General features: G+C 38.3%; 1 long non-coding RNA gene across 1 annotated transcript; it reads right to left on the reverse strand.

Moving 5' to 3' along the window:
- Positions 1 to 37,021: 37,021 nt before the first annotated feature.
- LOC142865935 (uncharacterized) lies at positions 37,022 to 96,014 on the reverse strand. Its single transcript, XR_012916029.1, has 5 exons — positions 95,858 to 96,014; positions 91,217 to 91,367; positions 60,380 to 60,540; positions 39,904 to 40,193; positions 37,022 to 37,868 (listed from the first exon to the last, which is right to left on the reverse strand). It is a non-coding gene; the product is annotated as an uncharacterized LOC142865935 (long non-coding RNA).
- Positions 96,015 to 144,179: the final 48,165 nt, after the last annotated feature.

Consider the following 144,179-nt stretch of genomic DNA (forward strand, 5'->3'; position numbering starts at 1 on the left):
TATTTTGTTGGATGTTTTTTATTACTGCTTTAATCTTGTTCTCATTATTGGTCTGTTTAGGAGTTCTGTTTCTTCCTCATTGAGTCTTGAGAGGTTGTGTGTTTCCAAGAATATGTCCATTTCCTCTACATTTTCGAGGTTATGTGCATACTATGTGCATATTTTCATAGTGTTTGCAGGTGATATTTTCTAATTCTGTGATATCAGTTATAATATCTCCTTTTTCATTTCTGATTGACCTTGTTTGGGTCCTTTCTCTTCTATTCCTGGTTAATCTATCAAGAGGTCTTTCAATTTTGTTTATATTTTGGAAGAATTGACTTTTTGTTTCATTGATCCTTTCCATTGTCTTTCTGTTTTCTATTTTGTTTAGTTCTGCTCTGACCATAGTTATTTCTTTTCTTCTGCTGCTTTTGGATTTGATTTGCACTTCCTTTTCTAGTTCCTTGAGATGTGCCATTAGATTGTTGATTTGTGAACTTTCTGTCTTTTTTATGTAGGCATATAAGGCTATAGATTTTCCCATTCGGACTGCTTTTGCAGAATCCCATAGATTTTTTAGCTTGAGTCCCCTTCATCATTCAGTTTCAGTAATGTTTTGATTTCCATTCTAATTTCAATAACCAATAATCATTGAGCAGTAGATTCTTTAATTTCCATGACTTTGTGTAGAATTGAGTGGGGTTTTTTTTAAGTTGATTTTCAGTTTTATTCCACCATGATCTGAGAAGATGCATGGTATTATTTTATTTTTTTTAATTTGTTGAGACATGGTTTGTGGCCTAAAATATGATCAATCTTAGATAATGTTCTATGTGCTGATGAAAAGAATGTATATTCAGTAGTTTTTGGGTAAAATGTTCTGTAAATGTCTGTTAGTTCCTTTGTTCTGGAAGTCCTTTTAAATCCAGTGTTTATTTATTTATTTTCTGCTTGGATGATCTGTCCAGTTTTGTCAGTGGGGTGTTAAAGTCCCTGGCTATTATGATGCTGCTTTCTATGTCTTTCCTTAGACTTAGTAGGGTTTGCTTTATTAATCTGGGCATGCTTGTGTTATGTGCAAAAATATTTAGGATTGTTATGTCTTCTTGTTGATCATCCCCTTTACCATTATATAATGACCATCTTTTTCTTTCTTTACTATTATTGATTTAAAGTCAATGTATCTGATATGAGAATGGCTACACCTGCTTTCTTTTGGTTTCCATTTACAAGGCATATATTTTCCATCCCTTCACCTAAGTATGAATGAGCCCTTGTGGTTTAGGTGAGTTTCCTGAAGACAGCAGATAGCTGGGTTATACTTTTTCATCCATTGAGCCAGCCTATGTCTCTTGAATGGGGCATTCAAATAGTTCACATTGGTTGCTGGAATTGATATATGGGATGCTGTTCATTTCATTCTATTGGGTAGTACTTTATTGCTTTGTTTTACCTCTTGTGCTATTGTTTTATATGAGTTCTGACTTTACCTTTTTGGTGGTTTTACACTGGTGGGTGTCTATTGTATTGATCCACATATAGTCCAGTTCTGAGTATTTCATGCAGGGAAGTTCTGTTCTTGACAAATTCCCTCAGTGTTTGCTTGGCTGGAAAAGTCTTTATTTCCCCTTCATATATGAAACATAGTTTTGCAGGACACAAAATTATAGGGTGGAATTTGTTCTATTTAAGAAGACTGATGATGTGGCCCCAATCCCTTCTGGCTTGTTAGGTCTCCATTGAGAAGTTGTAGTTAGCCTGATGGATTTTCCTTTGTAAGTTACTTGATGTTTTCGCCTTATGACTTGCACAAATTCCTCCTTTGTGTTGACTTTGGCCAGTCTGAACACTATGTGTCTTGGTGATTGCCTCTTTGCAATGAGTCTCTCAGTTGTTCATTGAGCTTCTTATACCTGAATATGTAAATCAATTCCAGGGAAGTTTTCCTCAATTATTCCCTCAAATAGGTTTTCTAGTTTCATATGTTTTCTTCACTTTCAGGGATTCCTATAATTATTATCCTTGGCTGCTTTACCTAATCCCATATTTCTTGTAGGCTTTGTTCATTCCTCTTAATTCTCTGTTCATTTTTGACTGACTGATTTAATTGGAAAGAGTTGTCTTCAAGCTCTGAGATTCTTTCTTGTGCCTCATCTAGTCTATTCTTAAAACTTTGCACTGTGCTTTGTATTTCATTAACACATTAACTAACATGACAGTTGTATTTAACTCACTCTAGTTTTGACCCCAGGGCCATGTGAAGCATATGTAAAATCTTACTTGTTGATGTTCTTATTGTTACAATTAATATTGACAATTTAATTCTAAAAACAAGGATTAACAGAAGTCAACAAATTTTATTTTTCTGTTTATGTTTACCTTTAAATTACACTTGATGTTTTTATTCTATTTTCATCATAAAACACTGTGGCCCGAAGGAAAAGTTTCTGTTTTTTATTTTTTTGTCTGTGTGTGTATTTGGCAGTCAATGTGTTAAATGGATTTTTAATTTCCAGAAGCCCTATTTTTTTTAATATGTTGGTCTTTTTTGTGAATTTTTTATTCATTTCCTAAATTTTTTTTCTGGTTTCTTTGAGTTGGTTTTTTATTTTCTCTCGGATTTCATTGAGCTTCTTTAGAATCTATATTTGGAATTCTTTATATGTAATTTCAATATTTTCATTTTGGTTGGTATCTATTGCTAGAGAGTTGTTGATCCTCTTTGAGAGTGTCTATTCACTCTGATTTTTCATACTTCTAGAGTTCTTTTGCTGATTCCTTCTTATCTTGGGCAGCTGTCACTTCTTATTTTTGGAATTTCTTTTGTTGAGATGGGGCTTGCCCACCTCAGCCCCCTGACTTGTAAAGTAGTGTTTGTAACGTATGTTGGGTAGTAACCTTTGGCTTTGCTTGTGGGTACTTTGCTGGTGATCTAGGTTCTGGATGGATGCCTTGGTTGTGGATATCCTTAGTGTGGTTGTTTTCTCAGTTGCTAGTTGTTTGCAGGCTGTAGTGGTGTTGAGCTATGTGTGTGGGCAGGTACCCTGTCTCTCTTTGATAAGGGAGGATGAAGGTCTTTGAAATCTTTTCTCTTTCCCCAGCACTGTGGTCTTAACAGTGTAAATTTTATTGGTATGCCCAATTTAATCTCTGAGATAATAGGTGGTGCTTGTTGGTAAGAATCAACCACAACCTACATGGTTGAGTCAATATATGCTGTAAAGGGCTGTGCAAATTGACTTCTCTGTCAATATGTAGCACTTTCCAGAAGGAAAAAAAACCTTGAAGTGTTGTTTTGGGGACCTATGATCAGCTCTAGCCCCTCAGGAGAAGCATTTGAATGCCCGAGGTGGTGGATGGGGCCCTGGAACTTCCAGGTGAGTCCATATTCTACACCACAGCAGGGGCAGGTGGGGAAGTGAGGGTGGGTGGGGTTGGGTTGGGTGAGATCAGCCTCAGGCTCCACAAAAGCTGGTAAGTTAGCTTTTTTGGCAGTGGTCTAATGTCTGCTCCCAGCTTCTGTGGAAAGCTTCCAGGGAGGAGCTGAAGTGGCCCTACCCAGGCACAATGTATGCTTGTGGAAGTAGGGCTGTCTGAGATTCACAATCTGGCTGTCAAGAGAATGTTGCACTCCTCTTTCCCTTTCCCTGCTCTGCAGTCTCTTTCCAGCATCTGCAAGCAAGCAGGATCTCAAACTAGATGACCACCACCATGATGGCACTGTGGGCTGGGAGCTTCGCTGTCTAGCATCCTGCCCTGGGCTGAGAGCATAGCCTTATTGTAGGGGCAGGGATGCTCCATGAGTGCATTGCAGCTGGGATCTACACTGCACTCTCTTTTCAGTTCTGCCCACACTGGCTGCCTCACCTCCCAAGATTAGTTCACAAATATCTCCTCTGTCCCCAAGCAACATGATTGAGTCCTTAGGGGTACAGGATCTAGTCTGCAAGCCTATCCCTGGGTCCCTGAAGATCAGCCCCTTACTGTGCTAGGGAGAAATGTGCTTGTCCTGAGTTGCCTATGGGGTACTCAAGAAGGTTTGATGTAACTCCACTTTGAGGTGTGCCCTGCTCTAGGAGGAGCCAGGTAAGCAGCACTGGGGAGAGCTGTTGAGTGAGGGGCTTACAGTCTGAGCACTCATTAGTCCTTTGCAGGTCTTTAAGAGGAAAGGTCTGAACCTCTCTCTCTGTGGAAGCATCAGTGTGATGTATGCCCAAACAGGGGGGAAGCAGCAGCTCCTGGGAGCCCTGGCTCAAGAATGTCTCTTGGGAGCCATGGGTGGGGGAGAGGAGGGGGAGGAAAAGAGTCTGTATGGAGGAAAGCTAGCATGCTGGTCATCTCTGTCCCTGACTCTGGAAAGCAGCCCACCCAGAATGTCTAGGCTCTGGGGTCACGCAGATCCTCTGGGACCCAACAGCTCCCTGTGGCTTCTGTAGTCTGGGCTAGAGGTGGGAAATGTTTGTGTGAGAATGAGCAAGACAAAAACTGAAGAGCTGAAGCTCCCTGGGGTGAACAAAGGTGCACAATGGATGAGGAAGCAATATGGCACCTACCATCTCAGCTCGGGTCTATGTTGATGGGGGCTGGCAGCCTGGTGGTTTGTCCTCAAGAATCTTCTAGTTCAATGGCAGCAGCAGCTTTTGGGCTCGTGAAAATAGAAATGCTCTCCAGCAGCTTGGGACCCTACTGACTGCCAGAAATGTGAGAGAGGGAGAAACAACCCCCCCCACACACACTTTTTGCTGGTCCCCAGGCTTCTTGGGGGTTGTTCTCTGTTGATATATTGCTCTTTCTTGTTCTGCTCTGCACCTTCTCCCCATGGAATCTCTCGTAGGTTCTGGCACCTTTCCCTGAGAATTACACCTGATCTATGATTGTTTGTGTGTGTGTGTGTGTGTGTGTGTGTGTGTTTTATATAAAACATTTCCTTCTTTCTGAGTCTATACAACAGCTGATGTTCCTACTCAGGTATCTTGTCTCTCCCCTCTTCCAGGAGTTTTTGGACACTCTTTTTACCATACTTTCTTTCCTTACTATATATTCCCTTTGGTGTACAAGCCCTTTGCATCCCAACTACCACCAAGTTCTTTCTAAGGTTTCTTTTTTTCCTTTTTTTTTTTTTTTCGGCATATTATGGGGGTAAAACTCTTAAGGTTTCAATAAATGCCCTCCCCCCCCCCCACAAGTCTGAGTTTCCAGCATGACCATGCCCCAGATGGTGCACATCTCACTCATTATGTATGTATATACCCGTCCACCTCCCCCTTCCCACCTGCCCAATATCCTATTACTCTAGTACCTATGTGTCCACTTAGGTGCTGCTTGGTTAATACCAGCTTGCTGGTGAGTATATGTGGTCCTTGTTTTTCCATTCTTGGGATACTTCACTTAGTAGTATGGGTTCCATCTCTAACCAGGAAAATATAAGATGTGCTATATCACCGTTGTTTCTTAGAGCTAAATAGTACTCCATGGTATACATATACCGCATTTTATTAATCCACTCTTGGATTGATGGGCACTTGGGCTGTTTCCACAGCCTTGCAATGATGAATTGTGCTGCTATAAACATTCGAGTGCAGGTGTCTTTCTTGTAGAGTGTCATTGGATCTTTTGGGTAGATGCCCAGTAATGGGATTGCTGGATCAAATGGTAGATTCACTTGTATCACTTTAAGGTATCTGGTATTGGCACAAAAATAGGAATATTGAGCAGTGGAACAGATCTGAGAACCTTGATATAAAACCATCCTCATATAGCCATCTAATCTTTGACAAAGAAGACAAAAACATACACTGGGGAAAAGAATCCCTTTTCAATAAATGGTGCTGGGAAAACTGGATAGCCACTTGTAGAAGGCTAAAGCAGGACCCACACCTTTCACCTCTCACAAAAATCAACTCCCACTGGATAACAGTCTTAAACCTAAGGTATGAAACTATTAGAATTCTAGAGGAAAATGTTGGAAACACTCTCCTAGACATCGGCCTAGGCAAAGAGTTTATGAAGAAGTCCCCAAAGGCAATCACAGCAACAATAAAAATAAATAAATGGGACATGATCAAACTAAAAAGCTTCTGCACAGCCAAAGAAACAGTCATGAAAGTAAACAGACAACCTACAGAATGGGAGAAAATTTTTGCATCCTATGCATCCGATAAGGGGCTGATAACTAGAATATACTTAGAACTCACGAAAATCAGTAAGAAAAAATCAAATAACCCTATTAAAAAGTGGGCAAAGGACTTGAACAGAAAATTTTCTAAAGAAGACAGAAGAATGGCCAACAAACATATGAAAAAATGCTCATCATCTCTAATCATCAGGGAAATGCAAATCAAAAGAACAGTGAGATGTCACTTAACTCCAGTGAGAATGGCCTTTATCAAAAAGTCTCCAAACAATAAATGCTGGCGTGGATGTGGAGAGAGAGGAACACTCCTACACTGCTGGTGGGACTGCAAACTAGTTCAACCTCTGTGGAAAGCAATATAAAGATACCTAAGTTTTCTTTCTTAGGTAAGTATTTTGAAGTGTTTCCTTTTTCTTTTCCATCACCAATCTTTAGTATTTCATTCTCTTATTGTTGTCATGGGCAGACTAAATAAGAAGCTGTATTACATGATAAAATCGAATAATAATAGTCTTCTAAATAACAGAAAAAAAACAAGCTAGTTGATTGTCTTGCCAATCTTAAGTTTTAAAATCAAAGAATAGCATATTAATATTAATGGAAATTCTTAGTATATTTATTTCATTGGCATGATTTTTCCATGTATATGTGTGCTTGATCTTTTACTGTATGTAGCTTGTGTTCACATTTTCTGTTGGTAAAGTTGTTCCTAGTTTATATGATGGAATTAACTATATTCTGTGTAAAAAAGAAAAAAAAGAAGAAGCTGTTACCAGACTCTCACATTCCACAGCCTCTTTCTCTATGCTTCCAGAAAAATCTTCTTTAAAAATTATGCCATTTCTATGCTCATAGTATGATATATAATGCCTATCCTGTATTAACATCCTTTGCCAGATGTGGCAGAAACTCCTAGTTCCTTGCTCATTGTCCCTTGTCTCCCTTTTATTTCTTAAAAAAGAGAAAAAAAACACTTAGTTTTAGTCAGAGCAGAAAGGTGGCTTGTAAAAAGATTACATTTGTAAGCCTTCTTTTTTTTTATTTCAGCATAATATGGGGGTACAGATTTTAAGGTTTCAATAAATACCCTTTCCCCCCTCCCCCCACAAGTCTGATTTTCCAGCATGACCATCCTTTAGATGGTGCACATGTCACTCATTATGTATGTATATACCCGTCCGCCTCTCCCCTCCCCCCTCCCCAATACCCTATTACTGTAGTACCTATGTGTCCACTTAGGTGCTACTCAGTTAATACCAATTTGCTGGTGAGTATATGTGGTGCTTGTTTTTCTATTCTTGGGATACTTCACTTAGTAGTATGGGTTCCAGCTCTAACCAGGAAAATATAAGATGTGCTATGTCACCATTGTTTCTTAGAGCTGAATAGAATTCCATGGTATACATATACCACATTTTATTAATCCATTCTTGGATTGATGTGCACTTGGGCTGTTTCCACAGCCTTGCAATGATGAATTGTGCTGCTATAAACATTCGAGTGCAGGTGTCTTTCTTGTAGAGTGTCATTGGATCTTTTGGGTAGATGCCCAGCAATGGGATTGCCAGATCAAATGGTAGATTCACTTGTATTGCCTTAAGGTATCTCCATATTGCTTTCCACAGAGGTTGAACTAGTTTGCAGTCCCACCAGCAGTGTAGGAGTGTTCCTCTCTCTCCGCATCCACTCCAGCATTTGTTATTTGGAGACTTTTTGATAAAGGCCATTCTCACTGGGGTTAAGTGATATCTCATTGTAGTTTTGATTTGCATTTCCCTGATGATTAGAGATGTTGAGCATTTTTTCATATGTTTGTTGGCCATTCTTCTGTCTTCTTTAGAAAAGTTTCTGTTCAAGTCCTTTGCCCACTTTTTAATAGGGTTATTTGATTTTTTCTTCCTGATTTTCATGAATTCTAAGTATATTCTAGTTATCAGCCCCTTATTGGATGCATAGGATGCAAAAATTTTCTCCCATTCTGTAGGTTGTCTGTTTACTTTCATGACTGTTTCTTTGGCTGTGCTGTAAGCCTTTTTTGAAGATATAGATGACCTAGCCATTACAATAAGAGGAAAGGGCTGGATGGGGCCCTAGAAAATCTATTAAAAGAGGGCTTAGTTAGCTAGAAGACCTGGAGTGTGGACTTGATGACTTGTGCTCCAACAGCCTTATTGTTATTGTGTGGGAATGGAGTTCATGCATTAAGGAGCAGAAAAACAGAAAGCATTTGTCTCTGGGGACTTCATGGACCTGCCATGACATCTCTGCACAGGGTAATTCTAGAATTATTTTTATGTTACGGAAATAATTCTAAGCTAAGTATAGACATTTTTCAATTATCATCAATAATCCATTCCAGAAAATAAGACATGCTACATGAAAATGCCAAATGAAAGTCTATTTCCCATTATTTTAAATAAGAAAAATTATGAGTTAAATGTCGATCAAAACCATTTGACCAATTTCTTAAAACAAGACTAAAACATGGCAAAATGCCAGCATGAAAATAACAATTGTATTTACATAATGAGTGAGATGTGCACCATCAGGAAGATGGTCATGCTGGAAGCTCAGACTTGTGGGGGGAAAGGGGAGGGGCACTTTTTGAAACCTTAAAATTTATACCCCCATAATATGCTGAAATAAAAAAAAAGAAAAGAAAAGAACAATTGTATTTAGATGGAAAATACTGAAAATATCACTTCCTGATATACAAACAATCAGTGTGATTGTTAACAAACAATTGGACTTCTGCTTTTAGCCAAAATAGAGTAACAGGTACCAGATTTACTCACCCAACTAAAACAACCAAAAATTGAACAAAATATTTGAAACAACAATCTTTAAGACTTTGGACATCACAAGAAAAAGAACAGTGATTCTTGAGATATGAGAAACAAATAAGATAAAACCTACAATTTTGCCAGCTTAATGATTTGAGAGAATTTCCAGGCTAAAGTACAGAGATGGCGAAGTGAGGCAGAGCCAGAAGGATTCCCTGAGTTGAGGAGATGTGACCGAAAGTCTGGCAAGAATAAATGACCTCAGCTTCAACCTTAAGAAACTAGAAAAAGAAAAGCATTACTAAAAATAAGCATAAAAAAGTAAATAATAAAGTTCAGAGAAAAAACTCAATGTACTAGAAGAAGAAAATGAGAAAAAAATAATAATAAAACCATAAGTTGACTCTTGGAGAAAATCAATAAAATTGTTGAAACTCTTAACATGCTGATGCAGAAAAGGGAGATAGTGAGAGACAAAACTAGAGCTAGAGCTAGAGGGACAGAAGGAAGGAGGGAAAGAAAGAAAGAAAAGGAGAGAGAGATAGTGGAAACACAAGTTACCAACATCAGATCAGAAATAAGAGTGATGATACCATTATGGATTCTATAGATAAGGTGCTTTTATGAACCACTTTATGCAAATTAATTTGATAAAATAGATGAAATAGAAAATTTTTTGAAAGTTACAAACTACCAAAGTTCACTCAAAAAGAAATAGATAATCTGAATAGCCACACATCTAGCTTAAAAATTAAATATGTAGTTAAAAGGCCTAGATGGCTTCATTAGAGAATTCTACTAAACTTGCAAGGAAGAAATAACACCAATTCTTAACAAACTCTTTCATAAAATAAATGACCATAAACAAGTACATGAGAAAATGCTCAACCTGATTAGTCATTAGGGAAATAAAAATTAAAACCACTATGAGATACTGCTACTCACTTATTAGAATAGTTCAAATCAAAAAGACAGACCATACTAAGTCTCAACAAAGATTTGAAGCCCCTGAAATACCCATACACTTCTAGAAGGAATGTAAAATGGCATCAACACATTGAAAAACATTTCAATGTTTTTTTTTAAAAGTTAAACATACACCCAGCCATATGACTCAGTTGTTCTACCCTAAGAAATGTATATGTCCATACAAATACTTGTATAGGTAGTCCATAGCAGCTTTGTTTTGTTTTTTTGTTTTTTGTGGGTTTTTTTGCTAATAGCCAAAAAGTAGATATAACCCAGACGTCCGGCAGCTGGTGATTAAATAAATAAATTTTGAAGCATTTATACAATGGGATACTACTCAGCAATAAAACGGAATGAGCTATTCATACACACTGAAACACAGATGAATCTCAAAATAATTATGCTGAGTGATCAAAGCTAAACAAAAAGAGTATATATTAGTGAATATTGTATGATTCTATTTATATAAAATTCTAGAAAATGCAATTTAATCTACAGTGACAGATAATAGATCAGTGTTTTTCTGGGAGAGGGGAGTTGGAGTTGGGAGGGGAATGAGGGAGGTATTCCAAAGGGACATAAAGAAACTTTTGAGAATGATGGATATGTTTATTATTTTGATTGTGTATATGGTTTTATGTATGTATACATGTGTCTTAAAAATTATCAAATAGCATATTTTAAATATTTGTAGTTTATAGTGCATCAATTATACCTCAATAAAGCTGCCTTTAAAAAACAATTGCTTTATTTGCAGTTATCTAACTTTTCTTGGCATTACTAGCATGATTTTATATCCCCTTTATTGTTTCTTTTCAAAATGTCCTCTTCACATATTATGACATTCTACCAATTGTATTTGGAGTGTTTCTTGAACTTCTCCTACACAGTATTTGTGTTAAAATGTTGCAAATGTTTAAATGTTAAAAAATATCTCAATGTAATTTTTTACTATGGAAATATTAGCCAAAAAATGATCTATTGTAAGGTACCTACATTTGTAACTAGGATTCAGCAGAAAACAGAGCTGAGGCTCTGGAATCTTATTTGCTTGCATTTTTATCAGGTATACAATTCCAGGGAGCCATCGAGAAACAAAGAGAATAGAGCAGCTAATGGAAAACAAATACACAATTGTGCTGTTGAGCTTACTGTTGCTAAGTGCAACTAGGTTTGTGGGAGTCGGTCCCCAAGAAGCTATCTCTATAAAGCACATTCAGGGACTCTACTGGGGACAGTATGTAGATAAAAAGGAAGAATATATCTACTGCTTTCTGTCTCCCACTGGCCCAAGGTTTACTCCACAGGGTATTAATTTGCCTACACTTCTGGATTATGTAGACCAGGGTGAGGGCACATGACACAGACCCCAAAAGAGAGGTTTTAGGTATAGGCAGGAGGTAAAGACACTCTCTGCTTGGGACTGTATGAAGAAAGAGCCCTTGTGGAGCTGGCTGCCACCACAACAGCTGAAATAAAGCAAGAGAAAAAAAATGTGAAGCCAAGAGGATCCAAAATGGTACAACAGAGATGTCTGACACATGTATGTTTTATGGCTATTAAGAACTGGGGAAAGCCTAAAATAAAGTATTTTGTTCTAGATGACATTATGTAACCTATAGCTAATCCTACTTGACAAAAAGGTACCCTACTGCTTTGTTTCACATGCGTATACTCTTTTAATAAGTCTTGTGGCATTCTTCCCTGAGGTATATTATGTTTTCTTGGATTACTTTTATAAACCATTGACTTCTGTGTCCATCACACATCAATCAAAATAGAACACCTGGAAAGGGCCTGGGTATCAGTATTTTTAAAGGCTTCCAAGTGATTCTAATGTGTAGCCAAGGTAGAGAATCATTGAATCACTTCAGTCTCCTAGATGTCCCATATCATATACTTTCTATGTTTTTACCAATTCCAAATCATATCTACACCTTTACTACTTAAAGGAATGCTAGCTCTTTTCTCTAAGTGCCACCCATTATTCAAGGTACATTTTAAGTCCTATTTCACATACATATCTTTTCCTAACCATTTTATACTTCATAGTTCCCTTCTTTGACTCCATCGTCTGTATTAGCAAAGCATCTTCCATATCTCCCTAAGCAATTTGTAGTGAAATCCTATTGAAATTTCTTTCCAAACTTAATTTTTTTCATCTTTCCATCCACTTTGGGGTTCCTTGGTGTTAATTTACGCATGTTCTTAACACAAAGGAATCTTCTCTTGAAAATTCTGTTAGTTCTGTTTATTTTTAACAAGACTGATGTGGCAAACAGATTCAAGGTGGCCCCAATAATCTCCACCTTCTTTGGTTCACACCCTTGTATAATCCTCTCCTTTTGAATGTGGGCAAAACCTGTGACTTGCTTCTGACCAATAAAATATGGCAAAGGTGATGGGATGTCATCCCTATGATTATGTTACATTATATAAGACTCCATCTTATTAACAGTCTCTCTTTCTCATTTGCTGGCTTTGAAGAAGCAAGTTTCCATGAACAGCCACAAGGAAATATATTAATATTATGCCAAAAACCTGAGGGAGCTTGGAAATAAATAATTCCTCACTCAAACCTCTGTTGAGAACCCAGCTCTAGATAACACTTTGATTCCAGTCTTGTGAAACACTAAACAGGTGACTAAGTTAAGCAGTGCTCTGACTTCTGACCTGCAGAAACCAAGATAATAAATGTGTGATTTTTAAACCATTAAGTTTATGGTAATTTGTTACGAGGCAATAAAAACTAATATATATTTTGGTACCCCGAATGGAATGCTGTCAAAACAATTCCTAAAAATGTAGGAGTGGCTTTGAAACTAAGCAGTTGGTGGACACTGGGAGAATTTGGAGAAGCATGATAGAGAAATGTGTAAAATGCCTTCAGTGTACTGTTAGTAGAAATCTGGAGTTAGAGGATGCTCTTGGTGAGGGCTCAGAAGAAGTGAAGATCATGTTATTAAAAACTGGAGGAAGAGGGAACCCTTGCTAAGTAGGGGAAGAAAGCTCATAAAAATTGACTCCTGCATTTATGTGGAAAGCACAACATGTAACTGATGAACTTGGTTATCTAGCTAAGGAGATTTATAAGTGAAGTGTTGAAGGTGCTACCTGGTTTCTTCTTGCTTATAGTAAAATGTGAGAAGAGAGAAATGAATCAAAAGAAGAAAAAAAATGAACAAGAACTCGATTTTTTTTTTTTTTTTGAGACAGAGTCTCACTTTGTTGTCCAGGCTAGAGTGAGTGCCGTGGCGTCAGCCTAGCTCACAGCAACCTCAAACTCCTGGGCTCAAGCGATCCTCCTGCCTCAGCCTCCCGAGTAGCTGGGACTACAGGCATGCGCCACCATGCCTGGCTAATTTTTTATATATATATCAGTTGACCAATTAATTTCTTTGTATTTATAGTAGAGACGGGGTCTCGCTCTTGCTCAGGCTGGTTTTGAACTCCTGACCTTGAGCAATCCGCCCGCCTCGGCCTCCCAAGAGCTAGGATTACAGGCGTGAGCCACAGCGCCCGGCCAAGAACTCAATTTTTAAAATTCAGTTTCTTCAGATGGCAAAAGAAGCTGAAATTAAAGCAGCTTGGTTTAGGGGGAAAACTCAGGTTATCACCCTACAACCTTTTGCTAAAATCTCAGAAAAATCAAAAGGTCAGAATATTCAATCACACAAAGGAGCTTTTTAAAAGATTAGTTGTGAGTCTCACAGATCTTCTGTTAACTTGTAGTGCTTCTATGCTCTTATATAATCTCTGCACCTTGAATGTGAGTGAAACCTGTGACTTGCTTCTAACCAATAGAATATTGAAAAGGTGATGGATTACTGTTCCTGTGATTGTGTTATGTTATATAAGACCCCATTTTGCTAGCAGTCTTTTCTCTCCATTGCTGGCTTTGAAGAAGCAAGCTTTCATGAATCCTACAGACACAAGGAAGTGAACTCTGCCAACAACCCGAGAGAACTTGAAGGCAGACCCTTTTTCAAGCAAGCCTCTGAAGAGAACCCAGTCCTGGCTGACACCTTAATTGCAGTTTTGTGAGACACTAAGCAGAGTACCTAGCTAAACCATCCCTGTATTCTTGACCTACAGAAACTGTGAGGTAATGAGGATGTGTTATTTTAAGTTACAGAGTTTGTAGCAATTTGTTATGCAGAAGTAGAAAACTAATACAGTCAGACTTTTTATTGCTGTATTTTAGTCATCATTCCTAGTCATCTAAATCACAGGTAAATTAGGTTATCATCTGCCTTCCATTTTCAGGTGTTTATTTCAATTTATTCGTTATCCACACTCTGTACATTTGGACATTGAGAGTTGAAGGTGAATTTCCTGATCCTTACAGCAGTGGTTCTTGAAATTTAGCAAGCACTGAAATCACTTGAAAGGCTTGTCAAAATACAGATTGCTGGACCCCAGACCCAGAGTTTCTGATTCAGTAGGTCTGGGGTGAGGCCCAAGAATCTGCATGTTATCTAATAAGTTTCCAGGTGATGCTGCTGCTGGTCAAGGACCAATATTTTGAGAACCACTTCTATAGACCATTTTTACTATAGTTCTTTCTATGGCCTCCATGATATACATTTTTGCAGTTTACTTTGACCCTTTTCTGATGATGATTAATATTGTAAGCTGCTAGAATTTTCCAGGTTCTGGCTGGCAGTTGCTATGGCAACACACAGGGTTGCCCTGTGCCTGAGGCCCTGAATGAGGATGGGACCAAATGAATCACTGGCATAAGTGACTTGTAAGTGGCACAGACATTTCTCCTGAGTTGTCCATTTCCTTCTGTGACCTTATTCCTGGTCCTTTCTTTTTTTTGGTAATGTCCTTTTTAAGTCTCCCTCCAGATTCTTTCTTCTCTATGATATGATAATGACAAAAACCTTAGATTTATGCCATTCTTCACATTTATAAAACAAACAATACCTTTTATAGCACAAAATTAAATTTTATTTGCATAACGACCCTGCAAGGTGTGCTGCATAGGTCTTTTTATTCCCGTTTACAGAAAGTGAATATAAGGCTACAAGACACTCAGAGATAACAGAAGTCCAAGGTTACACAAGGTAGACAGTGGCAGAGCAAAGTCTAGAGCCAGAACTCCTGATTTCTAGTTTAATTCTTGTATTGCCCAGAGCCTTGGCAGGAAACAAATAGCACAGGCAAAAGGCTAACTGAAGACAGCTTAACAAAGAGAACCTAAGAGTGATGGTGAAGTACCCCATGCTAACAATTAGCCTGGAGGGTCAAAAGGAGAGAGTGGTTAGTGGAACCTGAAAAGAGAGATATAGCTATAGCTGTAAATATAAGAGTATGCCCATTAGGAGCTGTGGCTTTTTATTGGAGTAATGCAGTCACTGCCAACCCACAGCCTGGTAGGAAGGGGGCCAGGCCAATAAATAACCCAACTTCTTTCCCCAGATTATAAGGGAAGCTTAAGATGAGGCAAAAGCATTTTGCCTTACCAATGTCTAATTAGGAGGCCATTGAAAGGTTCTGAATAGGGAGTGATACATGAAAATAAGGTCTTAGGAAAATTGAACTGGCAACAAGAGGCAGGGTAGACTGGAGGGAAAAGCTGGAGGCAGTATCAGTCAAAGGGATGTTACAGAACTTAGAAGAGCTTCCATTTCTGTCCACCCTGCAGTGGGGCTATTCAATGTTGAGCCTGAAGTCCCTTTTAGGTGTTAAGTGTGGTATGACTGGCCTTTTGGCCTTGGTTTGGGTTCTTGAAAAGCAGACTCAAAGATAAGGATTCAAGTGTAAATAGTTTATTAGGTAGGTGCTAGGAACACTAGCAAGGGAATAATGAAGTGAGGGAGGGAAACCAAGAAATGCAGTGCAGCTAACACAGTGAGTGTCTGGCACTTAATTCCATGGGCAAATTCTGGGAACTAGTATAAAATGCGCAATCATTCTACTAGAGAGACAAAGGAATTGGAAAATTTGTACGCCAATTTTTGAGCATCATTGGTTGAGGGCTATTCCTGGGAAGTGTTAATTTTTGACACTTCCAGCCTGCCACATACACAGGCAGAGTGACTTCTGGTGGTTCTGGAAATAGCTTTCTGACCCAGAGATGCAGATGGTGGCAGTTGGAAGTCATTTTGAGCATGATGAACTAGAGATGGGTGTCCACACAGAATTCTACTTGATCAGGCACAAAATTAAGCCAGAATGGTTGTTTTGAAGGTTACAGCATTGTTGGATAAATACCAAAATGGGCAGAAGAATTTGTAGTAAAACACAGGAGGTAAAATTTGGCAATTTTTTAAGGTTCTGGGGTGGGGGAAACATCTTAGTAAATGGTCAGGGGATCAATATAGCTAACAGCTGTTGGCAGCTAACCAACAATCTATACCTAGGACTCTGAGCCGTCAACCCAAAAACAAAAGAAAAACACAGTAAAGAAAGGCAAGTAGCCATGGAAAAGAACCCTTCTTGCATTACATAGTATGTCTGTTTGTTGCTCTGACCTGCCTGCAAAAGATACCTAATCACTCTTACTTCACTGGAAAAGAAAGCTTCAAAGTGCTATAATTTTTCATTGAGTTTCAGAATAGCCAATAGTCTGATGCATTCCCTCTGTACTCAGACCTCACTAAGTTTACATCTCTCAATTCAACCAGGACATCTGTTCTGCTCTGCATCAGAGATCTCAGCATGATCTTGAATCCACACAGACACACACACACACACACACACACACTGAGGCAGAGGGAAGCATTTTCTGTGCCACACTGTGCTGAATTATTTACTCCCAGCCCTGGGATTCAGAGAACTAGCTCTTTCTCAGCCTTGAATTTTATTGCAATACAAAGAAATAAAATAAGTAAATAAGGAGAGAGAGAAAGTAAATCCCTTGGAGATCTACTGGCATATGAAACATCTTTTGAGATGGAGCCTGATGCTGAAATAATTGTGTCATTTAGAGTGCTATAGTAATATGCTCACAACTATGGCTAAATGCTGGAGCAAAGCACAATTTTGCAGCAATAAATTTGTGGCCATTTATTTAAGCAGGGAAAAAAATAAACCTAAAATTTGCATGGATTTATTTAATTAAGCATCCCCAAATTTAGAAATCGACTCCAAAATAATGCCTTCATGCATTATGTGCCAAACAATAAGTATAGGTAATAGAAATGAGAGTGTCTCTATTTCCTCTGAGATAAGAATGAGGAAAAAGGATACTATATAGTGGTTTAGAGGTATTTATATGGCCATAAAAGAGAGCAATCCACCTTCTTTCATGATATGTGTCACAGAGGGGGACCATGAACATTCCCAATGTATTCTAAAGGGACTGTAATCGTGTAGTCACACAAATATAAAATAACTTTACTTTTATCTCCCACTACTCCTCCACATTTATTCAGGATAATTCCTTCACAGCCCCTAGGCAAAATCCTGGGTATCCCTACATCTTTTCTGGGGTGCTTAAGTAATAAAAATTCCTAGAGTCATTTTACATCCAGAGTACATTCTAGTTTTAGTAATTATCAGTTACTATGATATCCAGGTCCTTGTAATGCTCAAAATTTTGAACATGACATGATACTGGTAGGAAGCCTGGAACTTCCAAGGGTGGGAGAGACATGGCCACCTTTTTCTCTGGAAGAGAAGGCATAGTGCTTCTTTGTCTTTCTCCCCAGCTGCTCACCTACTTCCTTACCCCTTCTGTACTGGTGTGTGGGGAGGGAGGAGAAATACATACACAGAGAAGAAAAGCCCTTTGAAACTGGAATGCTTATGAACACTGTCCATTGAGTGACCTGGTTGCAAGTGAAATGCTGACTCTTTTTCCTTGTGGATGCTATTGTGGGCTTTTGGGAGATCCCTTCGCCCACTGAATGTTGGGGATCTCTCACCTACAGTTCTCTTGCCTCTGTGCTATTTTCTCAGTCCTTGGCTGTCCCTTTAGATTCATTGTTAGCTTTTTTCTACGAAGATCTCTATGCTCTTCCAAGCAAGACCTCCTGCCTAGTCCCTAAATTGATTTTATGGTTGTTCACTCTGTCTCTATCTGTCTTTGACTGTCTGTCTCTGTCTCCCTTTCTCTCTCTCTGTCTCTCTCACATACACATATGCACACATTGGTCCAAATCTGTTTCACAACAAACACTGAAACACTTATGCATCCTTTTCTGCAATCAATTTCAGGAGCATTGGTTGATTCCAATACCACCTGTCAGAGCAGTCAGTCCATTCATTCCAGGAATGAGGTAAACATTAGTTCACTGTATCTCCTGCTCAAATCTTGGGCAACACATATTGACTCACATAATGGTTTCCTTTAAGCCTCTCTCTCTTGACTTGAGGTAAAGAGAGAAGCACTTCCTGGCCTCCTCAACAGAGCTTGCTCAAATAAATGGTGTCAAAAAAAATCTTCCTCTAAAATCTAATCCTAAACTTTTTTTCTCCATGCTGTGGGTAAGAGTCACGAAACTCATAAAATTGGTTTTGGCCATTTTTCTCTGCAAACCCTGTAGGAAAGTCTATCTCACAAGTCACTTTGGTATCTAGTATCTATTAGTATCTCAGCAGAAGTCACTTTGGTACTAGTATCTATTAGTATCTCAGCAGAAATTTCTATTTTAACAACCAATTACAACATAAAAAGTGTGAGGAGGCTATTTTTCCCTCAGCCAACATTAGGAAGTGCCCACAGATTCAGCAATAAGGAAACCCTTGACTGTTATTTTTGGATTTGCAGAGGGCTTCAGAATCATGCTTTACTGAAGGCTAGCACATCAACATTTATTAGGAAATCACCATATGCCCACAAGGTAACTATGATGTGTAAAATGGTATTTCTCTCTACCCCCCAGATAAAGAACTGGAGGTGTACAAAAATGAAGTGGCTTGCCTAGAGACATTAATGAGCTGTTAAAACTTGAGAAAGAACTCCATTATTGTGTGGTCAGCCAACTGATTAAGCCTGTTAACAGACATGTGACATAATTCATTCTAATAATTTCTTTCTGTTCCCAGGCCCATTGGTTGAAGTTGATCTGAAAGATAGGACTGACTACCTGTGATCCAGAATTGGAAGAGTCAAGAAAAGTCTGGGAATTTCATTCTTGAATAAGAAAGTTAAAGTGTTTTGGAGTCAGAGTATTAACAAAGCTGGAGGACTAGGGTCCATTGGATTAAATTATATAAGCAGACCAGACTTCAGAAGAATCAATGCACTAGGAGCAAGAAGAACTTGAACTTAAAGCAAAGTTACCTTATCTTGGAGAATTCTTCTGCATTCCCTGCTCAAACATAAACCCTCCTCATGAAGAGGAGATCCACTTTGGATATAACCACAACTTACCCCCCTCAGCAGATCATAGAAGCCTGCTGCCTACTGGGGAGCTGCCTGCCTGCTTAGCTTTCTGCTTCCCCACTTATATCCATCTTGCTCTATATGAACCTTCCCATTCCCAAAGCTGCAGATATATAATCATCCAATAGCAGAGAATGGCAGATACTCACCAAATCCTTTTCCTTGCCTTCCTGGGCACAGAGCTAGAACATATTTCCAAGCCTCTCTTGAAATTATATATGATCATATGTCTAATTCTTATCCAATAGAATGTAATTGGGAACTGCTATGTGTCTTTTTCAAACCTGGCCCATAAATACCTCCCCCATGATACTCCCCATGTTGTTTCCTTTGTGCTCACTTGATGCAAGTGAGTCCAGCAAGCTTGGAAGTTACATGCTAAGGATGTGTTTAATATCATTGATAAAGCATGGGTCCCTACATCACTGCTTGAAAGATTGCTGCCCACCAATTAAACCACCCATTTTGTACTTAATATGAACACAGAGTAAACTTCTTTTGTGTTTGAACCATTATATATGTTTGGGTTTGTATGTTACAGTAGCTAGAGTTACCTTAACCGATACAGACCCCCTGAGGAAAGTTGTTGCACAAATATATATAGATATAGATATAGATATAGATATATAGATATAGATATATCTCAGCTTGGGTTTCAAGCAAGAATTTCACACACAAAATATTGTAAATATGTATGACTTTAAGCTTCACTAGGATATAATCCATATCCTAGTTATCTTTATATCCTTAAAAGGTCTCTCATGTAGTAGGAATTCAAAGACTAGCTATTTAAAATGTTTAAATGTTGAAGTTTTAAGAAAAAGTATAGACTGTGAGAAGATTGAAGAGTCTTTTATGTGGTAAGGGTTAAATGAAGGCTTATTGAATAAATGAATGAATTAGTGAATAAATGGATGGAAATATTTAGTAAACTATTTAAATCGTTTAATGGAAATAAGTCTCACTTAGGATTCACAGATCAATTTAATCATCTTTAAAATGAGGATTATAATATCTTGCACTTCCTACCTCACAGGTAATTTGTTAGTATCAAATTAGAGAACATAGTTTCTAGCAGTCAATTTCTAAATTATTAAGTGCTAGACACATGTAAGTTCTCCAGTATAATTTAGATAGGTTACTTCATGCTTTGTCAGTTTGTTGACAGTATGTTGACAGTATGTTTATAATGGAGTTGAAGCTCAAGGAAGAAGAATCATCTGTGAAATACTTCTGAACCCGTTGGAAACATTTTTTTAAAGGCTATATTGGTGACCAGAAGACCTTAGACCAGGCATCCTCAAACTACGGCCCACGGGCTACATGCGGGTGTTTTTGCCCGTTTGTTTTTTATTTCAAAATAAGATATGTGCAGTGTGCATAGGAATTTGTTCATAGGTTTTTTTTTTTTTAAACTATAGTCTGGCCCTCCAATGGTCTGAGGGACAGTGAACTGGATCCCTGTTTAAAAAGTTTGAGGACCCCTGACTTAGACCTCTAAAACTTTTGACATTCTACAATTTACAGATAAAATCATGCCCCAAATTTACCACTGGACTCAAGAGAACATCTTTGCATCATCAATTCCCCTGTAATTATAAGCAGACATGTGCCCTCTGTATTTCCCTAGGATTTACCTGCCACTTCCTAGATTCCTGCTTAGTAATCAGCATCAGAAAAGCATTAATCAACACCTCTGTGCCAAATGCTATAGAATTTCATTCAGCTATATTACATAATTGAAATGTCAGAATGTTTAAACACTTTCAGCCATATGAAAAGACATTTGGATATGTCTGGAACCAAGCTAGCAGAGAATAAACACAAGTAATGTTCTTATAACATGGATAAGATCTAGCCAGGTGCAGTGGCATGGGCCTGGAGTCACAGCTACTCATGAGGCTGAGGGAAAAGGATTGCTTGAGCTCAGGAGTTTGATGCCAGCCTAGGCAACATAGTGAGACTCTGACTCTTACTTTTTTTTTAAATGGATAAGATCCAATGGTCCATTGCAAGGTTCTGAGAGGACTTTTTGTTGGAAGCCTGAGAGTGGGGATTGGGCAAAAATGGCTACATAGTGTGCCAATGGTAATGATGACCCCTCATCAGCTGAAGCTGGGAGGTATATGCCACAGGCTTCAATGACTGCTCTCATTGCTGAAAGAATATATCCTGTATTGCCTAGGCAAGTGACCTTTACCTGGGCTCAAGAATTTAGGAGGGAAAGTAAGACTTTGAATTGTTTTCACTTATTCCTGAGGTGAATAAAACATCTGAAAGCATATTTTAATAATCCAGTAAAGACTAAAGCAATGGGTATTTGAGGGACAGGCAGTAATAATAACAAGAACACTAAAAATAATTTATATTTATTGAATTTTCTTATGGGTTGGGCATTGTTGCAAGCACCTTACAAATGTTTTCTCGTTTAATCCTCACAACAACTCTCCCAATAAGGAAAATAACATATTTCCTCTACAATAAGGAAAATAATATATAATTAAAGAGGTTAAGTAATAGTTGTCAAAATAATTGTCTTACAAAATATCCAGTGTATAGTAGGTGTTTGAAAAGTGTTCATTGAATATTATGTTGCTGCTCTTCACTGACCAGAAATCCAATGCGAGACTCCTTCTACCCTCATCACCTTAGTTAGCGCCATGCCCAGTAACCTGCTACACCATCTATATCCTTCCACAAGGTCCATTAGTGTCATCTGAGTTGTGTCACCATCCTGTTCAATTATCAGCTGGCATTGTACCCATACTTACCACATGTTCTAAGTTACAGTGACACTTTATTTTATAGTATTTCTTTCTTTAGCATCCATAATTAGGGTCTGAAACAGTACTAGGGGACCCTATGATTGTCCTGGGAGATCAGCGTTGAGACCACACTGATAGAAATGATTAGACCATTCTTTTATTTTTTTTTTAAAGAGTGGATTTGGTTTTATTTTTGCAAACTTTTTGTTAAAGTATACTATACACACTAAAAAAAAGTGCACATAAATTTGCACAACTAAATTACTCATGCAGTCAACACCTAAATTCATAAAAAGGAACAGCATTCCAGAATCCTCTTTGTCTTTCCTTTCAGTTGCTACCTTTGCCCCCCAAGGGTAAGCACCATCCTGACTTCTAGCAGCATAGTTTTGTTTCTGTACTTCATATTAATGGAATTACATAGTACATACTGTTGTGTCTGGCTTCTTTGGTACATTATGTTTATTACTTTTATCCATTTTGTTGCAAGTAGTCATGAAGCATTTGCTTTCATTACTATATAGCATTCCATTATGTGAATATGCCATAATTGAGATATTCATTTTAGTGTTGATGAAGCTACCCTATCATTTGAGTAGCTTCCTACATTTATCTACTTAGTATAGACTTATAGGAATACATGTCTTTTGGTGAACAGATGTAACCATTTTTTATTGGGTTTATACCTCAGAGTGGAATTGCTAGACCCCAGGATATGGTAAGCCTCAGAACTGCCAGTTTTTCAGTGTTTATACCATTTTACATTCACATCAGTGAAAGTATTAATTTGTTCTACATCTATGCCAACACTTGGTATCTTTTTTTCATTTTAGCCATTCTGGGGAACATGTAGTGTATGGCATTGTGGGTTTAATTTACATATCTGATGATTTTTTTTGGTTACACTTTATATCTTTGCCTCTCCCTAGGAAGGGTTAGAGGTATGCCCTTCCCCTCCACAATGCTCACCACATCCCTAAGATGTGGGTCTAACCCCCACCCCCCACTGAATCCCTGTTGAACACTACCACCATTTGAGCACCATAGTGTTAATCAATCAGTACCAATTTGATGGCGAGTACATGTGGAGCCCATTCTTCTGATCTTGTGTCACTTCATTTCAGATAATGGGCTTAAGCTTAATCCAGGATAGTATAAGTGGTGCTAGCTCGCTGTCACTTCTTAGAATTGAGTAATATTCCATTGTGAACATATATCAACTTTTAATAATCCACTCATGAATTGACAGGCACTTGGGTTGTTTCCATGTCCTTGCAATAGTGAATTGTGCTACTATAAACATTCGGGTGCAGATGTCTTTATAATAGAATGTCATATGCTCTTTTAGGTAGATGCCTTGCAATGCTATTGCTGGGTTGAATGGTATTTCTATTTTTAGCTGTTTGAGGTATGATGAATCAGACCATTCTTGAATGACCTAAGAAGGGCCAGCTGAATTGTAAACTAACCAGAATAATTTGAAAAGCTGCTGGGAGACAAAATCATGACCAGAACTCTGGAGCCTTAAGATTTCTTTGGGTCCCCAAAACCTCTTGGCAACAGATTATAAAGGCTTTAACATCAGTAACCTTTACTGAGTTCTTACAATGTACCAAGCATGATTCTATGTATTTTACACAATTAACTTACTGAATTCTCTCAACAAACCCAATGAGGTCAGAACTACTATCCTCACTTTAAATGTGAGAAAACTGAGGAACAGTAATGTTAAGTGGCTTCCAAGGTCACATAGTTTGAAAGTGGCAGAGATTGGATTCAAACTCAAATAGTAACCACTGTCAGGGTACCATGGAAAGTTGTAGTCCAGACACTGTGTCAACCTGTAACCAAGGAGTCCTAATCCTAGGCCTTCTTTCTCCACTGGATGAGAGAGAAGGAATAGTAACTAAGTCTCCTGCCCTGACTTTCTGGCAATTTGCTTTCCTGCTATATGTTTCTCTGTCCTCTGCCCTTCTGTACGTTGAAATAATGGACAGGCAGACATTCCCAGCTCTGGTGGCAGACAAGCAAAGACTAGTGCACTTTTCTACCTCTTGTACCAGCTCATACTTTGATTGGTAGAAGTTTAAAATCACATCCCAAGCTTCTTGAAACTCAAAATTGAGTTATCTGACTCAGTAAAATGTAGCTTTCTCACATAAAAGGATTTGCCCAAGGGGCCTCTGGGATTTAAAATATACTTAAAAGCAACAACCATGTTGAATCATAGAATCATAAGGGATTGCATTTCCACTGAAAAACACACAGGATGTATTAAACAGAGGAGAGAATGTTTGAAGTCCAACAAGCTTTGAGTTTCATCCCACCCAACACATCTGAAAACTATCTGAGTCATTTGATGCAGGCAAAATACAGCTGGGCTCCCTCATTCTTAGTGTTATTGTGGCCTACTGTCTTGACATTGTGTTGCTCTCTTTTCAGGAATGTTTCACCTACATCTACTAACCCTGTTCTACTGGAACCAAGAAGAGCCCATTTTCCAAAGTCTATCTGCAGGATAGTGGACTGAAAGGGCAGTGGAATGAATATTCTTATCAACAGAAGGATATTGTTCTCTTTTCAGCAGCACATACATCTCCAGACAAAACCGTGAAGGCAAACAGGCTTGTCCATGCCATGAGCTGCTATCAAAGAGGTTACAAGGTATGTATCTCTGTCATAGTGCTGTAGTACAATGTAGTGTGTTTATGAAAATAGATCTGGGAGTCAAACAGATCCATGTTTAATCCTGACTCTGCCCATTTCTTTACTCACTGTGTGACCTTGGGTAGATTACTTAACTTCTCTAATTATATGTTATTTTCCTTATTGTAAAATTGGGAGAGTTGTTGGGAGGATTAAATGAGACAACATTTGTAAGGTGCTTGCAACAATGCCCAACCCATTAGAAAATTCAATAAATATAAATTATTTTTAGTGCTCTTGTTATTATTACTGCCTGTCCCTCAAATACCCATTGCTTTTTAGTCTTTACTAGATTATTAAAATGTGCTTCCAGATGTTTTATTCACCTCAGAAATAAATGAAAACAATTCAAAGTCTTACTTTTCATCCTAAATTCTTGAACCCAGATCAGCACCTAACATAAGACTCAGGGGACAAAGAATAATAAAAATACAGTCCTTCCAAGAAACAAATTTGTTTCAGCTTGGTCAGATCACTACAGTGATACAATATAATGGAAAATGCACTGGCTTTGGAGCCAGTTTGCAGGTCAAATATAAGGAAATCCATATAACTTGGGAACCTTGGACAAGTTACTTTGACTTCTTGGGTCTCTTTATAATTAATGGAAAGATTTAGAGGGTCTTAGATTAGAGTTTTCTAATTTTTGCCATGAACTATTTATTCAAATAAACTCTCACAGGGAAATACCACATATAGATCAGATGAAATAAATACAGGAAGTAAGTGTTCAGAGTCCCTCTCCCCAGGACTTTAGAAGTGTTTTGTGAACTTGTAGGGAATACATAGTCACACTGTGCATACTACTCAACTACATAATCACTAGAACCCTTTCTGGGTCTAATGCCCTAAGCATGCTGTCTTCTTTCCTTAAACACCAGGCTGTAGTCCCATCATCCTCTCAACCTGTTTTGCTTATACCTACCTTTCATCTTGGGTTTCCTCATATTCAAAAGACATTCTGGTCCCCCCACACACACACACACCCCATTGGATCTATATCAGTGGTCGTAGTCTTTTACCTTTGGGCCATTCTAAATGACATACTTCTTTCATTTGATCAGCACAATGTTAAAAAATCATGTATTGCAATCTCTCTAGGCAAACACGCATTATCCAGTTCCTATTAGGCCCTACTACTGTCTCTTAACCAAGATAAACATTTATATTACTTGCCTGCCCCCCGAAGTCATCTGAATTTATGATGCCAGAAAGGTCCTGCTGAAGTCTAACTTTTGGACTCCTCTAGTCACTCCTATCTCAATAATACTAGTGTACTTGCAATACAGTTATAAAGACAAAAATAACAAAAATAGAAAAAAGTAGAGAATAACTTGAGTTTAAGTTTGGAGAACTAATTGCAAAAAGAAGGTCAACTTCTTTTGGATCTCTTATAACAACTTGTAACAAGTACACAGTCTCTTCTTGATCAAGTGGTCAAATATGTATGTGACCATGAAATAGAATTAATTTGAAAAGATTGTGTTTAATAATCATGATCAGTGGTATATTAAGATAACACTAACTTCAATTAAGAAAAAAACCCAAATATTCAAAACCTTAATACAATGGAACTTAATTTCTTATCCACTTCCATCTGTGTATACCCTGGACTTTTATGTAAGAAATTAAGTGCCGTTGTATATGGATAACTTTAAAAAACCCTTTTATTTAAAAATAACTTTAGATTTAAAGAAGAATTTCTAAGATAATTGAGAGAACTCTCAGATACCCTTTCCTCAGTTTCTCTAAATGTTAACATTATATACAACCATGGAGCATTTATTAAAACTATGAAATTAACATTGCTACAATACTATTAACTAAACTACAGACTTTAATCAGATTTCACCAGTTTTTCCTTTAATGCCATTATTTTGTTCCAGTGACCAATCCGAGAAATGACATTGCATTTAGTTGTCATGTCTCTTTAGTCTCCTGCAACTTGTGATGGTGCCTCAGCTTTTACTTGCTTTCCATGACTTTGGCACTCTTGAAGAGTAGTGGACAGGTGCTTTGTAAAATGTCCCAAAATTTAGGTTTGTCTGATGTAGGGTTCTGGGTTTGGGGGAAGAATATCACAGAAGTAAAGTACCCTTCTTATCACATCATATTAGGGGGTACATGATATCCACATAACGTTCACTGCTTATTAGCCTTAATCCCTTTGGTTAAGGCAATATCTGCCAGGTTTTTCCACTGTGAAGTTACTATTTTTTTCAATTCCATATTCTGTTATTTTGAAGCAAGTTATCAAGTGCAGCCCACACAATAGGCTCCACTTTATGAGAAAGAAGTAGCAAGGATTTTATGGACATATGTTAAACCTGCCACAATAATAAATATTTAGGGGGAAATACTTTGAGGCTATGCAAACATCTTGTTTCCCATTAAAGTTTCTCCCACTAATTTTAGTATTCATCAGTGGGTTCTGCCTGCACCAATTATTATCGTGGAGTTCGAATACTGATTTCTTATTTCTTTTATCTCTTCAACATTTATTACTAATATTTGGAACTGTATTGTAACAAGTTTTATCCTTCTCTCCATTTATTTATTTATTCAGTTATTTATATCAATATCATGGATATTTATTTATTCTTTGGGCTATAATACAAAATTAATATTTATTTATTTTCTTGGTCAAAATTTTCCAGCTTTAGTCATTAAGAACACTTTCAGGTGGGCATCATCTATGCCTTTTTGACATGCATCTACATTTTAAAGTTTATTCTCTATTTATTTATTTATTAAAATTTTCTTATTTTCTATGATTACAGATGCTCCAAGGTCATTCACTGCCTGAAACTTTGAATCAGCCAAATTTTGATATGTTACATTTTCATCTTCATTTAGGTCAAACTGTTTTTAACTTTCACCAAACCATCCTTTTTAAGTAACTTCTTTAAGAGTGTGCTGTTTAATCTCAAAATATTTAGAGATTTTACTAATTGCTTTACATGACTGATTTCTAGTTTGATTTCGGTATGGTTCAAGAGCATACTTTGTGTGACTTTTATTCTTTTAAATTGATAAGGTTTGTTTTAAGGCCCAGCATATGGTAAATTTTGGTAGATGTTCCATGTGCACTTAAGAATAATGTGCATTTTGCTGTTGTAGTTTGGAGCATTCTATGAATGTCAACTAGGTCAAGTTGGTTGATAGTATTATTCAGGTTATCTATATCTTTACTGATATTTTGCTTACCACTTTAATCAGTATATTTCAACTAGAATTATGGATTTATCTATTTGTCCCTTCAGATCTAGGATTATTTGGAGTGCTAAAATATAAACTAAGGCACATTAAAATATTAAGGAGTTTTTTATTGTTTTTTTTCAATTTCAGAATATTACAGGTGTACAGATGTTTTGGTTACATGGATTGCTTTTGTACTGCTTGAGTCAAACTTATAAGTGTGCCCATCACCCAGATAGTGTACATTGTACCCGTTAGTTATAATTTCACCAATTCCATCCTCCCCCATCCTACCTGCATGATTTCCATTGAGTTTTACTGCCATCTGTGCACATGAGTGCTGATCCATTAATTCCAATTTAATAGTGAGTACACATAGTGTTTGTTTTTCCATTCTTGTAAGACTTCACTTAGTAGAATGGTCTCCAGTTCCATCCAGATTGTAGCAAAATATATTAATTAATTTTTTGTGGCTGAGTAGTACTCCATGGTATACATATACCACGTTTTATTAATCCACTCATGAATTGATGGACAATTGGATTGATTCCACATCTTTGCAATTGTGAATTGTGCTGCAATAGACATTTGAGTGCAAGTGTCTTTTTGAAAAAATGACTTTTTTTTCCTTTGGATAAATACCCAGTAGTGGGATTGCTGGATCAAATGGTAGGTCTACTTTTAGTTCTTTGAGGAATCTCTATACTGTTTTCCATAGAGGTTGCACTAGTTTACAGTCCCACCAACAATGTATCTATTGTTTTGAGACTTCTTGATAAAAGCCATTCTCACTGGGGTTAGGTGATATCTCATTGTGGTTTTGATTTGCATTTCTCTGATGATTAGTGGCCTCGAGCATTTTTCTTATATTTATTGGCCATTAGTCTATTTTATTTTAAAAATCTTCTGTTCATGTCTTTTGCCCGCTTTTTAATGGGGTTGTTTGATTGTCTCTTGCTGATTTGCTTGAGTTCTTTGTAGATTCTGACTACTAGCCCTTTATCAGATGTATAGCATGCAAATATTTTCTCCCATTCTGTAGGTTGTCTATTCATTCTATTGATTGTTTCCTTGGCTGTGCAGAAGCCTTTTAATTTATTCAAGTTCCATTTATTTATTTTTGCTATTTCTGTGATTGTTTTGGGGATCTTTTTCATAAATTCTTTGCCTAAGCTGATATCTAGAAGAGTTTTTCAACATTTTCTTCTAGAATTCTTATAGGTTCATGTCTTAGATTTAAGGTTGTTATACATCTTGAATTAATTTTTGGGAGTGGTGAGAGACCAGATAGCGATTCATGAATGGGGAAGTGGTTCAGTGTTCGATGAATGGGAACAAGAGGAAAACTTTTATAGGATGTTCACAGGAGTAAGACAAAGAAAATATTTGATCAGTTAAAGTGGAACTGATAGCTTTATTTGAGCCATTCTAGTGGAAAGTCCCTAGGTAGAGGTTAGTTGAGGGTTTCTAATTGGTTAAGCTTGAATTTTGCTTTACTGTTTACAATGAGTGGGGTTTTAGGTGGCTTATGTAGGAACTCAACATGCTAAAGCCATCTCAGCTTAATGGCCTCTCAAGTAATTTTTTAACAGGAGAATTGACCGTTTTATCATTATGTGACATCTCTCTGTATCCCTGATAATATTTCTTGCTCTAGCATTTACTTGGGCTGTAATTAATATAGCTACTCCAGCTTTCTTTTGTTTAGTGTTTACATAATATATATTTCTCCATCCTTTTATTTTAACCTACCCATGTCTTTATGTGTAAAGTGATTTCTTGTAGACAGTATATCATTGAGTCCTGATTTTTTTATCCAATATGGAAATCTTTGTCTTCTAATTGGTGTTTTAAGACCATTCAAATTGAACAACATTGTATATGGTTAGATTAAAATCTATCACTTTGCTCACTATTTTCAATTTGATTCATTGTTCTTTTTTATTTCCAATTTCTACATTCTCTCAGTGTAACTGAACATTTTTGTGATTTTATACTCTCTCATCTGTTGAATTATTATTTATACTTCTTTAAAAATGTTTAGTGGTTTACAATATACATTTTTAAATAATCTGAGTCTATCTTCAAATACTATTATACTGCTTTATGTGTAGTATAAGAACCATATAGTAGTATATTTCCTATTCATCCTCCTATTCATTATACTTTTGACACACAATGAGGACAATGTCATGTGAAGACAGAACAGAGATATTTGAAGTGCTGGCCTTGAAAAGATTGGATTGATCCAGCCCTAAGCCACGGAATGCTAGAAGCCACCAGAAGCCGAAAGAAGAAAGGACAAGAGTCTCCCTTATAGCCTCAAAAGGGAGCATGGCCCTGTTTTGATTTTGGCTTGTGGTACTGATTTCAGACTTCTGGCTTCCAAGCTGTGAAAGACTAAGTATGTCACTTTAAGCCATTAAGTTTGTGATAATTTGTTACAGGAGCCATAGGATAATAATATCTAGGTAATTTTTTTTCCTGCTTGGCATCTTCTGAGGCTCTTGGATCTGTGATTTGGTGTCTGTAACTAATTTTGGGAAATTCTCAGCCATTATTCCATTATTACTTCAGATATTTCTTCTGTCCTATTCTCTCCTTTCTGGAATTTCATTGAAAACAATTTGAAATTGTCCCATAGCTCTTGGATTTTCTGTTTTTCTTCCCACATTTTTCCTCTTTGTATTTCAGTTAGGGTAATTTCTATCAATTTATTAGCAAGATTACTGATTATATCCTTGGCTGTGCTGAGTCTACTGATGAGCCCTTTGAAGGCATTCTTCATCCCTGTCACTACATTTTTTCATTTGTATCATTTCAATTTTGTTTCTTCTTATATTCTCCATCATTCTGCTAAAATTAACTACCTATTCTTGCATGTTATCTGTCTTTTTACTTAGAGCTTTTAACATATTAATCATAGTAAATTCCCTACTAGTTCTAACATCTGTGTCATAATTGAGACTGTTTCTTATGATTGCTTTGTCTATTCAGAATGTTTTTTTTTTTTTTTTTGCTTTTCTGTATGCTTCTGAATTTTTTGTTGAAAACTGGACATGTTATATAGGACAGTGAATACTAAGGTATAATTTTTTATGCTTGGAGATAAGCATGCCTTTCCTTCTGCTATGCCTTTAGTGTGAGAGTTTGTAGTAATATAATCAAAAGATGAGCTGAGTTTGAAGTTTGCTTTCCACTTGGCTTTGAGTCTTTGTCATGTTCCCCAAAGAAAATTTTTCTTCTGTAGCAACCCCCAAGCTCTATTTCACTATTATTTTTGTTTGACACCTGTTAGTGTGGTAATGGAGATATGGGTGTGGGGACATTCTCTGATGTTCTGATTGAGCCTCAATCATAGAAAGGTGTTATGAACCTGGGTAACGGGTTATAGCTTTCACAAGTATTCCTGACCTTCCTCTGGACATAATGCTGAGTCAAGCATGCATTCCTTTCTCATGCAAGGAGCAGAAGTATTTTTTGTTTGTGTTTTTCCTGTTTCTTTCTCCCAGTTAAACTCTAGTTTTCACTATTGCCATCAAGCTACAGTTTAGTTGTCCTTGTCCTTGCAGATCAAGGTATTTGTTTCTTAGGGGAGGTAGAATTAGAGTCTGAGCAAAGTTTCTTTCCACCAGTTAGCACCACAGGGAAACCTTTTTCAGGGTTCTCTCCACCTCCCCTGTGTGTACCTATAGAGTTTCTGTAGGAAAAGCCTACAAGAAGGTGTGAACTTTTCTATATCTGCTACCTTCAAAGAATTTATGATCTTATCCTAGCCCACATTTGGCTTTTAGCATTTTTATCAAAAAAAAAAATCTGGTTAAATCCTCTTCCTGGTTTATATGGTTTTTGGCAGCCTCTTTGCTAGGTAAGCAAATGCTAACATCTTGTTTCTCCCTGAAGACACTGTCTCTCTCTAGGGTTTAGTTTAGTTGTTTGCCCTGTGACCTCACTTTCCTCATGTGGTCAAGAGAAATAATTAATTCTAAGTTTATTCTCTTTGTTGTTGTTGTTATTGTTGTTGAAAGGATGGGACATAGAAATTTCTGATATGATATATGTCATGATGTTTTATCAACCACTTGTATTTCTTATTTTATGGATTATTTCTTCATGTTTCTTGCCTCTTTTCTATTAGGATATGAATTTTTCTTACTGATTTGTGAGAGTTTTAAAAAATATTTAGAATATTCATCATTTATCATTATAAGTCATATAAGTTAGAAATACATTTCTAATTTGTTATATAACTTTTAGTTTATTTAAGCTAGATTATTATATTTTTATATACTTGCTGTAGGGAGCCTAAGTGAGTCAATGTCAGAATAACAGTAAAGATGATGATAAAAATGTTGTTTAATGATAACTAATGTCTATTGTGTATTCACTATCCTAACACGGTAAGAAACACTCATTCATACATCATCTTATTTAATTCTCACCACTAATCTCCATGAAGTAAAATCTATTATGCTCATTTAATTAATAAGAAAACTGAGGATTAAAGAGATTAAATAACTTGCCCCAAAGTGGTAAATCATGGAGCTGGAATTGAAACTCAGGTCTGTTAAATTCCAAAGGCAGTGTTTCCCAAAGTGTGAAACACTAACTCATGTGATACTACATACACACACGCAAAAATATGCAAGCACATATGTGTGCACATGCACACATACACATGTTCCATAGTCAGATTGATCTAGCAGTGCCTTGAATATCTGATTCTAGGAGTAGTACATAGATATTAGCATATAAAAATCTTGAAGGGACACTTTAGGAAAGAAACTTGTTTAACTTGTTTAACCTGAGATTTCTCCCAAATTATTTCATCATGTATCTTTTATTTCCCAGTATTCCACTAACAGACTATAAAAATAGTGTTCTATTTCACACATTTGGTAAAATGCTGCACCATATACTCAGTCTCTCAATGACTGGAGGTCTTCAGTTCCCAGCAGTTTGGGATTCTGTTCACTTATCATTGATAGAGATGAAAACAAAGAGAATCACCTAATCAAGTTAGCTGGTGACTCAAAGTGGGGAATAAAACCTACTATGCTAGGTAACAAAATAAGAATTTAATAATATGGAACAATGGACAGAAGTAAATAAGATACAATCTGACAGGGATAAATGTAAAATCCTGCAGTTAGGCTAAAACAAAAATCAATGAGATGAGTACAATTTAGAAGGAAGTTAGATTTCACAGTAGCTTGTGTGAGGAAGCCTTGGGGATTCAATTGATCATAAATCCAATAAAAACCAATTGAAATGTATTCAATAAGCAAGGAAACCACAGTTTTAGACCTGCATTAATACAAGGTAGTGCTCAGATTGTTTGAGATTGGTATCCACACCCCTAGCTGTTATGTTAGTCAGAGGATTTCTGGAATATTGTGATATTCCTGGCAGCATGCTTCAAGACAGGCAATGAATAGAAATCCAGAAACTACCCAAGTGGTGTTGGCTTACATAATAAGGAGTCCAGTAGCCATCACCTTTTGAGCAATAGTAGAAACAACTCAAGCTTTCTATTTTGGCAAGAGCAGATTCAGAGTGGCCATTGGGAGTGGATGATTATACTGGATATTTTTTATTTGTCTTTCCCTGTTCATCCTCCATTGTGCTTTGTATTTTAGGAGGCTCCCAGCCCTCTATCTGTCAGTGGGAGGCACCAGGGGGAGATCAGAGGTAGGAGAACCAAGTAAGTATTTATTCCCTTGGCTGCCTCCCTGTTGGCCCACTGGTTTTGCTCTTTCCTCCAGCTTCAAATAGCTCTCTAGCTTCAGGTAATCTTTCCTTACCCTTGATCCTTCAGTTTTAGGACTCTGCTCTTGCTAGCTCTGGGGTGTACCCAAGATTTGCTTAAGCCTGCTCACACCTTTATAAATAACCCTTTTATCTTTTTCTCCTCAATTACTGTCTGTGTGTATGATACATTCCCTGCTGGGCCCAGCTCTAGAATGATGCTGGGATAATTAGGATGATTGTCTTTGAATATTTCAAGGGCTCTCATATGAGAAAGAGTAGAATTAAGACAAGAGGGTGGAAGTTATAGGCAGATTGGATTCATATACTCATTTATTGATTCAACTAATCTTATTAAGTCTCTACTATGTGCTAAGCACTGTCCTAAGCAGGAAGCAGTGCTACAAATGCTCATAGCAAAAGGAATTAATCCAGGTTGGAAGTCAGGAAGGCCTCCCAGAAAAAGACTGAAAAGATGAGTAGGGGTTGTAGGGGAAAGAGAGGAAAACTTGTGCAGAAATGTTCCAGGAAGAGGAATTTATAGGCAAGAAGGCTGGAGGTGAGAGGGAAAGAGGCTTATTATAAGAGGTGAAAGAAGGCCCCAGTGTCTAGAATTTCACTCTTTTGTGTTTGAGTGAGAGGAGCACATCAAGAGATGAGGCTGAGAGGTAGGAGGAGGGTTGAATATGCAGAGCTCTTGTGAACACAGACTTGATCCCAAGGGCCATGGTAGCCCATTGAAAGGTTTAAAGCAAAAGAGACACCTATTATGATTTTCTCTTTCCATTGCAGAAAAAAGGGAGCAAGAATGTCCAAGAATATTCAGATATAAGTCACACTGTGTTGCCAAGGAATGAGCAGCCAGCTCCTGGAAGCATTCAAGGAGAGACTGGATGACAGCTTCAGGATATTTTCAGTGGGGCAATTACAATAAGTGAGAAGTTGAACTGGTGGACATCCATGGCCCTTTCTTATCCTAAAAATTCTGAGACTCCTCTGGTAGGGCCTCCATGTTCCACAGTGAGAAAAAAGATATAGAGTTTTGAAAATCCTTTCACTAACATCCAAAATTGACAGTGCAATAGTCTTCTCTTCTTTCCCAGCCCTTCCCCTTAGGCCTAGAAGGCAAGATACACAACCAGACCAGAGCCTATGATAATACACAGGGCTTTAGTGTTTGTGTTCTTCTCTTAACTCAGCTGACGCAGGAAGGACACTGGCCACTGAGAGTGAGAGTTCCAGGGATAGCTCAGTCAGCATCTGACCTTCAAGCCTGCTAACAGTAGGCCCTATAGTTTAAGATATTATACAAGTACACTATTATTTTTTTCTTTTGAAATTAAACTCTACAAAACATAAGAAAACAAACATCTCAGGCCCTGGGTCAGTGCCACATTTTGGTTGTAGTGGGTGCTGGGCAAGGTCTAAGGGCTCTGAAGGCAGGAGTGTCAGAGCACAGTGGCCCTCTTGTTTTGGAACTCTCTCCAAAACAAGAGGGACTGGGCAGATCTGTGTGTGATAACGCAGCTGTGGGGTGATAATTATAGAAACCTTCTCATTATGCTTGAATGGGGGCCAAGGCATTATGGCCCTGCCAGCAAGGAGGGTGTGAGGCTGCAAAATTGGCACTGTTTAGAGCAAGTTGGCTTTTGAAGCCAGCATAGGCATCTGAGGTGTGCCAGAGAGTCCTTTTCCTCACTTCCTGTTGGCGAGCACCCCTAGTGCCCGCGTCTCATCTCCTAACATGGACAATCTCTTTGTTCCTAAGCAGATTGTGGCAAACAGGACAGCTTTGTCAATGGAACTCAATATTCTGGTCGATATTCCACTCAATCCTTGTTCACATGACTCATCTTCCTGCCCCCTCACATACTCTCTTTTTTCCAGCCCCTGGAAAGGATTAATTTCCTTTAACATTCCAGGTATAGAATATGTTTAATCAGAGCCTGCATAGTCTCTGCTCTCTGACTACAATGACACAAAGTAGCCTGGCTTTGCAAGCACTTCTTATGGCCTTAAATGAGGACAGATTGATTTTGGCTGAAATTTCTATTAGCAAAAGATAATTAGAAAATTATCAATCTCTAGTTTGAGTAGTAAAAACATGAAGAAGAGCACAACAAAGGTCATCCTTGTCCTGACAAGTTCACCAGGGCAACAGGAGGTGGACACTGGGGAGAAGGGGAGAAGGAAAGAAGGAGGTAACTTGGGCACAACAGTCATGAAGGAGGGAGTGAAGCAGAGTGAAGTGAATGTGCAAGGGCTTAATTCCCTTCATGGAAAATAGGCTATTATAAAAAAGTAGCTTCCTCTATTGGCATTTCTGCTTTTACCAATAAAAGGGAAGAAGTACAGTTTTATGTAACACATATAGCAGGGAAAGTAGAATGGTGACCCTGTGAAAATTACAGCATTAAAAGTAATAAGCCTGCCATTGCCAATAAACCACACAGACACCATGCTGCTATCTTGATTATAAAGGTGGCATTTTTACAGTTATTCCTATAGTAACTTCTCCCACTGCAACTGCAGTTTGAACATGATGCTTTCACAAAGATACTCTTTCTAAAGTTTGAGGAATTTCTGAGGCTTCGTATTTCAAGGCTCAGGTCAGGCATCCCATTCTCAAGAAAGCCCCACAGCCTAGATTGCATTCTCCCAGAGTGTCTCCCTCTCCTGACAATTATTTCATTTCCATATTTGTTTATTATTTACTTATCTTTTCCACCCGCTAGATTATAAGCTTCCTGAAGGTAAGCACCAGAGACTATTCATTTCTGATTCCCTGGCATCTACCAGTGCCTGGCTTTATAAATATTTGTAGAGTTGAATAATTAATGAGTCTTATTTCTTGTCCCACCCTTTATGGCAAAGGGATTACTACTGTGGAGAAACCAAGTTAGATACATTAACTATCCCTTCTAACTCAAAGATGCTGTAATTTTAGAATCTGCTCAAATCAGAAAGTAGATAAGGTTCTGAAGCAAGAAAATTGTTTGGCTGGATGAGAATGTAAAAAGGAAGAAAAGAAGTTCTCCTAAGCAGAATTATTCATTTACAAGGGAGAGGGGAAGTGTGGCAAGGGTAGAATGGAATTGAGGCCAGGGGTATACAAAGATGTGGGCAAAAAATTAAAGAATGGCAGAAACATCAATTCTCATTCTTAAAAAGAAAAGTCAAGAATTGAAGTCTAGAAGCAGTGATAACCACAATTCAGACTGCAAGGAAAAATCCAAAGTCCTTCCTTTTTTTTTTTTTTCTGAAAATGAAAACTCTGACCTCATAAAAAATAAGTTAAGGGTGAAGGCAAGTACTTGTTTTTAGGATCAGTGGCTCAAAGAGGGTCGAAACAATTCAAAATCAATACAAGATATGTAATTTAGTTGGGTTTTTATTTTTCAGAAAAAGAGAAAATGCAAAACATTAGGCTCACTCTTCTGAATTGTGCAAAAGGAATAGAGAAAATTAAAAATTCCATAAATAGAAAAATAAAATAAATATGTACTTTCATTCTCTAGTATCCACACTTATAGGAATGAGACAAAAAACTAAAGAGAGGAGAGAAAGAGATGGATAAAGTAACAGAAGAGAGAGAAACACACATGTAAACTCACATGGCCATAAAAATATAACTAGAAAATGACACACATAAATAAAACCCAGGTAGAGGCTTCCATGACCTAAAATCTCCATTTTTGTGTTATTTTAGAATAAGTTAGCAAATATCTTTAAAATTATGTTTAATTTTGACCTTCAAGCTCTCCATTCTTGGTTTCAGAAATTTTTGAAAATTTGATAGTTATTCTCTGTGTGTGGGGGGGGAGGAAGAGAGACAGAGAGAAAGAGAGAGAAAGAGATGGAGAGATAGGGAGGCAGAAAATAAAAGGCTATCTAAAGGAATTGGCATAAGAGGTATTATGAGAAACTTTGTTCAGAGTAAAGAATATTTCAGGAAGTGGATATTTTTAGATTTTGAATGCATCACTTTGCAATATTACTTTGGTTGCTGAAAGACATAACATGATATAGAAGGGTCAGAAAATGTTTAATTGGCTGTTATTTCTGTCCTTGGAGATCTTCTGGATCATCTATTTGTTCTCACCTCATACTAGTCAGAGAGTTCCTGAAGTTTGATGGAGCTTGAGGGTCCTTGCTCTGCTTTTAACACACTGCTTCCTTCATGCTCCAGCAGAAGTAGGTAAGTGAACTCAGCATATAAGATTTTCCATCTTATAAAAGACATGCTTAAGCAGAAAAACATAATTGTAATTAACCATGGTCCACCAATGTGTCAATTAATGGGTTTATTATGGAGAACATTTCTGGATTTGTTCCATGCTAAACCTTTTAATTTTTTATTCTTACTTGGCTATACGCTTAAGATATCCTACAGATAAACAGCTTTGCACACCTTTGTCACCCTTTTTATTCCACCTTTAAAAATATTCCATTTTCAATTATTACATAGTTATTGATTCAGAAAAGGATAATATGTAGCATTGTTAGCTCATTATTTTTATGAACTAAATGTTCTCATGAATCATTGAATGTCTTCTGTCACCGACTGCTTCTTGAGCTCATGTTATTGTATATTATTGATCCACAATGACTTTGTAATAAAATCAGTTTTTTTCTTTTCTATTGATGCTCTCATTTAAAACTTTGTAACTCAATGGTGTTTATTTTTGTTTTGTTTTTTGCAATGAAAATCTTTCTTGAGTTTATGCTGTGGGCTAGACACTGAAAATGAACGCCTCAGTGCAGTGACTCTGCTGGAAAATGCCTCCTAACCTTCCTTGTTGATTTATAATTGTTTTGTTTCTCCTTAATGCCTCAACATGTTCCAATTAAATGGAGCATTAATATAGAATATTCTTTAACAAAGAGAAAGATACCATTTAGATGTCTGTTTTAAATAAACCAACATCAAATATTTATCTCCTAATTCTTTCCTTTTGGTCATATGGTAAAATATGACCAATAAAAACTTATAGACTGTAACCTCTTCTTGTCAGGACAGAAGTGGTTAATAGTAAAGGAGATATTCAAGTTTTTATTCTAGACCAAAGCCTGGCTATGCTAGCCCTGCACATAAGAGAGTCAGAAGCTTGAGTTTAGGTCCCTTAACAAGAGGAATGGAATCCCAGCTGTGGCATTAAAACATTGATGAGATTCTCCAATAATCTACTTCTCACCACCTGACCTGAGCCAGGTCTTTCTTCTTTTCTCTCAGTGCTAGTACTCTAGAAGTAGAGGTCTGCTCCATTAAGGAGATAGAGTTTAAAAGTAGAAATAAAAGCAATTATTTGGCTATGTCATGATAACAAGTACAAAGTTATCTCTGATTCCATGGGATAGTTTAGGCCAAAATATATTTGCTCTATGAACTCTAAACATGCCTAAAATGACTTCGTACTCTTTATTTTTTCTCAAGGAGAGAAAATAATAATAATATTCCATAAGAGAATATCTAAAACACTTTTTCTGAAACTTGCATTACTTTTTCTTAGTCTCCAAGATTAGATAATACAGGCAGAATCTTAGATATTGGAAATCAAGTCACTGAAATAGGCATTACAAAATGAGCATTAAAATAAACAGAGAAGAAAGAAAAATTGATTATACTACAGGTTGGAGATCTGTGGTCAAGAATGTTTCACAGAGGAGAAGAACTTTAAAACTCTACCTGGTTCTTAGATCATTGAAATATTTGACTAAGAGAGGAGGTTTAAGTGAAAATATGCCAGTGTTTGGGTGGTTGTTGGGTATTTGGGGCACAAAGAGTGGTTTGATGTGATCATGACATATCACTAGGAGTGGCTGGACATCAGTCCAATAAATTGTTTTCAAGCTAATTCCTAAGTGTAGCTAGTGGGAATACAAAAGAGTGTCAGGAGGTAGATCATAAGTGTGTAAAAACACAGCCAGACTACTTTATTGATCCAATTCACAAAATCTGTCAAATCAGAAGCCGAGTCTTTTCTCTCACAGACTTATTTCATGCTGGATACCAGGCAGAGAACTGGGATGTAATTATTATTTTCTCAATTGCTTTAGATCCAAAGTATTAATTATCTATTACCCTAAATAATGCTGTATAACAACTTGCCCTACACACCTCCCCAAATAAAACGATAGATCATGAGTCTGTGGATCAGCTGGGGGAGGGGGGGTTCTTCTGGTCTGGGCCAGGCTAAAATGATCTCATCTGGAAGCACTCATGTGTCAGCAGTTAGCTGCCTGAATGGCTAGGAACTGGCTTGTCTATGATGATCTTACTTGAAATGGCTCTCCTCCATATGGTCTCTCATCCTCCATCAGGCTGGTACAGCCCTGTTCATGTGGATCTCTGGGGTCCAAGAGAGCAAGCAGAAGTATGCAAAGCCTTCTGAGGCCTAGACTTGGAACTGCAACACCATCACTTCCATTGTAGTCTACTGGCCAAAGCAAATCACAGGGCTTCAAGGGATGGAAAAATAAACCCCATTTCTTGATAGGAAGAGTTTCCAAGTCACATAAAAATGTCATGGATTAAAAAGACAATGGTGCCATTCTTTCAGTCAATCTACCTTAAAATAGAAAACATAAAAATCGAAAGGCAGGTATCAGGTTAAGGAGAATTAAGGTATTCTTAGGCAGTAAGGAATTGTGTTAGGCTGTGATTTTTGTTTTTTGGGTTTTTTTTTGTTTTTGCTTTCACAGTGTCATCCTAGAAAATTAAAGATCATAAAATTAATTAGATCAAGAGCAACAAATTATATTACAGTTAGGATTTTGTTTTTAAAACAAAATCAACTTCTTCAAGTTTAACTCAAAGAATATAGTGAGATAATCTATAAATCTCTAAATTAAAAAATTAAGAAGAGTTAAGATTTCATAAGGAAAACTCATTTTTAAAAACTCATTGGTTCTATTCGAACCAATCAAACTGGAAGTCTGACTTTCATAAATGTCAGTTTGGGTATAAAACAAAGTTTTGTAATTTGTGATTATAATACATGGCAAGGTAAAAAAGAGACCATCTCAAGAAACCACACTTCATTCTTAGAAAAAGAACAAAAGTGACTGTCTTCTGCCTCCCAATGACAAAGAACTTAAATTGCAGAGATCAGCGTAAAGCATGACCTGTTCTGTTACCATTATAGGCTTTGCAGCCTATTTAACTTGGTTTTTAATAAGTGTTTGACTAATAAACACTAATTTTGCTCAGAGAATCTCCCAGATTGAGTTTCTCGAAAAACTACTTAGGTAGATGCAATAATCACTACTCTAAGGGTGCAAAGAATATATTAATAGCAAGTGGGGTTATAATTCTGGTATGAATGCTGCATGCTCTTGATTCTCCTATACCCTAATTTCCTCACCCACTTAATATCAATGCTTTAAAGTTTTCTTGCATAAAAGTTATAAATACAAATGAAATCACATTTTAAAAGTGCTTCATGCATTGTTGGGAGATTAAATTGGAACAATATTTTTTAGTGGGCACTTTTGGTGAAAAGCCATAGAATTTTGTATGCTTTTTGACCCAATGATTCTACCTTTAGGGATTTATTTTAAGGAAATAATCAGGGATGTGCATAAAGCTTTTGCTTCAGGGACATTTATTCCTCTAATTTCATGACAGCAAAAGTACCGGAAGCAACCAAATTAGGGGTTTGGATAAGTAAATTATAGTAGATCCATACATTAAAATGCTAGATAGCAGTGAGAAATGATGATGTGGAAAATGTTCATGACTTTATATATTGAATAGTTTCCATGTCACTAAATTTAAAAGTATGTAACAAAATAATATTTACTATAATTATATTTTTGAATTAAATATGTATTTAAAAAGACAGAGAGTATGTGCTAAAATGTTATTAGTGGTTATCTATGTTGGAGATAGAGATGGATTTTATTTTCTTATGTTTGCTTAATACTATATGTGTTACTTTTATATAATAATTTTGTTTTTGCTTATTACAGAAGATTTATGGAATAGAATTTATAAGATAAAGCATTTTTTATGCTTACCTCTTGAATCAGGACACTATAATAATGAGAACTCAAATTCAAAACTCTGCATCTTTAAGAGCTTTGACAACTGACATTTGTCCTTGTCACAGACACAACACTTTTCTATTTATCTTTACAGCATTGAAAAATGCACAATATCCTACAGTACAAGGAGGGAGATTTATAATAAAGTCCTCCATCTCAGTGTATGAGTATACCTGTAAATCATTCAACAGACTTATATTAAGGTTAAGCCTCAAAGCAGCAGATGTATCAAACAAACAAAATTTGAGCATATATGCACTATCTGCATCTTTGTTAGTCTGTGTAAGCATGGCTGTCTTGCTAAACTATATTCCAGAGCTACCTTATTGCTCATTCTATGTATATTCATTTTTGGGATATCTGTTATCAGTTGGGCCTAGTACCATGATTCTAGAAAATTAAGCTGCCAATGGCTTCTTGGAATAAGAGTCCTCACAGATACTTGATACTGCCTCCAGGATAGTTCAGATCCTGGACACAATATCAAATGAGCAAAAGACATTTGCCTTGCCTTCAAGAAACTTGTTTTCTGATTAAAAAGGAAAAAAAAATACATGTATTGAATGAATAGGAAAAAATGCCATTCATCCATTCTTTTAACAAGATTTATCTTGAACTTATTGATGATGGGCAGCTTGCCAGACAGAGTAGAGAGAATATATGTTCCAATTTTATAATATAATTAAGGGTCAGATAATACCAAATACTGTAATTTAGGGAAGAGAGAGAATAATATTAGTCCCACAAAAATTACTTCAGAGCTGGAAGGGACCTCAAGAGCATCTTGTCCAAAGAAAAGCTAGCATGATTTTATAAAGGTGGAAATAAGGCAGATGGGGAAGGCTTATAGTAGAAGTAGAGCTTGGGGGTGGAATTGAAATGATGGGTGGAATGTGGTGAAGAAAAATGACAGAGGAGTACTCTACCAAAGGAAGAAACAAGCAAAGGAACTCAACTGGGAAAGGTTATGCTATGGTTCGCATGTGTCCCCCAAAAACCATGTGTAGGAAAATTAATCATCAATGCAATAGTATTAGGATATGGAGCCTAATTATAGGTGATTAGGTCATGAGGGCAGAGTAAATAATGCCATTATCACAGGAGTGAGTTTGCCCACTCTTGCTTTCTTTCTCTCCCTCTCTCTGCTCTTTTGCCACGTGATAGCTTCTGTCTGTCATGTTATGATGCAGCAAGAAGACCCTTGTCATATGCTGGCACCTTTATCTTGGACTTACCAGCCCCCAGAACTGTGAGAAATAAATTTATTCCCCTTATAAATTACTCAATTTGTGGTATTATGTTACAGCAACACAAAACAAAGACAGCATATGACTTATAAGTGGGCTAAGAGGTAAGAGCTGATTATTTACCCAAGGTCCAAACACAGGCAGAAAGATTCTTTATTGATTCAAAACATACTACAGGTACAAAGAATGAAGCTCTTAAAGATATTATTCTCCCTTAAAAGAGAGATCGTGAGTAGATAAACAGCCCCAAATAGTTGATCACCTCTATTCCTTAAAGGAAAAAAAATCGAAGGGTTAAATATAAAATGAACAATTGTAAAAAGTCTGTAGACTGAAAAGAAATCTCTGTAGTTTTTCCAGCTGTACAAGTACTTCTGATGTCATATTTTTGAAGCAAGAATCAAAATAATTCGTTATGAATGCTAGTTTTGTCATTCCCTGTAGCACTAAGTCTTTTTGGAGTTCTAAGATTCAATCTTAGAATCATTCTTTATTAAAATAGAATGATCATATTTCCACTTCTGGGCAGGATAGAATATGACGGACCATATTTATATTCCCACCTGATACAATCATAGAAACCAGACAAAATTCATAAAACAGTGGTGTTCAAATAGCTGGAAATTAGACCATGAAGGACAGTGAGCCCTGAGAGATGGAAACAGATGAGATTAAACCTATTATTGACAAAATTTACTATTTTGAGAGCATTTTCAGGTTATGGTGCAGAAGGAGAACCTAAGCAGAGTCTAGTGGTCTTACTGAGTTGAGGAGATAGAGCTGAAAGTCTGGGGAAATCAAGGCAACTAGAGATAGTTGGAGAGAGTACCAGAGAGGAGAGAGGTGCATAGAGAGAGGGACCTGAGGATTTTCAGAACATTCTGCCCAAGTGCTCAGTAGAGTATTGATCAAAGCATGAGGATGGGTAAACCACCTGAGGCTAGGGAAAGATTCATCAGATAGAATTACAGAGAACAGTGCCTGACATTCACACTAAGCCAGAAATAATATGCTATCATCAGCTAGGCTAGGAAGAGTCATAATTCATGGGGCATTGGGTAGAGTATTCAGGAAGTTCCTGCCTCAGTAGGAGGAAATAATTAGCTCTGACTGAACACTGCACCAGAGCTGCCTAACAAATCATAAAAATACTATCTGAAAAGACTGAACTGTTTCCAAATAATATAATTGTATCCCTGAATAAAGCTTAAGAATAATTATAGGAACACGAAAATATCCAGAACCCAGCAAAGTAAAATTCACAATAATTGGCATTAAATAAAAATTGCAAGGCATGAAAACAAGCAGGAAAATAAGACCCATAATGAAAAGAATAATCAATCAATCAAATCTGACCCAGATTGACACAGATGTTAGAATCAGTAAAGACTCTAAAATAGTTGTTATCACTGTATTCTATATGTTCAAAATATTATGTAGAAACATGAATGATATAAAAAAATCCAACTTCCATGTTTGAGAAAACATAGAAACTTCCATGAAAATCATAATTTGATAAAAAATCATCAGTTGATAAAAATAAACTGGATGGGATTATTAGAAGATTAGAAATGGCGTAAATCAAGATTAGTGAACTTTCTGATATAGCAATAGAAACTGGCCAAAGCAAAAAAGACTCAAAAAATAGAAAAAAAGAACTGAAAAATAGAAAGAGAAAAGAAAATGAAGGAAGGAAGAGAGCATCAGTGAGCTATGGGAGAACTTCAAACAACATAAGAGATGTGTAATTGGAGTCCCTGAAGGAAATGAAAGGGAGGAAAAGAAAAAGCTTTTTGAAGAAACAACAGGTGTACGTTTTCCAAACTTGATGAAAACTATAAGCACAGAGATCCAAGAAGCTCAATGAACCCCCAAAACAAGAAATATATAAGTAAACTCTTCCAAGGTACATCATAATCAAATTGGACTAAACCAGTAATAAAGAGAAAACCTTAAAAGCAGCCAGAGAAAGTAAGATACGTTATATAGAGAGGAATAACAATAAGGATGGCATCATATTTCTTGTTAGAAATAATGCAAGTTCAAAGACAGTGGAAAAACATCTTTAAAGTACTATAAAAATTATCAATCTATAATTCTACATTTAGTTAAAACAATATTTCAAAAATGGAGACAAACAAGAAAAGATTTTTTCAGACTTAACATTGAAAGAATTCATCCATATCAGACCTGCAGTATAAGAAATATTAAAGGAAGTCCTTTAAGCAGAAGGAAATGATAGTAGAAAGAAACACGAAACACATATCTATGCAAAGGAATGAAGAGAACTAGAAATGGTAACTACCTGGGTAAATTTATAAGAATTTTAATTATGACTTAAACCTCTTGAAAAGATAATTGACTGCTTAAAGAACAAAACAAATAAATAAACAAACTCAGTATATCATGGACTTTGTATCAGATGCATAAGTAAAATTTATGACAACTATAACATAAAAGATGGAAGGAGAAAAATGGAGCCACACTATGGTAAAGTTGTGATTCTATATGTGAAATGATATAGTACACTTGAAGGTAGACTGTGATAAGTTAAAGGTGAATATCATAAATCCTAATGCAACCACTGGGAAAAATGTTGTAGGTAATAAGTCAACAAAGGATATAAAATGAAAATTTAAAATAATAAAAAGTAGAGAGTAGAAGAGGAAAAATGAGAATAAAGAGCAGGTGGGACAAACAAATAGAAAGCAGATAGCAAGATGGTAGATGTAAAGCAAAGAATATCAATAATCATGTTAACTGTAAATTATCTAAAGATCCAATGAGAAGGCAGATTGTCATCAAAAAAGAAACCAAGACTGATTTTATGCTGCCAACAAGAAATATAATTTATTGATTTAATGGACATTGGAAACTCAGAAGGGAGACTGTGAGAGGGGTCTGTGGGATGAAAACCTATTGGATACAATGTACACTATTCAGGTGATGGGTAAATTAAGAGCCTAGATTTCTCCACTATGTAATTCACCCATGGAAGAACAAAAAAAAAAAAAAAAAAAAAAAAACACTTGTACTCCCTAAATCCACTTAAATAAACAATGGAAATAAAAAAATACAATTTAAATATTATGACACAGATAGGCTAAAAGTAAAAAGATGATGATAGAATATCATGGTAACATTAGTCAAAAGAAAGCTTTAATGCTATGTTAATGACAAAATAGATTATAGAGCAAGGAATATAAATAGGGATAGAGAAGATCAGTTCATAATGAAAAGAGAGTTAATTCATCAGGAGGATATATCAATCCTAAAGATTTATTAATCTAATAAAACAGTTTTAAAATACATGAAGCAAAAACTGATACAGCTGCAAGGGGAAATAAACAAATCCATAATTATAGTTGGAAATTTTCATGTTTCTTTCTTAATAATAGAACAAATGGATAGCAAGTAAGCACAGATATACAAGACTTGAACAACACTATCAAACAACTGTACTTGATTGACATTTATAGAATAGTCCGCTCAATAAAAATACAGAAAATATTATCTTATAAACTGAAAAACAATCATTAGAAGAACAGATAAGAGGCAAAAAAATACTTGCAGAAGAAAAGTGTATGGTATCATATATAACTTTGCATTTAATTAGAAAAGATAATATTTATGTACAATCAATATCCTTATTCTTTGGTTCATATATTAAATCATTGAATACAGAAAAAATCCTCTCAAGTGCATAAGGAACATTTATCAAGCTAGACCATATTCTGAGATATAACACAAGTATCAAAAAATTTATAAGTATGCAAGTCATACAAATTAGATTCTCTAACCATAATGGAATAAAATTAAAAATCAATAACTGAAAGATATTTGGAAAATCCCCAAATATTTGGAAAGTAAATAACATAACACACTTCTAAACAACCCATGGATCAAATAAGAAATAAAAAGAGAAATTTTGAAGTACTTAGTATTAGATGAAAATGAAACACGACATATGTGAATTTGTGGACTGCTGCCAAAGCAGTACTTATGTAGAAATTTATGGTATGGAATGCCTATCATAGAAAAGAAGATATCAAATCAATGACCTCAGCTTCCACCCCAAGAAAACAGAGAAAGAAGAGCAAGATAAGCAGAAAAAAGGAGATAATAAAGAACAAAGCTGGGGGCGGAGCAAGATGGCGGACGAATAACACCGCCAGATGGAGGGTCTCTGCAGAAAAGACAGATTCTAGCAGAAATTAGAGGAAAGAAGCAAGAAGACAAGCATACAGCGGACAAGGGCCAGAAGGAGGGGTACCTGAGACGCCGGGAGACTCCACGGGAGGAGGCTGCGGAGGAGAACTGGAGGCTCAGACCACCGGAGCAGCCCGGAGACCAGCGGCAAGGGTAGGTAGATTTGCTGTTTCCCCTCCCCTGCATTTGGGACTGCTGGTGGGCTCCCCAGCGGGTGGAGAGACCTGCGGCAGCCAGCCAGAGACCACCGCCGCCAGCCAGCGGTGAGCCTGTAGCAGTTGTGGCACCAGGTTCCCAACTTCCTCCAGGCACCTCCATGTGCACAGACCCGAGCAGCGCGGCAGGCGCCATATTGCCTCCTCCTCCCCTCCGCAGACCCTACCCGCGGCTGCCCAGAGAGACAATACAGCCACCAGCCGGAGGCACCTCCAGGGAATGGGACCTTCCCGTTTGGGACGCTACACGTGACTCGGGAACTCAGACTGTGAGCTCCCTACCCGCCCGCACTCCCAGGTGCTGCTGGCACCGTGTTCCCAGGAGAACAGTGCCGATTCAGAGGCTGAGAGACATAGACCCAGCTTGGGCTCCCTGTGGGTGAATTGGGACAGGAAATCCTCTCCCTGGTGGGGATACAGTTTGAATTCTGGGACCCAGAGGTCAGACCTGCAGACCAGATCCCCTGCACCAAGGGCTAGCATTGCCCGGGGCACAGAAGGGTTATACGTGAACAGCCTACTGAGGTGTGTGTGCCTCCAGGAGCGGATCAGCGTCCAAGAGGGCAACCCTCCTCCCAGGAGGAGGCCATGCACCCAACCCAGGTGGCGTTCCTGTGCAGGGAACCTCCCCGCCAGCATCATAGTCCGTGGAGGCCTGGTGGCTGGTGGTCTGGCCTGCTGGCAGAGGCCCAGGAGCAGCTGCGGAGTTGGAGAGGGTGGAAAGAAGCGAGGCCCGCTCCAGACTGCGGGTCTCAGACAGCCCCACCCCCACACCCAGACTTTCTGGCTGAGCGGGACCATTCCAGCCCCGCCCTGACAGCTTTCCCTGGAAGCAGAGAACAGAACTTTGACCCCTGCTAACGGCCTGAGGGCAGGCTTACCCAACCCAGCTCTGCCCAGAACAAGAGCTGTTAACAGGACAAAAAATCAACAGTATAGCCTGTTCCTCCAAGCAAACGCCACCTACTGACAGGGACGGCATCTTGCACAGCCTTTCCACAGCACCCACTGACTCAATATAGAGGGAGTGGTCCAATTTCACCCACAGACACCACCCAACGCCTCAGAAACTAAACAAGGTGTGTGAATACCCAAACAATAACTTAAGGAAAGAAACAACAACTGATCGACATGGGAAGAAACCAGCGAAAGAACTCAGGAAATATGAAGAACCAAACGGAAAACACACCCCCAAAGAGGAGCACCAGCCCCCTAGAAACGGACACCAAACAAAATCAGGCAACCAATATGACAGAAGAGGAATTTCGTATGTGGATCATAAGAACACTCACCCAGCTGCAACAACTCAATGAGCAATACAAAGAAACCACAAAAAGCCTCCAGGATATGGGAAAAGAAATAGACGCAATGAAGAAAAGTGTAACCGAACTCCTGGAAATGAAGAATCAATTCAAGGAACTACAAAATACAGTGGAAAGTCTCAAGAACAGGGTAGATCAAACAGAAGAAAGAATCTCAGAGCTTGAAGATAACACCCTCCAATTAAACAAATCAGTCACAGAAATAGAGCAGAGAAACAAGAGAAAAGAGCAAAGCCTACAAGAGCTGTGGGATTATGTGAAAAAACATAATGTGAGGGTCATAGGGTTACAAGAAGGGGAAGAAGACAACACTCAAGGGTTGGACAAGCTGCTTGAAGATATAATAGAGGAAAATTTCCCAGGCCTTGCTCAAAATCTTGATATACAAGTTCAAGAAGCTCAGAGGACCCCTGGGAGATTCAACACAAACAGGAAGACGTCACGACATGCAGTCATCAGACTGACCAGAGTATCAACTAAAGAGGCCCTTCTAAGAGCTGTAAGACAAAAGAAGCAAGTAACATACAAGGGAAAGCCAATTTGAATAACATCAGACTTCTCTAATGAGACTTTACAAGCAAGGAGAGACTGGGGCCCCATTCTCACTCTTTTGAAACAAAACAATGCCCAGCCAAGAATATTATTCCCTGCAAAACTAAGCTTCGTATATGAAGGAGAAATAAAAACATTCTCAGACGAGCAAAGGCTCAGAGAATTCACCAAGACAAGACCAGCCCTACAAGAAGTACTTAAAACAGCGTTATGCACGGAACATCATAATAATAACCCACGAATATAAAAACAACCAAAACCCAAAGATATTAAAGGCCAGATATTACAATGGCTCAAGACAGAAATCATAGCAACAACATCCAACCCAACAGAATGATCAGTAATCTACCTTACCTATCAGTTCTCTCAATAAATGTGAATGGCTTAAACTCTCCACTCAAGAGACATAGGCTGGCTGAATGGATAAGAAAATACAGGCCAAGTATATGCTGTCTTCAGGAAACACATCTAACCTGCAAGGATGCATATAGACTAAAAATAAAAGGGTGGAGATCAATATTGCAAGCAAAAAGAAGCCAAAAGAAGGTTGGTGTGGCAGTTCTAATTTCAGACGATTTAGTTTTTAAACCAACAAAAGTAGTAAAAGACAAAGAGGATCATTATATAATGGTGAAGGGCACAGTCCAACAAGAAGAGATAACAATTTTAAATATATATGCACCCAACTTAGGTGCACCCAGATTCATAAAGCAAACCTTACTGGAGCTAAGCAAATGAATTGATAGCAACTCCATAATCGCCAGAGATTTCAACACCCCACTGACGGCACGAGACAGATCCTAAAAAAAGAAAATTAATAACGAAATAATGGACTTAAACAAAACCCTAGAACAATTTTGTCTGACAGACATCTTCAGAACATTCTACCCAAAATCCACTGAATATACGTTCTTCTCATCAGCTCACGGGATATTCTCTAAGACTGACCATATCCTAGGACACAAAGAAAATCTCAAGAAATTTAAAAAAATAGAAATCATACCATGTACCTTCTCAGATCACAGTGGAATAAAACTAGAAATCAACCCTAACAGACACTCACATTTCTCCACACAAACGTGGAAATTAAACAACCTCCTACTAAATGATTACTTCGTAAATGAAGAAATCAAGATGGAAATAAAAAAATTCTATGAAGAAAACGACAATGGAGAGACAAGTTATCAACTCCTCTGGGACACAGCTAAAGCACTTCTGAGAGGAAAGTTTATCTCCATAAATGCCTATAACCAAAAGACAAGAAGATCACAAATAGACAATCTAATGAAACGACTCAAAGAGCTGGAAAAAGAAGAGCAGACCAAACCCAAACCCAGCAGAAGAAGTGAAATCAACAAGATCAAATCAGAACTAAAGGAAATTGAAAACAGGGAAGCTATTCGGGAGATTAATAAAACAAAAAGTTGGTTCTTTGAAAAAATAAACAAAATTGACACGCCATTGGCTAAGCTAACGAAAAGCAGAAAAGAGAAATCTCTAATAAGCTCCATCAGGAATAAAAAAGGAGATATCACAACTGATCCCAAAGAAATACAAGATACAATTTATGAATACTACAAAAATCTTTATGCACACAAACTAGAAAATGTGGAGGAAATGGACAAATTTCTAGAAACACAGAGCCTCCCTAGGCTCAACGAGGAAGAAATAGATTCCCTGAACAGACCAATCTCAACTGCTGAAATAGAAACAGCAATTAAAAATCTCCCTAAAAAGAAAAGTCCCGGTCCAGATGGCTTCACACCCGAATTTTACCATACTTACAAAGAAGAACTAGTACCTATCTTGCAGAAACTATTCCACAACATCGAGAAGAACGGAAACCTCCCTGACACCTTTTATGAAGTGAATATTACTCTGATACCCAAACCAGGAAAGGATGCAACAAAAAAAGAAAACTATAGACCAATATCCCTAATGAATATAGATGCAAAAATTCTCAACAAAATCTTAGCTAACCGAATCCAGACACTTATCAAAAAAATAATCCACCACGACCAAGTGGGCTTCATCCCAGGGATGCAGGGATGGTTCAACATACGTATATCTATAAATGCAATTCACCACATAAACAGAAGCAAAAACAAAGACCACATGATTCTTTCAATAGATGCAGAAAAAGCTTTTGACAAAATTCAACACCCTTTCATGATACGAACACGTAAGAAAATAGGGATAGAAGGGACATACCTAAAAATGATACAAGCCATATATGACAGACCCATAGCCAACATCATACTGAATGGGGAAAAATTGAAATCATTCCCACTTAGAACTGGAACCAGACAAGGCTGCCCACTATCTCCACTTCTGTTCAACATAGTACTGGAAGTCTTGGCTACAGCAATCAGACAGGAAAATGGAATCAAAGGTATCCAAATAGGGGCAGAAGAGAACAAACTTTCACTGTTTGCTGATGATATGATATTGTATCTAGAAAACCCCAAGGATTCAACCAAGAAACTCCTGGAACTGATCAATGAATTTAGTAAAGTCTCAGGATACAAAATCAATACACAGAAATCAGAGGCATTCATATACGCCAACAACAATCTAATTGAGAACCAAATCAAAGACTCAATTCCCTTCACAATAGCAACAAAGAAATTAAAGTACCTAGGAATATACTTAACCAAGGACGTAAAAGACCTCTACAGGGAGAACTATGAAACACTGAGGAAGGAAATAGCAGAGGATGTAAACAGATGGAAATCCATACCATGCTCGTGGATCGGCAGACTCAATATCATCAAAATGTCTATACTACCCAAACTGATCTACAGATTCAATGCAATACCTATTAAAATCCCATCAGCATTCTTCACAGATATAGAAAAAATAATTTTACGCTTCGTATGGAACCAAAGAAGACCCCAAATATCAAGAGCAATTCTGGGCAACAAAAACAAAATGGGAGGCATTAATATGCCAGATATCAAACTATACTACAAAGCTGTAGTAATTAAAACAATATGGTATTGGCACAAAAATAGGAATATTGACCAGTGGAACAGAAGTGAGAATCCTGATATAAAACCATCCTCATATAGCCATCTAATCTTTGACAAAGCAGACAAAAACATACGCTGGGGAAAAGAATCCCTCTTCAATAAATGGTGCTGGGGAAACTGGATAGCCACCTGTAGAAGGCAAAACAGGACCCACACCTTTCACCTCTCACAAAAACCAACTCACGCTGGATAACAGACTTAAACCTAAGGTATGAAACTATTAGAACTCTAGAGGAAAAAGTTGGAAACACTCTCCTAGACATCGGCCTTGGCAAAGAGTTTATGAAGAAGTCCCCAAAGGCAATCACAGCAGCAACAAAAATAAATAAATGGGACATGATCAAACTACAAAGTTTCTGCACAGCCAAAGAAATAGTCATGAAAGTAAACAGACAACCTACAGAATGGGAGAAAATTTTTGCATCCTATGCATCCGATAAGTGACTGATAACTAGAATATACTTAGAACTCACGAAAGTCAGGAAGAAAAAATCAAATAACCCCATTAAAAAGTGGGCAAAGGACTTGAACAGAAATTTTTCTAAAGAAGACAGAAGCATGGCCAACAAACATATGAAAAAATGCTCAACATCTCTAATCATCAGGGAAATGCAAATCAAAACCACAATGAGATATCACTTAACCCCAGTGAGAATGGCCTTTATCAAAAAATCTCCAAACAATAAATGCTGGCGTGGTTGCGGAGAGAGAGGAACACTCCTACACTGCTGGTGGGACTGCAAACTAGTTCAACCTCTGTGGAAAGCAATATGGAGATACTTTAAAGCGATACAAGTGAATCTACCATTTGATCCAGCAATCCCATTGCTGGGCATCTACCCAAATGATCCAATGACACTCTACAAAAAAGACACCTGCACTCGTATGTTTATAGCAGCACAATTCATAATTGCAAGGCTGTGGAAACAGCCCAAGTGCCCATCAATCCAAGAATGGATTAATAAAATGTGGTATATGTATACCATGGAGTACTATTCAGCTCTAAGAAACAATGGTGATATAGTACATCTTATATTTTCCTGGTTAGAGCTGGAACCCATACTACTAAATGAAGTATCCCAAGAATGGAAAAACAAGCACCAGATATATTCTCCAGCAAACTGGTATTAACTGAGTAGCACCTAAGTGGACACATAGGTACTACAGTAATAGGGTATTGGGCAGGTGGGAGGGGGGAGGGGGGCAGGTATATACATACATAATGAGTGAGATGTGCACCATCTGGGGATGGTCATGATGGAGACTCAGACTTTTGGGGGGAGGGGGGAAATGGGCATTTATTGAAACCTTAAAATCTGTACCCTCATAATATGCCAAAATTAAAAAAAAGGGAAAAAAAAAAGATCAAAACTGAAATCAATTAAATAGGAAACAGAAAAACAGAAAAGAAAATCAATGAAACCAAGAGTTTTTCTTTGAAAAAAAAATGATAAAATTGATAAAGTCTAGGTAGATTCCTCAGAACAAGGAGAAATAAGACACAAATTACCAATATCAGGAAAGGGAGAGGTGATATTACAGATCCTACATATATTGAAAGGGTAAGAAGGGAATATTATGAAGAACTTTATGCCAATAAATTTGTCAGCTTAGATGAAGTGGAAAAATTCCTTGAAAGACACCAACGAGAAAAACTTACTCTAGAAGACAGAGAACCTGCATTAAGAAAATTAAATCTGTAGTTTAAAACCTTCTCACAAAGAATATTCTAAGCTGACATGACTTCACTGATAAATTCTACCAAATATATAAGGAATAAATAATAACCAATTTTATACAACCTTTTCCTAGAAATTGAAGAGGAAGGACTACTTTCTAACTGGTTTTATGAGGCCAACATTGCCCTCACATCAAAGCCAAGCAAACATAAGAAAAGAAAACTATAGACAAATATCTCTCATATTGCATTAACATAGATACAAAAATTATAAAAGTTTTTTACCAATAATATAAAAAAGAATAATACATTATGATGACAACATTTATCCTGGGAATTTGGTTTTGGTTTAACATTTGAAAATGCAAACAATCTTCAAAAGTTCAGCACAAAAACAAGCTAAAAACCAAACCAAACCACATGATCATTTCAACAGAAGTGAAATACACTTGACATAATTCAGCTTACATTTTTTGATAAAAACTCTCAGCAAGCTAAAAATAGTAGGGGATGTCAATTTGATAAAGGGCATTGTGATAGACAGATTCTAAAATGGCCTCCAATGATCCCTACCTCCTTTGGGATCCCTTCCCCTGAATGTGGGCCTGCCTAGTGGTGACTCACTTTTTATGAAAAGAATCCTATAAAGTACTGGGATGCCACCTCTGAGATTAGCTTACAAAATGAGTGTGACTTCCATTTTGCTTGCTCTCTCTTGCTCTCTTACTGGCTTGCTTTGATGGAAGCCAGCTGCCAAGATATGACCTGCCCTACGGAGAGCCCCATGGGGCAAAGAAATGATAGAGTCCCCCTCAACAGCCAGTGAGGAACTGACACCCATAATCAAACATCCTATGAGGAAATGAATCCTGCCAACAACCACAAGAGTGAGCCTGAAAGCAGATCTTCCCTGAACGGAGACTTCAGATGAAACAATAGCACTGCTAATACCTTGATTACAGCCGTGTGAGAGACCTTGAGCCATGTCTTAGCTGGAATTCCTGACCCACGTAAATTGTGAGATAATAGATGTTAGTTGTTTTACATTACTAAGTTTTGGGGTAATTTGTTATACAATCATGGGAAATGAATATAGGCATGTGCAAAGAAAACTACCACTAATATCATACTTAATAATGAAAGACTACATGACTTCCCCCTAAAATCAGGAACAAGAAAAAGATGTTTTCTCTCACCACTTCTATTTAACATTGAGTTGGAGTTCTGTCCTGTACAATCAAACATGGATAATAAAATAAAAAGCTTCTAGATTTGAATGGAGGAGGTAAAGAACTCATTATTCTTAAACAGTGTGATCATCTATCTAGAAAATATGTTTACATATACAAAATAATACGACTAGGACTAAAACCTAACTTTAGCAAGGTTCAGAATACAAGATCAATATATAAAAATCAATTGCATTTCTATATACAGATGGTCCCCTACTTACGATAGTTTGACTTACAGTTTCTTTAACTTTATGCTGGTGGGAAAGCAATATGCACTCAGTACAAAACAGCAGGATACTCTCTCACAATACTGGACAGCGGTAGAAAAACAGAGCTCCTAGTCAGCCACACTATCACTAAGGTGAGCAATCTACACTCTATAGTGTACTGTGCTGCCAGATGATTTTGCTCAATTGTATGCTAATGTAAATGTTCGAGCACTTTTAAGGTAGGCTAGGCTAAGCTATAATGTTTGATAGGTATATTAAATGCATTTTCTACTTACAATGGGTTTATCAGATGTAACTTTACAATAAACTGAGGAGCATCTATACTAGCAACAACCATAAATTGAAGTTAAATAAATAATAACATATATAATAGCATCAAAAATTTGAAACAGGGATAAATCTGGCAAAAGATGTGAAAGATCTGCTCACCAAAGATTACAAAACACTGCTTAGAGAAATTAAACAAGACCTAAATATTAATAAATGAAGAGGTATACCTTGTTTTTGGATCAGAATACTTGATATAATTAAGATATGAATTCTCCCTAAATTTATCTATAGATTTAACATAATTCGAATCAAAGTCTCAGCAGGTCTCTTTTTTGTTGAAAATGAAAATCAGATTCTAAAATTCATATGAACATACAAAAGACCTCAAATGGCAAAAATAACTTTGAAGAAAAACAATTTTGTAGGACTTACACTACCTTACTTCAAAATTTATTATAAAGCTGTAGTATTCAACACAGTATGCGATTAGCATTAAGACAAACAAATAGATCAAGGAAACAGAATAAAGTTCAAAAATAGACTCATACACATAGAGACAACTGATTTTAGATAAACATTCAATATCAATTCAGTGGAGAAAGATAACTTTTTAACAATTAGTGCGGAAATAATTGGATAATCTTATGCAAAAACAAACAAAAAAGGCTTTGGTTGATGATACCTCATGACATATACAAAAATTAACTCAATATGGATCCTAGATCTAAATTTAAAAACTAAAACTGTAAGATTTCTAGAAGAAAACATAGAAGAAAATCTTTGTGTTGGATTAGGCAAAAATTTCTTATAAAATAGCAAAAGCATGATCCATTAAAAAAACTGGTAAATTGGACTTCAAGGAAGTTAAATACTTTTGCTCTTCAAAAGACACTGTTAAGAGAATGAACAGATAAACCACAGACTGGGAAAAAATATTTGCAAAGCCTATGTCTGATATAAACCTATTCAGAATATATAAAGAACTCTCAAAACTCAATAACAAGAAAACAAATGACTCAATTAAAAAATGGTCAAAAGATTTTTACAGACACTTCACCAAATATATACTGATGGCAAATAAGCACACAAAAGTATTGTTAATGTAATAAGTCATTGAGGAAATGCAAATTAAAACTGCAATGAGATACTGTTATACATCTATGAAATTAAATTTATATTAAATTGAAATTACAGACTGACTATACCAAGATTTGGTGAAAATGCAGAGGAACTAAAACTTTCATACACTGCTACTGATAATATAAAACAAGACAGACACTTTGAAAAATGTTTTTGTAGTTTCTTAAAATGTTAAAAATATACCTACCATATAATCTAGAAATTTCATGTGTAGGTGCTTACCCAAGAGAAAAGAAAGCCCATGTGCATACAAAGACTTGTGCATTCATGTTCATAGCAATTTTCTTTGTAACAGCCCCAAACTGAAAACAAATGTCCATCAACAGGTGAATATGTCAACATTTAGCATACCCATACAATGGAATTCTCCTCAATAATGAAAAGGAATAAACTATGATCCAAGCAGCAACATGGATAAAACTCAAAGTAACTATGCTAAGTGAAAGAACCCAGACCTCCTCCTCCCAAAAAAGAATACATAATTTATGATTATATTAATATAAAATTTTAGAAAATGCAAGCTAATCTAAACTAATTATCTAAACAAACTATGACAGAAAGCAGACAGTGGTTGTTTTGGGGTGATGCATATTGTGATAAAGGTTTCACAGATATACATATGTATCAAAACTTATCAAATTATATATTTTAAATATGTGCAGCTTATTTCAATTATACTTCAATAAAGCTGTGGAAAATTAAAGAAAAAAGAAAAAACAAAATGATTATAACTCTTACTTGAAAGGACTATTATGATGATGAAATGGAATACTGTATACTCAAGGACTTTGGAAATAAACATTGTACAATGTGAGCCACTGTTATTATCTGTGCCTATTCCTTATTAATTTTAAGTGTTGATGATAAAGTGTACTTACACAAAATTTCACAAGACTTTTCTTGGTATGTGGGGAGTCTGTCTGCAATGATTGCGCCATATATAGTAGTTTTAGTTCCTTAAAGCCTCATGTGGCATAAATCAGCAATCCTTCATTTACCAAAACATGACATATATTAAATCTTTCTACCTCCCTGTCTCTCAATCTTGACCCTGATTACCTTCCAGATGCTCTATAAGGATAGTTGGAAACACTATTGGGTTCATCATTTATTCAGCATATATAACACAGCTATTTAAAAATTTACTGCCTAGATGCATATTGTCATTGAAGTTAAAATAAAACACACTAAGTATAAGTTCCATTTTTCAAAAGGCTTATCCAATAAGTCAAACCAGAGAAAGTGGAAAGTCTGGCTTCTAACTGCAAAATCAGGAAAAATATCTGTACCTTGTCCAATCAAACATTTGAGACCAAGTAAACTCCTTGGGAAAGCTTAATTTTTTATTACCAATTTATGAGTTTAGGGATAAAATGTTTTAGGAGTCTCATTGCTAAGCCAGAGGAATCAATATTTTCCTGTTAACGGGCAAGCTGTCACATAAACAAATCAGCTGAAAACCTCCATTTAGCAGCTCAGGAAAAAATGCCTGTTCCAGAAGCACACCGAAGCCAGTTCTTTGTTGTATTTTGGTCTCCTAAACTGGGCCAGCAAAACCCCTACCAGCTTCTGTTCTAGTGAGTGTATGTATCACTGTGCCATAGCTATTTAGGAGATTTTAATTCATTTTGCTAAATAATGGGTTGTAATCTGTTCATTCAATAACAAAGCTCTTCTTTGTTATTTGGGAAAAGGGAGTTTGGGGCCTTATGTTGGTTCCATTTATCATGTCCTTTCTCCTTCTCCTGCAGTTACAAATGTGATAGATCATAAAATTCCCTAGCAAGGCTGAGGTCATAACTTTTGAGATTAGAGAGGAAAAGAAAGACCCTGAGACCAAGATAATTACTTTTCTAAGGGCTTCCCGTTTGCAGAGCTGTTTCGGTGTCCATCTTATTTTTTGTTTTTCACCCTTCTGAATTCTAAAATAAGAGCAGTGCTTCTGATCATTGAATGGAGATAGGAGTGAATGTTAAGATGTACCTCTGTGTGCTAAATGAGTCTTTGACTCATGCTATGCTGAGAACTACTCCCACTTTGAACAACTGAATAGTCATTCATTCAACCAATGCTAAGTCAATGAATTCTAGGCACCAGGCATTGTGCTAGGTGCTAAGGACCAAACAACCTTTAAGATGCAGTCCTTTCTCTGAAGGGAAATAATATGTCAATGTAACATATTTCATGTGTGAATTGATGTATAAAGTGTGGTATGCATACAAACTTTTTGGAAGCAATTTACTGCATGAAGCAAGACATTCCTCTGTGTGTGTATTCATGTGTGTTTCATGTGTGTGTATTTTAGCTCTTTGTTATAGCACAGTACTGATAAGGAATGTGTCAGGCAGCATTTATTAAAGTTGGTTATGTACCAACTCCATCAGAATCATATGGAAGTGTTTGGTAAAAAACAAAACAAAACAAAACAAAAACAGTCTTGGGTTCTACTGTAGTTCTACTTAATCAGAATCTCTGAGAGGTGGGGCCTGGGAATCTGAATACCTAGTGCACATCAAGTTTTAAAAAGTGCTGCGGTATGAACAAGTTCCAAGAATGAGCTCAGTTTTTAAAATGTGAAAATGGCTTCTGATATGTAATGACAGAAAAATACAGATGGCCTCCCACAACTCCTGGAAAAGACACACAAGCTTCATGGTGTTAATGGTGGCTCAGGGTCACTCCCTCTGAAATAGTAGTGCTATCTTCCCAGGGAGGAGCAGAAATGTTCCCTAGGGGAAGATCTTACCAGCAGAGAGGGGCAGTGGGAAGAAAAGGCTCAGTAATGGGAAAATGAGCACTTGGTTCTCATTCGGCTTCTCTCATCATTACTCTTATTTTTTGAATGCAAAGCAAAAAACCACAGAAATATACTTTCCCCACATCAAATGTAAATCAATGCCTTCTCTGCCTATCGGATTAGGTCATTGTGAGGTGCAAGGGAAATAAAGTCATAGCAGTGGTTTTAAAAGAATGGAGTGCTTAACAAATGCAAAGGATTCATCTCATTCCTTCATTACCATTTCTCCGTCTAAAAGTATCTGATAGCAAAGTAATGTCCTCTCTATTCAGATGGAATGGAGATGGCTGGCTTTCCTGTACCACCATCCTTCTTGCCAAAGACTAATAACTCCCCCTACTGTTTCTTTGCCTCAGTCCTGAAGCAACCACTGGAGCATGGAGGAGGCTGCTGTGTTAGGATCCTGGAGCCATGTGAGAGGCCCACTATCTATGCCTCCTTGAACATTCGATTCTTTTAATTGAGAAAATCTGTGGGTTTGGAGTCATTAGGATTAATACCCAGTGTTTACACTGGGCATAGGAAACCGGTAACTTGTTGCCACGGCAACAAGATTTCCGGTGAGATTTTTTTTTTTTTTTACTGGACTTCCTTAAATGGAAACATGTACAGCACTGCCATTCTTTGTCTCAACAAAAATGCAGTGGCTTAAGACAACAAACACTCATCAATTCTCAGTTTATATAAGTCAAGAATCTAGGAGCTGCTAGTAACACCTTTGACTCAAGGTGTTACTTGGACTTCCAGTCTCATCTTGGGGAGGATTAGCTTCTAAGCTCACTTACATGATTGCTGGCAGGATTCAGTTTTCTGGGGCCTGTTGGACTGAGAATCTCAAGTTCTTGCTGGCTGTTGGCCAGAGGCCTCCCTCAATTCCTTGCCACATGGACATATTCATAGAGCAGCTCACAATATGGCAGTTTGCTTCCCACAGAGTGAGGACTCTCTGAAAAAAAGAGAGAGAGAACTAATCTCAGAAGGAGCATCCCATGACTTTTGCCATATCCTAGTAGTTAAAATTAAGTCACTAGATCCAGTCCACACTCAAGAGGAGGAGAGGAGATTACACAGGGGCATGAATAGTAGGAGGCAGGGATCACTAGGGGCCCTCTTAGAAACATTTCTTCCAATGTCAATTAGTGGTTTGTCAGTCAATGACCGATATTTGTCATGTATCTTCTCTACATAGAAGGTAAATAGTCTAGTGTTTGAACAGTATAAAATGTGCTTGATTCTTTACTAAAGCATTTTCTCTATCTCATTATATTACCACTTATGAAACAAATTTATTTGTAGTCTTTAAGTCTATGGTTATAGCACAGAGAAAGTAAATGTTATTTGAGGACATGGAATGACTTATTCTAGGTAATCAAGTTGGAGGAGTCTTCATGAGCACATAAGCGGTATCTAGAATTTAGAGAGGATACAGCTTAACAGTATTGACTCGGGAATCGAGCTTTTTTGAAATTTTTATTTTTAATTTTTATGGATACATAATTATACATATTTATGGGGTACATGTATTGTTTTGATACAGGCATACAATGTGCAATGATTACATCAGGGCAATTGGGATATCTGTTACTTCAAACATTTATCATTTCTTTGTTGTAGGAACAATCCAATTCCACTTTTAGAGCTGTTTTTAAATATACAATAAATTATTGTTGTGAGCTGCCCTATGAATATGTGGCCATGTAGTGAGTCACCTTATTGTGTCACCAAATACCAGATCCCATCCATTCTTTCTAACTATATTTTTGTACCCAGTTAACTATGCCTTCTTTATCCCTCCCTCCACACTACCATTCCATCTGGTAACCATCATTCTACTTTCTAGCTCCATGAGGTCAAATTTATTTTTTAGCTCCCACATATGAATGAGAATATGTGATATTTATCTTTCTGTGCCTGGCTTATTTGACTTAATACAATGTCCTCTGGTTCCATCCATGTTGTTGCAAATGACAGGATTTCATTCTTTTTTAATGGTTCAGTAATACTCCATTGCATATATATACCATATTTTCTTTATCCACTCATCCATTCATGGAAACTTAGGTTGATTCTGTATCTTAGCTATTGAATATAGTGCTGCAATAAAGATGGGTGTGCAAATATATCTTCTATATACTGATTTTCTTTCTTTTGGATACATGCCCAGCAGTGGGATTGCTGGATCATATGATAGTTCCATTTTTAGCTTTTTGAGGAACCTTCATGTTGTTCACTATAGTAGCTGTATCAATTTACAAATTCAAATTCTGACTCAGCTATATAGTAGCTTTGTGACTTTGGGTAAATAAGTTAATTTCTCTAAGTCTCAATTTATTAGACAAAGTAATACAGGTTAAAAATAGTTCCTGAGGGGGGCAGAGCAAGATGGCGGACGAATAACACCTCCAAACAGAGTCTCTCTGCAGAAAAGACAGATTCTAGCAGAAATTAGAGGAAAGAAGCAAGAAGACGAGCAAACAGCGGACAAGGGCCGGAAGGAGGGGTACCTGAGACCCCAGGAGACTCCACGAAGGAGGCTGCGGAGGAGAACTGGAGGCTGAGACCACTGGAGCAGCCCGGAGACCAGCGGCAAGGGTGCTGCTGGCACTGAGTTCCCAGGAGAACGGTGCCAACTCAGAGGCTGAGAGATATAGACCCAGCTTGGGCTCCCTGTGGGTGAATTGGGACAGGAAATCCTCTCCCTGGTGGGGATACAGTTTGAACTCTGGGAACCAGAGGTCGGACCTGCAGACCAGATCCCCTGCACCGAGGGCTAGCATTGCCCAGGGCACAGAAAGGTTATACGTGAACAGCCTACTGAGGTGTGTGTGCCTCCAGGGGCGGATCGGCGTCCTAGAGGGCAACCGTCCTCCCAGGAAGAGGCCGTGCGCCCAACCCAGGTGGCCTTCCTGTGCAGGGAACCTCCCCACCGACATCACAGTCTCGGGAGGCCTGGTGGCGTGTGGTCTGGCCTGCTGGCAGAGACCCAGGAGTAGCTGCGGACTTGGGGAGGGTGGAAAGAAGCGAGGCTCGCTCCAGACTGCCGGTCTCAGACAGCTCCGCCCCCACACCCAGACTTTCTGGCTGAGCGGGACCATTCCAGCCCCGCCCTGACAGATTTCCCTGGAAGCCAAGAACAGAACTTTGACCCCTGCTAACGACCTGAGGGCAGGCTTACACAAAATCCACAACATAGCCTGTTCCTCCAAGCAAACGCCACCTACTGACAGGGACGGCATCTTGCACAGCCTTTTCGCAGCACCCACTAACTCAATATACAGGGAGTGGTCCAATCTCACACACAGACACCACCCAACGCCTCAGAAACTAAACAAGGTGTGTGAATACCCAAACAATAACTTAAGGAAAGAAACAACAACTGATCGACATGGGAAGAAATCAGCGAAAGAACTCAGGAAATATGAAAAACCAAACAGAAAACACACCCCCAAAGAGGAGCACCAGCCCCCTAGAAACGGACACCAAACAAAATCAGGCAACCAATATGACAGAAGAGGAATTTCGTATGTGGATCATAAGATCACACACCGAGCTGAAACAACAACTCAATAACCAACATAAAGAAACCACAAAAAGCCTCCAGGATATGGGAAAAGAAATAGACACAATGAAGAAAAGTGTAACCGAACTCCTGGAAATGAAGAATCAATTCAAGGAACTACAAAATACAGTGGAAAGTCTCAAGAACAGGGTAGATCAAACAGAAGAAAGAATCTCAGAGCTTGAAGATAACACCCTCCAATTAAACAAATCAGTCACAGAAATAGAGCAGAGAAACAAGAGAAAAGAGCAAAGCCTACAAGAGCTGTGGGATTATGTGAAGAAACCTAATGTGAGGGTTATAGGCTTACAAGAAGGGGAAGAAGACAAAACTCAAGGGTTGGACAAGCTCTTTGAAGATATAATAGAGGAAAATTTCCCAGGCCTTGCTCAAAACCTTGATATACAAGTTCAAGAAGCTCAGAGGACCCCTGGGAGATTCAATGCAAACAGGAAGACGTCACGACATGCAGTCATCAAATTGACCAAAGTATCAATCAAAGAGGCCCCTCTAAAGGCTGTAAGACAAAAGAAGCAAGTAACATACAAGGGAAAGCCAATTCGAATAACATCAGATTTCTCTAATGAGACCTTACAAGCAATGAGAGACTGGGGCCCCATTCTTACTCTTTTGAAACAAAACAATGCCCAGCCTAGAATATTATTCCCTGCAAAACTAAGCTTCCTATATGAAGGAGAAATAAAAACATTCTCAGACAAGCAAAGGCTCAGAGAATTCACCAAGACAAGACCAGCCCTACAAGAAGTACTAAAAACAGCGTTACGTACAGAACATCATAATAATAACCCACGAATATAAAAACAACCAAATCCCAAAGATATTAAAGGCCAGATATTACAATGGCTCAAGACAGAAATCATAGCAACAACATCCAATCCAACAGAATGAACAGTAATCTACCTTACCTATCAGTTCTCTCAATAAATGTGAATGGCTTAAACTCTCCACTCAAGAGACATAGGCTGGCTGAATGGATAAGAAAATACAGGCCAAGTATATGCTGTCTTCAGGAAACACATCTAACCTGCAAGGATGCATATAGACTAAAAATAAAAGGGTGGAGATCAATATTCCAAGCAAATAGAAGACAAAAGAAGGCTGGTGTGGCAGTTCTAATTTCAGACGATTTAGTTTTTAAACTAACAAAAGTAGTGAAAGACAAAGAGGGTCATTATATAATGGTGAAGGGCACAGTTAAACAAGAAGAGATAACAATTTTAAATATATATGCACCCAACTTAGGTGCACCCAGATTCATAAAGCAAACCTTACTGGAGCTAAGCAAATGGATTAATAGCAGCTCCATAATGACTGGAGATTTCAACACCCCACTGACGGCACGAGACAGATCCTCCAAACAGAAAATTAATAAAGAAATAATGGACTTAAACAAAACCCTAGAACAAATGGGTCTGACTGACATTTACAGAACATTCTACCCAAAATCCACTGAATATACGTTCTTCTCATCAGCTCACGGGACATTCTCTAAGATTGACCATATCCTAGGGCACAAAGAAAATCTCAAGAAATTTAAAAAAATAGAAATCATACCATGTACCTTCTCAGATCACAGTGGAATAAAACTAGAAATCAACCCTAACAGACACTCACATTTCTCCACACAAACGTGGAAATTAAACAACCTCCTACTAAATGATTACTTCGTAAATGAAGAAATCAAGATGGAAATAAAAAAATTCTATGAAGAAAACGACAATGGAGAGACAAGTTATCAACTCCTCTGGGACACAGCTAAAGCACTTCTGAGAGGAAAGTTTATCTCCATAAATGCCTATAACCAAAAGACAAGAAGATCACAAATAGACAATCTAATGAAACGACTCAAAGAGCTGGAAAAAGAAGAGCAGACCAAACCCAAACCCAGCAGAAGAAGTGAAATCAACAAGATCAAATCAGAACTAAATGAAATTGAAAACAGGGAAGCTATTCGGGAGATTAATAAAACAAAAAGTTGGTTCTTTGAAAAAATAAACAAAATTGACACAACATTGGCTAAGCTAACGAAAAGCAGAAAAGAGAAATCTCTAATAAGCTCCATCAGGAACAAAAAAGGAGATATCACAACTGATCCCAAAGAGATACAAGATACAATTTATGAATACTACAAAAATCTTTATGCATACAAACTGGAAAATGTGGAGGAAATGGACAAATTTCTAGAAACACACAGCCTGCCTAGGCTCAACCAGGAAGAAACAGATTCCCTGAACAGACCAATCTCAACAGCTGAAATAGAAACAGCAATTAAAAATCTCCCTAAAAAGAAAAGTCCCGGTCCAGATGGCTTCACACCCGAATTTTACCACACTTTCAAAGAAGAACTAGTACCTATCTTGCAGAAACTATTCCACAACATCGAGAAGAACGGAAACCTCCCTGACACCTTTTATGAAGTGAATATTACTCTGATACCCAAACCAGGAAAGGATGCAACAAAAAAAGAAAACTACAGACCAATATCCCTAATGAATATAGATGCAAAAATTTTCAACAAAATTTTAGCTAACTGAATCCAGACACTTATCAAAAAAATAATCCACCACGACCAAGTGGGCTTCATCCCAGGGATGCAGGGAATGTTCAACATACATAAATCTATAAATGCAATTCACCACATAAACAGAAGCAAAAACAAAGACCACATGATTCTTTCAATAGATGCAGAAAAAGCTTTTGACAAAATTCAACACCCTTTCATGATACGAACACTTAAGAAAATAGGCATAGAAGGGACATACCTAAAAATGATACAAGCCATATATGACAGACCCATAGCCAACATCATACTGAATGGGGAAAAATTGAAATCATTCCCACTTAGAACTGGAACCAGACAAGGCTGCCCACTATCTCCACTTCTGTTCAACATAGTACTGGAAGTCTTGGCTACAGCAATCAGACAGGAAAATGGAATCAAAGGTATCCAAATAGGGGCAGAAGAGATCAAACTTTCACTGTTTGCTGATGATATGATATTGTATCTAGAAAACCCCAAGGATTCAACCAAGAAACTCCTGGAACTGATCAATGAATTTAGTAAAGTCTCAGGATACAAAATCAATACACAGAAATCAGAGGCATTCATATACGCCATCAACAATCTAATTGAGAACCAAATCAAAGACTCAATTCCCTTCACAATAGCAACAAAGAAATTAAAGTACCTAGGAATATACTTAACCAAGGACATAAAAGACCTCTACAGGGAGAATTATGAAACACTGAGGAAGGAAATAGCAGTGGATGTAAACAGATGGAAATCCATACCATGCTTGTGGATCGGCAGACTCAATATCATCAAAATGTCTATACTACCCAAACTGATCTACAGATTCAATGCAATACCTATTAAAATCCCATCAGCATTCTTCACAGATATAGAAAAAATAATTTTACGCTTTGTATGGAACCAAAGACCCCGAATATCAAGAGCAATTCTAGGCAACAAAAACAAAATGGGAGGCATTAACATGCCAGATATCAAGCTATACTACAAAGCTGTAGTAATTAAAACAATATGGTATTGGCACAAAAATAGGAACATTGACCAGTGGAACAGATGTGAGAATCCTGATATAAAACCATCCTCATATAGCCATCTCATCTGTGACAAAGCAGACAAAAACATACACTGGGGAAAAGAATCCCTCTTCAATAAATGGTGCTGGGGAAACTGGATAGCCACCTGTAGAAGGCTAAAATACGACCCACACCTTTCACCTCTCACAAAAACCAACTCACGCTGGATAACAGACTTAAACCTAAGGTATGAAACTATTAGAACTCTAGAGGAAAAAGTTGGAAACACTCTCCTAGACATCGGCCTTGGCAAAGAGTTTATGAAGAAGTCCCCAAAGGCAATTAATCACAGCAGCAACAAAAATAAATAAATGGGACATGATCAAACTACAAAGTTTCTGCACAGCCAAAGAAATAGTCATGAAAGTAAACAGACAACCTACAGAATGGGAGAAAATTTTTGCATCCTATGCATCCGATAAGGAACTGATAACTAGAATATACTTAGAACTCACGAAAGTCAGGAAGAAAAAATCAAATAACCCCATTAAAAAGTGGGCAAAGGACTTGAACAGAAATTTTTCTAAAGAAGACAGAAGCATGGCCAACAAACATATGAAAAAATGCTCAACATCTCTAATCATCAGGGAAATGCAAATCAAAACCACAATGAGATATCACTTAACCCCAGTGAGAATGGCCTTTATCAAAAAATCTCCAAACAATAAATGCTGGCGTGGTTGCGGAGAGAGAGGAACACTCCTACACTGCTGGTGGGACTGCAAGCTAGTTCAACCTCTGTGGAAAGCAATATGGAGATACCTTAAAGCGATACAAGTGAATCTACCATTTGATCCAGCAATCCCATTGCTGGGCATCTACCCAAATGATCCAATGACACTCTACAAAAAAGACACCTGCACTCGAATGTTTATAGCAGCACAATTCATAATTGCAAGGCTGTGGAAACAGCCGAAGTACCCATCAATCCAAGAATGGATTATTAAAATGTGGTATATGTATACCATGGAGTACTATTCAGCTCTAAGAAACAATGGTGATATAGCACATCTTATATTTTCCTGGTTAGAGCTGGAACCCATACTACTAAGTGAAGTATCCCAAGAATGGAAAAACAAGCACCAGATATATTCTCCAGCAAACTGGTATTAACTGAGTAGCACCTAAGTGGACACATAGGTACTACAGTAATAGGGTATTGGGCAGGTGGGAGGGGGGAGGGGGGCAGGTATATACATACATAATGAGTGAGATGTGCACCATCTGGGGGATGGTCATGATGGAGACTCAGACTTTTGGGGGGAGGGGGGAAATGGGCATTTATTGAAACCTTAAAATCTGGACCCCCATAATATGCCGAAATAAAAAAAAAATAGTTCCTGCATCATAGGATTATTTTAAGGACTAAATGAGGTCTTGCATTTGAAAAGAGGAACACTGAGCCAGACACACAGTAGGTAGTATGTACTCAAGAATGTTATGTTAGTATGTTAATATATGATTTATTGAGATCGTAAAGTAGAGTGGAGATTACCAGATCACTTCTGTTTGAGGAATTTGGAATTTGGAGTTCATTCTACTATTAGTTAGGACTCCCTACACTATGATATTGCCTTTTTCCTTTATTTTCCCCATTATATCAAGAATTTGGTTGTGTTTTAATGTCCTCTAAAGCACGTTTCATCCTTTACCCTCACATCTATCTTCTCTTGGGGTCAAACCTTAGAGTTTTGACATATTCCTCAGCAAAAACCACCATTAGAGTTTTATAGTAACCCATTTTCAGGTAAATATAATGTATTAGAGGAAGAATTCCTGCCTCCACCAAGCTTGAAGAGTGATTTATGTACCATGACAGGTTAAAATGAGCTCGTTTCCCACACTGATATAAAACAGGTACTGGGAATTTTGTCCTTCCTGGTTCCTGACTCTGCTCACTTAAAAGGTGATTTATTCTTATCCACTTCTCTATTTTTTCTGACTTTGCCATTATTTTCTCATGAGCAGACATCACTTCAAGTTTTCTTAATGCTTTCATCCTGGGGGCAAGTCTCTGGAAATCACTGGCCAAGGCTTCCTGAGTTTATTTCGTTGAGGCTTTGTTTCCTCCCTGCAGCAGAGTCAATGTTTACATTCCCTATTGAGTTTGCTTCAGACCCAGTCTTGGGATTTTTTGCCCCATTCCCCCTCCACCACTGCCCTCATGCTTCCACCTGCATCTGGTACCAGCCATAGTGGACTGTTGGAACTAAGGACCCCTGTGTTTTACGCCTTCCTGAGAACTTTGTAGCTTAACATTCCTATTTATCTGCTCCTCTGCGTCCTTGTGAGTTTATAGCTTTGGTTGCCTAGGGCACAGGAAATATCATGTGCTTTGATTGATAGCTTTGACTTAGAATAGATAATTGATGTCACTTATCCTTAGTCAGTTACTGACACCCAAACAATACAGTTTTGTATGACAGGAATAGTATCCTGTTAAAAGAAAAGAAAATTGGATATCAGCTGGTTACTTTTGTAAATAGATACCTTTCCAGGTATTCTTTGAAAATAAATGAACTAGACCTTCACCCTGAAACTTGAGTACAATCTGTGTTTAACATTGCTAAAGAGTTTAAAACCAGTCAGCTTCTTCTTCTCTTGTGCTGAGTTCCCCCCTGTGTGGAATCAAATAGGGAGAACAAGATGCCAAAGGAATCAACAATTCCTGAATGCTAACTGCCTGCCAGGCTCTGAGCCCTGCATTTTACCTGGATGGCTCATCTAATGTTCACAAGAACCTTGAGAAGTAGGTATACTATCCCCATACTACAGATGGAAAAATTGAGCCTAAGAGAGGCTCTAGAATTACACATAAATGGTTGATCTAGGATTTAGTCACAGCTATGTCTGGATCTCAAAGTTTACTCCTGTTTAGCTCATCAAAAGAGCACTCTACTGGTCACTGTCATTGAGGCCCAGGTACATGTCACAATAATAATATTTAAAATCTGTATCACATTTTCTAACGTTTAATTAAATCCTTGTGACAATCCTGTGAGGTAATTATTATTATCTCTATTTTACAGATGAAGAAACTAGTGGCAAAGCCAGAATCTAAAGGCAGGTAGTATGGCTCTGCAGTCTCAGTATGCACATAACCTCCTATACTCACAAACATATTTGATCAATTAATCAGATTATTAGCAAATCTCTTTGTTTCAGTTAACCATTTGCTGTACAACAAACTACCCCCAAAACATGGTAGATTAAAAGAATCATTTTATCTTGTTCATGATTTTATGAGTTAGGAATTTAAATGGGTCCTTCCTGAATCCATGTGGCATCAGTTGGGATGACTGGGCCTGGAAGATCTGTTTCCAAAGTGACTTCACATATATACCTGATGCCTCCTTCTTCCTCACTCTTTTTCTCTGTCTTCATATGACATTTCAACTTCTATAGGGCTTGGAATTCTCAAAGTATGGTGGTCTTAGTGTGGTTATACTACTAACTTGGTGGTTGTCTTCTAAGATGAAGGAAGAATTTCCCAGATTAAGTAATGGTTTTGCTCAGAATTGGCATAGTGCCATTTCTGCCATAGGCTAAGAGGAAAAGCACTCACAGAGCCTACTCTGTTTTAAGGGGTAGAGAAATAGACTCCCCCTCTTGCTGGGGAGGTGGCAAGGTCACATTGCAGAAGACTGTGTGGATGTGTCATTTAAAAAAAATGCAATCTGCCATACCTTCCTCCCCAACACAATCAGTCATGGTTTAGAGACTTAAATGTCACAAATAGAATCAATCCGGTAAAGGAATGGCTGTTTATCTCACAGTGCTGTGTCATCTATTTTAGCACTGTAATTTAAGAGTGTCCTTACATAATATATGAACGCATATATTCTATATTAAGTCTACAACAAAGCAACCCAATAGTGTTTCTTGAATGAATAAAATTTTATAATTTTTGATGCCCAGGAAAATTATCTAGCAATAAAGACCCATTTTGATCAAAATTTGAAAAAAATTTCAAGAGAATGTAAAGTCTATTGAAAGGAAGGGTCATAGATGAAACAAAGTTTGTTTTGTGAAATAAGGATTGAACATATGCCATAGACATAGACCTTTGTCATCTCGATCAGCTTAATACAAGGAAGTCTGTTGTTCATCCTGAGCACATATTAGCCATCACAGAGCATGAAGGTGTGCTTATATCTTCAAGGAGGTTGAATGCAGATTGTGCCAGAAATTGGCCTGCATTTGAAAGAATATGTCAATCAAAAGCTATTAAAGTGAGTCCAAGAGCCACGTGAGCTGAGCACATGACAAATATGCCTCTGCATGATGTAACATATGCAGTAATATGCTTTAGTGGCTGCGGATTCAATATGGAGGTGTCTCTTCTGTGTGGAATCCATGATGCTTCCAATCTTTTTAAAAATCTCTTTTGCCAATTTTCTTAGAATTATCAAGTATTTGTCAATATAACAATGATATCTTTTATATGAGTGTAGCACGCTGCTATAATCTACACTACATTTGTGGAATTAACTATGCTACCATCTCTACCCTTTTAGGTGTTCAGTAAATATTTATACAATATACTCATACTGTTTGCTACTGTGTGTTGTTACAAAAGAACACAGCAAGAAAACCTGTGATGTGGCTCATTTATCATATTGGGCATCAATGTTCAAGCCATTATTACTGTAGGAATTATGTGTCTTCAGGAATTTTCTAACAGCATTCCCCAGGCGTTATATGAGAACATAAGAGCTTATAAACAAATCCACTTCAGCTGGATTCAGATCTTGAACCACCTCACACAAAGAATAGAAGCATACCTCTTTCTCTAAGCCTAAGATTAAAAATATAGATCTTTAGCATCTAATCATATGAGGTATCTTTGAACAAAGCATATAGTCCAAGCTTTCTTGGCTACACTGATTATGCCTTCCATTATGCTCATTGATAAGAGCAAGTTAGAGGGGGTCATATGGGCACTTTGAATATAAGACATATAAACAGCACTCACATCCTTTCTCTGGAGTCTGATAAACTCGTTTTGGTGTTCTTTCTTAGAGGAAGGTATTACATGATTTGACCTCATGATATTATCTCTTTTGTTCTTCAACAATCATAATTAAGACCAGGTACACTTATTCATCAAGGATCAATTTAAGTGTAAGACCTTTGGTTCCACCCTGGACTTGGCCATTGTTTCATTGTTTGCATTCTTGAATTCTATCTTTGGCCAGGTGTTTAATGAGGTCTGATTCAGGGACCAATAGACGATGACCTTGCTAAAGAAATTAAGGACATTTTCATAGAAGATTGCAACAAAAACACAAGTATATCCCTGTGAAAAAGAGAAATCAAATATCAGAATGCCCATGGTTTCATATTGCTGTGGGTGGTATATACCCTACTCAATATGTACCTGTTGAAGGTCAAGTTCCCAAGAACTAGGCTCTGAGATAGAGATGTGCATACAGGAGAATTATTAGGGAATCCTTTGAGGATTAAGAAGTGTGGGGAAATGAAAGAAACAAGATTAGGCAGAAGAAGTCATTGGATTGAAAAGCAGTTACAACAAAGGCCTCAGCCAAGCCTATGGGGATCTGAAGACCTGGGATGGTTCTGAAGAATTTTTCCAAATTGGGTCAAGTGGGTCAAGTCTTTATATATGAAGATTGACCAGTCATTGAATGTCAGTTACCCCACAAGAAGTGGGTATGACCTTGGGTTAGTCAGATATCTTCAGCAGAAGGCAATTTCTAGAAAGGGCTAACAGCTTAAGGTTGTCAGCTGCCAACATTCCCAAAACCTGAGAGAATGAGTGCTTTAATACTGGAGGTAGCATCTTAGCAGCACACCATAGCATCTAGTATAGTGCTTATAATATGTAAAATAAGCACCATGTGACAATTAAGGACATTCAGGTCTTTCTCGATCTTTTTGTTATTGTTATAAAATTCTTTTTTATTATTTTTCTCCATATTTTAAATTTCAGAATGTTACAGGTGTACAGATGTTTTGGTTACATGGATAGCTTTTGTACTGCTTGAGTCAAAATTATAAATGTGCCCATCACCCAGATAGTGTACATTGTACCCGTTAGGTATGATTTCACCTATCCCCTCCTCCCCAATTCCACCTGCATGATTTCCATTGAGTTTTACTTCCATCTGTGCACATGAGTGCTGATCGATTAATTCCAATTTAATAGTGAGTACATGTGGTGTCTGTTTTTCCATTCTTGCGACACTTCACTTAGGAGAATGGTCTCCAGTTCCAACCAGATTGTAGTAAAAGGAACAAATTAATATTTTATGGATTAGTAGTACTCTATAGTATACATACACCACATTTTATTAATCCACTCATGAATTGATGGGCAATTGGGTTGATTCCACATCTTGGCAATTGTGAATTGTGCTGCAATAAATATTTGAGTGCAAGTGTCTTTTTGAAAAAATATCTTTTTTTTCTTTTGGAAAAAAATCCCAGTAGTGGGATTGCTGGATCAAATAGTATGTCTACTTTTAGTCTTTGAGGAATCTCCATACTATTTTCTATAGAGGTTTCACTAGTTTTCAGTCCTACCAAGAGTGTACAAGTCTCCCTTTCTCTCTGCACCCATGCCTAGTATCTATTGTTTTAGGACTTTTTAATAAAAGCCATTCTCACTGGGGTTAGGTGATATCTCACTGTGGTTTTGATTTGCATTTCTCTAATAATTAGTGATGTTCACAATTTTTTGAAAAGCTTCTATTCATGCCTTTTACCCACTTTTTAATGTGGTTATTTGATTTTTTTCTTGAATTGCTTGAGTTCTTTTTTTTTAATTTTTTTTTATTTTAGCATATTATGGGGGTACCAGTGTTAATGTTACGTATATTGCCCAGGCCCCCACTCACCCCTCGAGTAAGCGCTTCAAGCGTGTCCATCATCTAAACGTTGCACCTCTTACTTGTTGTGTTTGTATGTACCCATCCCTCCTCCCCCCTCCCACCTGCTCGACAACTCATAAATGTTGTTCCTATATGTCCACTTAGGTGTTGATCTGTTAATACCAATTTGCTGGTGAGTACATGTGGTGCTTGTTTTTCCATTCTTGAGATACTTCACTTAGTAGAATGGGTTCCAGCTCTATCCAGGAAGATACAAGAGGTGCTATATAATGATTGTTTCTTAAAGCTGAGTAGTATTCCATAGTATAAATATACCACCTTTTATTAATCCACTCATGAATTGATGGGCACTTGGGATGTTTCCACAGTTTTGCAATTGTGAATTGTGCTGCTATAAACATTCGAGTGCAGGTGTCTTTTTCATAAGGTGACTTTTGATCTTTTGGGTAGATGCTCAGTAGTGGAATTGCTGGATCAAATGGTAAATCTACTTGTATTGCTTTGAGGTATCTCCATATTGCTTTCCACAGAGGTTGAATTAGTTGGCAGTCCCACCAGCAGTGTAGGAGTGTTCCTATCTCTCCGCATCCATGCCAGCATTTATTGTTTGGGGACTTTTTGATAAAGGCCATTCTCACTGGAGTTAAGTGAGATCTCATTGTAGTTTTGATTTGCATTTCCCTGATGATTAGAAATGATGAGCATTTTTTCATATATTTGTTGGCCATAATTCTGTCTTCTTTTGAAAAGTTTCTGTTCATGTCCTTTGCCCATTTATTGATGGGGTTGTTTGATTTTTTCTGGCTGATTTTTCTGAGTTTTAAATAGACTCTAGTTATAAGCCCTTCATCAGATATGTAGCTTGCAAAAATTTTCTTCCAATCTGTGGGTTGTCGGTTTGCTGTCTTGACAGTTTCTTTGGCTGCGCAGAAGCTTTTTAATTTGATCATGTCCCATTTGTTTATATTAGTTGCTGCTGTGATTGGCTTTGGGGTCGTCTTCATAAATTCTTTGCCTAAGCCAATGTCTAGAAGAGTATTTCCAACATTTTCCTCTAGAATTCTAATAGTTTCACACCTAAGGTTAAAATCTATTACCCAGTGTGAGTTGATTTTTGTCAGAGGTGAAAGGTATGGGTCTTGTTTCAGTCTTCTACATGTGGCTATCCAGTTTACCCAGCACCACTTATTAGATAAGTATTCTTTTCCCCAGTGTATGTTTTTGTCTGATTTGTTGAAGATTAGTTGGCTATATGAGGATGATTTTACATCTGGGTTGTCTGCTCTGTTCCACTGGTCAGTATCCCTGTTCTTGTGCCAGACTCAAGCTGCTTTAATGACTATAGCCTTGTAGTATAGTTTGAAGTCTGGTAAATTGATACCTCTTATTTTGTTTTTATTGCCTAGGATTGATTTTGCTATACGGGGTATTGTCTGGTTCCATACGAAGCGTAAAATTATTTTTTCTATATCTGTGAAAAATGATGATAGTATTTTGATAGGGATTGCATTGACTCTGTAGGTCACTTTGGGTAGTATAGACATTTTAACAATGTTGATTCTGCTGACCTATGAGCATGGTACATTCTTCCACCTGTTTACATCCTCTGCTATTTCCTTCTTCAGTGTTTCATAGTTCTCCCTGTAGAGGTCTTTTACCTCCTTAGTTAAATATAGTCCTAGGTACTTTATTTTCTTTGTTGCTATTTTTAAGGGAATTCAGTCTTTGATTTGGTTCTCACTTTTACTGTTGGCATATATGAATGCCTCTGATTTCTGTGTGTTGATTTTGTATCCTGAGACTTTACTGAATTCATTTATCAATTCAAGGAGTCTGTTGGTTGAATCCTTGGGGTTTTCTAGTTATAATATCATATCATTAGCAACGAGTGAGAGTTTGATCTCTTTTGCTCCCATTTGGACACCCTTAATTCTTTTCTTTTGTATGATTTCTGTAGCAAGGACTTCCAGCACTATGTTGAATACAAGTGGAGATAGTGGACAACCTTGTCTTGTTCCAGTTCTAAATGGGAATGCTTTCAATTTTTCTCCATTCAGTATGATATTGGCTGTGGGTTTGTCATATATGGCTTGTATCATTTTTAGATAAGTCCCATTTATGCCTATTTTATTCAGCATTCTTATCATAAAAGGGTGTTGAATTCTGTCGAATGCTTTTTCTGCATCTATCGAGAGGATCATATGGTCTTTGTTTCTGCCTTTGTTTATGTGGTGAATTACATTTATAGATTTGTGTATGTTAAACCATCCCTGCATCCCTGGGATGAAGCCCACTTGGTTGTGATGGATTCTTTTCTTGGCAAGCACCTGGATTTGATTGGCTAGGATTTTGTTGATAATTTTTGCATCTATATTCATAAGGGGTATTGGTCTGTAGTTTTCCTTTTTTGTCGCATCCTTTCCTGGTTTTGGTGTCAGGGTTATGTTTGCTTCATAAAATGTGTTGGGGAAGTTTCCATCCTTCTCGATGTTGTGCAATAATTTCTGCAGGATAGGCACCAGTTCTTCCTTGTAGGTGTGGTAAAATTCGGGTATGAAACCATCTGGTCCAGGACTTTTCTTTTTAGGAAGGTTTTTTATTGCTGTTTCAATTCAATACTTTTATATTGGTCTGTTCAGGAATTCTGTTTCTTCCTGGTTGAGCTTAGGAGGCTGTTTGATTCTAAGAAATTGTCCATTTCCTCCACATTTTCCAGTTTGTGTGCATAGAGGTTTTTGCAGTAATCATGAATTATATCTTATATCTCTGTGGCATCTGTTGTAATTTCTCCCTTATTGTTCCTGATAGAGCTTATTAGAGATTTTTCTTTTCTGCTTTTCATTAGTCTAGCCAAAGGTGTGTCAATTTTGTTTATTTTTTCAAAGAACCAACTTTTTGTTTTGTGCATCTTCTGTATGCTTTCCCTGTTGTCAATTTACTTTAGTTCTGATTTGATCTTAATGATTTCACTTCTTCTGTTGGGTTTGGGCTTGGCCTGTTCATTTTCTAGCTCTTTGAGACAATTCATTAGGTTGTCTATTTGTGATCTTTTAGACTATTGGATATAAGCATTTATGAAACTAAACTTTCCTCTCTGGACTGCTTTAGCTGTGTCCCACAGGTTTTGATAACTTGTGTCTCCTTTGTCATTTAGTTCAAAGAATCTTTTGATTTCCATCTTGATTTCCTCATTTATGAAGTGGTCATTCAGAAGAAGGTTGTTTAGTTTCCATGACTTTGTGTAGAAATGAGAGTTCCTGTTAGGATTGATTTCTACTTTTATTCCATTGTGATCTGAAAAGATACGTGGTATAATTTCTATTTTTTTAATTGTTTGAAACATGCTTTGTGTCCTAGGATATGGTCAATCTTAGAGAATGACCCATGAGCTGATGAGAAGAATGTATATTCAGTGGTTTGGGGGTAGAATGTCCTGTAAATGTCAGTCAGGCCCATTTGTTCTAGAGTTCTGCTTAAGTCCATTATTTCTTGGTTGATTTTCTGTTTGTAGGATCTGTCCTGTGCTGTCAGTGGGGTGTTAAAGTCTCCAACTATTATGGTGTTGTTATTTATCCATTTGTTTAGATCAAGTAGAGTTTTCTTTATGAATCTGGGTGCACCTAGGTTGGGTGCATATATATTTAGAATTGTTGTCTTCTTTTCGAACTATACCCTTCACCATTATATAGTGACCCTCTTTGTCTTTTATTACTTTGTTATTTATAAACTAAGTTATCTGTAGTCAGCACAACCCTGCCAGGTTTCTTTTGCCTTCCATTTGCTTGAAATATTGATCTCCACCCTTTTACTTTTAGTCTAACTGCATCCTTGCAGGTTTGATATGTTTCCTGAAGGCAGCAGATACTTGGCTTGTATTTTTTTATCCATTCAGCCAGCTTATGTCTCTTGAGTGGAGAGTTCCAGCCATTCACATTTATTGAGATAACTGATAAGTGGGGCAGATTTCTGTTCATTATGTTGTGTTAACCTTTTTTACTTTGTTTTCTCTCTTGAGCCATTGTGGTTTCTTGGCTTTGATCTTTAGCTTTTGAGTAGATTTACATTTGTGAGTGTTTATTTTTCTGTTCCGTGGGTAACACTGTTTTGAGTACTTCTGGAAGGGCTAGTCTTGTCTTGGTGAATTCTCTCAGTCTCTGCTTATCTGAGAATCTCTTGGTTTGTCCTTCATGTACAAAACTTAGTTTTGAAGGGAATAAGATTCTAGGCTGGGCATTATTCTGTTTCAGAAGAGGGAGAATGTGGCAGCGGTCTCTCCTTGCTTGCAAAGTTTCAGTAGAGAAGTCTGGCGTTATTCAGATTATCTTTCTTTGTATGTTACTTGCTTCTTTCACCTTACATCTCGTAGAAGGGCCTCTTTGATTGATATTTTGGTCAGTCTGAGACTGCATATCGTGAAGTCTTCCTGTTTGCATTGAATCTCCCAGGGGTCCTTTGAGCTTCTTGAACTTGTATATTGAGATTTTGAGCAAGGCCTGGGAAATTTTCCTCTATTATATCTTCAAATAGCTTATCCAACCCTTGAGTGTTTTCTTCCTCTTCTTGGGTAACCCTATAACCCTCACATTATGTTTCTTCACATAATCCCACATCTCTTGTAGGCTTTGCTCTTTTCTTTTGTTTCTCTTCTCTACCTGTGTGACTGAATTATTTAATTGGAAGGTGTTATCTTCAATCTCTGAGATTCTTTCTTCTGTTTGATCTCCCCTGTTCTTGAGCCTTTCCACTGTGTTTTGTAGTTCCCTGAATTGTTTTTTCATTTCCAAGAGTTCAGTTAGATTTTTCTTCATTGTTTCAATTTCTTTACTGAATTTTTGTTCCAGGTCCTGGAGTCTTTTTGCATTTTCTTTGTGTTTATTATCCAGTTTTTCTTGCAACTCATTCAATTTTCTTTCGATCTACACTTGAAATTCTTCTTCTGTCATTTTAGTGGTCTGATTTTGGTTGGTGTCCATTTCTAAGGGGCTGGTATTCCTCTTTGGGGGTGCATTTTCAGTTTGAGTTTTCATATTTCCAGAGTTCCTTCACTGATTTCTTCCCATCTCTATCAGTTGTTGCTTCTTTCCTTTATGTTTTTGTTTGGGTAATGACACACCCTGTTTAGTCTCTGAGCCAGTTGGTGGTGTTTGTGGGTGAGATTCGACCACACCCTGTATGATGAGTCAGTAGGTGCTGTGCAAAGGGTGTGCAGAATGTCCTCCTTGTCAGTAGATGGTGCTGCTTGGAGAAGCAGGCTATACTGCTGTTTTTGTATCCTGTAACCAGCTCTTATTCCCCTGGAGAGGCACTCTAGTGCCTCAGGAGGTGGCTGGGGCTCTGGGACTTCCAGGTGTGTCGTTATTCTCCACTTCAATGAGGGCTGGTCTTGGAGTGAGTCTTGGCGGAGCTGGGTTGGATAAGCCTTCCCTCAGGCACCACAAATGCTGTTATCAGGGGTCAAAGTTATGTTCTCTGCTTCCAGGAAAAGCTGTCAGGGAGCGGCTGGAATGGCCCCGCTCAGTCAGAAAGTCTGTGTGTGTGGGTGGGGCTGTCTGAGACCCGCAGTCTGGAGCAGGCCTCGCTCCTTTCCACCCTCCCAACTCCACGGCTTCTCCTGGGTCTCTGCCAGCAGGCCAGACCTCATGCCATCAGGTCTCTGAGTGTGATGTGGGCCGGGAAGTTCCCTGCACAGGTTCGCCACCTGGGCTGGGCACACGCCCCCTGCCCCCTTGGGAGAAGGGTTGCCCTCAAGCACTCTGATCTGCCCTTAAGGGCACACACACGAATATCCCTTCTGTGCCCTGGGCAATACGAGATCTGGGTGCATGGTATCTGGTCCTCAGGTCTGACCTCTGGGCCCTGGAATTCAATCCCTGATCCCACCAGGGAGAGGAGTGCCAGTCTCAATTCACCCACAGGAGCCCAAGCTGGGTTGATGTCTCTCAGCATCTCAGGAGAATAGGTCTTCCCCATTCTCCTGTAGTCACTGAGCCAGCAGCACCTGGGAGGGCTGGCGGGTAGGGAGCTCACAGTCTGATTACCCCTCATTCAGCTGAAGGGCCCTAAAAGGGAAGGTCCCATTCCCTGGCGATGCCTCCAGCTGGTGGCTATATTGTCTGTTCTGGCAGCCGTGGTTAGCATCGGGGGAGGGGAAAGTGCAACAATCGGCTTGAGTTCTTTATAGATTTTGGTTATCAGCCTTTATCAGATATATAGCATGCAAATATTTTCTCCCATTCTTTAGGTTGTCTATTTGCTCTGTTAATTGTTTTCTTAACTGTGCAGAAACTTTTTAATTTAATCAAGTCCCATTTATTTATTTTTGTTGTTGCAAAAATAAACAACAAATTATTTTGTTGTTTTTGTTATCTATTTTTTGTTGTTTTATTTGTGATTGCCCTTGGGGTCTCCTTCATAAATTCTTTGCCTAAGCCAATATCTAGAAGAGTTTTTCCAACATTTTCTTCTAGAATTTTTATGGTTCCATGTCTTAGGTTTAAGTCTTTTACCCTTCTTGAACTAATTATTGTGAGTGGTGAGAGATATGGAACCTGTTTCAATCTTTTACATGTGGTTATCCAATTTTCCTAGAACCATTTATTGAATAGGTTCTTAATGTTTACTGGAATTTTGTTCTACAAATAGTACCTATTCCTGAGCTACTTCATGATATATTGAGAAGAATATTTCATGAATGCCAAGCAATTGTTGATTTCTCAGCCTATCAGTGCATTTTCATGAATATGCATTATTTTTTCTTACAATTCATGCTTCACCTTAGGAGAAAAAAATGCCAGATATTTCTGAGGCATTGATTGCTTTCTATTCAAAAAAAGATTGCCATCTGCATAACCCAAATCTCACACAAATTGAAAAAGGAAGATCTTGCTATTATTTCAGGAATCAAACACTTTATGAATACCTCTATTGTCACGTCTTAGCAATTTGTAATAATCTACTTACCAGTTTTTATAAGAGAAGCTTCATTTATTTATGTGTTTATTTTAATTTATTTAGTTATTTAATGCTTCCTATATCCTGGGTACTGTTCTAAGTGCTTAACAAATAGTAATTCATTTCATTCTTATAACCACCACATGAGTTAGGTCTAATCATTAAACCTATTTTACTGATGAGTGAACTGAGGCATAGTTTAATAGAAGATTAAGTAACTCACACATCTGGTAAGTAGTGAAGCTGGGATTTCAACCCAGACAATCTGCTTCCAGAGTCCCTGTTCATTGCCACATGCTGTACTACCTTTATAATATCATATATTAAAGCTATGTGTCTTCTGATACTCCATGGAAGTATGGATATGAGATCTCCATTTCTCACTCTTTGATGCTGCCCAAACAATATGTTAATCCTAAGGGATCCCTAACTGTCTGTCTCTTGTGTGTTTGTATATGTGGTGTGGAGGAGGGGAGTGGTGGAGGAAAAGTTGGGGGAAGGATAGAGGGAAAATGGTGGTGTTGGTGATAAGGGTATAAGCAGATAGTATGAGTAAAGAAGACAAGATTTATGTACACATAAAATTTATGTTCTTAGTCTAAGAAACAGTAATTATATTATCATATCAAGATTATATCCTATAATATCATGGAAGATCACACTAGAAGCTAGGACTAGGCTGGTAGTCTAAAATTACTCCTGAGACAAAAATACCTTAAAGCAGTTCCATCCAATCCAGATTAGTCAGGAAAGCCTAGCAAAATAATCTACTTTTCCATGTGAGGTTAACTAAGAAACTTTGGTCAAAAATACACATCCATTTTTCTAGACCATGTCATGGTAAGACTATTTTTTTTTCTTTTTTTCACTATGCTCAATTCTTCCTCAAACTATCTTGTGGTTCTCCCAGTTTAATTTTAAATGTCATAGATACGCACCAGTTATTGAAACAGATATTGCCAACTAGATTCCTTTCTAATGGTGATGTCTTATTTACTTCTCTTACATTATGCCTTTTAGAAAAGAACTTTCTCAGGAATGTAATTCAGACCAGTGCAGCCTCCTAATACATGGGCAAAAAGAGTTTTCATTGTTCTATAGGCTACTTCCGCCTCTACCCCAAGGCCCAGTCTTGCCATGTAACTAATGGGGCAGTATCACAAGATTTGCTTTCAGGCTCTCTATTCTGTTTGAGCAGCAGATTTGAGGTGCAATAAAAATGATGCAGATGCTTCTTTGCCTAAACTACTCTCCAATCTCCTCTCTGTACTACAAAATCAACAAAACTATTTCCTGTTCAGGCAACTGTGGGCAATAGATCTGGGCTGCCCATGGTCCAAATCACAGAAATATTTCCCATAAGTCAGTATGACAACAAAAGATCTAAGATTGTTTTTTAAATTTATTTTCTAGCCAAGTACCCTGTAAATTCCCCCAAATCATATATTGAGTCATATTCACCCACATCAGAGGGGCCAAAGTGAAGAATGCTTGTATTTCCATACCCACTAGTGTAACAGATGACTTTGAACTAGTTAGCAAGAATGCCAACTTGAAAGAGGTCCAGGTCCTTGCCTGCAAGAGTGGCCACTGCGTTGGTGCTCTGGGGCTTGGACCCTGGCTAGCCAGAAAATAAACCTCCTCTTGTGTGATTGCATCCTCAATGTCTCTGCTTTTCTGTCCGGTGGGGCTGCGGAAGGTCGGTCCCTAACATTTGGGGGCTCGTCCAGGATTTGCCTTCCCCACAGACTACCGGATAGAATTCAGGGCTGAGGGAGGAGTGTGAAAATCCACCCCGGACTAGCCGGGTGTGGTGTTGGGCAAGGGACGCAGAATCCCCTTGCAGGACCCCGAATCAGGACGCCGGCACAGGACCTAGGCGGACGCGCTGGTGGGTCGCCGGTAGGAGCCAGGCGGAGACGTCCTCTGGCCCCGTTTGGACTACGGAGCTGACCTTGTAGCCTAGGGCTTGGTCAGGAGGAGACCGGGGAGCAGGTCCGGACTAGGTTAGGTTGTCTGTTTACCTCACTGTCCACTTGTCTGTTGTCTGCTTTGTTTGTCGCCGGCTTTCTGTGTGTGTGTGTGTATGTGTGTGTGTGTGTGTGTGTGAGTGAGTGTGACATCTCTCATTGGCTTGTTGGAGTCTCTGGGTTATGTGGTTTCAGCCTGAGAACCCATCAGGGTTGCATGGGTTTTTGGGCTGGGGCCGTGGAATCAGGGGACCCACGAAAAGATCTGCAGGGGTGACTAGAACCTCCAGGTGAGTATTCCCCTGCATGGGCTGGCAGCACACAGTGTATCTCCTGCTGCCCAGTGCCAGGAGTGGCTAGTGCGGGAGGGGCACGGCCGTTACCTCCATAGGGAGTGTGAAAGGCTAGGGATTCAGATCCTTGTCCCCAGGGCCCCAACTGCAGAATATCGGTTTGGGCATCTGCCTAATATCAACTAGCCATAGGACAGGCTCTAACAACGCCGTTGTCCATCCTTGTGAGCCATTTTAAGGATGTCAGGGCAAGGGCACACAACCTGTCCCTGGAGGTCAAGAAGGGAAAGTTTGTTACCCTTTGTGAGGCTGAGTGGCCCACGTTTGGAGTGGGGTGGCCCAGAGAGGGCTCGTTTGATGCCTCCTTGATCAAAAAGGTAAAAGGGGTGGTATTTGGCCACCATGGCCACACTGATCAGATCCCCTATATTGTGGTCTGGCAAGACTTGGTTCTAGACCCGCCACCCTGGCTGAAGGCCCTCCTACCCGCCCCGAGGGGAAAGGCGGAAGTTCTGGCAGTTAAAGAGGTCAGAAAGGAGAGGGCACGCAGTCCGCAGTCCGTTGGGACGCCAGTGTTGCCGGACTCCAATCTCCGAGAATCTGAGAGACCTAATTAATCTTTTAGACTCTGTTCTTTTTACTCATCACCCCACCTGAGATGATTGCCAGCAGTTGCTTAAGGTGCTCTTCACAACGGAGGAAAGAGAAAGGATTCAGGAGGAGGCACGGAAGCTGCTTCCGGGGGAGAACGGCAGACCTACAACAAACCCGCAAACCATCGACCAGACTTTTCCCCTTGAACGGCCGCTTTGGGACTACAATGAGGCTGAAGGTAGGGAGCATCTCCGGGTCTACCGCCAGACTCTGATGGCTGGTCTCCGTATGGTGGCGCAAAAGCCGACCAATTTGGCCAAGGTAGGAGATGTTCATCAGGGGCCGGAGAGCCTGGCAGCATGCTTAGAGAGGATCATAGAGGCCTTCTGGCAGTACACCCCATAGATCCCACAATGGAGGAGAGTAAGGCAGCTGTTATGATGGAGTTTGTCAATCAGGCGGCCCCTGACATTAGGCTCAAGGTGCAGAGAATAGATAGATTGGACGAGAAGACTCTGCAGGACCTGTTAGAAGTGGCGGAGAAGGTCTATAACAATAGACACATGCCAGAAGACAGGTTAGAGAGGATCAGGATAGAAGATAGGAAATTCCAAGCTGGGGAAGCACAGAAAGCAAACAGAGAGATGGCTAAAATCCTGCTAGCCACCATAAAAGGGGGGCAGATAGGGTCAGAGGATAGGGAAAGGCCCTGGTGGGAGAGGCTAAGAAAGATCAATGTGCCAATTGCAAAGAGCATGGGCTTGGGGCCCGAGAGTGCCCCAAAAAGAAAGGGGGGTGAAGACTTGGAGGTCCTAAAAAAGTCATGGTTGCAGGACAAGTGACAGACGAATAGGGAAGACGGGGTTCGGTCCCTTTCCCCGAACCTAGGGTAACTTTGCAAGTGGAGGGGAACCCAGTCAGCTTCCTCATAGATACAGGAGCAGAACATTTGGTACTAACGGAAGACACAGGAAAATTGTCCAGTAAGACCAGTTGGGTGCAGGGGGCAACAGGAGCCAAACTAAATTGGTGGACCACGTGGGAGAGATTGGATTTGGGTTCAGGACAAGTGAGTCATGCCTTTATGGTCATCCCTGAGTGCCCCACACCACTACTGGGAAGAGACATTCTTACCAAGCTTAAGGCTCAAATTCATTTTGAAAAAGAGGGAGTAATAATAACTGATAATAAAAGCAATCTCATCAATAGCCCCCGGGTCACTCAGATCCTGACCCTGACACAGGCAGATGAATATAGACTGTACTAGCCCACAAAAAGCAGAGAGGAAGGCATGGAGCAATGGCTCTGTGTATTTCCCATGGTGTGGGCCGAGACAGGGGGCACAGGATGGGCAAAACACCGGCCGCCTCTTTATGTTGAGTTAAAACCCGGAGCCGAGCCAGCCCGAGTCAGACAGTACCCCATGTCCCAGGAAGGCAGAGTGGGAATTACGCCCCACATTCAGAGACTCCTGGACAGTGGGATTCTCCGGAAATGCCAGTCGGCCTGGAACACCCCCCTGTTGCCGGTGAAGAAACCGGCGGGGTAAGGACTATAGGCCTGTGCAAGACCTCAGGGAAGTCAATGCAAGGGGCCCTGGATATCTACCCTACAGTCCCTAACCCCCATACTCTGTTGAGCTCTCTCTCTCCCACGCTGTCTTGGTATACCATCCTAGACCTAAAGGATGCCTTCTTTAGCCTGGCAGTGGCGACACGCAGCCAGGAGACTTTCGCCTTTGAGTGGCAGGACGACAGAGAGGAATTCATGGGCAGCTGACGTAGAGGAGACTGCCCCAGGGGTTTAAAAACTCGCCTACCCTGTTCAAGGAGGCCCTCCATGATGAGCTTGGGTTTTCGGAAAAGGCTCGACCTCTGTATGAAGGGTGTAGGGCGGTGCGAGCATGGGAGTGGACTGTGCAAATGGAAGACGCTTTTCAGGCCCTGAGGGCAGCCATGCTGGAAGCCCCGGCCCTAGCACTCCCTGATCCTACAAAAGAGTTTCACCTGTTCATAGATGAGAAGAGGGGAATAGTCAAGGGGGTATTCACGCAGGCCCTGGGACCCTGGAAGAGACCGGTGGTGTACTTGTCAAAAAAAACTAGATCCGGTGGCGGCGGGGTGGCCAGCGTGCTTGTGAATCACCGCAGCCACGGCCCTGTTGGTCAAAGACGCTGATAAGCTCACCCTAGGGCAGCGGCTGCAGATCACCACCCTGCACGCCATAGAGGGGGTTCTGAAGCAGCCACTGGGACGGTGGATCACAAATGCGAGGCTGACTCATTACCAAGGACTTTTGCTGGACGCACCCCGCATCGAGTTCCAGACCCCTGCCGCCTTGAATCCGGCTACGCTTCTGCCAACCCCCGATGCAGCCGCACCTGAACGTGATTGCCTTGAGATCCTAGCCGAGACCCAGACGACCCGTAGATACTTGAAGTATCGCCCCCTTCCAGGTAGCAACCTGACCTGGTTCACGGACGGAAGCAGTTTCATCTGGGACGGACGCAGGTACGCAGAGGCGGCCATAGTAGATGACCAAGGTAAACTTATCTGGGCGGCATGCCTTCCGCAAGGGACATCTGCTCAGAAGGCAGAACTAATAGCACTGACGGAGGCTCTTAGCCAGGCCCGAGGAAAAAGGCTGACGGTATACACTGACAGCCGCTTTGCCTTTGGGACTGTGCACATACATAGGGCCCTCTACAGGGAAAGGGGCTTCATCACGGCAGAGGGAAAGGAAATTAAGCACATGCCTGAAATACTCCACCTACTAGAGGCTGTTTTGCTGCCAAAGGCAGTGGCGGTAGTCCATACCCCGGGACACCAGAGCAGGGATTCAGTGGAAGCACGGGGCAATCGGAGAGCAGACGCTAAAGCTAAGAAGGCTGCAGAAGACACTCCGCAGCCAAACATCCTGCACCTTAGCCTGCCACCCCCTGGAGGCATGTTGCCTCCTCTGCCAGACTATTCCAGTGTAGATGAGGTCTGGGCCTCAGAGCAGCTATGTATAAGTGAAAGTGAAGATGGCTGGTTGCAGGACGAAGGGCATCGCCTAATAGTGCCAGAACTCTTAGGACGCCACCTGTTAGAACACCTGCATCAGACCACACATCTAGGGAAGAGAAAGATGCTGCAACTGCTGGACACTGCTCAACTAAGGTTCAAGTCACAAGGACGGGTTCCAGATGACATCGTCAAAAGTTGCCGAGCCTGTCAGGTCATGCAGCCGGGGAGGACCAGAGGGACCCACGCAGGTATGAGGGAAAGGGGGAGGCAGCCAGGACTATTTTGGGAAGTGGATTTCCCAGAGGTCAAGCCTAGAAAATACGGGTACCGATATTTACTGGTCATAGTAGATACGTTTTCCAGATGGGTAGAAGCCTTCCCTATGAAAGGAGAAACAGCTTTGACAGTAGCTAAGAAAATATTAGAAGAAATAGTACCCAGGTATGGACTGCCGGAAGGGATAAGATCAAATAATAGACCTGCGTTTATCTGTCAGGTTAGTCAAGGGCTGGCCCAGGCTATGGGGATAGATTGGAAATTACATTGTGCATATAATCCCCAGAGCTCTGGGCAGGTAGAGCTAATGAATAGAACAATAAAGGAAACCCTGACTAAATTGGCCCTGGAGACTGGCAGAGACTGGGTGACCCTCCTTCCCTTCGCCCTGTTCCGAGCCCGGAACACCCCTTATCACTTGGGTTTAACCTCATTTGAAATCATGTATGGCACACCCCCTCCTGTAGTTCCTAGGACGAGCCCTGAGGCTCTTCTGGGACATCCCAAAGAAGTGTTACAAGTGGTGCAGGCTCTGCAACGTGTCCACAGTCAAGTATGGCCGGGCCTCCGTGCTATCTACTGGCCTGAGGAGGAGGGTGCTGGACACCGTTTCACCCACACCAGCCAGGGGACTGGGTGTGGGTGAAACGGCATAACAGCAGAACCCTCGAGCCGAGGTGGAAGGGCCCCTATCAAATTATTCTTGTTACCCCTACTGCTCTTAAGGTCGATAGAATAGTAGCGACCTGGATACACCACTCCCACGTGAGACCTGCTAATAAAAAGACCAGGAGTGGTGCCAGGACCAGTGGAAAGCAACTGCAGACCCGAAGAATCCTCTGAAGACCAGACTGACCCAAGTGGCGGCGACAGCCCAGGACCGCTGACACAGACTTGGACTGGGGTTGTGGCATCTAAAGATTGACTGGGTGACAAACATGGATGGGTCGAGGTGGGGGTTGGTTGTTGTGTTTATGGGATGTTGTGTTTTTGGTCTAATGTTTTTGAGGTAGAGACCTACAGCTGTACTTACCGCCCCGAACCCCCACCAACCCCATAACCTTACATGGGTCTAAAGATTACTGTATAATGGTGTTAGTGTTCCCAAAAAATACCACACTGAGGAGACAATGTATGAGGGCATAGTAGGGTGAAGAGTCACCAACTTAATTTTTGAAAGAAAAGAAAGCCCTTCACAGCCATAACCCTGGCTACTCTTTTTGGCTAGTATCTCTTCTCTGGCAATGCAGCAAAGAGGGTTTAATACTCTGAGGGCAGCTGTTGATGAAGATATTGCAAGGATAGAAGATTCAATTTCACACCTAGAAAAGTCACTAACCTCCCTATCCGAGGTAGTGCTCCAGAACCGGAGGGGGTTAGATCTAGTGTTCCTCCAGCAAGGAGGACTGTGTGCTGCCCTCAAAGACGAATGTTGTTTCTATGCAGACCATACGGGAGTTGTTAGAGAATCTATAGCTAAGGTCAGGGAAGGGCTTGCGTGCCGCAAACGGGAATATAAACAGCAAGCAGGTTGGTTTGAGTCTTGGTTTAACAGTTCCCCCTGGTTAACAACACTACTATCCATCCTACTAGGCCCACTCATTATGCTAATCTTAGTCCTTACTTTCGCGCCATGTATAATTAACAGACTAGTAGCTTTTGTGAAAGAACGGATAAACACTGTCCAGCTACTAGTATTGCAACAACAATATCAGCAGCTACGGTCAAGTGCTATAGAACTAGAGCACCTAAGAGACCTTGAGGACGAGCAGGAGTGCTCGTCTGCTACCTAGAGAAAGGGGGGAATGTAGGGCAGAGGAATTTGTAGGACAGAGGAAGGGCAGAGGAGTTTTTCCAATTGTCAGGAATTTACTTGGGTGGGGCAATGAGCTAACCGCAAACTTTTGCTTCTGGTCATTGCTTGCTACGCCGCTGTATGGGCAATTATGGGATGAGGTCATTGAAGCATGGGCGACTGGCCCATCAGGCAATAGAGGGCAACCAACCCGCCAATTATTTCAAAAGGCAATAGTGGACAACCAATCATTTTAAAGGTCAACGCATGATCCATGCATAGTCAGCTTGTGCGCAGCTTGTGCACCATGGGGATAAAAGGCATGCTGTTGTTCCGGTCGGGGTCCTTGCCTGCTAGAGTGGCCACTGCGTTGGTGCTCTGGGGCTTGGACCCTGGCTAGCCAGAAAATAAACCTCCTCTTGTGTGATTGCAAAAAAAAAAAAAAAAAAAAAGAGGTCCATCCCTGTTTGTGAGATTCCTCAGGCCACAGAGAGTACATAGACTTATTCTTAGACAACTACAAGTACTGTATGAAAATTTACTAATTTGATATTTAGATTTTGATAATAATATAAATATATTCAATTGAGCGTAATCCATATAATCCCATTGACCAATTAACCCTGAGTCTGTCACATTATTACATTACTGTTAAGTAATATCACTTTACTGTTATGGCATCCCTAAGTCCCAGTGGACTTAATTCCATCATTATGGCCTAATTATTTTTTTTAATGAAGTAGATATAATATATACAAGATATTGTTAGCCTCCAGTAAAAATCAAATGACCTAACAGCCAACACAGAAAGAGCAGAGGTTTCACAGTAGTTTGAAAAAAGAAAAAATGGTGAGAGAATTGAATTGTCATGTGGCATATGGTTATAAGAGTTTGCTGAACTCAAAAGAACCTGCCTTATAGCAGAACCACACAGAAACAGGCTCACCCCTACGTTAAAGCTTTAGTGCATACTGTTCCTTATGTCTGGAACGCTCACCCCTCCTCCACCCAGTAATACCCCAATATCCACTCTTTCACATGATTAAATTTTTTATATAAATGCCACCTTCTGCATTAGGCCTTTACTATATTACAAATTGCAACTCTCTTTTCCCAAATTCTTTATCTCCCATTCCCTAGATTTTTCTCCTTAGTACTCATCATCATCTGACACACTACATATTTCACTTATTTATTTGGTTTATTATCTGTCTTCTCACACTGAAAAGTGAGCTTCATAAAGATGGGAAATTTTATTTTGCTCACTGATGTATCTGCCACACCTAGAAAAGCACCACTGGGAATAAGAGGTGTTCAAATAATGCATGTCAAATGAATGAACAAATGTATGAATGAATGAAGATTTACGTTGTTAGTACCATTTTGCCTTTATCACATCCACCTTATCTGCCACATTAGTGTTATTAATTTGTATTTTGTCACTTTGCTAGTTTTGCTCAGTTTCTGTTTGGAAATCTATCTTTGATTTATACTTGTATAATAATGCACATAAGCAGCTTATTATACCTAGTATTATATTCCTACCTGTTTAAGTAATAGTAAGAAAGAGAAAAGATAATATTTGAAGTCTTTGCTTCTCTTCAAAAGACATTTGTACATTGTCCAAATTTAAAAAAACAATGTTGGATAACAAGATTGTTGACTAGTGAGACTGTCGGAAGGGGGTCCTGTTTCCTGGGGCACTCTGTGATTCCATCTTTGTGTTTGATGTTTCAAATTCCCACTCTCTCCCTGCAGCAAGTATTGTACAGAACAAGAAATAGGATGTGGGATGTTGAGTAGCATTTTTAGAAGAAAATAAAGTACTATTACTGAAGCCAGCTCCTCCCTTGACCATTAGTGTTACTCAAAAATTGCAATCACTTTCAGAATCCATCTTTTAAATAAGGCCTTATTTTTCTGAAATTGTAGATATCGTAAAGCACATTCAGAAGTTTATATGGTAGTGTATACTTTCCCTCTTAAGTTGAGGGGTGTAACTATTAGGCAGTTGTTGAATGCACTGAAAAATCAATTGTTTGGGGGATGATTTCCCCACCAAGTGTTCTATCCCAAAGTGTTTTGATGGTGCTAGCACACGCTTCAAATGCTTGCTACACTACTTTTTTAAGCTATTTCTTCAATTATTCCAGAAGGCCCAGGACTTTCAAATACGGAAGGAACTCTATAATTTTAAAGGTATTTTATAAATAGGCTCTTCAAGCCTTAGTCTTAGAGATGGAAATAAAACACTGTTTTGGGGGTTTAGAATGCTCACTGTCCACCCATCCCCCATCCCTGGGACAAACATGAATACTACATACAGCAATCCTTAAATCCTCATTTAGCTATAAAACAATTACTATATTGGAGCTTAAGCCTCAGAAATATGAGTAGGGAATCCAATCACTGCAAAGGACAGAGAAAAGAAAAAAGAGGATTTTTCAGTTCATATGTAGAAAGTCTGTATTACAGAAAGGAAAATTCCCCTTTCTCTTCCTCTGCTGAATACACAAGATATCTATTGCTACTGGATTTTGTAGCTAAAGAAAAATAAAATTACCTGAGTGAAATGATATTCCCTCATAAAGATATGACATATATTTCTGCCACCTAGAGATTTAATCTTTAGTGTGTGCATTGTATTACTACATTATATTACTACTGCATCAAATAAAAAAAAATGGAATTATACTACCTCTTTTTAGGTCTGTGATGTTGGGTCACATGTATCTAGTGGAAATCTCCTGTCTTCTCTTCCTTCATGAGTCTTCCTGGGACAGGTAGCAAGCATAGAGTACAGATGGAACTGTATCTGTGGGTTCTGCACCTGCAGATTCATTCAAGCACTAATTGAAAATATTTTGAAAAAATAACAATAACAACAATAAAAATAATGCAAGTAAAAACCATACAATGTAACAACTATTTACATAACACTTACATCATATTAGGTATTATAAGTAACCTAGAGATGATTTAATGTATCTGGGAGCATATGTGTAGGTTACATGCAAATACAATGCCATTTATATCAGGGACTTGAGCATTTCTGGATTTTGATATCCGTGGGGATCCTGGAACCAATCCCCTACAGACACCTCAGGCCTATATATATATACCTTTACTGTTACACTTTTGCTTTCTCAGTGTCTCTCATAGATGGTATGGGCTTTACTTAACTGCTTCATTTAACCCCCAGCCCACTCATGTCATTATGGTAATCATATAACTACTTATAACAAATTGATGTGGGCAACTCAAAACCATCTGCGGAAGTCCCATTGTGTGCAAAACTTTGTGTGAAGATGCTTATTCTTCATTGTCTAATAGTCTCTAATACATGAATCACACATTCTCATTGAACATTATTGTCCTTGAGCATTTTCAATCGCAACTTCCTAAAAATGTCTGCACTTGGCAGTGCAGTTTCAAGACCCTTTCTTTTGCCCCCCCCCCCAAATCATCATATCTCTACCTGATATCCAGCCTGTTCGATTCTCCAGATCTTTTTTATCTTAAACTCACACTTCCTAATACTCAACAAGAGGTTTATCTTGTCCCTAAATCAACCCTCTTAGCCATGCCTCTTCCTAAGATGTTATATTAGTCATCTATTGTCCTGTAACAATTATACCACAAACTTAACAGCTTAAAACAACACACACTCAGTATTTCACATTTCTGTGAGTCAGAAATCCATCATTGCTTAACTGGGTCCTATGCGTCAGGGTCTCTCATGGGGCCTAGGTACTAGCCAGGGTTGGAGTTTCATCTGTGGCTTGAATGTGGAAGAGTCTATCTCCAAGTGCATGTGGTTGTGACAGGATTCAGTTCTTTGGGAGATGTTCGCCAGAGGCCACCCTCAATTCTTTGTCATGTGTGCCTCTGTAACATGGTGGCTTAACTTCATCATAAACCAGAAAGGAAGAGAATCTGCAGGAATGACAGAGTCAGAATTATGTGTAGTCTGATCATGGAGGTGACATCCTATCATCTTTGCCATACTCTATTAGTTGGAAGAAAGTGACACATCCCTCCCACATACAAGTGGAAGGGATAACACAAAGATGTGATCAGGAGGCAGGGGTAATTTGGAGCCATCTTAGAGAAGTCCACCACAGATGCTCCTCAACCAAAAATGATCTCTAAAACTTTACTAATAGAAATTAAAATTTAGCACATTTGACAAATCACTCCATTTGTAGCAGATACTATTGATATATCCTTTATATTTTCCTAGGAACAAGCAATTTTAGTGCATCTTGGCTTGACTTCCAACTGCTAGCATTTGTATCTCTGAGTTTGAAGCAAGCCTTCTCTCATAGCAGGAGACTGTTGTGCCTATGCCCACCATAGGTTGGAAATAAAGTAGAATAAACACACCCTGGGAGGAGGTCTTAACCAATGCCTGATGGGATATGGTGGATGTATACCCCTATATACCCCAGCTCTTTTGCCCCTTGGTTAGGATAACTGAGGTATGTCTCATACTGCCCCAGAGCTCCCCAGAGGGGTTGCTCTCCAGCTGCCCACGGTGGTAACTAGCTTGATAACACACCCTTGGTTGGCTGCCTGCCCTGCCCTATTTCTCTTCTCCCACTTTTCTACTGGCATTTCCTGGGATCACCTCCCAAATAAACTATTTGCACTCATACCTTTATCTCAGGATCTGGTTCTGGGTGAATCTAAACTAAGACACCAGTAATTTCTTACAATTTTTCAGGGCCCTTCTACTGGGACAGAGCATCAAAGACAAGACATATTTCAGAAACACTGTTTCAGGAGCCTTGTGATAAAAAAAAAAGTAGTCCAGTGTTGGTTTCATGCAAAACCATATCCCTGCTCCTCATCTCACTCTCCAAACTTGGTTCTCTGCTCCTTGATTAGGATTTCGAAGTTGCCTTTGACATTTAGGGCCAGTGTGAACTTTAACAAAGTGGATATTTAAGCCTACCTTCTCAAAACAATCTTCATAAAATCCCACTACTCTGCTGAAAATATGCAACAATGCAGAATTAGCAGCCATTGTCTGCTTCTACCTCTAGGAAGTCCTCCAGCTTCCAATGGATTCAGTGTGGGTTTTTCTTAGTGCTCTGTACCCAAGAAGAATCTAAGAGTCATTGAACAATAATGACACTGTATGGAGGCTCAGTTTAACAGTCTTGGCTAAAAGTTTCAGGGAACCAAACTATCCTCAGTGAGAATTCCTGACATTTGCAGGGTCTGATTTTTGGCTGTTTTAGAAACACTCAAAAAACATATTAGAAATAGACTAGTGAGGTCATGAAGGGTGTGTGACATCTTATTGAAGAAAGGGCTCATGGAAAGCTTTTATTTTTAACAGGTTTAACAATGCTTAGTTGTATACATGAAATACCCATGTATAGTGCCTTAATATATGTTCTATAATTTAGTACCATGCTCAGGAAATAGGCAAGCAAATCAGGTATTACCGTTTCCGTGTTATAGTTGAGGTTACTGACCCTCATTAAATCAGACAGGTAGTAATTAGTGCATCCAGAAGTACCTCATTCAGTTATCCTTGAAGGCCACTCTTAATTTTAATTTCCTCTAAATTTATACCTTTTCCTTTAAGTCTATTATTATTTAAAGCATAAGACTGCTGAAAGATGAAAGAAAAGGAAGGAAAGGGAAGGGATGAATGAAGAATGGAAAAGAGGAAAATGATAAAATTTTCTAAAAGAAAAAAAAAAGAACAAAAGGAGAGTGATATGGGAAGATGGGGTAGTTAGAAACTTACATTTTCCCCTTTGAAATTCTATGTGATAGGCTCAGCTTATGTGTCCTGCTAGAGCTTTTCCCTTTCCTTGCTTTCTACTTAGAGTGACTCTAGCAATGGCTTGCCTTGTCCCTGTTATCATGGCCCACTGGGTAGGTCACTGTTGCCCTGTCCATCATTATAAATTAACTAGTAAAGAAGACCACCTCATTTATGCCTTAGATAGTGTAGACCAACAGGGTTATGGCTTCCCCAGCTGATAAGAGCAATATCTGTGTTGTGGGAAGTGTCTTAGGTTGGGCTCTGGGGAAACAGATTCTGAAAAGATTTGCATGCAGGAAGTTTATGAGGAGCTCCACCAAAACAACCTGGCTGATAAGGTAGCAGAAGGAAGCCACATGGAGCACAGGGAAAATTTTGAACTTCAGCATAATCACAATACAGACCTCAGCCATAGGGAGCTCTGGGGCTGGGATGGCCCTTCAGAGATGTCCTGAATTAAGGCAATAGGATGGGCCTATGTCTACTCATCCCTCATCAATCAGTCATGGGATATGAACTATGGGAGGGGATGACCTTGGGCAAAGCAGCACCCTTCAGTCTAGGACAGTGGGCCACATCCCTCCTGCCATCCCTTTTTATGAATAAAATTTTATTGGAACACAACCACACTTATTCAATTATGTTGTGCCTCTGGTTGCTTTCACACTACAATGGCAGACTTCAGTAGCTGTGGCAGAGAATGAATTGCTTATAAAACATAAAATAGTGGCTATCTGGCCCTTTGCCAAAAAAAAAAAAAAGTTTTCTGAGCCCTGACTTCTGGCAATTCCTGAGAGGGGTCACTATGAACCATCAGGACTCAACATTCCTGGCAGCTGGAGGAAAGCGTACCTGGGTCCTACACACCATATCACCCACTACAAGAAATTAATATCCCATAAAGCAAACTGGACTAATGAAAGATAGAGAACATATGGCAGCCAGAGGATAAATTCTTCTTGCTTCCACCATGATGAATTGTTCTAAGATGTAAATATTTCAGACATCCTTTCTGAAGATGTCTCATAAAATCAAGCAATTGCCTACACTTGTTAAAAGCAACAGCTAGGTTAAAAACATATACTCTAATATTTTTCTTCTGCCTTCCCTACTTTGATTCCCCCTTTCCCCTCATTCTTGTTTTTGTTTTTGTTTTTTTGTTCATTTGTTTGTTTGTTTTGGGGGGAGAATTTGCTGTCTCCAATAAAGTTTAGCATGTAAACTTTTTGCCTCAGACTCTTTCCTAGGTAACCCAGGCTAAGACCTATACAATCAAATATTTAGAATTTGGCATGGAACTAGTATAAGATTAGAATAGTGGGGCATTCATAGAGTGGGGACATATTCTGTCTGTCACCTCATTCCCTAAACCAAGGAATTTTTCAAATATACTTTCCCCCCACCCCCAAGTATCTCTTGGGTATAAACTTTGTCCTGAGATTACCCTGAAGTAACCCTCTTACTCCTATTTGCCTGGCAACTGAGATAGAATGTGTGCCTTTCTTCCTGAGGCTGGGAAGCATGTTTATTATATATGATATTATTTTTACTTACCCTGAAGGTATTCCTGTTGATCTTTCAGGGTATTACAGTCCACCTTGTGAGTTTTAAAACCACTAAGGGAGAAAGAGTAGCTCTAGCCACAGTATAATTTTAAGAAGACACACAAAACAAAATGGAGGAAAACGGCCCTCGGGCTGCTCTACACTTCTAAAGCAAAGCTCCAAAAAATAAAATAAGCAGGCCACATGCAAGGAAGCAGGCAAACTTTGTTTTGCTGAAAGGACTCTTTTCCTTGGGTTAATTCCAAGAGGGAACAGGCGCCGAGTGAGTCACAGAATAAGTAGGGCAGAGTTTGCCTTTCAGGGAATGCAATAGTGTGGGCGTACCCGCGGCCGCTAGAGGATGCTCAGAAAGCACGACTTCCTGAAGCTCAGGCTGTGTCAAGCAGAAGCCTACCATCCAGAGCTCCCGCGGCCCTGTGAACTCCCTCCAGTTCTGTTCACATGCCTACCACAAACAGTTTTTAGAGAGAGCTCAGTTTTGTGTTTGATCTGCCCGCTTGGTGAAAAGCTTGGGTGGGGCAAGGTTGAGTCTGTGGTTGATAAAGGTACCCCGAACTTGGAGCTATGCCAAGCTGTGGGGCAGAAAAAAATAGAAATATGGGCAGAGTGGGTTGAGAGCTGCTGATTGGGTTGTCATAGCAAGGGAATCCAAGGTAGGTCCTGAGACCAGTGACCCGGGCCAAAGGCGGGATATACTAGAAGAGGAATTCAAGGAAGAGATGATCCCAATGGGCAAGGGCAAATAACCCTGGATAGTATCAGGTACAGAAGGTGCTGGCCTTGGCTGGGTATTTATGGAACTGGGTAGTTCCTTGTTATTCAAAGGACCAGTGGCAGCAGAGACACTGCTCTAAAGTCAATCAATATGTCATAAATTTCAGTGTGGGAGATAAACTCACAGTCTAATACCTCATATAATTTAGTAGTTATTTTGTGGCAGTTGTTTTCCCCCAGGAGCAAACTGTTTCTTCAAAGGCAAACTGATCAGGAAGTGTAATAGATAAAGCAGATAAAGACAGCCTGATACAGTTAAGAATGAGGTAGTGCAGATGGATCAGTTAGGTGTACCCACCCCCAACTCCAAATTCTAGGCCCCTGAGACCCTTCTATGCCATTTCTAGTGCTCCATGTGATATCCCTTGAAACAAAAATTCTATGCTACCTGAAAGCAGGCAAGTAGAAAATTTGGGTAGAACATTGGGGTGTGTGTGTATGGGGGCGTGAGTTGAAACATAGTTCCTATTCTTCCTGTCACAGATAAAATCATGAGTTGTGTATTCTAGAGTGTCCCTTTTACCTTTTTGGTGCCCCTGGAGAACATGTGTAAACCTTCAGAGTTCTAATTATTATTTGAAAATACTGATAGTCCCAAATGCTGTTCCTTAGTATCCTTTGTGTGGCGGTGTGTATATGTAACATAAAATAAAGATCTCTTTCCTGCTTTTTATCCTCCAGATAAATTACTCAATACTTCTATGCCTCATCAGGAGAAGACATTTACAACCATGACCTTTGATCAATGCATGATCTTAGTATTTCTTCTGCATCACCAAAGTCTAAATTATATTCAAAGTGGCTTTAGTGTTAAAGGCATTTTATTATATACCACTTCTTTGAGAAACTGTCACTCTTTATGAGATATAGTTAGCAACAGTCTATTTCTATCTAGTGGACATTTAGTTCCTAATACTGTAAATAAAAGAGAATGTATTAGTGCTTGTTAAAACACTATTTCGCAGCTGCTCCCTCCCCTCTGAAAACTCAAATCTCCTGTCCTTATTGCCTTCTCTTTCTCACTTGGTAAAAATTATATCACATTTAATTTGGCTTTCTTACTCTAACCATGTTCTTTTTTATCATTTTTTTCTTCTCTGGCCTTTTTAATTGTCCATCTTTTTCCCCCTCTTGTTGACAAATGCAGCATATGTTCTCACCTAGTCACCAAGATCACCCACTTCAAAATCATACATTTTGTCAAAATGAATCCACATGCTTAAGGAAATTCTTCATAGAGCCCTCATATATCTGTGTTTAATACTGACCTGTTGCCTTAAGGGCTTGCTATGCAATTGTCATCTTGGCATTTCTTTTCATTGCATGGTTTCTTGGCACTGAAGTCTTCCTCATTTTTCTTTTTCTTAGATTCCTTCTAGTTTGGTTTTGCTAAACCACATACTCAGGTAACTTTTATTTATTTTTTTCAGAAGTGTGTGTGGTTATTAAACTTCCTCAGTCCTTGCCTGCCTAAAAATGTCTCTATTTGGATTTTAGGACTGCTTAATAATTTTCCTAGGTGTAGAATAATATGTTGAAAAAATGTCTCTTCAGAGCTTTGAGACATTGCCCCCATTGTTTTCTACCATCTAGTGTTTGTAATGTTGTGTATCATTATGATTTCCCTTTTTATTCTCCAGTGACCTTCCATCCCCAAGAAGCTTTTAGGATCATGCCTTTATCACTGTTATTCTGAAATTTTAGTTATGTGTGACAGCATGGGTTTTTCTGTACTTATTCTCCTGGACATTTATTGGGCTTTTTAAAATTGAAGATATAACTTTATGAAACTCTGGGAAGTTTTCCTCTATTATTTCTTTCCCTCTATATTCTTGCCCCATCTTTCCAGAACTCTGATTAGATAGATATTCAACCTCCTGGATATCTCTTCCCTATCTCTTTTTAAAAATTCAGTATGTTATGGGGTACAAACATTTTGGTTACATGAAATGCATTTGCCTAGCTCAAGCCAGGGCCACAAGTGTGTTCTTCCCCCATACAGTGCACCCTATCTCCATTAGCTGTTGTTTACCCACCCCATCACTCTACTCCCCATCCCCCTACCTGACTGACACCCAGTGAGGATTACTACCATGTGAGCACCTTAGTGTTGATCAATTAGTACCAGTTTGATGGCAAGAACATGTGGTGCATGTTTTTCCATCCTTGTGATACTCACTTTGAAGGATGGGCTCAATCTCTATCCAGGATATTATAACAGGTGCTAGATCACCATTGTTTTTTGTAGTTGAGTAGTATTCCATGGTATACATATACCACATTTTATTAATCCACTCTTGTATTGATAGACACTTGGGTTGTTTCCACATCTTTGCAACTGTAAATTGTGCTACTATAAACATTTTAGTGCAGATGTCTTTATTATAAAATGTCTTTTTTTTTCCCTTTGAATAGATGACTAGTAGTGAGATTTCTGGACCAAATGGTATTTCTATTTTTAGCTCTTTGAGGTATCTCCAAATTACTTTCCACAGGAGTTGTACTAATTTGCAGTCCCACTAGTAGTGTAAGAGTGTTCCAATCTCTCCACATCCACACCAGCATTTGTTATTTGGGGACTTTTTGATGGAGGCCATTCTCACTGGGGTTAGGTAAAATGTCATTATGGTTTTAATTTGCATTTTATTGATGATTAGAGATGTTGAGTACTTTTTCATATGTTTGTTGGCCATTATTCTGTCTTCTTTTGAAAAGTTTTTGTTCATGTCCTTTGCCCACTTTTTGATAGGGCTGTTTGATTTTTTCTTGTTGATTTTCTTAAATTTTATCCAGATTCTTATTATCAGCTCTTTATCGGATGTGTAGAAAGCAAATATTTTCTCCTATTCTATAGGTTGCCTATTCGCTCTAATGACTGTTTCCTTGGCTATTTTCTCTTTTCCCAAGCGTATTTAACAAATGCTATATTTAATTTTCAAGAAAGTTTCTTTTGCTTTGCATGCTCCCTTTCATAATACTCTATTCTCATTTTATGTATGCAATATTTTCTCAAATATCTCTGAAGATTTTTAATAGGATTGTTTTTAAGTTATCTTCTATTCCTTGGATTATCTATTTCCTCTGGGGTATTTTTTTTAAAAAATTATTATATTGTGTTCTTCTATTGTGAGTTGTTGGTTTTCTCAAATGCCATGTAATCTTAGATGGTATATTTGAATTTAGAAATGTAAGAACAGGTTGGCTTTTTTATATAAAAAGCAGTAGGTATTGATTTCCTCTGGTGCTGTGTTGGTCTCTTTCTCTGGAGGGAAGACATATTGTCCATGGGGGAGCTTTATTTTGAAGGACAAAGGGACAGAAATAAGGGAGACAAGTTGAATATCTTCCCTACTATCAAAACAAGGAGGCCTTTACTATGGGGTACCCAAGAACCACACAGGACTTCAGATCATTCACTTTTTTTATAGAGTAATTCTCCTTTTTGAAAACAGAGGAAGTTCCTCTTCATGGGGGCTGTAAGGTGGCATACCTGTTGTAGCTATTTCTGGATAGTATTTCCATTAGTCATTCTGAGCTCTACCTCACTTTCTCACTCTGTTAGGTTCATCTATGTGGATGTTCTCTGCTCTCCCAGTTCCCAGTGTCAAGAATGAGTACTGGTACCAAGTCAAGCTGATGACGGAGTGATCACAAACACAGAGCAACATTATACAAATAGTTTATCATATAAAAGAGAGAATGAAAGTAAAGAATGAATCTACACAAAGTGAAAATACTTTCCAGAGAGAGTGGAATAGGTCAGTCCCCATTAGTGGAGAAAGATGCTGGAGGCTGAGCACATGTTGCCTTTTATAAGCTCACTAGTTTGTCCCGCCTTTCCCCTGGCAGGATTAGTTTACCATTTTCCACCTTTGAGGGTGATTGACAGGTTGTTGTTATATAACAGATCACATGACAAGTTACATAACAGGGTAGGTTACATAACAGTTTCCCTTCCTGTGCATACTTTTCTGGAATTTTCCAAGAAGCTCCACCCGTGTTATGCTAATTAGATGGTGATATGCTCTAAGTCAGTTAAAGGTTACTAGGCACTTTTTACCCTGTATGTTCCCACCAGGGAACAGTTCTTAACCAAAATTTGATTGCTAGCTACAATTAGGTTCCTGTTTTCCACCTCAGCCACCTCCTTGCCACCTGTTTACCTTGTACCACACCTCACAGCTTTACCTCTTTGTACCCCAAAACGCCAAGCCCAGAATTTCTCCATCTTTAGAAACTATGCAGCTGCTCTTCCCCTTTTGCTTTCTTCTGTGTCATGAGCTGTGGCATCCACCACAATTTCATCTGTCAAAATAACCCATTAGTTTTCAGTCTTTCAGATATTTGTCAAAATTTCTGGTTAACCTCTGGCCCTTTATCCCCTTTTTAGTTCTGTTATAGATGTATTCCCCTTTATACTTCTTTACTGTCATTTCAGTGGGGATTGGAAAGAAGAAGTAAAGTTTAACATTCTGAAGGAGACTGAATGAATTTTAGATAAACCTCATTCTACTGAAGTCTGTTCCATGGCAAAGAGAATTATAGAAGGGAGTCAGGCTATTTATGCTAATTTTTATGTAGTAATTCAATCTTTCAAATTCTGTTTCCAGAAGTTTCCTTGGTATTCTAAACATTAAAATACTGGTTGGCATGCTCTATTACCAAATTATACATGATTCAAATTTAACAATTATATGCAAATGTTAATTATTATTAAACAATCCATACTGCACAATTAAAATCTGTACATACATGTTTAAAAATTCTATAGTTTATAAAATATTCACATATATCTCAGTGTAGCATCATTATAAACCTTTAAGGTAGATATATCAGGTTATGCTGACTGCTACATAGCGGTGAAGAGAATCAGACTGCTTTTTTTCCAGTCTTGGACTGGCTACTTAACTTGCTGAAAACTATCTTAATCTTTCATAAACAATTTAACTTTTTTTATGCTTAATTTTCTTATCTATAAACTTAGAATAATAATAGTAACTCCCTCAAAGGATAATGATAAGAAATGATAACATCTGTTAATACTTAGAGCAGGCTCTGGTACATAAGTGTTCAAGAAATAGTAGATATTTTTATTGTTATTATTATTATTTTCTTTATCATTGTCTCATTCTATTTTACAGATGATAAAACCACATGGCATCAATCAAGTCACTCTTAGAGTGAGTCAATTAGAAACAAATCCTGAATACAAATTCATGGTTCTGACTCCAAATTTATTTCCAGTACACCATATTGTTTCAGAATACATAAGAAGATTAAAGATCTTGCAATGGCTATTTAAGTTGGAGATGATCATAAAATGCTTTCTTCTGTCCTTAAACACTATGAAAAGATATGGTACTGTACAAATTCTATAGATAGAAGTGGGGAGGTATCCATTTAAAATGGACTTTCAATATCTTTTATTTGTGCTTCCTTAACATTAGCCTATTAAATCGTTGTCACAGTGTGTCACAGATAAGCAAACATTTGTCCCAGTTAATGGAGCTCTTTGAGAATATGGACCAAATCATTCATCTTTCTATTCCCAATGTAGTATAAACAAAATTTATGTAACATTTCAAGCTCAGTGGTATTTGATTATAATTGCTTACACAAAGGGGAATTAGAGACAATACCAAACCTAAGTACTTACTTCCATATTATTGGGCCCTCTAGAGACAATGAATTTACAAAGATGAGACTGTCACTGTATTGTACTTTTCAGGAAAGTTTATATCACTACTTTTCTTTGGATCTCAAATGAGCTGAACTATCAACGCATCAATATATAGAGGCTAAAAGAAAAAAAAAAAAACAAGAACTAGAAGTCTACGTTGTCAAGAATCTGCCAATGCACACATTATCTTCCACTAGTAGTTACTTTTATTTCTGATCCTGAGATGAGATTTGAAGATATAGATTCCAGAATACCTTTGCTTCGTTGCTTTTCTTTTTTCACTTTTTTTTTCTTTTGCTTCCATGATATTTACACCCTCCAGAGTGTTCCTACACATTCTTCTGGAGCTTCACAGCAGTGGAATCAAAGCCTTCCAGGGCATGGAATTTTTGTTTATGGAAAGAATAAAACAGATGGGATATGAACAGGTTTGGATACTTTGAGTATATTAATGATATTGCATAAAAATAAATAAGCAATGCTAAATAGTACACACATTACTTTTAGTTTTTTCTATGACATTTTTCCAAAATCCAATGTGATAGAGAGAAAATTATTTTTAGCTATAGAAGAGGTAGACAGAAAATTTAAGGTAATTTTTTCTTCCTTATCACAAGGCATCAGAAGGGCACAGATAAGAGTCTTGAACACTAAGTCTATATACAGTATAGCATTCAAACTATGATAAATATTCAGAGAATTTCAAAGTTAACACAGAAGAGCTTCCTTCTCATGACGATAACTTACCTGTATTCACAGATGGTGTGCTTGTTCACATTTTAAGAATGTAGCTGCTAGTTGAACTTGAGATTATCGCCAACTAGTGTTCATACTGAGAGTCCCTACTGACCAGATTCTGATAAACTAGTGAACAAGATATCCCAATACATTCTTGGTTTTAAAAAGAAAAAGTTTAGAGAGTACTCTAGGACTTGAACAAAAGGCTAATTAGAGCTTCAACAGAGCCAACTGGGTGAGGGAGGCCTTGGCTCTTCCCAGGTCCCATGCCAAGAGTTAGGGCTAGGAGGGTCCTGCCAAAACAACATCTAAATGTGACACTGCTTATTAGGGTGTTTTATCCCCTATTTCTTGATGCTAATTACTCTCTGACATGAGCTCTATATGCTGCTATACCAAGAAAGAGCCAGCAGCCAGACATAGCTCTGAAACTTCAGCAGCTACAGTGGACCTCAGATGGCCCATTTCTGAGGACTTGGTACAGAGATTTGAGTTTGACACTAGATCATACCCACCGAAGCATTTTGGTACGAGAGGTCTATCACAGGTTGGTTTCCCTGGCAAGCAGACTCTGAGTTGTAATTAGCATACAGTAAGTTATAGGGGGCTCTTGGGAACAACAGCAATAGTAGGGCGTGGAAGGAAGAAAACTGGGCAGAGGGAGAAGTCAAACTGTGATGAAGTCTCAATGCAGACCTTAGCCAGCTCCATAGGGAGATCTGAAGATGAGATGGCTTTTCAGTGTTGTCCTGAGTTGGGACCAAACAGATAGGCCCTTTAGATTCTTACATTGATCAATTATTGGATTTCAGTCACCTCAGGAAGGGGGCATGATCATGAGCCAAGTGTTTCTCATCAGCTAAAGCAGTCCTGGAAAGGATGGGGGCTGACAGCTGAGGGCCTTGTGCCCAGGGTATTCTTTGCAGCTGTAATCCTAAAGGGGGATCTGGGTAGTGGATCACAGCATTCACCACAAAGTCTAATTCTGGTGCAGCCAAGCTTCAGGTCAAACATAAACCCTGGCCTATGATTTGAAGAATGTGCTGCCTCCTGTCATGTATCCTATCTATCTGTGAGCAGCAGAGTTTTCCCTTATTCAATACCAGGTTTAAAAGCAGGGACCCAACTGGCTTTGATTGATGCTACAGCCCCATGGAGAGCTCCAAGACAGTGCTAAAAATAGTGGCAAGAATATTAAATATAGCTAATGTTGACTTGGTGTGTATCATGTGCTTGGTGCTGTTCTAAGCACTCTCCATGAGCTACTTCATGAAGTCCTCACACCAACTCTATGACATAGGTAGTTTTGCACTTCACAAATGAGGAAGTTGAGGGGCCAGAGGCAGTGAGGGAACCACCAGTGCCGCCTTGTCTCTCGTTCAAAGAAGATGAGGAATTCATGGGCAGTGGGCTGTCCCAGGTGCACCACTGATCTTTCTTATTCTCCTGCATTCTTTTATGCTCCCAGGTGCTACCAGAGGAGCAAGGTGCACCTATGCAGCTTGAAAAAACAAAGTATCAGCCAGTGAAGGCATTGGGTGCTGGTCTGAGGTCAGACTTTCTAAGAAAGGACATAATCTCCTAGAATGCTTCTCTGAGTTTTAAATACAAAAGCAGTTCCTAAACCAACTTTAAAACACACTACAATCTATCTTCAACTTAGATTCCCTATATATAAAGAAAGAGATCATGTGGCTATATGGAAATATAGCTTCCCATTGGCTTCATTAACTTTGATTGATAATTTGGTCTCTGCTACATATGAGACAGAGAACTTTGCTAGTTAAACTAAAGGGTCTTTAAGGTCTTTTCTAGCTCTAAAATTTTATGTTGCTATGAAAGTCAATAGTAATTAATAAAGGGACTTCAAGGAAGGAAAAAAGAATCAGAAATTCTCTGTAAATATAAAGTGTCATGTGTTACTATAAATAACTGGATGTGGTTCTTACTTGTAGTTTAGATTCATGAGACAGAATTAATTCCTTTCTTTCATAAACTTGTCTATGTCCTAGAAGTTTCAATGCATTTTAAAATTAAAATGGAGATTGGCTTTCCATCTAAATCCTGCTTGCTGTCCTCCCATTTCATCTCCTACTTTGCAGACTTAGTGATGATGAAAATACCAAGGACATCCTCAAAGAGAAGGTTATTTGAACCTGCTACTACTGAAGCCTTGCCCTTTGGGACTGTCATCTTTTCACTTTGTCTTCATCTGTGCCCCTCACAGCTCATGGAGCTGAAACTTGAGGGGCCTCAGGAAACAAGCTATATTTGAGTAGGTAAATCACAGGCAAATTATAGAATACAATTAGACAGGAGGAAGAAATGCTCAAGATCAACCTCTTAGTTCCATTCTACAACATCTGTTTGGCATGAGGTGATGTGGTGAGAGATGTCAGACACATGAGCACAACTCCTATCTTCAGGAAGCCCTCAGTCCAGTGGGAGAAGAGAGATTCAGAAATGTCTAGCACCATCACAGAAATAATTAGTTTAACAGATGTAGAGAAAATGTGAGTAGATGAGAAAAAGAATAATAGCTACCATTTATGGAATATTTACTAAAAGCCATGCATTTTACTAATACCTTTTTATTTAATCATTCTGGCAATCATAAATGGAAGGTATTGTTATTATTATCCTCATTTTATTGTGAGAAAATTGGCTCCAAGAGGTGAAGTACTTCTCAGGTGACTCTCAGCTAATATATGGCAGAGCCTGGATTCAAATTCAGATCTTTTTGAACCGAAATTATTTACTGTCAATACTCCTCTGCCTCCCCCAAGGCAGGTTCACACTATTCTCACTTAGAGGTTTGAAGAATGATTTCCACTGAATGTGAAAGACTGAGAAATGCAGTAAAAACAGGAAGACATGTTTTTGGTAAAAAGAACAAAGCTGGAGATTTGGAAAAGTCCCTGGAGTTTTGTGGGTGGCAGTGGGAATGCCCATCACACCAGTGCAGGAGGAGCACAGTGTACAACATGGTGAGGAGGAAGGACTACAGAAAGAGTTGCATGAAGAGGGCTGGGAACAGACTGAGTATATCTGTGATCTCAATCTGGCAGCATACCTATGAAAGTTTCTCAGCAAACCTGTGTACAGTACTGACATTCAATGTGATGTAGTTTTGCAAAATTGTATAGATCTCTCTCTCTCTCTCTCTCTCTCTCTCTCTCTCTCTCTCTCTCTCTCTCTCTCTCTCTCTCTCTCTTTCATATACACACACACAGGAACAGTGAGAGCTGTCCCAGAGAGAGTTGAGCTCAGCTAATTAAAAAATTGTGCTGTAGAGCAGTGGTTCTCAAGCTTGAATGTCCAGGAGAGTCCCCTGGGAAGCTTGTTAAAGCACAGAATACTGTGCCCCAGCCCTAGATATGCTGAGTCAATAGGTCTGGAAGGCAGCCTGAGATTTGGGATTTCTAACCAGCTTCTGAGAGATGCTGAGGCAACCGGTCTTGGGACCACATTGTATGGCACTGGTGTAGATCAGGATCAGGTTATGACTTTGCTATGAGTGCTAGGTAAGAGACTCAGCACTTGAACATTACAATCATTAGCTTCCTGCAACCCATGCCATACATTTGTGCTCCTGTCTCCAGCTTTGTCTTCCCCAACCTGTTACATTCCAGACCCTAGCCTGCAACTATAGTGGTCTTTCAAAACCTAAATTTGATCATGTCACTTTCCTACTTAAAAATGTTAGTGGCTGCCTTTGCCTTTGTGTGGCATGTAAATTCTTCCATAGTGTTTTTTCCCACTTTTTTTTTTTAGAGAAAGAGTCTTGTTCTGTCACCCAGACTAGAGTGTAGTGGCATGATCACAGCTCACTGCAATCTCCACCTCCCAAGCTCAAGCAATCCTCCTGGCTCAGCCTCCTCAGTAGCTAGGACTATAGGCACATGCCACCACATCCAGCTAACCCTTCTTATCTATTTATTCACATGTATTCTCCCATATAGGACACCTTGCAGCTCCCTGAAGGAGCCATATCACCTCTTACCTATAGCTGGAATGCCGTCTTCCTCAAGTCCACCTCTCTTCACTTGGTTAAATTCCATTTATTTTCCAGGTGTCATTCTTGAAATCAACTCAATGGGAAGGCCTTCCTTGGGCTATGCCCTTCAAGGGCCCCTGTGAAGCACTCTTGCACAGTAAAGAAATGGCCTGGTGACATGGCTAAGCCCTCCAGTAAACTGAGAGCTCCTTCAAGTCAGGCACAGAGTTTTGACACCTATTGCCTGAATAAATAATTTGATAAATTATAACTGAATTTGTGTTATGCCAGATCTGGCAAAAATTGACCATCATTTGTGCTCTTTTTGGGGCAAAGGATTGTGTGCTTTCTTAGAGTCTGGGCTATCATGGGAAAAACTCACAAGTATCATGAGAAAATGACAACATATCATTTAGTAACTCAGAAGAAGCTGTACCTGTTTTAGAATTTTTTGATCTGGGTTTTAAAAACCACAAAAGCAACTGTTTTTCCTCCACAATGAACATATTTTTTACAGCACACTTTCCCAAAAAGACACTCCCCCCTTTGTTGCATTTTGATCTATCCTGATTTAATTTAAAGTTTGAAGATGAGGTCTGACCTGATCTATCAGTGGATGAGCTGTTGCCTCATGGAAATTCAGTTAGAAACTCATTAATAGAGTAGCCTATATATTATAACATAGAAGCTCTGGGTTATCATTGATGCTTGCAATTGCTATGGAAACCGGGTTCCTATGCACCTTTCAAAGAGTCTGCTTTAAAATAAGGGGAAAAAAGATGAAGAAGAAAAAGAAGCATCCTTGAAAGAATAAGATATTTAGTACCCAGCATGCATAGGCAGGTTCAGTGATGCAAAACTGCTCTGCCTACACAATGATAAAAGCATTTCTTTATATTTTTCAGGAGCTAATAATGTATAACCTTGTCTTAGTGAACTGTGTTTATACTGGGGGGGGGGGAAGAATGCCTAAGGTAGCTTTCCCCCATGCCCACATGTAGACATAAAAACACAGACACACACCCACAATTTTCAGTTTTCCTCAGACATTTTGCAGGTTGCATTCTTAAATCCTTCAAATGCCTCTGTACATGCAGCTTGGGCTGTTGAAGCCCAACTAGTACAGACATTGGCTGAGAGCTCAGTCTCTTCTGCCTCCCCTTGATTATGTGTCAGATGCTGCACCCTGTCACTGATGGGCTGAATTTTTCAATTATGAAATGATAGCACTAATTTGATCAAGTTTCTTATATTCATAAAAACATTCTTGGTTGCATTCCTCCCCAAATTTGAGTTTTAGAGGCTCTATCCTTCATCTCTTTTCTTGCCCACATTTCTCCCTAATAACTGAAGTGTGGTATTTGTATTAGGTAAACAGTAGTGTGAGCATTTTTTTATGGAGAAGGATTCTCCAAGTTGATACCTCTCCCACTTCCCCACATAGAGCTATGTGTTATTCCCTCCAATTTCCCCATCTCTCTGTTTACCTCCCTACTTGTGAATCGTCTATGGTTTTCCCTTATCTCTTCTGCATCCCACTCCTCCCCTAATTCTATTCAAGTGTAAGGTGGGTCTTCTCTTCTTCTGAGCAAGGATAGGTCATGGGGGGCTAGGGGCTCCTTGTCTTCATCTTTAGACAGTAGGAATTTGGAAGAGAGAAGACCCCTTCTGAAGAGAGGTGTTCACTCCACAGGCATCTGGAAATCACTTCTTTGCTTTCAAATAATTATGTAGCCTCAACAAGAACTCTTTCTCCTCTTTTATTACAAGCATCGTCTTCCCCAGGAGACCTTCATAAATTATCATTTCAGAACCATACAGGCCTCCCCCACTAGATTCAGACTTCCTTGGTGGCAGAGGCTGTGTTTCATTCATCTTTCCCTAGCACAGGTGACTGCCCCTGACATGTGGCTTGGTAAATGTACACCCACTTCCTAAAAATGCATTTACCAAATATGCTATTTTCATCCAGTGACATCTTTGTATGAGTGGAGGTTCCTTGATGATCTGATCACATTCTTGAAATAACAAAATTATAGAAATGGAGAACAGATGTGGCTATAAAAGGCCAACATGAGGAATCATTGTGGTAATGGAATGTTTTGTATCTTGCTTGTGTTAATGTTAATATCTTGGATGTTATGCTATTGTTTTGTAATGTGTTACCATTGGGGAAAACTAGGTAAAGTGTACATAAGGTATCTCTGTATTATTTCTTACAACTGAATGTGAACCTACAAATATGTCAATACAAATTTTTTTTTAAAAGGAAACACACAAACTCTCTAGGCTTACTTTCAGGAGCTATACAGTACATTCAAGAACTATATCACTGATTTCACATGATTCTGCCATAGGGCAAAAAAAAAAATTAGTTTTTGTCCAAAAGCTAATTGGATCAAATGATAAACTAATAACAGTTTATTTCCTCAAAATGGAAATGACACTGTTACATAAATAATAGAATATTTGAGAGAAGGAAGAGTTCCTGATATCTTAACTATACATGATACTCTATAAAGGTAAGGGATTGGGTGTGTATGGGTGGGCAAGACTAGGAAACAAAGGGTAAAAGTTAAGATAGATATGAGAAGGGAATACTGATATAACTACATTAGAATTTGAAAAAATATTGATACCAAATCTCCCTACCTAATGTACAAAAAATGGAGCAGATATTGGTACAATTTTAACCTGATAATTCACAAAAGATGGCTATTTTTGATGAGAAAAAGTTCAGTCATTTTCTTATAAATCCTGAAAGAAAATTAAGAGAAATCTTAAAGGTTCTATAAGGAAATTCAACAATAACTCTTATATTCCTTCTCAATTAAACAGGCAAATCACCCTAAAGACAAGTGTTTTTCAGCCTGAATATCAGCCTGGGTAACCTACTGTACTAATTGATTTTTGATTTTTAAAAAGACTTTTTTTATAAAAACTAGTCCATGTAGAATTTAATATGAATCAGTCCCCCTTTAAGCCTTTAACACATTCAAATATATGGAGTATACATATTAGCCCATAGTTTTATAAAAGTAATGTGGTTTTGTAACATTAAAAGTAGTGTCAGGATCTATATTTGTGGTGAAGTATTAATAAGAACATCAAGCAGACATCTTCTACTTAATCTATTATTCTCTAAGATTACCATTTAATTCCTGCAGTACAATTTAACCCATAAGTATTTCAGTACTTGAGGCATGCACTCTAGAGAACAAGAAGCAGTGTATTATAGTAACAGGGTTTGTATTTGACAAACAATTGCAGCATCGAGCAAATGGTTTCTATGCGTCGTATGCCTGGATTTGCAGTTCATCGCTTGGAGGAGCGTCGTCTGATTCTTCATTCAAAGCTTGTAGACTGTCTTCAATTTCATCCTCTCCCCCTTCACCTTGTAAGTCTTTCGAAATTAATTGTCTAGCTAATTTGATGGTCAGTCCTTCGTTGTAGTGAAGCTTCCTTTTTATCTCAAACTGCCGCTGTTTCTCCTGTAGGTCGAGGAGGATTTTGTTGGTGTGCACTTCACTGCTCTCTTGCCCCTCCACCTGACAGTTGGACTCTGAGGTATCAGTGGCGGCTAGTTTCTTCGTTAAGATGTCCACAGTCATGGCTTCCTTTGTTTCGACATCACTCACTGTATCGTCCCCATCATCTTGCACACTGACGTGGGGAGTGCCAGGCTCATTTATCTTCATTAAATCATAGTCCCTGTATGCTGGGCGGTACGTCGCCAGGATGCTCGATTCATCCCACTTCTGGGATTTTTTTCTCTGCACCTCCTGGGTAGTCCCTCCGGACTGCTGGGCAGGAGTCGCCACCGAGGAAGCTGTCGAGCCTTTGTTTTTCAGGATCCCCTTGATGGGTCGGTGCGAGGTGGTGGAGGCTGCCATGCTTGGGGAGCGAAGGGCCGCACAAGAGTTGGGCCGCCCGCCACGCTCCAGGCTGAAACTGCAGCGCGGTCTGTCTGGGCAACAGCTCCCAACACCCTAGTAGCAGCACCAGGGCCTTAGCGTCACAAAGGACGCCGGGCGACAGAAGTCACAAGGGTAGCCGCCTGCGTCACTACCGCCGTCACTGCCTCGCGGCCCACGCTGACGCCTTTTATTTTTTTTCTTTTAACGGAATAAGATGGGAAGAAGGAAATATCCATTCGTTGGGCATGAAAAGGGAAGCATTGTTTTGGTTACTTCTAAACACCCTGTCTGTGTACAGGGAAGCTATGTACAATGTGGTTTTCACTGCTGGTCACTGTTAAAAATTTGAAAGCCACTACTTTGGTTGGAAAGATGGGGAAGCCTCAGCTAGCAGGGGATGAACTTCTGCTCCTCTCTCCTGTGGCCATCCACATCCCCCCTCTTCCACACACACAACCTGGTCCTCTCTCCTCCAGGTCTTGGTTAATGGCCCCAACTTTGAGTTACTTACACCAGCTGGGAGCCTGAGCATCCTCCTCCATCCCTTCATATTGCTCACTCTCCAATCCAGCCCTCAGATGTGGCCTAAATATTTCAAGAGCCTTATTGCATCTCTTTGCCACCACCTGTTTCAATTCACCATCTTTTTTGCCACCACCTGTTTCAAATCACAGTCATCTCTTGTGGCAACTACAGCCACGACCTTTAAACTGGGCCCCCAACAGCCCTTTCTCTGCCTTCCAATCTTTTATCCAATTTCTAGCTACAGTGATCTTTTAAAAACACCCATCAGATTGTATCCATCTCTCTTTCAAATCCTTCAATGGCTGCCCATTTTCCTTAACATAAAGACCCAAATACAAAAGAGGCTGAAGAGGAACTGTATGATCTGTGCAGTCTACTCAAGCATCCATTCAGCCAAATTATCCCCACCCTACCTCCAGATTTATATTCTGATCTTTCAGTTATGCAAACACTCATGATCCTTCCTGTCCAAGAGTCTTTTTCCAGAATCTTCCTGCAGCCTGGAGCACCCCTTCAGATTTCAGCTCAATCATTATTAACTTACAAGGGCCATTTCCTGACCCCCAAAGCAAATAGACCTCCCTATGGTTTCAAGGTATCTCTTATTCTCCTTTACAGCACTTTGAGTCATTTGTAATATATGATCTGTGTACACTAGATGGTAAACGCCAAGAGGAAAAGGAAGTGATAAACTCTCTCCTTTGACCAAACTTTAATCAGGCTCCTCTGAGTCCTCTGCTCAACTAGGCCCAAACTTAGACTCCCTCTGTCCTTGCAGAATCTAGTTTGAACAAGGATCCTGCTAAGTCAGTTTAGTGAAAATCCCCCACCTTTGGTATCTAACCACCCTAGATATATAATCAAATTCCTCATGTCCCACACTAGATATCTGATCACCCTGCCCTGTCTTCATCAAGAATCCTGTTGAGTCACTCCAGCAGGAATTCTTCTTACCCCTGATGTTTCCTCTTAATAATTTTTCATCCACTGACCCCCACCCTGCTCCTAGGCTATAAGTAGCCACCTGTGCTTGTTGGAGTGACAATTGAGCCCAATTTCTCTCCCCCACTGCAAGACCCCATTGGAGTAGTTCCTATCCCTACTGTGATAGACCCCATTGAATAGCATCTCCCTTACCATCTTTAACAAGTGTCCTGAATAATGTTTTCTTTAACAGTTATGTTGGCCATAACTTAGGTAAGATCAGATTCATCATTGCACCCCTAGATCTCTCATCCAGAATCCTAAGTGTATACCTTCAAAGCCTTTTGTCTTCACTCTTGGCTTAATGATCAGGTACCCATTGGTAAGTCCGACTCCTGAGCCAGTGCTCCAGATGACAGTCTGTTAAAGCACGGTGATGATAGGTTTTGATTCTTATGATTCTGAGTATACTCTCTGAAGCTGTCTTAGAGTCCTGGGCTTCTTTTGAAAGGTACCCGCTGGGCTGGAAGTCTTTCTTCCTGGCTCTTTGTTTGGAGTGGGATTATATATTAATATATTCCCTGACTCCTGGGCCTGGCCCTGGCTGGAAAATACTTCCTGGCTCTTTTTTTTTTTTTTTTTTTTTTTTTTTTTTACTTTTTCTTCTAGTGGGGATTACTCTCTGATTCCCTGGCCTGAAATAGTTTCCTGATTCTTTTGTTTTGAGTGTGGATGCACTCCACTACTCCTGAACTGGAAATTTATTTTTTCCTGGCTTCTTGTAAGGACTCTCTTTTATCTCTGTTTGATCCTACTTCTCCCATGGGAACTTTTCAGTCATTTGAAGCCCAACTTCTCAAATCTCTGCTGATGCCAGCTTTGTCTACTTCCTTTCTTAATGGCATGACTCTACTGAGGATAATTTGAAACTTCAGTGGCCTTAACTTGGGATCTCCCCAAACTGGCTCATCTATAGTCTCTTCCTTCCCATTGCTTCTGCTCCTCCTTCCTCTTACCACCTTCAATATTCCCTTCAGCTCTCTTGAACCCTTTGATATATTCTTCTCAAACTCCTACCTCCTCCACTCCTCTGTCCACACCTGTCATTCCTTTCCCTCCTACTTCATCTGCTCAAGTCCCTCAGTCACTTGAACTTTAGGGCCCCTGCCTCCCTCAAGGTCTCTCAAAGGACTCAGAGACCCCTAAAAGCACCTATCTGAGGGTGAACAAGAAAAAAAGGTCAATCCAAAACAGAATAGATATTTTATCTACTCAAGTGGGCTTTGGAAATATCTAGACATATGCTTGATGTCCTCTCAGTCTCTGATACAAAATTTAGTCTGCAGCCTGCATAAGATTACATATCAGGGCAAAAGAAAATCTTGGAGATCTTCTCCACAAAACTTCATAAAAAGCTTTATACATCTTTGAGTAGGTAACCTCAACTTGTCTTATTTTTGTCAGAAACACAATTCAGATAAAAATATAAAGTGAAGATAAACCAGTGAGTTCTATATTACTGTATTGCCTGATTGACAGCCAAAATTTTAGAATGAAAGCTATAAGATCTCTGCATCTGTATGTTTATATATGCATATTTATATGTATGTATATTATATATGATAGTTCCCTACCTCCAGATAGTATTACCAAATTAATTTTTAAAATCCATTAAATGAATTCTATTCAAATTAGGTTAGAGATAAATGAGACCTAAATAAATTGTTCCTAAAACTCCCAGAAATATAGGAACTAACCTAAATGCTTTTCAGGTTCACATGACTTGAATAAATCTTTGGTAAATAAGATAAGTTTAATATTGTGGGATTAATAAAATGGATATGTCTTCTGAGTTACCAGTATTGAGTATAATATGAGCATACATTTTTATTTTACCTGGGTTTCCTACTATGTTACCTCTATTAAATGTTTAAAATAATAAAAATTATAAATTCAATCTAAGAACAAATGTACAAAAAGTGCAGTACCCATTACTTTATGTATATTAGTTAAACAAAAAAACATATATATTTGGCTTTTCTGCTATTTTTCTTTTGTGATGCTTGCCTAATATGCACATGCTGTAAAAATAGTTAATAGGCAAATAACTTGAGGTGATGGCTAGCCTTGTTTGATGCTATAATATGTCTCCCTAAAAACAGTTTCCAAAATCTTTGATAGCATGAAAACTTAGAGTTAGGCTAGGTTAAATCAGGTAATAGATATTCATTAATTAACTAGATCATTTCTAGATAAGATAAACTACTAAAACACTCATTATGGAACCTAAGTTTATGTTTATGTACTTTTGGCCTCTTATATTAACATGGTATAGAGAGGTTAAAATATATTTGGGCCTGTTAATAAACATAAAAAATTTTACTATGAGGAAACAGCATATACCTATATGAAATGTGATATGGCATATTCATAAAATGTGCTAATCTGCTTGTATAGAATCTGCACATGATAGACACTTCAAAATTGTCTACTTTGTAGTTTTCTCTGTAAAAGAAAGGATATTGATGGTTAAAAATTCTAATCAATATATGTAATTAAAGCCACTAGAAATAATAAGGGTGAAGGGAAACAACTTTGCATGTAAAATATGCAAGGGAAATAATACATGTTTTTATTTATTTTGTTTATTTCAAAACATGAATTAAGGGGTACAAGTGATTTTGTTACATGGATACTTTTTATAATATTCAAGTCACAACTTTTGGTGTGCCTGTCACCAGAATAGTGTTTATTGTAGCCAATAGGTAAGTTTTTATCTCACATCCTCCTCCCATCCCCCCCTTTCTTGGTTTTTCATGTCCTTTATATCACTTTGTGCTTATGTGGACTTATATTTAGCTTCCATTTATTCATGGGAACTTATGGTGCTTAATTTTCCATCCCTGAGATACTTCATTTAGGATAATGGTCTCCAGTTCTATCCAAGTTGCTGCAAATGATATTATTTCATTCCTTTTCATGGCTGAATAGTACTCCACGATACACACATACAACATTTTCTTTATCCACACATAAAATGATGGGCACTTAGGTTGATTTCACATCTTTGCAATTTGTGAATTGTGCTGCAATAAATATCAAATTGCCGGTGTCTTTTTGATAAAATGACTTAATTTCCTTTGGGTAGATACCCAGCAATAGGATTGCTGTATTGAATGGTAAGTCTACATTTATTTCTTTGAGGAATCGCCATACTGTTTTCCATAGAGGTTGTACTAATTTGCAGTCCCACCAAAAGTGTTTAAACATTCCTTTCTCTCTGTATCCACACCAGCATCTATCGTTTTGAGTTTTCAGTAATGATCATTCTAATAGGGGTAAGGTAGTAGTATACATCACTGTGGTTTCAATTTGCACTTCCCTGATGATTAGTGAGGTTGAGCATTTTTTCATATGTTTGTTGGCCATTTGTCTATTTTCTTTTAAAAAATTTTCATTCGTGTCCTTTGCCCACTTTCTTCTGGAGTGGTTTTTTTCTTGCTGATTTGATTGTATTCTTTGTAGATTTTGAATGTTAGTCCTTTGTCAGATGTATAATTTGCAAATATTTTCTCCCATTCTGTAGGTTATCTATTCAATTTGTTGATTATTTCCTTCACTATGTAGAAGCATTTTAATTTAACTCAGTCCCATTTGTTTCTTTTTGTTGTTGATGCTGCATTTGCCTTTGAAGTCTTAATCATAAATTCTTTGCCTAGCCTGATGTCTAGAAGAGTTTTTCCTGTGTTTTCTTCCAGAATTTTTATTGTTTCATGACTCACATTTAAATCTTTTATCCATTTTGAATTGATTTTTGTACATGACAAGAGATAAGGGTCCTATTTCATTCTGCTACATGTGGCTATTTAATTTTCCCAGCACCATTTATTGAAAATGACTTCCTTTTCCCAGTGTATGTTGTTAGCTTTGTCAAAGATGAGAGGGTTGTAGGTAGATGATTTTATTTCTAGTTTCTATATTCTGTTTCATTGGTCTATGTCTCTACTTTTATACCAATACCACGCTATTTTGGTTATTATAGCCTTGTAGTATAACTTAAAATCAGGTAGTGTGTTACCTCCAGATTTGTTCTTTTTGCTTAAGACTATTTTGGCTATAGGGCTCTTTTATGGTTCCAAATAAAGGTTAAAATTCTTTTCTCTAGATCTGTTAAATATAATGTTGATATTTTGATGGGGATTGCATTGAACCTGGGCAATATGGACAATTTAAACAATAGTCATTCTATCAATCCATGAGCAAGGGATGTTTTTCCACTTGTTTGTGTCAGCTGCACTTTCTTTCACCAGTGTTTTCCAGTTCTCCCTGTAGAGATCTTTCACCTCCTTGGTTAAGTATATTGCTAGGTATTTTATTTTCTTTGTTGCTATTGTGAATGGCATCGAGTCCTTGATTTGACTCTCAGCTTGTTTGTTATTAGTATATAGAAATGCTACTGATTTGTGTACATGGATGTTGTAACCTGAGAATTTGCTGAATTCATTTATCAATTCCAAGAGTTTCTTTTGAGAAAATTTTAGGGTTTGACATCCTCTTTCCTGATTTAGAAGCCCCTTATTTCTTTCTCTTGCCTGTTTGCTTTGGTTAGGGCTTCCAATACTATGTTGAATAGAAACGGTAACAGTGGGCACCCTTGTCTTGTTCCAGTTCTTAGGGAGTATGCTTCCAACTTTTCCCCATTCAGTATGATATTGGCTGTGGGTTTGTTATATATGGCTTTTATAATGTTGAGGTATATTCCCTCTGCAACTAGTTTGTTAAGGATCTTTATCATGAAAGGGTGCTGGATTTTATCAAATGCTTTTTGTGCATCTATCGAGATGACCATATGGTCTTTATTTTTGTTTCTGTTTATGTGGTGAATCACGTTTATTGATTTTCATATGTTGAACCATCCTTACATCTCTGGGATGAAACCCACATGATCATAGTGGATTATTGTTTTGATGTGCTGCTGAATTTGTTTTGCTAGCATTTTTGTTGAGAACTTTTGCATCTGTGTTCATAAGGGATGTGGTCTCGAGTTTTCATTTTTGGGTGTATTTTTTTCTGACTTTGGTACCAGGGTGATAATGGCTTCATAGAATGTGTTAGGGAGGATTTCCTCCTTTTCAATATTATGGACTAGTTTCTGTAGGATAGGTACCAGGTCTTCCTTGTAGGTCTGGTAGAATATAGCTGTCAATCTATCTGATCCAGAGCTTTTTTTTTGTTGGGAAATTTTTTATCACTGTTTGAATGGTGCTGTTCATTACTGGTCTGTTCAGGATTTCTATTTCTTCCTGATTCAGGCTTGGGAGGTTGTGTGTTTCCAGGAATTTATCCATTTCCTCTAGGTTTTCTAGTTTGTTTGCATAGAGATTTTTGTAGTATCCATGGATATTATTTTGTATTTCTGAAGTATCAGTTGTAATGTCTCCTTTTTTTATTTCTGACTGAGGTTATTTGAGTCTTTTATTTCTGTTTAATTTGCCTGGTAGTATATTGATTTTGTTTATCTTTTCAAATAAATAAATTTTTATTTCATTGATCTTTTGTATTGTTTTCTTTTTGGTTTGCATTTCATTTAGTTCTGCTCTGAGCTTTGTTATTTCTTTTCCTCTGTTGGCTTTTGGTTTGATTTATTCTTCTTTTTCTAGTTCCTTGAGATCTGACATTAGGTTATGTATTTGTGATCTTTCTGTCTTTTTCATGTAGACATTTAAGGCTTTGAACTTTGCCCTTAGTACTGATTTCATTGTTTCCCATAGATTTTGAAAGCTGTGTCCTCTTTGCCATTCAGTCAAGGAATTTTTGATTTCCATATTAATTTGATCATTGATCCAAGGATCATTCAGCAATAGTGTGCTTAATTTCCATTACTTTGTGTAGATGTGATTGTTTCTCCTGGAATTGATTTCTAGTTTTATTCCACTGTGGTCTGAGAACATAAATTATATGATTTTGATTTTTTGAATTTTCTGAGACTTGTTTTGTGGCCTAAGATATAACCAATCTTCAAAATGTCCCATGTGCTGATGAGAAAAAAATGTATATTCAGCAGTCTGGTGTAGAATATTCTTTAAATGTCTGTTATGTCTATTAATTCTAGATTCCTGTTCAAGTCCAGTATTTCTTTATTCATTTTCTGCTTTGATAATCTGTCCAGTTGTGTCAGTGAAGTGTTGGAGCCCCCAGTAATTAGGATGGTATTGTTTACTCCTTTGCTTAGGTCTAGAAGAATTTACTTTATGCAACTAGGAGCTCCTGTATTAGGTCTATACATATTTATTATTGTTATGCCTTCTTTTTGAAGTGCTCCCTTTGCCATTATATAATGACCATCTTTGTCTCTTTTTGTTTACTGTCATTTATTTATAGTCTACATTATCTGATATGAGAATGGCTACTTTCTTCTCTTTTGGTTTCCATTTGCATGGATTTTTTTTTCTATTCCTTTACCTTTAGTCTGTGTGAGTCCTTGTCCTTTAGATGTTTCTTAGAGAAAACAAATACTTTCATTTTGTTTTTTCATCCATTCAGTCTATATCTTTTAAATGGGCATTAAGACTGTTCATATTGAGTGCTAGTATTGATATGTGGGATGCTGTTCTATTCATTATTTTAGATGATATCTTATTTTGTTTTCCCTCTTGTGCTATTGTTTTATAGAATCTGTGAAGTATAATTTTGGGTGTTTTTATACTGGCGGGTATCTATTGTGTTGTTCCATGTATAATGAATGTACTTTTGAGCATTTCCTATAGGGAAGGTCTAGTAGTGACAATTTCCCTTAAAGTTTGCTTGTCTGCAAACTTATTTCTTCATCATTCATGAAACTTACTTTTGTAGAATTCAAAATTCTTGGTCAGCAGCTGTTTTGTTTAAGAACATTAAGAATGGGGCCCCAATCCCTTCTGGTTTGTAAGATCTCCAGTGAGAAGTCTGGTGTTAGCTTGATGGGTTTTCTTTTTGTAGGTTAGTTGTTGCTTTCATCTGGTAGCTTGAAGAATTGTCTCCTTCATATTTTTTTTTTTTTGAGACAGAGTCTCCCTCTGTTGCCTGGGATGGAGTGCTCTGGCATTAGCCTAGCTCACAGCAACCTCAAACTCCTAGGCTCAGGCAATCCTCCTGCCTCAGCCTCCCGAGTAGCTGGGACTACAGGTACATGCCACCATGGCCGGCTAATTTTTTCTATATATTTTTAGTTGGCCAATTAATTCTTTTTTTTTTTTATTTTTTAGTAGAGATGGGGTCTCACTCTTGCTCAGACTAGTTTCTAACTCCTGACCTTGAAAGATCCACCCGCCTTGCCTCCCAGGGTGCTAGTATTACAGGCGTGAGCCACGGTGCCCGGCCTTCTTCATTTTGACTTTGGCCAGGTTAATGAGTATGTGTCTTGGAGATGTTCTATTTGCTATGAATCTTCCTGGTGTTCGATCTTCTATCTGGATATCTGAATCTCTGGTGATGTCAACGAAGTTCTCCTCAATAATTCCCTTGAATAGGAATAGGTTTTTCATGCTTTTTGTTTTTTCTTCTTCTTACTCTGGGATACCTATCATCCATATATAGGTTTGTTTCACATAGTCCCATATTTCTCTGAGTGACTGTTCATTCTTCATTCTGTAGCTGCATCTTTGACTGACTGTGTTAGTTCAAAAGCCTTGTCTAAGGCCGGGCGCAGTGGCTCACGCCTGTAATCCTAGCTCTTGGAGGCCGAGGCGGGCGGATTGCTCAAGGTCAGGAGTTCAAAACCAGCCTGAGCAAGAGCAAGACCCTGTCTCTACTATAAATAGAAAGAAATTAATTGGCCAACTGATATATATATAAAAAAAATTAGCCGGGCATGGTGGCTCATGCCTGTAGTCCCAGCTACTCGGGAGGCTGAGGCAGAAGGATCGCTCGAGCCCAGGAGTTTGAGGTTGCTGTGAGCTAGGCTGACGCCACGGCACTCACTCTAGCCTGGACAACAAAGCGAGACTCTGTCTCAAAAAAAAAAAAAAAAAAAGCCTTGTCTACAAGCTCTGAGATTTTTTTCTTCTGCTAGGTATACCCTGTTGTTGAAGCTTTCTGCTGCATTTTGTAATTCTATAAATGACTCTTTCATCTTTAAGTTCTGTTATATCCTTTCTTAAATTGTATAGCTCTTTAGTGAGTCTTTCATTTTTTTCATTCATGTCCTGAAACATTAGCCAAACATTTTTTGGGCTACTCTGTGTTTGTTTTCAACTTTCTCTTTAATTTCATTCATCTTGTTTCCCATCCATATTCTGAATTCCATGTCTGACTTTTCAACTATTTTCTTTTGGTTGGCGTCCATTGCTGTGGATCTATTGTGATCCTTTGGGAGTATAGAGCTGCCTTGATTTTTCATGTTTCCATTAAGTTTTTGCTGGCTTCTTCTCATCTGATAATGATTTTCTCAGCTCAGGGCTTGGGGGGCATGGACTTCTGCATGATGTGTGGGGTTATAGGGATGTTCCTCCAGCTGTTCCACACTACCATGGGGCCATGGCCTGCCAGTTCACATGTGGGGGCATGGACTGGGTCCATGTGGCCAGAAGGCTTGTTCCACTTGTTGGCACATTTTGACATGGAGGCCAGGCTGCTGGATGTCTGGGCCCTTTCTCCTCATGGGTCCTGCTGGGGCTGCTACCATGGTACTTTTCAAGCTCCATTTGAGTTTCCTGACAGGGGAGACTCTTGGCTTGTAGTGATGGGCACGTGAGATTCTCTGCTCTCCCTGCTCCTTCCATAGCCTGGCAAGGGATGATGTTGTCATAGCTGCAATGGAGCCATTCCCTGTGTAGACTGGGAGCTCTGGACATGAGATCTCAGAGTGCCATCAGCGGCGTCAATCCAGGAACTTAGGAGGTGATCTCTCACACTGGTGAGTCCCTGGTGAGCCTGCTCTCTGATGTAACTTTACTATGCAGTCTCCAAGCAGTTTCCTGATCAGTACAGAGGCCCACAATAGTGAGGGGGGACACCTCACAGCTCACGTTGCAGTGTCTATGTAGGTAGCATGGGGCTCTGGGGCTCTCTCCTTTATCAATTCCCTACGTGTAAAGGTCTCCCCTAGGTACTTTCTCATCTTGGCAAGTGGAACCCCTTGTCTCCCTTTCTTTCCCTCTGAGTATCTTCCACAGTTCTCTAATGATTTACAATGCTCTCTCCAAGAGGGCCCATCTGTAGATGAAAATTTATTTGCAGTTGTTTTATTTTGTTTTGTTTTGTTTTTGCAGTTTTTGATCCTGTCCTAGAGAGTGGCATGTGCAGGCTTCTTCTAGTGTGCTATCTTGCAAGATGTGTTTTTCATAAAGAAAAATATACAAGGTATAAAGATTGTGCTTTCATTAAGGAAAAAAAGAGAGTAATTTTGTCCTAAAGTAGGATGAGTGGTTGTTCCAAAATGAGAAAGAGGAAAACAGTAGGACAGAGATTGAATGGATATAAGAAAAAGTTGTAGAACTTGTGGAAAGGATTTTTATGTGTGGTGAAGCTGCTAAGATTAATTTGATTTATTTATATGGTGTTTTGTTTTAATTTTTTTAAGTGCTCAAAAATGTATTGATACAAATCAAGAATTTGATTTTCTCTCTGTTAAAAGGACAAAGTTGTCTTGCATTATTGTAAGAGGTTTTTCTTTATCTATTTAGCAATTCATCTAGGAAAGAAAGATTCCATATCTTTTGTAAATAATTCCTTATGCTTCATGTTGACTTTATCAGGTATTTAATTACTTAAGAAAGCAAGTCTTCTCAATATTAAAAGAGCTAAGGTTTTTTTCTCAAGTATTTTACTCTCTGTATTTGCCTATGGAATCTTTTATTGTCATTTTGAGTAAATGAATAACTGTGTATGTTTCACAGGGTCTATAATTCTATTTAATTAAGAGCTCAATACTTTTGACATTTTTGATAAACTTCCCAAAATCAAATTCTAAATGACATCTTTTTTTACCTGAAACTGAGATTTCCCAGAGGACCACTGGAAATTCTCAAATAACTTGTTCTTTCACCTTGTAAAAGAGAGCTATTAAACTAAGTAGGTTTATTTGATATGTTAAATTACATGGAAAACATTGTCAAATAAGAAGTGATGCTTAGCCTGTCTTAGATTATATGTGTATTGGTATAAGTTATTAATATAAGTGTTTCAATAATTGTATAAAATTCCTAAAAATTTGTCAGTGCCCTTAGTGTGGATATAATTAGTCATAATTTCAGTTATTATCTTAAAATGCTGTGTTCCATAGAAATAACCAAGTTTCCTCATCAAATATACTGTCTTCAGATCTTTAATCATGGCCATTTTAAGTCCTTTGTCATCCACAGATAGTTTCTGATTCTTTTCTGAAAGCATTTATAATCAGCTACAGGCGAGACTGCTCCATGGTGGCATCACTCAAATAACTTTGAAACCATGCCACTAGACTAAAGATTTCCAGAACTATTAAAGAAACTGATGGACTCATAAAACTGCTAACACCACATCAAGGAAAACAAGGATTAATTACATGGGACTGAATGAACTGATGAGGATGATTATAATTTTTATGACTTTTTGTTTTGAAACATTGCTGATTTTCTAATGCTTTATTTTCTGGATTCAAGGAACCCTTTTCCTCTTTTTGCTTAAACTAACTGTAACTTACAGCAATTTAGTCGATTACAATTTTGTGAATAAAAATGAAACATTTATTTTTTTTCCCTACCTGATCTTTCCAGAATTTGGAACTTCTTATTGAATACTCTTATTTTCATGGCTATATACTTATTTGCATAACTTCAGTAAGAATCTATTATCCCTTGTAGCTGGACACAACTGGAGAAACTGGTTATATTTATATTGCCACAACTTTGGCTGGAATGTCATATGAAAGAACAATGGGCAAAACTTTAGCCCATTATTCAGCTTTAATGAACTAAAGTTGACTTTATGGAAACAATTCTTACAAAGTCCTCTTGGAAAAACTGGCCTCGTACCTGACTTATAGGGTTTCCAGCATTATGAATGATTAAGGGAAGTCACTTCCTAGTGGGCTGTTATTAGGCTTCTTCAGAGAAAAAAAAAAAAAAACAGGATATATGTAGATAAGAAGAGATTTATTCTGACCATTAGCTCACATAGTTTTGGGTGCCAAGAAGTCCCACATATGCCTTCTGTAATCTAGAGAATCAGGAAAGTCAGTGGTATAATTTAGTTTGAGTTTGAAGGTTTGGAAACCAGGAGAGCCAATGGTCTCAGTTTATGACCATTGGCCTTAGAACCAGCGGGCTGTTGATCTAAGTCCTGGAGTCTGAAGGTTCAAGAATCAGAAGGTCTGATACCCAAGGGCAGGAGACTATGGATGTCCCAGCTTAAGAAGAGAGAGAATTCACTCTTCCTCTGCTTTTTTGTTCTATTTGAGTGGCCCTCAAAGGATTGGATGATGCCTCATCCACATTGGGGAGGGTGGATCTTCTTTGCTTGGTCTACTGATTCAAGTGCTATTCTCCTCTGAAACAAACCTCACAGACCCAATCAAAAATAATGGTTTATTGGCATCTATTAACTCAGTCAAGTTGACACATAAAATTAACCATCACACAGGCCCAGGAACTTCAGGATACCTTGGGGACCTCAAGAAGAGAGGAATTCATTCAAATCCGTAAGTATTACAGGCAAAATTTCATGGCAAATTCTTGGCTTGGCTTCCTAGTCTTGATAGGCTTCTAAAAGTTTAGTCTGAGATTCTTTATGAAAAGTTCCAGCAAATCAGATGTTAAAAGGCATATTTGGTCAATTACCATTCTTGTTACACTTAATATAAATATAATAAGCAGGGCAATCTAATAAAACCAGATTTATTTTATTAATATAAACAAGAATTAAAAAGGGGGTGACTGTAGAAAGATATTTTGTTTCAATGGAAAGCTATAGTGGATCTGTTATCAGTGCAGTTCATTGTCTAGTCCTGTTCATTTTCTTAGGTTTTGTTATCTACCTGTAAGCTGAATTGGAAACTGAATTTTTCTACTTTCATCCAATATCTATTTGTAACTCTTCAAACTAATGTTTCCAACTTTTCTCTCACCCTCCTGACTTTGTATCACTGAGACCCAAAACTGCCCATTTCTGGAAGCCCTACAGACTGAAGCTGAATGATTTGATATAAACTTCAAATAAATTACCATGGCAGATCATCTGTGGGCAACCTTCATACCTGCTTCTGTGTGGGCCACTCAGGAAGTTCACTGAAACACCTGATGTCATCACCAAAGACATTCAAACTGCAAACCAAGAAATTTGTTGGATTGCCACTGCTGTCCTCACTGCATCTAAAGATGTTTAGAACTTAAGTCTAGAAATCTTGACTAGCTGCCTACTGTACTCAAGATGTATGTTTTCAGCCATTAATCTTTATTTTTCTTTTGTTTTCATAGAAATTCCCCTCATTAAATGACTGACTGCATGCACCATTCAGCAAATATTCTCCACCAAATGAGAAACGGACTTATATTATTGAAAGCAAAGAAAAATATCTCTTCTTTCCTGGAACAAAAGGAGGAACAAAGACTCCTTACTTGAACTAATTTTAATTAGGCTCCTCTGAGCCTTCTTTTTGATTGGGCCCATACTTTGATTGGGCTTCCCTCTCTGTCCTTATAGAATATAGTTTGAGCAAGAATCCTACTAAGTCAATTTAGTGAAAATCCCTCACCCTTGGTATCTGACCACCCTTATTATATGATCAAATTCCTCATGCCAACCCTTGATATCTGATCATCCTGGCCTGCCTTCAGCAAGAATCCTGTTGAATCAGCCAAGGAAGAATCTCCCTTATCCCTGATGTTTCCACTTAGTAATTCTCCATCTACTGATCCCCACCCTGCACCTTGGCTATAAATCCCCACTTATCCTTTTTGGAATGAGAGTCAAACTCAATTTCTTTCCCCCACTGCAAGACCCCATTGCAGTGGTCTCTATACCAACTGTGATAGCCACCTATTGAATAGAATCTTCCTTACTGTCTTTAATGAATGTCATGAATATTATTTTCTTTAATGAAAAGTATCTGTTTTGCTTACTATTATTTCCATCTTTGTATCTTCATGGCATGATGCAATATGCAATACCAGGCATATAGAACATATTACAAAAATGTTTGTTGGATGAATGATAAATAATAGGTGATAGAGAATTGAGAGAATGAGATTTTTTGAGTGGAGGAAAAGGGCTCCAGAGCCTTTAAAATCAGCTACAGTTTGTCCAATCAGTCACATGGGCATATGTGGAATTTGGGGGTTGTTACAAAGAGTGACTTTGGCACATTTTCTGTCCTTCACAGGCCTAATTTTTCACAAGCAGCAACATTCTTTGAAAAACAAAAAGAAAATTAAAATCCAGTTTCATATTTTCCCCTCCAGGTAGCATTCACAAGATATTTTTTCCTTCTGATAACATTTTGCTTCCTCTTCTCTCCCTCAAGGTCTTTCTGCATTTCAGAACACAAAAGCAAAAGCATGAAAGGACCATAAAACTTTTAAGAGGGTCTTAAGCACCTTAAGTTCAAGTTGTCCTGTATTCTCTAAAGTCCTACTAATTTCAGAGACTCTGTAATCACTTTAAAACTGTGTTATTCATCCCAGAAAAAGAATGTCCTGATACCATACTCTTTGAGAAAAGCTGTATTGTGTGGTAAGGGCTTTCACAGATTCAAAAGCTGATATTCAAGGATATAGGAAAACCCTCCAGTATGTCAGGAAAAAGAAAACCTTCATTATTCAGAAATATTCCAGGCTACACTTTTAGAAAGTCTATCTGGAAGTCATCACAGACCAGCACACACATGATTTGTCCTCCTGGCTGGTAGGCACAGTGGGCCTATGCATGTTTAGCTGTAAATAAGATGTTTAAGGAGATGACAATTCCAGGGCATTGGGATTTTGCTTTTGTGTGTTCACAGAACCCACTCCCACATACTATTATCTGAATATACAAGCTGCTTAACATATAATGAGTCAGCCATCCAGCAGTTCTTGCATTTTCTAAAACTCGTCATTCAGTAGCACAATGGTAACTCAGGCTAGTGCAGGAACACTGTGATTTGTGACCTATTACATGAGCCGAAGACAAAATCATTTAAAAAACAAAATCACCAGGCATTATAGATTTCAGTTGCACGTTATTTAAAAGTAATCACTTTTCACCTACCATTGGCTAATTTTCTGTGTAATGAAGGTCACTCTAAGAAAAACTGAAGTTTTGAGTTCTTTGTCATAAACCTAAAAATTCTCAGTCTAATCAATACAGAAAGCTATGTCCCACTATCATAAAACTAACAGTTAGAAAATGTAGCCAACTTTCCAACATAACTCTTCACACAATTCACTGTTATTGCCTTATGGCAAGGGTGAATCAGGTGTCTGAGGTTCTATCTCTCTCTCTCTCTCTCTCTCTCTCTCTCTCTCTCTCTCTCTCTCTCTCACACACACACACACACACACACACACATACCGGGGTAAATTAAAAGTATCCCAGTCAATGATACATTAAATGCAATTTAGATACAGGCCCAGAAATTTTTTCTTTCAACAAATATTTAGTGGCCATCCACTATATTTCTTATAGTAGAACCTTCATTTGAAATGCACAAAAAATGAAATTGTGCTTCAGTGGTCTTTAATGGGTTAACATTTGGTAAATACATTTAAAGATTCATGTCATTGTAGCTTTTAAATAGATAAAAATATATATCACTGAGATGTGAAATGTAATTTGAACCCTCAGAACTGAATATTCTGCAAAGCAATATTGTTAATCATGGTAGTAGATGACTCCCCAGCTTTGTTTCTTCCACTGAAAATTATATTCCTTCTTCTATAGAGACATACTCCAAATGTCATAAATATAGGAGTTTGTTCAGAGGAGAACCAAGTTAGGAACAACAACAAAAAAATCTCAACCAAAGGTGGGAACAGCTAAGAAACCAAGAGTCGTCACAAACAAGGAAGACATCCTAGATGTCCCACTGAGTGCCATTAGTGAGAAATTAGTAAAACATTGAGAAGGCAGCAAACTCCTTCGGGATTAATCATGCTGCTGGATGTAGAGATTAATACTCATTCAACCCTGTGGTATCTGAAGTCATGTATCCATCTATCCAAAAATTGTCTTAGAAGCATACTCTAAACAAAGATTCAGTATAAGTAGTTTACTTGAGAGATTTGCAGAAAACACTGGTAAGAGAGTAGGGAAGTAAGACAGGGAAGGGAAGGAGGCAAAAGATGTCTTATCAAAGCAATTATTACTGTGGGTACCTAAAGCTTAATCCCACTGGTCAACTCTGGCCATCAGTGTAAAAGAGCTACCCCTATGGCCCTATCTCCACCCCAAGGTGAGGGGAATTAGAGTATATTTATACATTATTTGCTGCCATCTTTACTTTCGGGCTCCTGGAAGTGAGGATGGGCATTAATTACATAGCATTAGCATGCCGAGTGTCAATTATCTAAGCGGTCACTTGTTTCGAGAATAGGGCTGAGGAGATTTTATACTGTAGTGGTTCATACAAGCACATTCATTGAGAACAGATGACAAAAGAGACAGGACATCAATGAGAATTTCTGATGTTGTACAGTAAGCATCAACCTTCCCTTCTTGAAAGGGAATAATCTTGTTTTGGAATATTAAATAAATAAAAATGTCATCAGTGGGAATGTCTTCCAGAAGTTATGTAGAATATAAAGCCAAAGATATCAGAAATGGGCCTTGTGAAGATTGGTTGAAGACTTTGTAAGTAGACAAATGTTCTTCCTACTCCCTAAAGGAATACTAAAGTGCCTCATTGTTAGGAAAATCGAGAGGGTGTTCATCCTCTTGCTCTTGATCTTGCTTGATCAGAGAAGGAAGCATTGATAAACAGAATATGATCTTATCAATTATTCTTACATATAAACATTATGAAGTTAGAATCCAGAAACTATTTTTATGGCTTAAGTCATGCCATCTAAGCTCCTCATTGCCTATCTAAGAAGACTGAGAACCAGAGAGGTATAGTGACTTTCCCAGGGTCACACAGATGGTTAGTGGCACAGCCAACCCTAAAATCCAGATCCTTAAGGACTGCCATGGCAATGTACTTTCCTTTTTCCTATATAACCCTCCAGAAGTGGTGGGAGTTGGGGTCCCAGCACATGTCTCATATTCAAATCAAATACCTGCACAAGTTTAGATAAAATATCTTCTTGTCTCTGCCTCTTTGGCCTACATCATTCTCCAGTACCACTGGCACTTTGAAAGAAGAAAAGAAATGCCAAAACTATCGTTTTCAGAAGGATTAAAAACCTGAACCGTATGTCCTCTGAATAGCAAGTTAAAATATGAGGTGTAAGTTCAGCTTGAGGCACAAGGGGAAAAGTTTCTTGGGCAAGAAATCAATAGGCCAGCTGACCAAGTTTTCTAGTTCTGGATGAGCTGTAGTCAAATTAGAAAAACAATAATGTGATCCAGGGCAGCAAAATTCAATTTTACCAACAACACTGAGATTCCTTGAGGCAGCCCTTTAAAGATGACATTATAGACAGGATTATTTCCCATGTGTACAAATATGGCTAGGGAGAAAAATGCACACACAGAGATATAACCCATTGTGTGATCCATTCTATTCTGAAAACAAATTTTCTTGTTATTATATATCTATATTTTTTAGAAAGAGCATTATGAAAACAGCAAGAGAGTGTAATAGAAAAAGAAATGAAACGCTGCAAGTCTTTTTTATGATGTTTCACATACAAAAAGAAAAATAACTCACAGAATCGTCAGATTTCTTAGAAGATGCAGTAAATATATTGTTAGCATCCCCATGACGCACTAACAAGATGTTGTCTGCAGGGAGGTGGGGCGGGAAAGCTGTCACCAAATTCTAGTCAATGATTTATAGTATTTGTGACTACCACATGCAAAGAGTGTCAGATGGCAATTTATTCTGGCTGATGTAATCCAACAGAGTTTTCTTCCTTTCTGACAACCAGTCCAGTAAGTAAAGTTAACACATTTCAGCTCTAATAAGCAGAGGTAAACCTAGCAGTGAAGTTTGGTTCTTAGTCATGCCTATGTATTGGTTATGTTTAAACAGAGCCGGTAAAACAGTTCATGGCAGCCACTCAGAGATACAGTGACAGAAAGAAGGGAATCAAAAAGAGTAGAACAGTCAAACTTCAAAGTGTACCAAAATTCCCTGGAGGATTTATCAAAACATAGATGGCTAGGCTTTACCCCCAGAGAGGCCGACTCAGTATGTCTGGGGTAGGCCTGGGAATTTGCATTTTTTACAAGTTTCTAGGTGATGCTGCTGCTGCTGTTGGTCCAAGGGCCACATTGGGAATTACTGGAGTAGAACCTGACCTTACCCCATCTGGCAGGTAACTCAGACAAATCCAATTCCACAGATGGAGACAATACTTTCTAATCTCTGGAAATCTGGATGAGCACAGAAGACAGAGAAGAATTCATTCTGCCCGAGGTACCAGGAAGGCCTTGTATAAAAGGTGACTTTTGAACTAGGCAATCATGTTGTAGAGAAAAATTTCTCCATGGGAAGAAGAGCCAGGGAAGGGACTCTAGGCAGAGGGTCAGTGAAGGTGGCCTGTGACAGATAAGTATGAATGGTCTTTGGGATTGGTCCTGCAACAGTAGGATGGCTTCTCCTTTTATAACTATCCACATGAAAGGCCCCATTACTCTGTTTAAGCAAACATTCACATTGACTACCTGAGGTGATCGCACAAGTAGAAAAAAAAGTAAAAGAAGTTGGCAGGGTGGATTCCCTGGCATTCCCTCCAACTGAGTCTCCACTGTTATCTGCATTTTCTCAATGCAAAGCAGAATCACACAGATAATTATTCCTCAAAGGCAGAATAAATTTTTCTTAGCCAATTATGCAGGGAGCTTGGTTGTCCTCTTTAAAAATGATCAGAGTCCAGCAGTGGCTTAAAGACAGCCTCAGTGGGGCAAAACAAGGACCAAATGTATGTGTAGAAGGTTGGATTCATGTCCAAGCTAAATTACCTAGAGCAGCAGTCATAACCTCCCTGATCCTCAGTTTACTCATCTGTAAAATGGAATAATAATATCTTACATCTGAAATATGTTCCATGGGACCAAATAAGAAAACAACTCATGAATTGTAAAGTGCTAATACAGTGATTATCAGAATGTGTCTTTGAAGTTCAAAGATAGTCTATAGTTATGATTATAATTGCTGGCACTCTACCACAGAAAACTATAAAAAGAACCTGGGACAAATGGCTTGCTGTAAATTTGTTCACTTGAAAACAAATATGCATATATGTGATTTAATTTAATATATAGGGACTGCTTATTTCCTCCCTTCCCTCTCCATATAGCAAAATCCCAATTTAAGGCTGAGTGTATAGCCAATCCAGGAAAAAATGATTACATGTTCCAGTTTCCTTTGCACTTAGATATGACCATGAGAGTAAATTCTGACCAGAAGATGTTCTACTTGAGACTTCTGGGAAGTGTTTTTATAAGGAGCTAACTCAGCTGGGAGGGATGCTCTTTTGTCATTCCTATTTGCCTGCTGCCTGGAGTGTGAATACAATGCCTAGAGCTCCAACAGTCATCTTGGATCATCACTTGTCATAAAAGATGGGAGCCACAAGCTAAGACTACAGAAGAGAATGAAAGGAGCCTTTTTGTCCTGATTGCCACATTGTCCTGATGACAATGTGGGGTTGCTATTCCAACCTTCTCCTGTCTAGCTCCAGACTTCTTTTAAGTATGAGAGAGGAACTTTTATCTGACATATTTAAGTGTTATTGTTTTCCTATATTTGTGACTGAACTTCATCTTATTTAATACATGTGACTTAAATTATCTGTTGTTAGTAGTTGCAAAATTCCATTATTGTTGCACTGTCATGCATGCTCAGTTGGTCTCCTGTGATGCTGTTGGCATCTCAATTCATAGTTTTCAAATGCATTAAAAAATGTTTGTGATCCAAGAACTGTATCTTCTAGATGTTGAGGGGTGGGCATTGACTCTCCTTTTCCAGTGCTTGTCAAGTCTGTAGACTTTGAGGGTAGGTATATTCTGGTCCTGGATTCAGGACCTTTTTCTTTCTTCCCTACCTATGTCCAATAGGTTCCTCAAGAGACTCAGTGTCTTGATGTTTTCACCTTGTTCCCTTCAAAAGATGATTGAAGAGAAGATTCTCATGTATTCCCAATTATGTTAATATTACTCAATGTGATAGTTTTCCTTAGCAGTTTATCATTGCAATAGGTTACACTGTTGATACACACTTAATACAATATGGGGTGGTGGGATTTTAGGCACCTGGTAGTGGTTACAGGATACATTCTTTTGGACAGTGGGACTTTCTTGGCACCCTTGAAATCTCATCCCATAGATGGTCCCTTGAAGGTAGGGCTGGTCATGTTTGTTCAAGCATGCTTTATCCAACAGGCAATCTCAGTGGCTCTCATGGCCCAATTTTCAAAGACTCCAATTAGCACTAAATGGAAAGTACCTCACATGTAGGGATCGTGTTTCTTATATCCTTATGTCCTTTGTTGCCCCATATCTCCTGCTGTACACAGTCAGGGCTTGGTAAATGCTGTCATTAATAAATAGTGGGAATCAATGCAGGTACATCCATCAGTCATTTTGGGGGTTGTTACATCTAATGGCTGCATTAACTCTAATAGAAAATCCTCTTGCAGTGGATGGATTCTACCTTCCAAATAGATTAGCCCCCATCCCAGTGGAAAATTTTCTCTTTAGATAATTGTGCTGAAAATGATATACTTTGTCATCTGCACTTAAAAGGGACAAAACAGTATATTGCTTCATGGCTCCAGTAATGTATCTCTGTCTCTATTGTTTGTTTAGGGCTTGTTAAGATCAGCCGTGCCCTGAATTATTCCATTTCCCATTTCTCTCTGCCATTATACTTCTAAATATTTTAGAAATAAAGCCAATATTTTTTATTTTAGATTTTAATAAAGAAATATTGAGCATGACAAGGCCTATCACCACCTAATGAGAAATGGCTCTTGGACCACTTGTGACTATTATTAATATGATGTTTTCCCCTCTGAGCATCGGCAAGAAGCTGAGATACATGAGCTCTAAAGCGAAACAATGAAGAACCATAGAGAAGACAATAGCCAAAGAAAAACAGAAAAATCAGCTTTACAAATCTAAGTTAGGCTGGTAACATTTTCAAAGGCATATTGAAAAATCACCTTTAAAGAAAAACAGAGACAAGCAAAGACATGAGGGAAGTGAGATTGCGTATATTATGAGGTTTATTACTTTCAGTAAGCTTCTTGCATTAATGGCACACTCCTTTCACAAAGAAACAAGTCCAAGTCCCTCTCATTGTTTCTTCATCAAGCAACCTGTAGTAATTTCCAGATAAGTTTAGAACTACAAGATGAAAATCATTGGCATGACATGCACACATAAGTAATGCATTGCTGCAAAATTGAGGTTGGTTATCACACTACAGACACGGAGTAATGTATTAGAAAGCTACCATAAAGTATTGAACACTTAAAAACACCTTTTTTATTTTTTGACAGCATAATAAAAAGTTTCAAATCACTCTTGTCTTTCAAATCATAGTACCAGTTTATTTTTATAGTTTCATTTCCCAACAGATCTTTAAGTATGTACCAAAAGCCATGGAGATGAGGATGGGTATGAAGATGAAAACACAAACTTAAAACTGTTGCAACTAATGCCAGGAATTTTGAAAGTTAGAGCAGATGCCTGAGTTATGAATTGCAATTTTGTATGAAAACAATCTGTCAGCAAACTAATGCTTAGTAGTAACTGTTCTCTAGAAAATAGCTTGTGTCCTTTGCTATGGCCATGGGTATGCTTGAAGGATGAAAGGTTGTCCAAAATTTTGGAGGCTTAGAAGCAAGAATATATGGTTATATTTTATTGCAGATGCTGATGTCATATCTGGTCCTGTCATTTTAACCTACACTTCCATTTAGAAGAAATTCAGCATTTATCTAGGCCAGTACTCCTTAAATTTCAAGTGCTTATGAATCATCTGGAGATTTTGTTAAAGTGGAGATTCTGATTCAGCAGGTCTGGAGTGGGCCCTGAGATTCTACAAGTCTAATAAGCTCCCAGGTAATGCCAATACTGCTGGCCTGTGGAGCATATTTTGAGTATTAACAAGATCTAGGACTAGTTTTATTTTTTTACCTATACTTTTTAGACAGCCTAGTTTTTGTAATGAATTATGTCACAGGTATTAATAACTTATTACCAATATTAGTTGAATGACCAAGATTTTCTTCTATTGTAATAAATAGCTATGTATATAGTATACTTCTTTATGTATTTATATGTCTATCTCTATGTGTATCCATATCTGTGAATAGAAGTAATTCAAGGTTATCCCCATAATAATGTTATTCTCCTTGACATCTAGGTTCTGATACACTATCCTTAGTGGAATAGAAAAAGGTAGATTCTTGCCAGGAAATTACACATAGGCCTGGTTATGCCTCTGGGAATGTAGTACACATGTGAACATCATTTGCTAGTATTGGAGAAAACACAGGGAATTGTTATTCTAGGTCAATCTTTCAACTGAAGTTTTTATTTCCTTCATAACATGCCCATCGCCTAATCTTTGCTTTATAGTCTCAATGATGGGCAACTCCCTACATTCTAAGTCACCATATCACATGTATGAAGAGCTAAGGGTTAGAAATCCTACTTTATATTTAACAATCATTTTATTGTCTTCTAGCTTCCATACATTAGTTATAATTCTATTCTTTAAAATAGAGGAGAAGATCTACATTTTTATGGCATGTCATCAATTATCAGCCATCAAATCACCCTAGGTTTCTTGTCTCCATGCTTAACACTCCCAGGTCCTTCAACTCTACTACAAATGCGTGGTATACTCAAGGTGAGTATATGGGACAAAATATGCTTTTTTCCTGCTCCTTATTTCCCATTTCCAGGTATTTTCAGGATCCTGTATCTCCTTTCCAGTGCACTTTTAGGAAAGGCTGTGGAAATTCTTTCTCCTAACTCTGTTTCTTAGTCAGCTGCTTCCTTTCCCTGAGTGGAGACAACAACTGTTATCAGTGTCTTACTGAGTGTGTGTGTGTGTGTGTGTGTGTGTGTGTGTGTGTGTGTGTGCGCGCGCGCATGCATGTTTCTTTTCAAAACTCATGCATGTTGGTTCATAAAAATTTGGGGGGATAACAATTGCAATGCCATATTTAATTGATTAAATATACCTTAATTCATTTAAATAGTCCCTATAAAAGGCATTTGGGTTATTTCCAATACTTTACTCTTAGAAACATTCTTCATAAATAGTTAGAATTGCTTAGTCAAATGGTATATTCATTTTTTTATTTTTGAAAGATATTGACAAACTGCCTTATGTAGAGTTCTAACAAATTTAACTCCTGACAGCACTGATTAAGAGTGTCTGTTTTCCACATTCTTACTACCACTGTTATAAAAGTTTTAATTTTTGTCAAACTGAAGAATAAAAAATATATATTGATGTCATAAGGGCCAAGGGAAAACTTCTTCATCCTCTGAACATTTGCTGATAATTAACTTGTAACAGTGGAAGGGAGGCTTAACATAACTAGATCCATTTTGCTTCTGAATCCCTGCAGTAATATCCTGTAGGTTAAAAGTTTCTGCTTAGCTCTGCACATAGGCCAGCTAATTATAGGAAAAAGTTAGTTTGCAGTTCAACTATAGAATAAAGATGATAACCATCCTTTTCCTAAAACTAACTCGCAGGGAGATAAGGAAAGTACACACACAAGTAACAATGCTATGTTAAAGATATATAAGAACATCGTGACCTGACCTATGCCCTCCAAAGTTAACTGACCAAGAACAAAGAAATTTTACAGCCTCCTCAGACCCTCATTGATGCCCAGATGTCTATTATCCTTGGTTACCTCTTGAAACCCACTTCATCTTACTCCTTCTCTTAACAGAGAAAGGAGCCTAAAGTTCATACTAGCTTAAGATGTTTCTTTAGCACATTAGTTTGCCATCTTTTCAGTTTGGTGGCCCTCTGAGTATAAATTGCCTTCCTTGCCCCAAAACATTGTCTCTCCACTTATTGGTTGTCCTGTGGTAAGAAGTATGTCAATGGAAACAAAAAAAAAGCCAAACTCTGTAAAATAATTTTAAAGAGATTTACTCTGAATCAAATTTGAGGACCATGACTTGGAGCCAAGCCCAAGAAACCTTGAGCAAGTGGACTTGATGTGGCAGGGTTACAGTTTGGTTTTATACATTTCAGGGAGACAGGGGTTACAGGTAAAGTCCTAAATCAATACCTGGGAGGCATACATTGGTTTGGCCCAAAAAGGTGGGCCATTTCAAGGTGTTGGGGAGAGTGCTTACAGGTTATAGGTGGGTTTAAAGATTCTTTGACTTGTAATTGGTTAAAGATGTGAAGCTTTGTCTAGAGGCTTGCAGTGTTATAAGATAAGAAGTTTAATCAGAGATAAGCCATATATATTTGTTGTGTAAATTGAGGACCTGCAGGTTTGTCTTGCATACCCTTAGGCCTGTTAATGGGTTACAAAGGATGTCCCCAAGAAGGGAGGGGGGCATGATGAGGAATGTCTGACCTTCTTCCTCCTGGCAGGCAATTTACTTTTAGGATATTACTTTGGCCACGAAGGGGTCCATTCAGTAAGTCAGTGGGGGCTGGGGGTGAGCCTTAAAATTTTATTTTAGTTCACAATTACTAGCTTCAACTTGGTTACAAATGGACAAAGGCACATTAATAGAAGAAAAGGCATACAAATTTTATTAATGTGCATAGGAGTCATACAAAATATGAAAACTCAAATAAAGGTCCAGATGGCTTACGCTTTTATATCATTTTGAGGTTACAGAAAAAATAGAGGCCTGGAGGTTGGCAAGACAGGTTATTAGAGGGAGAGAGAAAGGTATTAGGCAAAGGTGGTGTTGTTATGCAGATGAAACCTCACAGGTAGCAGCTCTCAGAAAGAATAGGTGGCAGCCTGTGGTTGAGTGCATCTTTCCAAGATCTGGATAAGGAGGAGGGCCTCAGAGGAAGCCTGATATTTATTTCACTAATGTAGATTTTTCTCTACAGATGCAAATCTCCTCCATCAAAGGCAGCTATTCAGGGCTATTCCTGTCTGCAGACCCTCTGAATATGTCAAAGAAGTGCATTCAAGGATAAAATAGTTTTGGTTTTTTTAGTATGACATTTGAAACTTTATTTTTAGAAAGTTTCAGATATTTAAGTGTAAGTTGGTAGCTTTGGAGAGATTTAGATTAGAGGTTTTGAGACAAAAGATTAGCAAAGGACTGGGTGGGGAGACACGGAACAAGCAGCCCATATCTTCTTGAATCAATCTCTTAGTCTTGAGAACAGGTCAGTCCAGTTAAACCATTGTCCCATTCCAGGAGGTGGCATTACAGATGAGTTCTCAAAGATAGTATTCTATATATGATGCAGAACTTTTATTAGAGTAATGCATGTTCTTTTAAATTATCACTCCCAGAAAAACATTAAAATGAGACAACTGTGACAGAAGTACCATCCCCAATGTCTCCCACAGTTATCTTGGGTCCTGAGTACCCATGTAGTGTTGAGGATGGCTGTGAAAGGCATGGACCATCTGAGTCTTGAATTTATACATCAGGTATAGAGCCCAGGACAGAGGACAGAGCTTTGAAGACAATGCCTGGAGGATCCAAGCCTTCCCAGTATGGCCAGGAGGCACAGCTGGGTCAGGTATGATGGGATCACATTAGGCTTGGCCCTGCTCTACAACTGGTAGGTTCTGAGGACATGGATATTTCTCCAGGCCTCACCATGGCCACATGTCTAGACCCCAGAATCCAGAAGCTCAAAACCAAAATATAAGCCCACAGTAACATGGTAAGGGAAACTCCCATCTATTATTTGGCATATCACGCACCTGAGACCCCCACTTCTCATGGAAGACCCACATCAGCATAATACTAACCTATTACCTGGCCCATCAACTAGTCTATTGCCTGGCATCAGCATAACACTAAATCTGTTGCCTGACACATCAACTAACCTACTCCTGATACCTCACCCCTCAGACTACCCCAACTTAATAAAAGTGGGAAAAATCGGGTAGACAGGGCTCAGAATTTGGTGGCAAGGCCCTTCTGGGCCCGACAGCAAACAAACTTTGATTCTCTGACTCTCCATGTGCTGTTCCGTTTGTCCTCGGGATCACCCCCTGTAACACCTGCTGTAACAAGATATGTACAAGGTTTTGGGGGAGTCCAGAAGGTAGCCCTTGCAGCTTTAGTTTTCAGATAAATCAAGCAAGTATAAAAAATATTACAGAGGCAGCAGTTTTGTGACTTTAAACCATGTAGTAAAGACATTATAAACTTGTTTAGCCAGTAGACCTAGGCAAAATTTTCTGAATTATATTTAAAATTGAACATTCTGAAGACATTCCTGCTTTATTAATAATTTTAAAACTAGCTTAATTTACCAAAGATTGTCTCAGATCACATAGAAATATCATGTATACCTAGCACATACAGACATATGGACATACAGACACAAACAGTAGTAGATCTTAGAGCATTCTCCAACATTCTTCATTTGCCAGCTCCAAAAGAGTTTTTCTTCCCCTATTCAGACCATCAAGCTTCCATTACCTGTTTCATTGCCCTAAATAATTGTTAGCTAGGCAACCTTAAATTTGCGGTTCTCAAGGATGACTTTTGGGTGAAACAAGATAGAAAATTTATTTATCAAAGACACAGAACTTGTATCTAAACATCATTATTTTCCAAGAAAAAAAAAGGACACAAGTAAAGGCCCATTTAAGGCAAGGTAACCAAGAAAAGTACCTTAAACAAAGGTAATATTGTTATGTAAATTTTTAAGTCAATGTCTTTTCCATTATAAAAGTTTCCAGGGAGGTGAAAAGAGGAAGATAACATCACAAATAGAGATTTTCTTTATTGATGTAAATTTCTCTTACAAAAAGTTTTAAAATAGCCAGCTAAATGCCAGAAAGTTGTACTTGTGAGGCCAATTTAGTTGGACTTGTGGACTTTTAATTTAGCTTTCATTTATTAACTATATTACTGAGTTCATGGTAGAGCCTATTAACAAATATAGCACAACCCACTCACTACTCTTGGGGCTCAGTGAGGAAGAGGAAGACAGGGGACCTAAAAAGGGATTAGTAGTGCTTTGACTGTGTTCCTCAAAGGGATCTCAGAGCCACCAGAAATCTCTTTTATATTCCTTTATGTGGTAACCAGAACTCTCATATAGTTTTTCATCCACTAACCACCAAATGGAGGAAGTAGAGACTTGAGGGGAAAGATATTAATGATTAAAGGAAACTGGATGGCAAAAGGAGGGACAGAGAAAAGTGGAAGAATGGATCCTAGAGGAGTGTGTCCAGAAAAACCTTAAGCTTTCCAGAAAGGCCAGTGAAATTTTATTTTATTTTTTTATTATTTATTTATTTTTTTTTTTTTTAGCAAAATTATACCAACAAGAATGGAAACAAGCAGAGGTATTGAACACACATTTAAAAGGGGGTTTCATCTGACTAAAGACAAAATTCCCATGGGAAAATAGGGTTGAAAAAACAGAAATTTTAAATATATATATGTATATAGTCTGAATATCAGCTTTTAATTAAATTGACTTGTGACCATGAGCTCTTAAAATCTTTTCAAATCTCTCATTATCAGATTTTAGCTGGGACAAACAGCTAACTTTCTTGGCTTTTTAAGTTTTTCTTCCTCTTTTTTTAAACCAAAGTTATCTACCAAGTGACTCAGAACCAAAACCAATAAGCCTTTTAAGACTTAGCCAACGACACATGAGGCATCTCTAAAGAGGTAAAAAGAAGCAGTCCTCAAGATCCAGAACCACTCCAAAGGCAGCTATAAGAAAAAAGAGACTTAGATAGAAACAGGAAAACTATAGCTGTCCATGGAAGGAAAATGAATCAATAACAAGTGGGTATTCTCAAAAGTCAAGAGTCACACAAATGTAAATTCAAAACAAATAATTCAAACTAATTCTTATACATATTTCTTTTTTCTCCTGAGTTAAAGGATTTATATCTCTGAGGGACTGCTTCTTTAACTGACTGGAAATCAAATCCTGAGGTCACAGCAGTGAGAGCATAATCTTTGTCACTAGATTACAGGCCATGGTGCATTTTTGCAAATCCTATAGGAGATTCAAAGCAGACAGTTTGAGTGTACAAAGGACTTTAACTTTGTTTTAAATCTGATTTCTGCCTTTTTTGATCTTGCCAAAGGGGTTTGTTTAAGGCTATTTCTTTTTGCATTCTTTCATAGGTACAAATAGGATACCTGTTTAAGACAAGAGCACTCCAATAAGTTTTCTTTTAAATATAGCTAATTTATTTATGTCATAAGCAACTCAAGCCAATAAGCCGTTTCCATAGGAAGTCCCAAAGGTAATTTCCTGGGTTTAGAGTACCATAGATGTAAGTGATGTTTTAAAAATAAGTACAGTAGATGGAGCTCTTCATGATCCCATAGAAAAAAATCACTTCCATAAATAGATTAAGATAGCATAAGACTCTTGTTGTCCCAGACAGGTAAGGATGGTGTCTCCAATATTCCACAAATTTGTGGGGAGCCACCAGTCATAGACCCAATAATCCCTGACATCAGGTAGGTCCTCTTGGGATTGGACTTTCCCAGGACTAACCAAGCAATAAGGGGTCAAGACAAAAGCCCTTTATGGATGGGATTTCTGATTAAGACAAACTTTTCTGATAGATTGGTACATTCACAAAACACAGTGTGATCCTTAATATTTTATGTGTCTCAAGGGTTCCCAGTCCTTTTAGACTGGCCACCAGATGTTACCTGAAAATCATACCCTCCCACCCCATGGAACAGAGCAAGAGAGAGTGCTCTCACTGGATCACAGGTCAAGATCTCCAGGACATAAAATAAGATGAGAGGAACTCATTATAACAAGTAACACAGAAAGACAGAGACAAAGGAAAAAATAAAGACTATTTCTGAGAGGAAAACGATCAGGCAGTATGAATATTGATACCTCAAAATGCATCAGAGTTGCTAGACCTAAGATTAGTCTGTATAAATGCTTTTCTCCCATCAATCTTAATATTGGAAAAGGAAGGAGAGATAAGCAATGATTTTTGCCATCCACTAGACCAAATTCCACAGACAGACACCCAGGAATCTGACTAGTGAGACATTCTTATCCTTATTTTGCCTTGTCAGGTCCTATATTCCCTTAACTGTGGCTTCCAGAAAAGCATAATAGTTTTGGTTATACTACTCACAGTGCCAAAATTGAAGCAGCTAAGAGAAAACTTCCCCTTTGCCCTCTGAACATTTTCTAAAAGTCAACTGAAAAAAGGCAGCTTAATAGAAGAAAGGGCATACAAAATTTGTTAGGGCCACACATGTGCATAGGAGTGATGCAAAATATGAAACCTCAAAAAAAGGGCTATTTGGTTGACACTTCTATATCATCTTGAGGCTACAGAAGGAATAGAGACTTGGAGGTTGGCAAGACAGGTTATGGGAGGGAGAGAGAAAAAAAGGAATACAGGAATGAGGCAAAGGCGGTCTTGTTATGTAGATGAAATCTACAGGCAACAGCTCTCATAAAGAATAGGTGGTAGAGTTTATCTTTCCAAGATCTGGATTGAGTGTATCTTTCCAAGATCTGGATAAGGTGGGGTGGGGCGCTCAGAAAAAGTCTAGATGTTTATTTCACTAATGTAGATTTTTCTCTACAAATATAAGCATCCTCCACAAAAGGCTAATTTTCAGGGCTATTCCTGTCTGTAGGCCTTCTGAAGAACCTTCTTGAAATAGTTCAAAGAAGTATATGGTGGGGTAAACTATGTTGTTTGGTTTCCTTTAAAGAAGTTTTAATTTATATTTCTCTTGTTATAACTGAGGCTGTTGAGTTTTTCTTCGGCCAAGAGTTGTTCATACCTGCTGGAATAAGGCTGAATGTCTTCTCACTTATTTAAATGTTATTTTGTGTGAATTACCTGTTTATATTTGTTGCTCATTGTTATTAGATTACTAATTTTTATCTTATTGATTTGAGGAAGCTCTTTCTTCATTAGGCTAATATTGGTATATTATTAGCTTTTTGTCTATGCTACAAGTTGCAAGAATTTTTCCCCTACTTGTCCTTTTTTTAATAGTTCTTTTCTATTTCAAATTGTTAAAATTGTAGTCTAAATTTTAACAATTTGAAATAGAAAATAAATTATTTGTTTGAAAATAAATAATTATTTTCAATTGGCAATTAATTTTACAGTAATTTAATGATTTGATCTATTTGAAATTTATCCTTCTGTATTTGTGTTGTATGTATTTAACATTTTTAAAACTTTCAAGATGGCATCTAGTTGTTCCAAGGAAATTTTTAAAATATATCATATTTTGTCCAATTAAGTTGAAATGTCACAATTTTTCCTGTGTATTCCACTACATGGAATTTATATTCTATTCTATTGATCTGCCTATCACATGCCAATACTGATAGCAACAAAACGATGGAATTCTTGAGAATTAACTTAAAAAGAAATATGCAGGAATCATAAAAAAGAAATTTCAAAATACTCTTAAGGAAATGATATGGATGCTATGTTCTTGGATAAGGACAGTCAACATGATCAAGATGTCAATTCTTCTTAAAATAATTAGTAAATTTAACATAATAAAAATACTAACAGATTTTTTGGAATATTCAGAGAAGCTGAGTCTAAAGTTTATGTTGAAAAATAAGTGAATGAAAGCAGTCAGGAAAAAATTGATAACAAAGTGTGATGAGAAGGGACTAACACTATCAGATATTCAAATATGTCATAAATCCACAAAACATAAAAAGTGTTATATTGGTGAATGTGTATACCTTGATATGTATTTCAATCACTATGTCACCAGAAATTGATTTGTAAGTATTTTATTTTTTATTGTGGATTAACTATGCTCTTTTTTCAATGAGTTTCACATCCAGGGTATAGAAGAAAGATAGTTTCAGGTACAGTAGGAGGCTGAGGTGAGAGTATAAAAGCCTTCTATAGGAGTCATACAAACTAGCTAATTACAAATCTTGTCATCTTATGGAATATTGCTTTTTGAGTGAATCTTTACTACATGATGCTTTGATTGAAATTAAGCCATGATTTTCTTCTAAAAGACATTTAAATGACCTAGACTATTTTAACTAACTTTTCTTGAAGTATGTTTAAATTTTTAAAAAACCTGCACTGTTTGTCTCTTTTTAGAAAATCTTTTTCTGTTTCCTTTTATACATATATTATCCAGTGAAATATTGACCATAACAAAGAGAATTCTGAATGTCCTATTCCTACAATTTCTGTCTTTCAACAACATGTACTCCAAGAGTACTTTTACTCTCATATCCTCAGGAAAGAGTTGATACATAGAACCAAAACAAATACATTAACAAAAAGGAATGAATGACATGATTTGAAAGCAGGTCAAATTAAGCCTTAAATAAATCTGTATTTTTTTTTTCATTTACAAAAACAATACATTGCCATTCAATGAATTTAAGCAATGAATGTTTGTGCAGAAGTAATCAACTCTAGTACTTCCTTAAACTCTGTGTTAACTGTTTGGTATGTATACTTCCTGATACAACTTTTTTTATACATAAAAACATAGATAAAACATAATTTTTTAAACAAAGTTACCTATTGTTCTGTAGTTTTCTGTATTCACTTAATATTTTGTGAATAACTATTGCAGGTCTGTTTAATAAATACTATCAAGTATTTTCTTATTTAACATTTTAATCAGCTTAAAATAATTTTGGGGTGTTTTCATTCTAATTTTGTAATCCCAGACTACTTTTCTAAAAAGGAAGATGAACACCAATCAAAGTGTTTTCCCAGGACACTAGAATGTAAGTTCCAATGAAGGCCAAGATCTTTATCTTCCTGGATCAGATCAGTTTATTTAATGAATAAACTTCAGCTAGTCAGTGTCAGGACAACTGGAGAATGAGTGGGGAGATGAGGATAGGCTATCAGGGGAAAGGTTTGTTCTTCACATCATTTAATAAGAATCAACATGTTAGTTGGTTGAATTGTATCTGTGCTTAAATTTTTCTTTGATGGCTGATCATGTAGCAAAATGGTTCTTCTTGATCTTAATAATGTAATAAAATGGATATCCAGTAAATTTACCTTTCTAATGTCCTAAGATTACCCTGAGAAGATTAGTTAGTTAAAAAAAAAAACAACTGGAGAACATTAATTAAATTCTATCATGTTGTTATAGCAAATGTTACAGCAGGTGGTCCTGAGGACAAACCTAGGGGCACACAGAGAGTCGGAAAATCAAAGTTATCAAAGTTTATTTGCTGGGGGGGGGGGCTTGGCACCAAATTCTAAGCACCAGCACCATCTACCCAATTTTTCCCACTTTTATTAAGTTGAGGTGGTCTGAGGGGTGGGGTATCAAGTGTAGTTCATGAGTCAGATAATAGGTTAATATTATGTTGATGTGCATGGCAATAGATTCAGTGTTATGCTGATGAGAGGCAATAGACTAGTTGATGGGCCAGATAACAGGGTAGTATTACGGTGAAGTGAGTCTTCAGTGAGTGGTGGGGGTCTCCGGTGTCTGATGCGCCAAGTAACAGATGTGGGTTTCCCTTATC

The sequence above is a fragment of the Microcebus murinus genome, chromosome X (genome assembly GCF_040939455.1).
Source record: "Microcebus murinus isolate Inina chromosome X, M.murinus_Inina_mat1.0, whole genome shotgun sequence".
Classification (NCBI taxonomy): domain Eukaryota; kingdom Metazoa; phylum Chordata; class Mammalia; order Primates; family Cheirogaleidae; genus Microcebus; species Microcebus murinus.